Genomic DNA, 142,105 nt, shown 5'->3' with positions numbered 1-142,105 from the left:
GTTACTTTAAAAATACGTTTAAAATCTCCAGCTGTGATTGTTATTTTTTCCTTCCTCTCTTTAGTTCTATCAGTTTTTGCTTTATTAAATGCACATGTATTTATAATTTTTACATCTTTCTGCTTTATTGATTCTTTTATCATTATGAATTTCACTTTAGTAATACTTTTTGTAAAGGCTACTTTGTGTAATATTAATAGAGCCACTCCAGATTTCTTATGCTCACTCTTTGCATGGTACACCTTTGCCATCATTTTACTTTCAAACTGTCTATGTCTTTGCACTTAAAGCGCATCTATTGCTGACGGCATTTGGCTGGATTTTGCTTTTTAAATCTAGTCTAACAATCTTTCCCTTTTGATTTTAGTGTGTGACCCATTTATATTTAACCTAATTACTAATTTGGTAGGTTTTAGGGCTATGATTTTTTTTTTAAGAAGTAGATTTATTTATTTATTTATTTTTGGCTGCGTTGGGTCTTCGTTGCTGCGTGCAGGCTTTCTGTAGTTGCAGTGAGCGGGGGCTACTCTTCATTGCAGTGCATGGGCTTCTCATTGCAGTGGTTTCTCTTGCTGTGGAGCACGGGCTCTAGGAGCGCAGAATTCAGTAGCTGTGGCACGTGGGCTCAGTAGTTGTGGCTCACGGGCTCTAGAGTGCAGCATCAGTAGTTGTGGCGCACGGGCTTAGTGGCTCCTCGGCATGTGGGATCTTCCTGGAGCAGGGCTTGAATCCGTGTCCCCTGCATTGGCAGGTGGATTCTTAACCACTGTGCCATCAGAGAAGTCCAGGTCTATGGTATTGATATTTGTTTTCCATATGTCTTCTCTTTGTTATTGTTCTTCTATTTCTCTTTTTCTGTCTTCTATGTTAATCAAATTTTCTGATGTTTTATTTAAATTCATCTTTACAGCTATATATATTAGGATTGTTTTTTAAGGGCTGTCCTAGAGATTACATTAGGCATCTTTAATTTATCTGCTTAGAATTTGTATTGAAATATTTCAGGTAAAGTGGAGGAACATTGAAACAGCAGTAACATTTAATGCTATCATCATATATATTACATCTATATTCATTATAAACCCAATAATACAGTGTTGTTAGTTTTGCTTTAAACAATTATATGCCTTTTAAAGACAATAAGACAAGAAATAAATATATCCTAAAATTTATCCACATGGTGGCCATTTCTGGTGCACTTTATTCTTTATTCGTTCCTATAGATACAAATTACCATCTGGTGTCATTTCCCTTCAGCTGCCTTTAGCATTTCTTGTAATGTTGGACTATTTCATTTTTTGTCTCTATCTTGCTTTCATTTCTGGAGGACAGCTTTTTTGGTTGCTAGTTTTATTTTTCTTTGAGTACTGTGAATATGTAATTCCAATACATTCTAATCTTCACTGTTTTTGTTTTGTATTTAATTTTTTTTCCTTTTTCCTCTCTATGTAATGTACCATTTTTCTTGACTGCTTTCAAGAATTTCTCTCCATCTTGACTTCCAGCCTTTTGATTATGAGGTTCTCAGGTGTCATTTTCTTTGTATTTATCCTGCTTAGAGTTTGTTTGGCTTCTTTGTCTGTAACTTAACATTTTTCACCAAATATGGGAAATTTTAGAACATTATTTCTTCAAATATTTTTTTCAGAACTTTCTTTCTCTACTCACCTTTTGAACTCCGTTGATATGTATATTGGACTTCTTGATATTTTTCTATAGTTCTCTGATGTTCCCTTTCCTTCAATTTTTTCTTACTGCTTTGGATTGGACAACTTCTAGTCATTTATTTTCACATTCAGTGATATTTTTCCTTCTCTCATCTTCAATCTGCTGTTAAGCACATCTAATAAATTTTCCATTTTTCATTTCAGTTCTGTACTTTTCAGCAGTAGAATATTCATTTAACTTTTTTTTAATAGTTTTGTTGTCTCTGTTATAATTTCATATTTGTTTATTCATTACGATCACATTTTTATTTATCCTTTTAAAACTCCACATCTCTGTTAAATATTTATAATAGCTGCTTTGAAGTCTTCGTTTGCTAATGCAACTTCTCTGCCCATTTGGAGTCATTTTCTATTAACTTTTCCCTGGGTACATGTCATATTTTCTTGCTTATTTGCATGTCTGGTAATTTTTTGTTGAAAACTAGACATTGTAGACAATACATTATTCTACATTCTGTTATGTTCTTCTAAAGACTGTTGTTTTTTGGTTCTAGCTGGTGGATAATATGCCAGGTGTCAATCTTTAAACATCATCTCTTCTATCCTCAGTGTTTCAGCTTCTAGCTGCTGTATTTTTAGTTTGGACCCCTGGGGTCTCCCGTGTACCAGCATAATTTGGTAGTTAGCCAGAGATTTGGACAGTTTACACCCACAATTTGTCATTCACTCTTTCTCTGACTTCCTTGTTCCTATGGTTTCTCCCTTAACTTTCTAGCTGTTTTACCAGTCTTGAGCTCTGACCTCTATATGCAGAAACAATTCAGCTTTCTGCAACCTGCTCTGTATACTGGGGAATAGCCTTAGTAAAAAAATGCAGCAGACTTTCAAATTTCTTCCAATGCAGTTCTATCTTTCAAAGGTAGGCTCTTCTCTTATTTTTGCCTGATTTTTCACTGGGCTCCCTGTGCTCTCCAGTATGCATGTACAAGTTAGCTGTCATCCAGGGTTTTGGGTAGAGTTTACACTCAGATTTTTTAGGCTTTTTTCTTTCTGTTGCTCTCTTGTTTCCAGGAACCTCCCCACCCCCCTTAAATTTTTAGCTACTTTGCTATCTCTGAAATACCACTTCTACCTCATCAAGCCTGGAAATCTGAGGTTTCTGCCGTAGGTTTTGTGAGGATTGGAGATCACTCTCAGTCACATCAGGGAAAAAATCAACATATTTGCAAGTTTATCCCACTGCAATGGCCTCTTTTATAACAAAAGTCTCCTGTGATTTCTGCCTTCTTTTCATTACTTTACAATATCTTCAAATACTTTTTCTTTTGATAAATTTTGCTCATACTCTACGATTGTTATCTTTGGGAGTAGTTGCCAAACCAGTTCCCTCTGCCATTACCATAAGCCAGAAGTGTAAGTGGTATCATTTCAAAATTTCATATTGTGATTGTTTGCCATTGTTATATAGAAGTAAGAATGATATTTTCACATTCAGCTGGTATCTAACAATCTCACTACCTTCACTTATTAATTTTGATTAATTAATTTTGATTAACTAATTTTGATTAATTTTGATAGTTCATGCGTGGGTTATTTGGATTTTTTACATATGTTGTGTTGTTTGAGAAAATGACAGTTTTGTTTCATCTTTTCCAATTCTTATATCATTTATTTATTTTTCATTCTTTATCACACCATCTAGAATCTTCAGAACAATGTTGATATAAATGGTAGTAGTGGGATCCTTGTTTTCTATATTAAGAAGAAAGGATAAGATGATTATAACTGTCAGTTCTTTATATGTTATATAAGAGTATGAAAGCTCATTTCTTGTTTTTTACTTTTTAGCATAGTTTTTTAATTAAATTGTACCTTTATCACTACACATTATTGTTAAAAAATTATAAGCATTGCAAAAGGAATTTTAAAAGAATACAATCAAATTTAAATATAAGATACTAATTTCAATGTGTGAAATAATAATGTGACTGCATAGATGGCTGTAATTTCTGAAAGTTTATTTCTATTCTGTGTTTGCTAAGAAATTTTTAATTAGAAAAGAATGTTGAATTTTATCAAATGATAATATAATTTTTCTGCATTTTCTGAGAGTTTAGTGAATCAAATTAGTTGATTTTCAAGTATTAAACCATCCTTGCAATTCTGAAATAAATCATATGTGGTCATGATTTTATAAATCATTTGATTCAACTTGCTTAAATTTTGTTTAGGATTTTAGCATCTATCTTCATGAGAGGAACTGACTTGTAATTTTACATTCTTGTTATGCTTTAGCAGAATTTTGACATCAGGATAATTCTGGTCTTATAAAATTCATTGGGAAGTCATCTCCCTTTTTCTGTTCTCTGGAAAAGTTTGTGTAATGTTGACTTTACTTCTCCTTTAAATGTTTGAAAGAATTCATTAGGGAAACTGTATGTGCCTGGACATCTCTTTTTGGGAAGATTTTAAATTATAAAACAATTTTAAAGTAATTATATACTAGCCACATTTTCTATTTCTTCTTGTGTCCATTTTGAAAGGTTGAACATTTCTAGGGCTTTGGACATTTCATCTAAGAATTCAAATGTTCGAAAATGGTTATTCTATGTATATGGGATCTGTAGTGATGTCTTCTTTTCATTTCTTATATTGGTAATTCAATTTCTCTTTCTTTGATTCTTGACTGATTTTTCTGAATATTTATCGATTTTAATCATTTTTTCAAAGAACTAATTTTTTTTAGTATACACTTGTTTTCTTTTTAATTTATTTTTTCTTTATTCTTTCCTATTTTTGTCTTTGTGTTCAGTTTGCTTTTATTTTTCCTAACTCGAATACTTAGGTCATGAAGTTTCAGACTTTCTTTATTTATAATATGTGCTTTTAAGTTTCATTTAATCACAGTTTAAGTTCAATATGTTTTCATATGTTATATTTTTATTATCATTTCATTTAAAATATTTTCTAATTTCTATTTCGATGTATTTTTGACCAACTGACTATTAGAAGAGTTTTACTTCATTTCCAACATTTTGGGTTTTTCTTTTGTTATTGATTTCTGGCTTAATTCCACCATTGTTCAAGAATAAACTTTAAATGACTTCAGTCTTTTCAAATTTGTTGAGAATTGCTTTACATCCCAGCCTATAGCCATGATGCTTTCAAAAAGAATTTTTAAAACTTTATCTGGATTTTATACTTGTTCTTAACAGACACACTGGTCTGAAAGCGTCTCCATCTTAACCGAGAGCAGAATTCCACTGTATCATAATTTAATGAATCACTCTTTTTTTTTCTTTTAAATTTCCACTGTTACTTTTTTTTTTTTTAACATCTTTATTGGAGTATAATTGCTTTACAATGGTGTGTTAGTTTCTGCTTTATAACAAAGTGAATCAGTTATACATATACATATGTTCCCATATCTCTTCCCTCTTGCGTCTGAATCACTCTTTTATTGGTAAACATTTAGCTAGTTTCCAGTACTTGCGATATTGGAAAATCTTGCAGTGGACATCTTCGTAATTACTTTTTGCACACTTTTTTGATTCTATCAGAATCAGAAGAGCATAGCATAGCGGTTGAGGGCATGGGCTCTGAGGCAGATTCCTGGATTTGAATTCTGGTCCTTTATCTTGTTAAAAGTACACATTCCAGGACTCCACCTTAGACCTATTGAATCAGTATCCCAGGTGAGTCTCATGATCCCACAAATTTGAGAACTACTGCTCTAAAATAGGAGTGGAAATTACGATGAGAAACTGACTAGGATTGCTAAAGCACGACAGCTGATCATAAATTTTCTGGGATGGAGTAGGGGGAGAGAGAGAGAGAGAGAGAGAGAGAGAGAGAGAGAGAGAGAAGGGAGTGGGTATTTTTTTCTGCTCTCTTAACTTCCTTGGGACCTTTTGCCTCTTCCCAAGTTGTTCCCAAACTTGTGCTATAAAGCAGGCGTTTCTGGATCTTCCTTTGCCCTCCAGCCACGCCTACAAGGAAAAGCAGTGAGTACACTCAGAGAGAATATTTGGGGAGGTTTGACTCATAGTCCTGGGTTTGTGATTGGATCTTGGTGGGTTCTGGTGGCTTCTGGAGAATTTATTTCCATTTCACCTTGGGGACTAAGGACAAATATGTCTCAGACATTTTTCCTGGGGCCATGCCAAGAGCGCCTTCACTCCTGTTGGGGGTGGGAATGGACTCATCAAAACCAGGTTGGGGTAGCAGCACAGCAGAGCAAGTTCCAGTGACAGGCTGTGGAGGATGCTCTATTAGGTTCTTCCCATTAATGTTTGCATTCAAATATTAATCTTGAGGCCACAAGAACTCTGCTCTCCAGGCCCAGCTTAACATTCATTCCCCCCTGCCCCCCACTAGTTCATTCGACAAATATGTGTTAAACACTACTCTGGGCAAATGCTTTATTTAAATGTTTATTGTTAAAATGCTGTGGCAATCACTATTTTAGTTGCTGGGGACACAACAGTGGACAAAATAGATCTAACTTTCTGCCCTCATGAGCTTATATTCTGGTAAGTGAAGACAGACAACAAACAAAATTAGTAAAATATACTACATTGATGTATGTCGATATCTGCTACAGAAGGAAATAACGCACAGGGAGGAGATGGAAAGTGCCAAGAATGGTATTCAATTTACTACATTGACTAATTATTGAACAAACGTTAAGATGTACAGAAAAGTTGTAAGAATAGCACAAATAATCTCCAGGTCTTCTTCATCCAAACTCCTCGAATGGTAATGCTTTACTACATTCACCTTCTCTCTCCCTCTCCTGAATTATTCAAGAGTAAGATGTAGATATGACACCTCCTTATCTCTAAATATTTCAGGGTCTGTACTACCTAAAAACAAGGATTTCTCATATATATTTATTATACATATAACCACGGTCTAGTCATCAAAATCAGGAGATTGATATTGGTGCAAAACTATTATCTAAATCGTAGCCCTTGTTCAGATTTCACCAATTGTCGCAATAATGTCCTTTATACTAGAAGGAGATCCAAGGTCATCTGTTGGACACATTCGTCATGCCTCTTCAGTCAGTCTCCTATTTTATGACACTGATACTTTTAAAGAGCAAAGGCCAGTTATGTTTTAAAATGGTTTTTATCCTATGCATTTATTCTACTGTTAGAATGGGTTATTATTATCATTACCGCTACTACATACTACCAAATGGTGATTTTCTAATGATGTCATTCCTCCTACTTTTATTAGCTGACTTTCTACTGTAAGGAAGAAGCTTTCTTTTCATTTATTTATGAATCAGTAAGGACTCATAGAGTCTTACTTTATTCTATAGGTTATAACTATTTGTTGCCGTTATTTATTTTGATGCTTGAATTGTCCCAGATTGGTGCAGTGGAAGCCCCTTTGTTCTGGCTCCTGTACTTTTGACCTGCCTCCATCATTTTTTTTGGAACATTTCCTTACTTTTTGTAACAAGAAGATGTTCCAAGCTCATCTTGTGCTTTCCCTGACCCAGTGGAATCAGCCATTAGTTCCTTTGAGTGGAGAACAGTATTTATAAACCAAGATCTAGTCTTAATATATGCTCATTGCTACTCAGCTCTGTTATCAGACAGAGCTGGGAAATTCTGTACACACACACACACACACACACACACACATCCAGACACACTTATACTTATTTCTGTATCTTGCTATCTATATGTATATTAAAAACTACGGGTTCACGCTAATAATTCCAATTTCCAACAATGCCTCAGATTCATTTTCCATATTTGTAACTCCCTTCTCAAAAGTGGAAAGCCTGGCTCTTGTTATCAACAATATACTCACTTATTTGTCCCATCCTAGAATGTGCAGAGTAGTTTCAGAATTGCTAACCCATACCTCTGCAGAAAGGAAGTCTACTAATTAGAATTCAATATTTGTTAAAACTCTTTTTTTTCTGTTGTCTGAGGGCATATAATGCAAATACTGTGTCCAAAAGTTACTTAGTTCTCTCCCTTCAGTGTAGTCATGTTATTTGTTTGAAATACAACTCTTACTTTGTTTCTTCTAATTTAGGTCCCCTCCCTCATCCTCACTGATTTTCCTCTCTTTTTTGAGAATGTGAAACATTAACATGGTCAAGATTATATAAAACATTACAGTCAGAGAAATCTCCTATCCCCTCCATCCTTCCCACCCCATTCTCACCCAAGCCCTGTAGGTAAGTGTTACAGACTGAACTGCATACCTTACAAATCCATATGTTAAAGTCCTAACCTAACAGAATATGACTGTATTTGGAGATAGAGACTTTATTTGAACTTTTTGTGTGTGTGTGTACGCGGGCCCCTCACTGTTGTGGCCCCTCCCGCTGCGGAGCACAGGCTCCGGACGCGCAGGCTCAGCGGCCATGGCTCACGGGCCCAGCCGCTCTGCGGCATGTGGGATCTTCCTGGACCGGGGCACGAAACCGCGTCCCCCACATCCGCAGGCGGACTCTCAACCACTGCGCCACCAGGAAAGCCCGGAGATAGAGGTTTTAAAGATGTAAGTTAAGTTGAAATGACGTCATATGGATGGGCCCTAATCCAATAGGACTGGTGTCCTTCTCAAAGAGATTAAAACTCAGACATACCCTGAGGCAAGGTGGCCATCTACAAGCCAAGGAGAGAAGCCTCAGAAGAATCCAACCCTGCTGACATCTTGGTCTTGGACTTCACCCTTCAGAATGGTGAGGAAATAGATGTCAGCTGTTTGAGCCCCTCAGACTGTGGTACTGTGTTATGACAGCCCTAGAAAGCTAATACAGTAACCAGCCTTACTAGTCCCTGATTTATCTTTCCTGTTCCTTGTTGTTCAAATGAGCAGATGTATGTATATTTTCTTATGTCTCCCTTTCTTTTACACCAAATGTAATGTACTATAGGTACTCTTCTGCTTTTTCAACTTATACTATATCCTAGAGGTCATTCCACATCAGTACATCAATTGCTGAATAGTAAGTCAAACATACATTCCTAGAATAAATCCCGCTTGGTCATGATGTAAATTTTCCTTTTAATACATTGTGGTATTAAATTTTCTAATACTTTGTTTAGGATTTTCACCTCTATGTTCATGACTGTCATTTTCTTTTCTTGTAATATCCTTGTCAGGTGTTAAGTATCAGCATTATTTGCCCTTATAAAATGAGTTAGGAAGTGTTCCCTCTTTCTCTATTTCCTGGAAGAGTTTGAGAAAAATTGGTATCATTTCTTCCTTTAAATGTTTGGAAAAATTCACCAGTGAATTCTTCTGGGCCTAAAGGTCTGCTTTTGTTTTTGGTTGGGGTGCGGGGAGGCAAGGAAAAAGGTGGGAGGAGAGGAAAGTTTTAAGTTACAGATTCAATCTTTAATAGACATGACTGTTGAGATTTTCTGTTTCTTTTATGTCAGTTTTGATAAGTTGTGTTTTTCAAGAACTTAGTTAATTTCATCTAAGTTGTCTGTGTTTTAATGTAAAATAGGCTGGACCGGGAGGGCTTCACTGAGCAGAGACCTGAAGGAGGGAGGGGAGTACGTCACGTGGGTATCGGGGGAGGGGGCGGGTATAGCAGAGAGAGGAAACAGAAGGTGCAAAGGCCCTGAGGCCTGCGTGTGCCTGGTGAATTGAGGAACAAAATGCAGGCCAGTGGAGAGCAAGAGAGATGAAGAGCGATGGAGATGAGGTCAGAGAGGAGATGGAGATGAGGTCAGAGAGGTGATGGAGCCCAGACCACCTAAGACCACCCAGGCCATTGTAGGGTCTTTGGCTTTTACTCTGAGTGATTGAGGGTTTAGAGTAGAATATTGTGGTGGTCTGACTTACGTTTCAAATGGTCAGACTGGCTATTGGGAACAGACTCAAGGATGGAGAGGGAAAGCCCAGACAGAAGGTTCTTGGTCCAGGGAGGTGGCAGTGGAGGTGGTAAGAAATGGTCACGTCTGGAAAGACTTTTAAGGTAGAACTAGTAAGATGTACTGATGGATTGGATGTCAGGTGTGAAAGAAAGAGAAAGGTCAGGGTGGACTCTCTGGACTTTAGCTTGAGCTATGACCATCTTCCCAGTTAGGGAATATTGTGGGAGGGGTAAGTTGGGGGAGGAAGTTCAGGACTGTTTTGGAGGGCTTAAGGGTGAGGCGATTATCAGGCACCCCTTGAGGAGGTCAGCAGGGCATTGGGTAGATGGAGTGAGAGTTCAGGGGATGGCAATATAAATTTGGGAGTCATTGGCATGTAGATAGCTTTTAAAGGACTTGACAGGCTGGTGTCACCAAACAGGTGAGTGTAAATTGAGAAAAAGGCCAAGGCATGAGCCCTGGGGCTGTGCTATGTCCAGAGGTCGAGAGATGAAGAGGGGCCAGAAAAGAGACTGCTGACTAGTGAGATGGGGTTAAAGAAAACCAGGGCCATATGGCCTCCTGTGAGCCCATTGAAGAGGAGGGAGGGGTCAGCTGGACTATAGGCTGGTGATGGGTCTGGTATAGGCTGGTAGATGCGTCTGGTAGATGGGTCTGACCACTGGGTTTAGCAACATGGAGGACAGTGGTGACCTTGACAAGAGCAGCTGGCTGGAGCTGGCTGAGCCAAACCTGATGAAGTGGCTTCCAGAGGGAATGGGAGAGGGTAATTCAACTGAATAAGTGTACATAACTTCTTTCAAGAATCTTCTCTTCTTGGAGAAATGGGGTGGTACCTGGGGGAGATGGGGGAAAATCACAGCATGTTTCAATTACAGCCCGGAATATAGGAGCCATTTACTCTGTACTTAGGATGTGTCACACATGTGAGACCCTGGGGACTCGGGCGTGAAGGAGACACCACCTCTGCCCCGGGGCAGTTTAGCAGCAGCAATGGATCTATAGAAATTTACAGCCCAGGGAAGGATGCAGTGTGATGGATGAAGCCCAGGGCTGGTGGAAGCTCTGCAGGGGGACCTGACCCAGCTGAGCAGTCACAGAAGTCTTCCTGGAGGAAGTGATGCTCGGCTGAGCCTTGAAAGGGAGGCAAGAGGTCTCCACCTCTGGGAAGCCTTCCCTGATCTGCCTAGTCAAGTTACCTTGCCTTTGTTTTTGCACAACGTCCCGCATCTTCATCTCCTTAGAACTTGCTTCATTCTGCTTGGTATTGGTCATTTATCTGGATCCCATTTACTTGTATCGGGAACCTTCCATACCCAGATGCTCAGCTTGGTACTTTTGACTGCATTATCTCAGTGAGTTCTCAGGGGGTCTGAGGTCCTGCTATGACTCCCACTTTACAGATGAGCAAACTGAGGTGCTGAGGGATGAAGTATCTTGCCCAAGGTCACCTGCAAGGCAATATCAGAGCTCTGATTTGAATTCGGTTTGGTCCCTACCCAGCAAACCTTGTTCTTCACTTCAGGAGCCTTTATACATAGTAGGGGCTCAGGAAATGATTTTTTGAGATGATGTAAAAAAGAAGTGAGGTTTTTTTTTTTTTTTTTTTTTTCAGAAGCCAGAGGAGAATGCCTCCTGGCTGGCTGCACAGATAACAACTCAGAGCATGTCTTGCATCCATGCTAGCCCATCTCAGGACCTGCTGCGGGGGAGTTGAGTGGTTTATACCTGGTTGCCTGAGCTAAGCGGTGAGCCGTGGGGAGAACTGAGGCATGACCCTTGCTCCAGGCTAACTCCAGGGGGCCCTGTGTGGCACCAAATCCTCCAGTGCCCCACTTCTGCCTAGACCCCTCCAGGGGCTCCTGAGGATCAAGTTCAGTGAAATTAGCCTGGCGCATCTTCTAGTCTGTCTTTGCCTCCCTCTCTCGGCCCCTTCCCTCCCTCCTGTCCCTTCCTTCTCCTTCTCTCCCTTCTTCCCACCTTCCCATCCTTCATTCTTTCTCTCTCTCTTCTTTTTTTCTTTCTTTCCTTCTTCCTGCCTTTTTAATCCCACCCTCCCTTTCTTCTTTTTGTCTTGGTTCCTTGCCTTCTTTTCCTTTTATTAAAAATATCATAAACTATTTTCTTTTATACATTTCTTTTTCTTAGTTGAGATCATGCAGTGCGTTGGGTTTTGCATTCTGGTAAGGAAGCAGGTCCCAGCGAGGGCAGCACTTCCGTGGGTCACTCACTGGTCCAGCCTCAGCATCCTGCCCCTCCCCCCATCAGCGTCTTTGCACCCTCATCGTCTGCCTCACCTGCTACCTCTCCCCTCGCTGCTCCGTGCATTGACCCTGGGAGCCTCCTTTGTGGGGGTGGGGGGAAGCCGGTAACACACGGTTGAGTGAGCCCTGGTCTCTGCCCGCAGTTACTCACTGTCTGGGTGAGGGGATGAGGGAGAACCCTTGAAGCCTGGGAGGGGTTGCTGCTTCTGGAGCAGGGCTAATTGCTGCGGAAGCAGGAGGACAGAGCGAGCGCCTAAGCAAGGTGGGCTGAGGGGGACTGGCTTCCAGGATGGGGCCCTGAATGATGAGCTGCCGCCTGTCACCTGCTGCAGGAGCCAGGCCAGAGCCCCCCAGGCAGAGGGAACGGGTTCAGGCAGGGAGGCCGTGCTTGGTTTGCAGGGAGGAGGTGGCCCGACTGGAGATGAGGTTTCAGTGGGCCTCAGTTTCCCCATCCGTCACCAGCTGGGACTAAACCACTCATCCCTGGATTCCTTTAGCGCTCAGTGTTCCCTGGGGGAGCTTGTCCATTCTGACGCATCCGGACAATGAGTCCCTGGCAGTTTGGAGGGTTCTATTTCCCACTCGGAGGGGTGCTGGGCCTCACGACCCACGAGGACATGGCAGAGTGGTGAGACTCACCTCTGGGTGGCCTGTGTTCCAAGGCAAGACCCCTGGGAAGGCCCCTATCCCGACCGGGACCCTGCCAGGCCTCAGTGAGGTGCCACGTGGCCTGGGTGGTGCTCTTTGCTGCCCCCCGAAACCCTTGTCCCGCCTGAGTCAGTCTCTTTAGGTCCTGAGGGCCTGGTGGCCTTCCTGAAGGGAGACACCTTGTTTGAGGTGAGGTCTGGCCAGTCTGACCTCAAGCACGGCATGGGTGGCACCCAGTGCTGCGGGGAGACTGGGAGAAGATGGCCTGTAGGGAGGGAAGCCCCGTGTTGAGTCGCCCCTTTCCTTCCCTGACGATGGAAGGTTCCCATCACGCCCGCCATTTTCCTGTCACCAGCTGTCGTCCTAGGTGACTGGGATTTGTGAGCTCTTCCAAGCCTTTGTCAGGCCTAATGGTGACAAAGTCCTGTGGTTTCTTAACAGCTCATTTCACATTTGTTGACTGACAGATCAAAAGGGCATTTGGGGAATCTGGGGCTGCAGCCACGGCCCGGGAGCCGGGGCCAGGGGGGCCCACCCTCCAGGCTCGGGCTCTCCCTCTGGGCATGGGCCCCTTCCCGCAGCCTCAGACTCCCCCTGAGGTAGGTGGACAGCATCATCTCTTGACTCCTCCCAGCCTAAAAGTTCTCTGATCTAAATCCATCCATCAAACACTATTTTGAGGGTTTTGAAGTGAAGCCTGGGTGTTTTACATCATCCCACACACCTACTTCACACCTTCCAGAGTTTCAAAGTCTTTTTGACTGTCATGTCAAATGGACACATTTCTGGACCAGAGGGGCTCCATCCATTATCCTCTTCTTTCTGAGGAGCTGACTGGTCACCTCTACATCCTGTAGGTTTGTTTGCTCCCAATGGCAAGTTGCACAATGAGGAATAAAGTCTTCTAGATTAAGATCTCTGTGTTGCCTTGAAGGTCCTCACTTCTTCCATGTGATGGGGGCAAGCCTGGTGAGAGATGGATAAAGTAACAGTGCCATGAGTAAATATCAGAAGATGGAAAAAAAAAAAAAAGCTCAGAATAAGACTCCTAAGTGCAGTTATGTAACAATCAGGCATGTTATTACTGTCATGGAGCCATACTTCTGCTCCCCAAACTGACTGGTAGAGAAATTTCCAGTTAAGGCCCATTTGCCCGTTTATTCAAGTAAGTGCTGTTTCTGGATATGGTGGCAACAGGCACAGACTTCCAATATCCCAGGTGCTGGTCCACATTTCTCAGCCTGCCTTGCAGTTATGCTGGGTCACATGGCTAGCTCTGGCCAATGGGCTGTGAGTAGAAGTGATGTGTGTCACTTCTGGCTGTGGCAGTTAAGAGCCAGTGGCCTCTTTGATGTCCCTCTTCAGCCGCTATGGCCCTGGAGGCCACCTGGAGTGGCTAGAGGGGCAGGAGGGCCGCTAACATGCAAAGTATAGGACATCAGGAAAACTGTGTGCCTTTCTCATGTCAAACTCTTCCTGTTAGAGATTATTTTGTTTCTGCAGTACAGCCTGCCTAACCCTAATGTGAGGATATAGAAATGAACAGTACCCGCACCACCACACCTGGAATCCTAACCCTGCTGCTTCTGGCCGTGCAGCACGGGGCTGGCTATGTAACTTGGTTTTTCTCTCCTGTAAAATGCGATATACTGATATGTACCTGACAGGGTGCGTGTGTTGGAAGAGTAGGTGTTAACTGTTCAACTGTAGATGTCAGCTGTACCCCTACTATGTGTACTAGGCCTGGCACATAGTAGGGCTACAGACCATGTCCGTTCCAGACCATGTCTGGAAGCCCATCCCCATTTCTCCACTCCCTCACAGCCTAGTAGGAAGAGAGTCCCTGCATTAGCTAAGTAATATCCACTTGCCATTCGTCCCTGCATCTGGGTGTGAACCCAGCACGTCTCAGAAGTGTGAACTCTCCATCTGGCTCCCCAATGGCTGTACACACAGGCCAGAAAGTGGTAGAGCCATCCGGAGTCAGTTCTGCCCAGGCTGGAGCTTTCTTAAGAGGGTCCATGGGGGAGAAAGGTAAAAAGTTTTCTTTCCTCTCTGGCACATGTAGGAGCAGGGCTGTGTTTGTTTGACTGGATGATTCAGGGGGGTGGGGGAAGAGAAAGCAGTGGGTCTTCTACTTCACCCCAAGGGGTTTTCAGTAAAACTCCAGGGACCCAACTTTTATCCAGTTCCATTTCCTTAGCCCTGCATGGTCGTTGGCTACCACCACTACGAAGTGGGCTGTTCTTTGTTGTCTCTTGCTTTTTATTCTTTGTTTATTAAACCCCAAAATGAAAACGAAACCCAACCACACACCAAGCTAACACCTCAAGCGGCTGCAGAGTTTCAGAGGTGCCGGCTCATTTTAGAGTCAACCTTGTATCCATGCTGGGTGTGAGCTTACTTGGGGGCGTGTGATCTGAGGGCCGATGGGAAGCCCTCCCATCCCAGAATCTCCCCGCTGAAGTTCTGCTTTTCCCCAAGTTCTGCCATTATAACTGGAGTCTGAAGTTTGTGCAAGTACCAAGAGAGGATGAGAGGGCAGCGTGGGTGTATGAGTGGAGCTTCAGGGTGGAAGGAGGGATCCGCCATCGTCTTGGCATCGGGGTGTTTCTAGTCCAGTCACCACTGCTCTTTTTAGGGTGACAAGGAGGACTGACAGTTCTTGTCAACATTCTCTTTGCAAATGTGAAACTCTTGGGAAGCTTCTCACAGCGTTTCACGGCCTTCAAGAAAAGGCCTGCAGCCTCTGAGCCGCCTGAGAGCAGCGCCCTCATCTGCGTGGTCCAGCTCTGTTTCCCGTGCCTCGCTCACGCTTTGGCACATGGCAGGAGCGCGTATCCGCTTCCTAGAGCTGCCGCAACAAGAGCATCATGAACTGGGAGACTTAAAACAACAGACATTTATCGTCTCACAGTTCTGGAGGCCTGAAGTCTGAGATCGAGGTGTCGGCAGGGCCACACCCCCTCTGAAGGTCTAGGGGAGGATGCTTCCTTTTTTTTTTTTTTTTTTTGCGGTACGTGGGCCTCTCACTGTTGTGGCCTCTCCCGTCATGGAGCACAGGCTCCCGACGTGCAGGCTCAGCGACCATGGCTCACGGGCCCAGCCGCTCCGCGGCCTGTGGGATCTTCCCGGACCGGGGCACGAACCCGTGTACCCTGCATCGGCAGGTGGGCTCTCAACCACCGCGCCACCAGGGAAGCCCTAGGATGCTTCCTTGCCTCTCTAGTTTCAGGTGGCTGCTGGGCTAGTCTTTGTCTCCGTGGACATATGACTGCCCTCTCTGTGTTTCTCTCTGCGTGTCCCCTTCTTTTCTTATAAGGACTCAAGTCATATTGGATTAAGGGTTCACCCTAATCCAGTGTAAGGTCACCTTAACTAATGATATCTACAAAGACTCTTCCCAAATAAGGTTACATTCACAGGTACAGGGGTTAGGATTTCAACATATTTTTTTTGGGGGGGGGAGACACAATTCAACCCACAGCAGAGCACAATCCATATTTACCAAGTGAATGATTAGACACCTGGGGAGCAGAGAGGGCACTGGAAAATGAGGGAGAGCTGGCCACAGAGAGGAGGGCTCAGCATTTAAGATGAGCGGATACATGCGAACATCGAGTGCACTGGGATGCGTGAGAAAGGCTGCCGTTTACCCAGATCACCGCTCTGCTGAGGACCAGGGTCCTTCCCTTCTGAGGGTCATTGTGCACTTTTGCTGGCCATTCATTCGTTCATTAAGCAACTATAGAGAGGCCAGCCTCCCAAGCCGAGTTCTGATGAGATGGAGAAGTAAAAGACACAGTTTCGGCTCCCAAGGAGCCCCCAGCCAAGCATGGAAGATAGCTCTGATGATAATTTTGCTACCATAGGCTGGTAGATGTAGATCTAGAATTCTAAGTGGAATTCCGGGAAGATGTGGCAGAGCAAGATTTTTTAAAAACTGTGGTAGGACTTCCCTGGTGGCGCAGTGGTTAGGACTCTGTGCTCCCAGTGCAGGGGGCCCAGGTTCGATCCCGTCAGGGAACTAGATCCCACGTGCATGCCACAACTAAGGAGCCGGTGAGCCGCAACGAAAGAGCCCTCTAGCCGCAACTAAGACCCGGAGTGACCAAATAAATAAATATTAAAAAAAAAAAAACGAAAAAATTGTGGTTTAAAAAATAACTTTTATTTTATCCAAGTCAGGCCCCCTTGATCTGAAAAATACTTGACCTCACAACTGCTGGGGAAAATCTGGGCACTCTGACTAGGGTCAGGATTTTCTCTGCAAATACCAGGGCTTGGGTGTTGCTGACGGGAGCACACTTCCCCGCAATGGCTCGGGGCTGGAAGAAAAAGCGTCTCACACGCTGGCTGTGAAGTTTCCAGGGGAGAATGTCCTCTGCAGGAGGAACAAGAGCCACCCTGTAGCCTTCCCTCTTCCAGAAGGCTCCGTGGTGAATACATAATTAGGCCCTCTGTAATTACCAGTTTGAATCTGCCTAGGACACTAGGGCTCCCACCCCCTAATTTACCTTATAAATTTATTCTGCTAAAAGAGTCGAAAATGTCAGTCTTCTGTGAAAGCTGCATAAATGAATTATCTCCCGGGATGACAGAAGGTGGGAAAGAGGGGGAAGCTTCGAGAGGACATTCTTTATCGTGCGTGTCTAAAACTACCCCCACTTAGCGCGTACCCTGCACAGAGCCCGGCCAGGTGGCTCCCTGACGCTGATGGCAGAGGGGGAATGGAAGGATGCCAGCTCCTTGGTGTCCCCAGCAGGTGGGGAGAGAGGGCATTTAACACCTGCCCCTTTGGACTTCTGAGAGTCTTACCTGATGTGCAGTTTCCGGTGATGGAGGCCTCCAAACAGAAGGGAATGAAGGGAAAAAACGAGGGAGCTTCTTAAAAAGGATCCCATCCAACCTCGTCTCGCAGTGGCCCCTGACCCCAGGACGGTCCCTGTGTCAGGACAGTGTCTGCCGACCACTGCGTCTTAAGGCCAGATGAGCCCACAGAGCTCTTCAGAGCCCAGGGACTGCTCTTGTGATGCTTTTGCAAAACTTTATCAAAAATGTATGGCAAATCTTCTACGACATTTTAGAAGATTTGGAAAATTAAGTTTTTTTAAAAAGACACTCTAATCCCATAATCCTAACACAATAGTGGTCATTATTTCTGTATCTCCCTCCAGTCTTTTTTTCATAGGTGGTTAGTTTATCTCCCTCCTCTCTGCTAACACAAAGTACTGTGGCCACAACCTTTTTAAATTTCTTGTGGCTGATTATAAAAGCCATAAATGTTGACTATGGGGAATTTGGAGATTAGGAGAAGGAAATGGTGAGGCTCTGGTCCCCATCTCTGAGATGGCTCTCCGCGTACACACCAAAGGGTGTCTTCCCGGTCTTATTTCTGCAGGCTTGGCTTTTTCAGGGCCCCCGTGCCGATCTATTAAGTCTTGTATGGAGGTCTTGCTGTCTTGTTCATTGAAAACCTATTATATGCCCGTCATGGGTGGAGGAGAAAAGGCAGACTCTGCCATCTGCTTTGAGGAGCTCAGAGTCCAGTGATGTGCTATAGCCTGCTTGCCGTTAAAGACAAGGCTAACCTCTGGGTCTGCCCAGAGGTTAGCCTGGTCCCTGACACATAGTAGGCACTTCACCAACATTAGTTAAATATGCTCATGAATGAAATACAGGGAGAATTATTCTTTTCACTCCTGAAATGAAAGGCTTGAGTGTATACCATAGATTGGGTTGGATGTGAATTTCCCCTTGATCTCAGCGTAAGGCTCCATGAAAAGAATAATATCTATAATTTATTAAATTCCTACTATGTGTCAGGCCCCGGGATCTGGGCTTTCACATAGATTATATGATGCAATCCCCGCTGAGAGCCTAGGACATAACACAAGAGGACCTGGGGTGCTGGGGGGAAGCGGCTCTCCTGAGGCTTCCCAGCAAACAGTGGGTATAGCAGGGACTCAACCCCTGTGCCTCTCGGAGGTGTGGATCAAGATGCTTGTGCCCCGCCCCGCACGTCTCACAAGGTTGCTGGAAGGAGAAACTCAAGTCTGGGTGGCGACCGGGCTCTGCACTCTGTAACAGTCTGTACCAATATTAGTATTTGTCTATTCTGAAATTTAACCAGAAGACCCCTCTGTCTACCCCCACTCCCTCTGGCTGGACTTCAAGCCCCTTTCTTCTGTTGAGCCGTCTCTGAGACTCAGCACATCCAGACCTTCTTTATTTTTGCTCCTTCATCCCATTTCTAGATTATGTGGCTTCAGAGCCATGGTCGTGCTTTCCTGGATCTTGCTGTCCCCAGTGGAAGAAAACATCTTCTCCTAACCCCATCCTGACTTCTCTTTAAATTTCCTCTTTCTTCTTGGGTTCCGGTCCTGCACTCACTTTGCTTTGCTGACTTAGTTCCACACCCAGTGGTGCCTCCAGCCACCTGCTGCTGCCTTGCAGGATGGCTGGGAGTCCAATCTGGGCAGAGGCTGGTGACACGGCTGTACCTGAGACAAACCTGGTGGTGATTCTGGCCCGGCCTCTTCACGAGTGGCCTTGGGCTTCCTGGGGATGAAGGTCCTTCTCTTCCCAGGATTAGATAAGATAAACCGCCCGAGTCTCGCTCTGACCTAGCAGGCCTTGACGGTCTGGGAAAAATTCTGTACTCTGTTCAGGACCCCTGCCTCCTACTCCTTTGCTCCTATGGCACTTAGAATGCATGGCCACGAGACCCTTTGGTGGGCTAGGTTACAACTACTGCAGTCCTGTAACTGTGTCTGCTTTACCATGTGGTCCTCGGAGCGGGGGTGGTGTGGCAAATTCAGGCCTGTCTGAACGAGGAACCACACAGCAGTCTTTGGACCTCAGCGTGCTTGGCACACGGCAGGCACCCATCAGTGTGCATTGTTGAAAGGATGAGTCACAGCGATGCTTACGGGGTGACTGCTACGTGCCAGGGACTGGGCCAGCACTTACCTCTGCTCAGCCAGTAGCCCACAGGTGCTCTGGAGCCCCATCTGACAAGGGAGGTCGCTGAGCTGAGAATGAAGGCCCTCTCCCCTCTCCCCAGACCACCCAGCCAGTGGGCACCTGGTACACAGTCCGAGACCCCAGGTCTGCGCCCCTGGCTGCACGCAGTGGCAGGATCATGCAGGGCAGGGGGAGAAACTCTAGTAGGAGGCAGTCGGCAGCCCTCTCGGGAGCTGACGAGTGGTCTGGCCTTCCCTCCTGGCAGGCAGGGTTTAGGGGGTAGATGACTCAACCAGATCCAGCCTCCATTTTTCATTCTGGAGGAAACCCTTGATGGGCCCTGGAGGCTAATTGCACGGCACTGGGAGTAATTCAGCTGCTGTAATCCTTGTCCCCTCCAACAACGCAGCGGGAGCTTCCGCTGGATCACACGGGGCGTTTGGGGGCTGTGTACATCCGTGGCGAGTGTCACTGTCAGAGGTCGGGCAGGGCACTGGGGCAGGCAGGGAAGCAGCGCCACCTCACATGTCTTTAATTAAAGGAGGCCCTCCGTGACCACTGCCCAGCCTAATAAGTCATTTCCAGTCGCAGAGAAAGTTGCTGTTAAAGACCTTGATGAGAAGCGGCAACTCAGAACAACCCGGCTGATCTCAGGAGGAGACCGCCTTTCCTTACAGTTTCTGGGGAAGAAATCGCTATCTGGCCTGGATATTCCAGATTTGGGGGTCTCCCTGCGGCCCCCCCTTGGGAATCTGGGGGCAGGCCTGCCTTCCCTTACTTGGGAAGTGTAACCCTTAGAGATCAGAAGGAACCTGAGAATAAGACAATTCAATAAAGTCACAATAAAACATCCAAAGCCTTTCATACTTTTTCACTTTCTTTAACTCAATTTATTTTTCATTTTGTGGACAGAGACTTAGTCTGGGTATCAGTTTATGATTTTTTTGCTGAAGGAATTACTCAGCACACACACATATAAAGAGGAAATATTATTTTTTTCATTTATTTTGTGCCATGTATACCATAGGAGAAAAAAAACACAACTGAGCGAAATCACTTCAGTACCGCTGTGTTTTTCATTACAAAGTTATTACATATAGAAATTACTCCAAATTATCTGAAATGAATGGAAATTATGAGGTTTAAATTCCCCAGGTTACTGCAGGCACAGCTCTGGAAATTTATTTTGTCATCTTGCTGAACATAATTGCTACAACAAAATTTCTTCCATTTTACAACCGCGGCATAACTTACTTATACCTGTGTAGCTATAATTTTACATCAATAAGTTGCATGGGAAGGAATACACAGGTGGTAATTGAAAACAATAATTTGTGCTGAGGTCCATGTGGAATGGTTAGCTGAAGGAAAAGACTTCAGTTACCATCGGCAACGGCTTCGTGTCACCGTGGCCTCTTCCCATCCCGTTATCTGACACCCGTCAAACCATCCAAACATCCTCCATCTTGTATTCCATGGCCGCCGCGGTGAGAGTCGGGGCTGTTGCAACTTCGCACCATGGCCCGTACATCCTGGTCCTGAAACTGAGGCCACAGGACCCTGGGGGGAACTCAGGGAGTCGCCGGCCACCCTTGTGCAGCTCCTGCCCTTGTGTTCTCCTGGCTTTCCAACTTGCCTCTGGGTTGGGTGCCTTTAGGTACCCAGAGTTAATTAAGGTGTTTGATAGATTTCTGTTGGAGTATGAGTCCTTGCCAGAAACATCAACAATTCGATTCCCCAAACACGATGCCGAGCGTTAAATCCACTAATGCTTTCTCCATTACTGTGTTCCTTCCCAGCTGGAATGTGTGGTCTGGGTACAATACCGAAACGGTCCCCAAACAGGCGTCCTCACTCTTCAGTTCTCTAATTGTTCCTGTTAATCAGATACAAATAATGAAACTGCAGATGCCTGTGCTAAATCTCAACAGTTGATGAATCTATGGGTTGGAATCTGGAAGTCCAAATTCAGATGTGAAAAAATCGACCATAGATCTGCCCTGTGTAGATGGTGGACCATTGGACACAGGTCAAAGGTGGGTGTCTTTGCTCCTGTGCAGTGTTCCATTTCAGGACACATATGGGAGAGAAAGAGAGACAGAGAGAAAGAGAGAGAGAGAGAGAGAGAGAGAAAGAGAGAGAGAGAGAGAGAGAGAGAGAAAGAGAGAGAAGCAGAGGGGCTTTGTTGCAAGTTCAAATCGGAAACATTATTGGCCACATCCATATTTTAGAAGCCATTGTTGTTTCAACGATTCCAAAGGCTTAAAATCACACTGAAATCATGTTTTTAAAGGACCCAGCTTAAACTAATACCAGAATGCACAGCAATCCAGCGTCTCAATCTTCCCTCTACAGCATTAATTATCTTTTGTTGTAGCAAATTGTCTGCCTTGTAAGTTGAGCCTCGTAAATTGTGTCTTCAAGCAGATGCAGTGTTTTAGAATGCGCACAATGGAAGAACTTTGATAACTTCCACGTACTGTAGATATATTATTCCACCTCCAATAATGCACCTGCAGTTCAAACTTTGTGTTGTAGAGGCTTGTTTATTTGTCAGTTTGCAACCTTAACTCTCCGCTATTGAATAGAGGGAATGGCCCTTAAGTGTTTTCTAGGATACAAACTACCTTTGTTGAATTCACTTGAAAGCATACTGTGGGTCTTTCTAAAACTATGAAACAGCCGATGAGCTCTCCCAGATTCCCTTGTCTTTTCCAGCTCTGGAAGGCATATCTGAAAACAAGGTGTTGGCCGGTTTTCAGTTTTATTTTTTTGGTAAGTGACCCCTTGCAGCATCCTCATTAATGGTGCCTTTGCCTTTCAGAGGGATGCTTGCCTGACTCATGCCTCTCTCTCCTCTGCTCCTCCCTAATTGAGTGCTTCCCCCTTGCTTCCCTTTTTCACCACTTCCTTTGTAGAGCATCACAGCACAGACAGGAGCATTCAGAGCCTACACTGTTGGGTGGGGGGAGGGGGGAGGGGCGCAGAGCTCACAACTGAGTCAGAGATGTCTACAACTCCAGCTTAGCATTTACAGAAACTTCCTCTTTCTCAAACTGCTTAAGGATACAAACTAATTAATCCTCACAGCTTCATAAAACCCTTGTTAAGAAGGTGATCATTATTGCCTCCCTCCTCGGCGCCTCTCCGTTTCCTATCACCAAGACACCTCACTGTAGCGCCAGGTCTGACGACAGCCGCTGACAGCCAGAGTTGGAACAGAAAATTCCCTTCTGAATCCCAGTTCTTTCCCCAAATGAACCATTTTAACTCTCTTTCTCTTCCCTGTCTGTGCTCTAAATAGGGTAGATTGACGGTCACTAGCCCACTGAATTCAAACTGGTGTCTGTGTGTGCGTTTTGCATTTTCAGATATACAATTTGGAGACTTGGTGACAGGACGGAAAGCAGCAGAGAGACCCTTTTTGTACAACACACACACACACACACACACACACACACACACACACACACCCACCACACTCCCCACAGCCACTCTGATCTCTGGGTATGTGGGGGGGGGTGGGATTTGGTGCGTTTGATCATCTTCGTGAACAATGTTTCTACCAAGTCTACCAACTGGGTGATGCCAATCCCTACCAAATTTGAATTGATGACTCAACTAAAGAATTAAAATTAGCAAGGCAAGAAAATTCCAAATGAGGTGAGAAAGCTGTAGAAATAGTTCCAGATCCCCTAGTACTGAGCCATTCAATATCATTTCTGATGACAGGGACAGAGCTAGGAACATTCAATGTGGGCGTAAGTCTTTTTCATATACGGAGAGCTGGGTAAGTATTTTTTAAGGAAAATAATACATGAATCAGGAACAGTGACTTTGGTTTAACCCCTTGCAGGCTGCAGCTATAAAGCCTGCAGGCAGGGATGCCTCAATTTCCTAGAGCTTCCATGCTTCCGGTAGTCCGAAATCTACCACTGTATCAAGCCCAGGTATTACTGCAGAAAGAAATAAGGTGCAAATTAAGCCACGTTTTAACAAAAGCAATGTTGCTAAATTCAGTGCATGGAAAGAATCAACCTCACACTTGTTGGAAGGCAAGTTTTGTGGGCCTGTCTCTGCTGTAAGGTGACAATGCAAAAAACTTCTCCAAATCTAGCAAAGCCTTAATTGAGAGCTATGGCTCCTAGAAATTTGCTGTAATTTTCAGAAATGACATAAAATAATTCTAGAAGATATGCCAGGAAGCTTAAAATGCCTCTTTTGTCTTTTTAGGCTTCGGGATTTGATAGCTCCTAGAGATTCTGGAACAGTAAAGAAGGAGATAAAGGCCATCTTGGGAACCTTATTAATATGTACATAAATATGACTTGCATAGGACTTCCACTGCAGTTTCTTCGAAAGTTAAAACAAGTCAATCCACTGATCAGATCGATGTGTTTTATTTATCCTCATCTTCGCAGTCAATAGCGTTTATAGACTCCAAGGAATAGAAATCAGCAGACACAGTTTGCCTCTGAGTTTGCCCTACACCTGTGAATACGAAAAGATTTGCCTTCTCTTTGCCTGGATTTTTTTCTTTTTTAAAGCATCAGAAATGAAGCCCAAGGTAATTTGATAAGATGTGTTTTTGAGTTTTTATATTGCTCCAAAGTTATCTGACTACATTTTAGAGGGTGGATCCGTGTTTAAAAACCAAACAAACAAATGAAACGACGATTTTCTTTCTGCAGAAATATTGAGTTCCCATTTTTACTGACACTACACATCTCGATTCGTTCCAATTTTCTGTAAAGACATAATATAAAATGTAACAGCTCAGAAGGCAAAGATAACATTGCAGAATCTCGAATAGAGCCCCACCTTAGCTAAGCGTTAAGCACTGAGAATTGTTCAAAGAATTTTAAACAAGAAGCTCGGCTAGGGGGTCACATGACTGTTTAATCTGCCCCCATTGCATGGCGTGGTCCACGCAGCACACACTGGGAATCAGAGCCCCACACAAGGTTAATAAAAAGACGCTCTGATTTGATAAATGATTTATGATTTCCGAACTAGTCCTCAATAAAGAAATTTAAAGAAACTGAAAAATGTTAAGGATTATCTGCTGGTACGCACTGTGAAGCTAGAAATATTTGTGAGTTCAAAAAGCTTTCTGACCTCTCCTTTTTTTTGAAAGATGGTGCAGAAAATGTGGCATTTCTTTCTGTCTGATTGCAGTCTGCACAAAGCCCCAGCTCTGGGCGGAGCACACAGTAGGTCTACAGCAGGTTCTGAAGAAAAGAGTCGGAAGTTGTGGTATTACTTTAGGACCACATTTGTGCTTGCACTTTTCCCATTTATATTTTCATATGTTAAGCACCTGCCTCCCCCCCACACCCCCCCATTTTGGGGATGGGAGTGACTTTTACTCTAAACAAAGGCTTGATAGGTCAGGGAGTGGTTGTGTGTGTGTGTGTGTGTGTGTGTGTGTGTGCAGTAACCTTCTCAGAAGGGTCTTGGATCCCCTGCCTGCCAGGGGTCCTGAGGACGGGGTAGGGACGGGGCTGTGACCCGAGCTCCGCCACCCCACTTTCGCTCCGCCCGCCTGTTGTCTGGGCATCGAGAGAGTGGGGAAACCGGGGGCCAGCTGCCATAGCCGGGCGGGGTCGAGGGAGAGGTCAAGGTCGGCGGAGAGACAGCTATTGATCCTACTTGGAACGCGAGACAGGGAGCAGAGCAAGACCAAAGGGGGAGCTGTGAGACCAGACATAACAGCTTTCAGCGCTAATGATGCCCGTGCCAGACGGGCAGAGGGAAAAAAAGGAGACTGGAGCTGCAGCTGGGATCGCTCGCTGCATGCGCCCGGCCGCCTCTCCCGAGAGGAGGAGAAGTAGGAGGAGGGGGAGGAGGGCGAAGGGGCCAGCACAGGGCTGGGCAGGGGCAGGGCAGCCTCTCCCTGGCCGCCGCGAGGTGGAGCGCGCCGGCGGGCTGCGGCGTGTCCAGCCCTGCGCCGGCCCGCCCGCGCGTCCCTCTTCCCGCCGTCGGGGCAGCGTGGGGCCAATGAGGAAGTGCTCCCCGGGTCAGTCGCGGCCCGCGCCGCCCCCTGCCCGCTACTTCCTGCTGGGGGTGGGGCGGGGGTGCCCCATCCCTGGACCCAGCCGCCCGAGCGCGCGCGATTAGGCAGCTGCAGCCGGGGCCCCCGGGCACCCTGCACAGTCCGCGGAGGGGCCCCCTTCCTAGGAGGGGGCTGCCCCATTCCCCCAGGCCACAGACCGGGTCCCCCATCCTTGTAATCGGCCCCGGGAGGGTGAGGGTCGCGTGCTGGGATTTCGGGCGCCGGAGCGCCGGCGGCGCGGAGACGCGGGCCAGCCGCGGCGATTTGAGTCCAGACCTGCCCCCGTGCGCTGTGTGACCTTGGGCAAAGCGCTGTCCCTCTCTGGACTTCACACCACCAGTGCTCAGAGAGCTCTCCCAAATTTAAGAATGTGGGCAAGTTGGGATGGCCGGTTTATGGTTTTCTTAAGTTTATTTAAGGTGCGTGTGGGCATTTTTTTCTTACTTAGGCCACTTTCCTGGAAAGATTTTCGTGGTAGGGCTGCATGGGAGGAGGTGCTTCCAGACTTTGGACCACGTGGAGGTGGGGTGTAGGTGGTGGGTGATGGGCTGCAGCGTGCAGCCCCGCGTGGGTAGCTAGTGCGGACTGGCTCGCCACCCGCGCCCCTTCGCCCCCCACGCCGCCCCCTCCGCCCAGTCCCCACCCGCTCGTCCGCCGCCCCTGCCGCCCGGTCCGTAGAGCTGCACGCTAGGGCACATTTTATTGTTATTAGTTTTTAGGTGGGGGTGGCTTGGGCTGAGAGGTCTTTCTGCCCTCGCTAATGGGCGCTGCGCTCTGTTAAGTTGTTGGTGCCGTCGCCCGACCCACGACCTTGGGGGCGAACGCCCCCAGCCCCGTATCCTCCCCAGAGGAAAAGGCCCTGAGGGAGGCGGCGCGCCCGGAGGCGTCACGGCCCAGCCTTTCGCTCCGGTGAGGCCGCCAGGGCCCGGCCTGGGGGCGGGGTGGGGTGGGTGCAGCTGGGCTCGCCCGCGAAGCCCAGTCCGGAGCCAGGCCCGGACCCGCCCTCGCCGCCTCCCGGCCCAGACCCGAGATGCCCTGGGAACGGTGAGGGGGCCGGCCGCGTGGCACGCCCAGCCGGGAGGGCAAGTCGCGAAGTAGATGAAGTTGGCTGCGGCCTGGGGAGGGACGAGGAGGTTGGAGTGGGGGTGGAGGTCCACGCGGACTGCGGCCTGGCCTTGTCCCCGGGCCACGGACAGGCGCCCACAACTCCTCTTGTCCTCGCCGGCTGCAGATCAAACGGCTGACAAGGCAGCTGTGTCCTTCCCAGTCTGACGGGCGATTTCCAGTCCTGCCCTGGGCGGAGGAGCCCTGGGGGAGGGGGGCGTTACTTCCAGGCTGCAGTAATTGTCAGGGGGTGGGAGGGAACTGGGGGACCTGAGGGGGTCACCCACACGAGTGGGTCCAGAGATCCGGCCACACCTACTTCTGGGTCAGCAGGTACGAGGACCTCTCCCACGTGGAGCAGCCCTGCCCTTCACCCCCACGCTTCCCACAGATCTCGACGTTGGGGCCGGGGTGTCCGTGTACACCCTAAGGAGTTAATGGGATGAGGTGGAGGGAGCGCACAGATTGGGGTGAACATTCCTTCCGGAATGCGACTCAGACAAGGTCTCACGTTTCCCCTCCCCCAAATGTGCTCTTAATTCTCTCCTCTTAGCATCTTTTATTTCGTCCGCTTCGCTCTCGCTGAGTTTGGAATATCAGGATTTATATGGAGACACTTTTTGGAAGTTTAACCCCGACCCCTCGATAAAACAAAAGTGAAAACAACCAAGCTACTTTTCTAGGGACATGAAGCAATTGACCATCTGCCTCCAGTCCCCGTGTCGACCCCAACCCTCTTTCACAGCCATCCCCACGCCCCCCCCCCCCAAGAGCTTTCGGATGAGTGGGTGGGGACTTGGGTTGATTCAACTTACTTCCACGCACAGCGCACTCCGCCCCTCTTCTCTCGGGGTCCAGCTCCCTGGAGGGGAGGAGGGATGGAGGATTTTCTTTTATTTAAAAATATCCTGCCCAGCGTCCTCCCTCCCCCCCCCCCCCAGGCGTTTTGCGCTGGCAGTGCAAGGGGAGGAGAGGAGCGCTCTAAAACGCTGCACGTGTGGCCGGCCTGGACTGCGGGTGTGCGCACGGGCGAATGTGTGTGTGTGTGTGAGTGTGTGAGTGTGTGTGTGTGTGTGCGCTTTCTTGTTCTCTTACAGGGTACAATGTTAAAAAGCCACCGCTAGTCGCCCCCAGTGCTCCGACTCTCTGGGTCTTTTTGTCTCTAGTGCAGATTAAACGTCACGTCCGCACTTGAACTTGAATTTTATCCCATTGTACAGAGGCAGCCCCAGCCATAGAGAGACCGAGAGCTCCCAGAGAACCCGGACTCCGCCATCTTCACGTTGCAATCTATAGCTCCCAGTCCGCGCCCGCACCGACCCAGGCGCACTGGGCGAGCCGCCCCTCGGCCCAGCTCCCCTCGGGCCCGCGGCGCCAGGGGAGCGCTGGGGAGCGCTCGCGGGGACCCGGCAGCCTCTCCGGCCGGCGCCAGCCTGCCAGGTGAACTGGGAAGGAGCCGCTCCTGGAGTCCCCCCAGAGCCTCGGAAGGGTCAGTCTCCGAGAAAAAAACAGGCAGCCCGCAGAAAACCCAGAAACAACCGAACCGGGGCAGTTTTACATTGCTTTGGGTTTCTGGAGGGGGCGGGGTGAAGGGGTACGAGACAAGTCCCCAAGTTTTCTTTGCTTTTTTTTCTTTTCTTTTTCTTCTATTTTTTATTTGTTTGCATTTTTTTTTCCTTTTCCCCCCTCCTGGTAGAAGTGCGCTTTCCACCTACCAGACCCTGAAAGAAAGTGTCAGGAGCCGGTGCAAAATCCGGTTTAAGTTCAAGAAGACATTTGCAAGTCCAGGAGGCCAAGCAGTTTGAAGAAGTGTAAGCAATTTTTTTTTCCTTGAAAAGAATATATTTTTGAAGAAATCAGCCAGTCCGCGGCAAGCAAGAGCAGATTTTTTTTTTTTTTGCCTTTCTCCTATTTTAGATCGAGAGGTTTTTCTTTTTCCTTCTCTTTTTCTTTTTTTTGCAAACAAAACAAAAAACAGCATAGAAGAAAGCGCAAAATAAAGAAGAAGAAGAGGAGGAAGAGAGGGCAAGAGGGGAAGGAAAAAAAAAAAAACCAAAACACCAACCCGGGCAGAGGAGGAGGCGCGGCGGCGGCGGCGGCAGCGGCGGCAGCGGCGCGGCGCGGCGGCAGCGGCGGCGGCTCGGACCCCTCCCCCGGCTCCCCCCATCGGTGCAGCTCTCCGGGCGATGCCAGAATAGATGCCGGGGCAATGTCCCGCCGCAAACAGGGCAACCCGCAGCACTTGTCCCAGAGGGAGCTCATCACCCGTAAGTGTCTGCGGCGTGCGCGCGAGGGGCCGGAGGATGGGGCTCCGGGCGCCCGGGGCTGGGGACACCGAGCCAGGCGCAGCCGGGCCGGGCGCCGGGGAGGCCCGCGGGCTCGCAGAGGCAGCAGCGTCGGCCCAGAGCATGGTAGGGGGCGGGGGGCCTTGGGAAAGTTTCTTTGCAGCCCGGAGAGTCCGGGCTCTGCGCACTCAGACGCGCCTCGGGCTCGGGGGCCTGCGGAGCGGGCTCCGGGCCGGGGAGGGGGCGCGCGGGCTGGAGGAGGTGTGTGTGTGCGCGCGGATCCCGGCTGGACGCTCGCCCCTCCGAGCGGCGTGTGTGGCGGCGGCGGCGCTGGTGGCGGGGTTTGGAGAGGAGGGGGAGGGGGCTGGGGGAGCGGAGGGGGAGGGGAGCCGGGAAGTGGGGAAAAGTTGGCTAGCGCGTGGGTCCGTGCTGACGGCGCGGGCGGAGGAGAGCGGGGTGCGCTCGGGCCTGGGGGAGATGCGGGGCGAGGGGCGGCCGCCGGCTCCGAGTCCCCCAGGCGCTGCACCCGGCCGGGCAGGGCGCCGGCCACGCCGGTCCTAGGATTCCGCAGCCGCCTTTCTCTCCCCTCCTCTTGCTATTTGCAAAAGAATCCAGCTGCGTGGCTGTTTGCCGGGCTCCTGCACCCCAACCCCCATTTCCCCACCTCCGTCTGTCTCCTGGGATGATCTTGTCTTCTTTCCCCCACTCCAAAAGAAGGTGGGGGCATCGGGGGCTGGTGAAAAATCCCCGCCACGGGGGGGAAAAAAGCGTTGTTAGCTAGGAGTGGGATGTGCTTGTACAATAGTGGAGGGGGGGGAAGAAAAAAAGAAAAAAGGAAAGAGATCTATCAATCTCTCACCCATCTTCCTATCTCGGATCTTTCATCTCCCCTATCTAAATAAACAAGGCAGGTCGCAGTGGAAATCCACGGGCTGAAATCGTGTGGATTTCAAGCAAGTGGCGGGGCGGGCAAAGTCAGGTAGCGGGGCAGAGACGCAGCAGCTTCCAGCGCCCCAGTCGGGTTTATTTAGCAAAGGGAAGAAGCGTGCGGGAGCGGGCCAGGTACGGGGTTTGCAGGGGAGCTCGCCCGGCTGCCTGCACGCTTGCACCCCCGGAAGGTCGGCTCACAGCGCTCCCCGCCCGCCGCAGCCCGCGGGGCCGCTGCTCCGCGGCGCGCAAACCTTTCCCCGCGGTCCTTTCTCTCACGGTGCCTGGGTCGCCTTTGCTATTTTTTTTTTTTAAATTGTTTTGAAACTGCAGTAGAAATAAAACGTCCTCTGGGTGCCATCGAAACAGCGGGCAGGTTGTGTTCCTGCAATCCTTGGAGCACCTCGTCAGGCTGGGGCCGGGCTGCCGGCGCGGAGCTGGAGAGGGCTGCGCGCCCAGCCGCCGCCGAGGACCGGCTGCGGGGCGGCCGAGAGCCGAATATTTGTTATATTTTTTAAAATTTAAATAAATAAATAAATATATAAAGGGGTTCTCCCCTCCCCTGAAAACCCAGCATAGGCGCCATCTGCTCGGAGCATTTGCTGCTGCCATCTCTCCTTTGTTACAGCAGATACATTAGTAAGAATTTGTGGATTTATTATTATTTTGGGGGGAAGGGAATAGATATTAAAGTGGGCTTGCTTTGGGAGAGGGATACCTTTCTGGAGGGAGGGAAGAGGACTTCTATTTTTCATCATTGTAACATCAAAGGAGACTCGCTGGTTGCATTTAAAACAAAATGTTTTGCAACCATATTTGAACCTGGTTTGATCAAGGTCCTCATCGCCAGTTGACATTTCGTCCTTTACCAATCCTTTAGCAATCGCTTATTCTACCCCCCTCCCCCGTTTAGATGGTGGAGTGGCTGTTAGAATGTCTGTACTTGCAGACGCCTAATTTCTCCAGGAGGCAATTTGCCCCACAGAGCCTCTGTATAATTGCAAGGGTTGTTTTTGAGGAGGGGGAAGTTGGGGGGGGGAGTCCGGGAAGGGGGAGTTGTCTGGGGTGCATTGCCAAGCTGGCAGCAGCGAAGGAGCCAGGAGTGTTTGCAGTTGTGTGTAAAGGGGGAAAGAAGCAGGTAGGTTCGCTTTGCTTTTGCTCTCTCCTCTCTGGTGTTCCTGGGACCTCAGGAGCAAGCCCTGGCCAGGAGGACTGGCGGCAGCTGGGCATGGGGGGCGAGGGGTGCCTAGTGCAACATCCTTCCATCCTTCATTTGTTTCACGGCTGTTTCAGTCTTGCTCAGAGCAGTGCTGGGGAAAGCCGGCTGACACTGGAGCAGTGGCAGGGAAGGAGAGGTGGGGAGGAGACCAGGGGGCAAAGGATATCCCACCTGCCTTCCTGGAGCGCACGGAGCCCAGTGCATATGCCGGGGTTTAAGCAGGGAGAGTGGTCCAACCAGTTTTCAGACAAGGCTATTTATTATCCAAAAGCAGCTGGCTTTTCTGTCTGTCCTATGTCACCCGGAAGGTGGGAGTGCAGGCAGGGGAAAGGCAAGAATTGGATGCAGTTTAGGCTGTAGGGCCTGTGCAAGTGTGCCTTTCCACAATGATGCAGGAGTTGTGGGTCTCGGGTGCTCTGGAGCCCTGGCCAGCAAAATGGGTGCTGCCACAGCCCCGATCCGGTGTCCACATTTTAGATTTCAAATGTGAAAGAAACAGCCTAAAACGTGGTGCATCTTCAGTTGGGTGGCAGCCCGCCGGCCTCAGGTTATTTAGAGATGATGCAACTCAGTATAACTGATGGTTTGAGAAACAGAAGAGCACACAAACAGCATCGATCATCTTGCAGGGGGGTTGGCAAGTGGGAGAAGGGCTCCATAATGAGCTAGTTAAATTTACAGACAGGGCCAGTGAGAAGAGGAGTGAGGTAGAAAAGAGAGAGTGGGAGACAGCTGGGGATGAAGACTGAGGCTTCTGGTTTGTTTCAAAATGTTTGACCCAGATGGATATGGCTTTTAAAACCGGAGGACAGACACAGCTTTCAAGAAAAACAAACACAAAACAACACAGTGACAGTGGTGGACAGGGTAGGATGAGGACCAGTGACTGGCCAGGCAGAGGGAAGGGCCGTGAGCCCACTGCGCCAGGCCGGGTGAGTGGCGAGGCAGATGAACCCCAGGCCGTGCAGGAGCTCTGAGGCTTCCCGAAGGAAATAAGAAGGCCAGGGTAGATTACACAGCCCCAGCGAAGGTGATTTTTTTCAACAACCCACCAACAGGTTTCCTTGGAAGGTTAGTAATTTTCCGTATGAATCCACGATTTTGCAGAACAACTAGAGACCCAAGATTTGACACGGAAGTTAGGGTGTGTTCATTCCATGGTTGCCTTTTAAATTAGGCTTTGCTGTGGCTGTGTGTTCTGAAGGCCGCTGTGCTTACAATTATCTTAACTCCCCAGGGTAGAGTATATCTCCAGGTGTCCACATATCTTTCAAAATTGGGCCTCTGATAAATTTCATAAGACCTGGGTCCCTCTTCTTTTTTGGTAGTTGGTGGGGGGAGTGAAGCTTGTCTCCCTTCTGCACAGAAGGGAACCCCATATCGTTAGAAGTGTGATATAAGTCAGCTGCTCTGATTCTAAGGGAGAATAGAAATGTGTTCATCCAAGGTGTTATGCCAGGCGGACTTTATTCATTTGTAATTCACACCTGAGAGAAAAAATAGCCATGAGCATATTTTAACAACCCATAATATTTTTAAAGGGTAGTCTTTCCGTCCCCGAAAATTATGCACGGGGGCATATTTCCTTTTTTTATGAGGGTGGGAGGTGGCTCTCTGTGCTTTGGCCTTGGCGATTTTTGTCTGGCCTTCAAAATATTTCGTAACAGAAAACGAGTCATTTCTCAAGTGCTGGAGTGAATGCAGTTGCTTTGGTGAAGGCGGCCTTAGGAACATGGAGGGAGGCTGAGTCAGATGCTGGGGTGTGATGCTTTGCTGACCACTGTGCAGGGCCAGATGGGTCTTATTGACCAAAGGGGAGGCCAATTTTGGGTGCACCGGACAGTAATTAGCATCTGTCTCAGGTGAGATGGAAGCGCGCAAAGCAATCGATCCGTTTCCCACTGTAGAGGACACCGGTTTCTAGCGCCTTATCAGAATCGAGCCCTTGGCACTGTCTTTGGGCTTAGAACACGGCTTGCACCCGCCTTCTCTTTTTCCTTTTCATCTCCTTTCTCCGATCGCTTTGCATTCTCTGTTGCTTGTTGTGATAAAATACTTTCCAAAATAAACTTTCAGTTGAATTGGCTTTTAGTTGATGGCAAGGCTGCAACGCCCAGCAGCGTCTGGCGCCTCTTGGCAGCTAGGGGGAGCTCGGTGCCCGTGTCATGCGTGGAGCCGTCGCTGCGAGGGGCCGGGACCCGGCTTCCATCAGCTGCGAAAGCAGTTTACGTTGCTGCAAAATGTCCTAAGTGTGAAGTTGTAATATTGATTTTCCTGCAGAGAGTCGAGCAGGACAAAATGAGAATATAAGTTTGAGAAATCTATTTTCAAGCCATCGGCATTGATTTACAAGCCCTCACTAGGCAGATGGGGGCAATTTTCTTTTTTTAAATTTTTTTTTTTTAAACAGTTACAATTGTTAGCTTTGAATGGGCGTGTTTCCTCCGGTTACTCTGTGGTCTTGACTTTCTGAATTGCATTAGGTCGTTGAGGCATGCCTGATGGGGTGAGGGGGTCTGGGAAGAGTGAACCTCGTTTTGTCCATTCCTGTGTTGCATGTCACAGACCTGGGGATCTGCCACTGCTCTGGGGAGTCATGCGTCTAAAACAGCTTGATGAGTGGAGATCTTTTCAGCTCAGATTTTATAACACTTGGATCCTCAATTCCATTTATTAGGTAATGTTCCCACTGTACTAAGTGAAATAGCGCCATCCTCCAAAGAGATAAAATGCCAAGTCCAATAATGTGTAAAACTTTGTCTGGAAGGAGTATGTGCTTGCTAGACCCAGCGTTGCTAATACCTTTCACCCCAAACGGTGCCCTTAATGGATGGCTTTTCATGACACGATTTCTCCCCTAACCGTGTAATTTCGTGCTGGGGAATATGTGTGCTTTTGATCACGGAATTTGTGGATCTATAATGTCTACTTCTCCAAGTTCAAGAAATCTGCAGAGGGCTTCCCTGGTGGCGCAGTGGTTGAGGGTCCGCCTGCCGATGCAGGGGACACAGGTTCGTGCCCCGGTCCGGGAAGATTCCACGTGCCGCGGAGCGGTTGGGCCCGTGAGCCATGGCCGCTGAGCCTGCGCGTCTGGAGCCTGTGCTCCGCAACGGGAGAGGCCACAGCACTGAGAGGCCCGCGTACCGCAAAAAAAAAAAAAAAAAAAAAGAAATCTGCAGACAGCACAGTTAACCCAGAGTCTTCTGCTTGAGTTCAATATATGGGCAGAAGAGGTTACGTGGCGACAGGAAAGGAGTGCTTTATTCTAACCTGAAAGAGAAATAAATTAGGTCAGACAAAAGCCTAGCGCTGTCATCAGGCAGAGCAAGAGCCTTCACTCTCCAGTACAGAGGGCCAGCAATTTATCTGATGATTTCTCTACTTCATTTAATGTTTGAATCGAGCCTGCTGTAAGCATATTGTGGCAGCGAGCTCATTTGACAACTCAGAGATGAGGCGTCACTGTCACCTCGAAGCCTTGGGCTGGGACAGTTGCCTCTGGCCTGCAGAAAACCGTTAAAAAAATTCATTTCAGAAATCCCCAGTCCTTTGCCTTGGAACTTGGGGGAGTTTCACAAGCTGTAACTAAACACAGACTACAGATACCACAATGTGTGAAGAAAAATATTATATGGGGGAGGGTAAAGATGGGGTCCTTGACCTTTGGGGACTATCTCCTCCATCTCCTATGGCTTAAGGAAGGACCTTCTGGCTGTCCAGTTAGGTCTTACCGTTAGCTGAAACTCTCCAGGGACTTTGGACTAAGTTTAATGCTGTTGTCACATCTGGGAGGACAAGGGACAGTAAATGCTCCTTGGGGACCATGCCCACGGTCAAGTTGTTGATGCCGGCCAAGCGTCTGCAGGTGGTGTTAGCTGTGGGCCCACTGGGGTATTTTTTTCATGGGGAGAGGGCACATCAGAAGACCAGGGATGAATGTCTGTGTCACCCGGCTGCTCTGAGCATGGCTTTGTCGCTTTCCAGCTCTATTTACTCACACGATTGGGCCTGGGGGCCTGTGTGTCCTTTTCCCCACCCCCGGCTCCCAATCCCACACATCTTCCTTCCTTCCCAGAGAGCCAAACCTCAGTGAGATCTACCCGAGCTGTCGTCCCCTCCCCAAGAAAAGCCATTTGTTGACCGCCTCCCTGGAGCAGTAGTTTTCCCCAGGCGTGTATAAAAAGTGCCGAGAGCAGGCTATTTGGAGACACATGAAAAGCAGAGGGACACACTTCGTGTGTCTTCTGCACGAGCCTGCGAGCGGGGTGAGGGGAACAGCATCGTTTTTACTGGCAAAAGTGACACCAGATTGTGCTTTGATTAACGGTGCCACATTCACGGGGGCTCTCGTCCGGCATTTTGACGTATGCGAGTCTTTTGTGTAGTTGCTGAAATTCAAGAAATTCATTCTTTATTTCTTTTTCCAAGGCAGCTGATCATCTGCCTGGGTGTTGGATCAGACAGACTGAGCTCTGGCACTATAACGAAATCCCAGACCACACAAAATTAGGTAACTTCAAAGAAAAAAAAAAAAAAAGCCTCTGTTTTACACAACTTTTTTATGACCCCCTTCAACTGAACTGCTGAGATGCAAATACACTTGAGAATGTTCTAACAACTTCTGTGCTAAAACAACACACAAAAATGACTCAAGGAAGTTGAATGCCAATGTTACTGTGATGAACGTGTACCTCAGAAATGGATGCCCTGCTAAGAATTAAAAAAGTGGTGGAGGATCATGTTTAAATTTCTACCTTGGAAACGAGATGCTGAAAGCAGCTTCCACTCTTGCTAGTTTGCTGTCAGCCTCAGAGAATCTCCTCCAGTTAAGGGCTTGTAGCTCAGCGTCCTGTATGGATGGTCCTTTTCTTCTGCTTAGCACCTTTGAAAAAGCACAGCGTTAAATAAAACAAATCTCTTCGTTGGGCCCCGAAGAATGATTTTATATCGCATCGTTATGAGCTCTGTTGTGTCTCTGAAGATTTAAGGCGTTTGCAATTTTATGGAATCTTCTGAATGTGTTTAGAAGTATTTCTGTACCTTTCCTTTTTTTTTTTTTTTTTTCTTTAAAGAACTATTTTATTTCTCAAATCATAGGTCACTCCATTCTTTGGTCTCATGGACTTGACTTTTTTCTTAGTAACCTTTTAGTAGTGGACGGGCTGTGTGAATACACCTGAACGCTGCTTTCCTTAATGGGCTCTTTTTCCTGCTTTTGAATGTGTGAGACCCGGCCTCCGGAGCTCAGTTTTGCGGGATCTGGAGAGGTGGATGCATTGGGGGAGGGGGGAGAGGTTGGACTGAGTCCATGGAGCAAGTTAGGGTGTGTTGCAGCAAGCTGATTTTAACACGCTAAAGTATTCTGAAACCAGGCAGGGGGCATGGAGGACAATGTGTGTATGTATATGGGGGTGCCCCTCACACCCTCAGAACTCCCCACCTGGAGTCTACCGGCTGGGTTCTTCCTGCACCCCAAACCTCTCCTCAGATCAGGAATCCCCGCCTTCCTGAAATGCAGGCCAAGCCTTCCCCATGATGGGCCCAGTCAGCCAGACCCTGGGTCATTTTCACGGGAAGGGAAATCCACGTTACAGATAAGGTTGTGCCCTGGCATCCTTCTCTCTGCCCAGATGTCAGAAATCTTGAACATTTCATTTTGAGGCGTGTGCTGTGTCTGGCATGGAGCAGATGGGGCCTTGTGGGGTGGTGGCCGGCCCTGGTGTGTGCCCGTCCATGCAGCGGATTTGAGGGCGCTGGGGAGGTGGCCTTTGAGGGTCTCAAGGAGGCTCGGGGTCTGGGTGACACCTGGAACAGGCTGGAGTCCTCAGCCCTTCTCCCTGGAGGGCAGGTGGTCCGGGAAGAGAGAGCTCATCTCTCTGTGGAACCTGTCTCTCACCAGTCTGGCTGCACCCCCCCTGGGTCGGGTCCTTGCTTGGAGGCGGGAGTTTGGTGGGCAGACGGGGGGCAGGGACCCGGTTGCGTCCTGACCCTCCGTGGCCCCTCGAGGAACGTCCTCGGAACACGTGCCTGGCTCGGCTGAGGCTCCCCGCTTATCTGCGACTCCTCTGCTGGGCACTGCGCGATTCCCTCTGTGCGGAGAACTTCATAAATGTCTTGTCGAGCCTTTAAGCGTCATCTAGTCATAGATTATTTTCTCCACCAAGAATTGATTCCTTCTCGCTCCCACCACCCCTCCCCCCGCCACACACGGTTGTTATTTTCTCTTGGAGCCAATAAATTAAACATTGATGGAAGCTCAGAAAGTGTCGTGCTCCGTCGAGTTGGCGTTTTAGTGGCATTTAGGTGTCGCCTGGGGTCTCGGCCCCTCCCTGAATGTTCGCGGGGAGGAGAGTGAAAAGATCCTTTTGCAGATTACTGGTGAGCACGGGCTGGCTGGCAAAGGCTCCGTCTTCGTAGGAAGCAGGTGTAACGTCTCCAGTCAGAGGCAGGGCTCCGGCAGGCGGATGGATGCTCAACATTTCTTGTAAACACTCGCGCAAATAGGATGGCGGCTGTGACGTTGGTGGCCCAAGATTTTGAGAGCCTGGCACCCCTCCTCCCCACATCCTTCCCCTATCCACCCACGCCCCCATCACTGAATCGATAATTCTATGTAGGTGTCTCCTGGTCTGTGGCTTAGCCATTAAGGACAGCGATTTGGATTTGAATCAGTGCAGGGGTAAGGGGACACGGGCCTGTGCGCTGTGTGTGCAGCAGGGCACACACGCTGTGCTCTGGGGACAGCAGGAGGCCCGCCCCTTGGCTGGAATTCCCCGAAGGGCAGGTGCAGGGGCAGTTGTTAGGGGAGACCCAGGGTGGGCGGGGCCCTTGGAGCCCAGCGTGTGTGTAGGGCAGTCACTGACCAGGTAAGGCTCGCTAGGCCTTTGCAGCTGCCGGGGGCCTGTGGGCTGCTTGGCTGGGCCGGTGTTAATGATGTCTTTCCATCTGTCTTCTGCCCACATTCCTTCCCAGCCAAGCATGGGCGAGCGAGTCTTAGGACCAAGTGCTTCCTCGTCCACTTAACAACAACGTCCATTATTATCTGCGAACCCCGATTTCATTGCTTCTGAATGCATTTATCAGCTGGGAGGAGGCCTCGCCTTGTGAATTAAATGTGGTTTTGTTGTAAAGGAAAATTACAACAAATGTGTAAGTGTGTGTGTGTAAATACACGTTTGTCCATGTGCTTTCGGACGTCACATTTCAGGACCCACCCCAATCTGATACCTGACGTTTAAACAGGTCGTGTGCTGCATTCATTCATTTTTCCTCCTAATGAGTCAAACATTTTAGCGATCCCTCTACTTTATTCAGCTCGTACTAGTGAGGGCAGCAGTATTTTCCAGCGCTGCCTGACACTCGGGGAGCTTTGCGTGAAAGCAAAAATCCTCTCAGGGGAAAAGACCTCATCTTCGCCTTCTTTTTTTGAAGAAGTTTGCCGGACGGGGCAGCCTGAGGGACTGGTCTGTAGGGTTTGGGAATTTGAAAGGCTGTTTCGTTTGTATGTGGCTTTTCACTTTCCTGGTGCTTTCTCGTCGCTGGGTGCCTGTCCCAGCAGGGGCCGGGTTCTCTGAGGCTATGTGGGCTCCATCGAGGTGCCCACAGGTCAGAGGAAGGAAGGTTCTGGGGTGGGGGCCAGGCCCGTCTCACTTTGCCCTCCTCTGAGCTTGGGCAAGTGGTTCTTTCTCCTTTTATTTCTTCTGTGAGGGACAGGGTTCTAAGAAGGGACACACACACAGACACACACACGCACACACATGCACCCCACACGCCCAGCTTGGTATCCGCCTGCCAGCGGAAGTGAAACCACAGCCCTTTGGGGGTGTCTCCGAAGGCCTTGAACATGAGATTCAGCAAGCTGTCTTGGTCCACCTGCTCTGGCCTAGAAATTTGACAGTTTGGGGGTTCGGGGTGACGTCGCTGCCTTCCTGGGAAGTGCCTCCTGCAGAGTCAAAGCCCAGAGGTCCACGTGCCAGGGGCTGGGCAGAGGGAACTCCATTCTTGGAGTTGGGTGAAAACCCCTGTCATCCTAAGGAGTTTTACTTTCAGCACTGCAAGTGGGGAGGGGGGGAAGGGGATTTTTTTGTGTTTCTTTTTCTCCTGCACGCCCTTGGAGGAGGCAGTGAGCTGGACCCGGGGTCTGGAGACCCGAGTTCAGAGCCGTCTGCAGGATGGGACGCCAGCAGCGCCTGGCTGCTCAGGCTGGTTGGCTGGAGGGAGAAATTAGACCTGCAGCCCAGTGAACGGCTTTGGCTATTTTCAAACTCAATTACTGGGACTCACAAGGGCTTGCTGCGTGAGGAAAGTGAAAAGGCAGAGGCCGCCAAATAAAGGAAAGAATACCAGATGTTACCCAAAACAGCAAAACAAAAAAAAAAGGAGAAAAAGGAAAAAGTACTGGTACAGAGTCCTTAGCAAAAGATGGAGGGGCGAGGGAGGGATACTTATGAACAGGTGACCTTTGCTCATTTTTAAATTCGTCTGTGTTTCTTTTAAAAGAGAAAAGAAATTTGAAATTATGTAGCTTAAAACCTCCCAACAGAGAGGAGATATTCATGCTTCTTCCCCAAACTCCCACCAGGAGTACGGATGGACGGACTTGGCTGAAAAAGTTAATGAAAAGCAAAACCAAGCAAAACCAAAACAAGGAAACCAAAGATGAAATTAGACGGCAGAAAACACCTCCCCATCCTCAGAAAGGATGATCAAGTTGGGATTTGGATGGATGAGCTGTTGTCTTTGTTTATTTTTATCAAATGCCCTTATGGAGGCAGCCGGCTGCCAGGCCCGCTCAGGAGGGCCCGGGTACCTCCACAGAACTCACCCCTGTTTCATTTGAATTCTCAATTTCATTTTGTCCTTTTTCTTTTGCATTTTAGCGCATTTCCTTTGTGCCTCTCTCTCTCTCTCTCTTTTTAACAAAACAATATTTTGACATTCTCCCCCCATTTATTAGAGTTCCTTTTCTAGAAATGGCCTACAATACATCCTTATATTTCTAAAGAACTGTTTTCACAGCCCTCTCCTTTGGCTCTGAAATTATGTATATGTAATTGGTAATTAAAGGTGCGAGCTTTTCAATATAAACAGTATTGCTCAATGTTAGATCATTAAAGGGGAAAGAGGCACTGAATAATTACCTTTTACATTCTGGCAAACCGTTCACAGGAACCTGGAACCCAGTCCCCCCTAGAACCACTGTTCGGCGTGAGGGTTGTGATTACATTTTAACCATAGCAAAGCGTCTTTTCATAAAATAAATTGGTAAATGAATCATGTAGCATTGTCTTCCAACTCTTTTTAAGATAAACCCCGATTTCTTTTTAAAGTGTAATTAGTGGTTTCTGGGGCTGCCTTTGTGCACACTGTTTCTCATACCTTATAGGTTCTTTTTGTTAGAGGTATGCAGACGAGAGATTTCGGATTTCCTCATCTGAGGGGTGTTTCTGTGCGGTCACATTTCCAGTGCGTTTCTACGTGTAATTCATCGAGGGTTCTGTCTGCTTTTCTATAAGCACAGGCGGGATCTCAAATTGTCACTTCCCTTCTCAGCAATACCTGTGCACTGACCCGTGCATGCCTAGTTCATACATGTTACATGTGCCGTCTATGCGGTCTTACACATGGACTCTCACAGGCCCTGGAGAAGCTTGTATTCAGAAAATACAGAGCAGTGATTTATATGTAGGATGGAAGATGCCACAGAATTTTTTCCTTAAATTGTCTGTTCTTTGGCTCTGACCCGTCAATAACTTCACTGCCACGGAATGTGTTTTCCCCCATTCCATTTCTTCCCTCTGTTCTGTGGTTTTCATTATCCTTTCCTAAATACCGTACAACAGAAAATGTACCTGCCTCCTCGGGTTTCAGACCTCTGGCTGCCCTCTTGCTTCTCTGAAGACCCTGCCGCTTGTGCTATCTACATGACGACTGACATTTGCTCTCGAAAAATTCCACCCCGAATTTGCTCAGACCCCGAGGAAGGATGCAACCTCACCGTCCGCTTCCCTTATTTATGACAGTTTCGGCTGCCAGTGTCTCCCAGTTTTCCCTGAGGGGGTTGCTGCTTTTTGAGGCATTTATTAGCTTCAAAATATTTGGGTCCCGTGCCCCCTACAAAAAAGAATGAAAGGAGATATATCGGCTGCTAAAGAAATATGAAAATGTACAGCCCGTTGAAAGTGTGGTTTGTCATCTGCCAAGAAATGCTTTTGTAGTCCGAAGAATTATTTTTTTTTTCTTTTCTTTTTTCTGGGAGTGACAATAAAACCAACAAACAAAAAAGGACAGTGGGGAGTTGGTGAGTGTCGGGAAATCTACAAAGCAATGGAAGGCTGACCGGGAGCAGAGTGTTTGGCAGGAAAGCCGGCTCCCGCTTTCAGCCAGCCAACTCCCAGCGTCTCTTCCCTGCTTTTTTTTTTTTTTCTTTCAATATTTCTTTTTGAACCAACGCTCACTTGTTGCTTTCTGAGCCCGTGGGTTCCTTTCTCTCGTAAGGACTGGCCCTGGGACGCCCGTCTGGGTTTCTGTTTTCTTGTCTGGTGTGCAGCCAGGTCTCAGGTAGAGGAATGCAAGCAGGACTCTTATGAATGGGGAGGACATGAATGAAAGGTGGGAGGGAAGGGAGGGGGCAGCTTGAGCCTAAGCGGGGAGAGACAGCTCTGGCTCCCGGTTCTCAGCCTTGGCCGCCCATCGGAATCACCTGGGAATCTTACAAAAAAAAAAAAAAAAAAAAGGAAAAGACAGCTTGATGTTTGGCTCTCAGTGTAGTTGGTCTGGGGTGCAGCCTGGGTGTCGGGGGTTTTCAAAGCTCCCAGGTGATTCTTAGATGTTGCAGAGTTTGAGAGACACCTCTCTAGACGGCCCAGTCTCTGGTGAAACCAAGATGTGTGTGGATGTGCGGGTGGTCATGTGTGTGTGTCCCTATGCTGAGTTGGTGGTGGGGGGAGAGGCGGAATTGGCAGGAAATAAACTAGAAAGCAGTAAGATCAGTACCACTTAAGCAACAACCTCTGGGAGCTGCAGCGCTGCTCCGGGAGCCTCAGTTTGCCCATCTGTTGCACGCAGGATGGTGAACCCCCTGCCTCCAGGAGTTGTGGGGAGGACGTGGTGACGTCTAGCATCCTGCAGCGGAGGGGCCTGCCTCTTGGTGGGGAAGGGTTGGAATGAGCGATGGGTGCCTGTGATTGCCTAAGCCCATCTTGTCTTCTCTGCCCCCCCCTCCCTTCTCCTTTCTCTCTCCAGCAGAGCCTGAGCATGTGGAGGCCACCATCCTTGAGGAAGATGAGGGTCTGGAGATAGAGGAGCCCAGCAGCCTGGGGCTGATGGTGGGGGGCCCCGACCCTGACCTGCTCACCTGTGGACAGTGTCAGATGAACTTCCCCCTGGGGGACATCCTGGTTTTTATAGAGCACAAGAAGAAGCAGTGTGGCGGCAGCCTGGGTGGCTGCTATGACAAAGGCCTGGACAAGGGCAGCCCGCCGCCCTCCTCACGCTCTGAGCTCAGGAAAGTGTCCGAGCCGGTGGAGATCGGGATCCAGGTCACCCCCGACGAAGATGACCACCTGCTCTCACCCACGAAAGGCATCTGCCCCAAGCAGGAGAACATTGCAGGTATGGAACGTTGCACTCGTCTGGCCGCTGCCAAAGCCACCTCTCAGGTCCCAGGCCTGCCCTCGCCCCTCGCACTGCGGTGGGGGCTCGCCCTCTGTCTGAGGGTGCTGGTGCTGGGAGGGCCCGGGGGCTACCAGGATGGGGCCACAGGTGGGCTCGCCCTTGCCGAGGGCCCACCATCCAGTGACCCTCAGGAGGAGACGGGCCTGGAGCTCAGAGAGGCCCGGTGGTCTGATGATGGTCGCTGTGCTTTTGGCAACAGGCTCCATTGTGGGGCCTGATCCGTAGGCGGCCAGGAGGACAGGATGGACATTCGGAAGGCTAGCTGGCCCTCCCTTTGCAGGCGTTCTTGGCTTAGTCTCTGGCTTTGGAACCAGATAGTCTTGGGTGGAATTCGTTCTTCACAACTTGGACAAGTCAGTTTCCACATCTGTGCAGTGGAGCGAATGAGACCCATCTCGTCGGGGTGGTCGTGAGGCTTTATGAGATGTTGCACGTGGGTGGGGCCTTCATTTCTCCTCTGCTCTCTGGCCTCAGTTTCCCATCTGTCAAAAGAGGCTCCTTCTGATGTTGCCTGATCCTAGGCGTAGGTCTGGGGAGGGGCCTGTGAGAACTTGCTGGAGCATGTGCCCCTTGGGGGAGGTTGGCCGTACCTTCTGCTATGCCCACTTGGCCGGTCATCTGGACAGCTGGCTTTTAGCACCTGAAGAACAGGTGTAGAGGCTTGCGTCCCCTGGCAGGCCGGCTTATGCATCAAGTCCTCTCCGGGTCAAGGTCACGGCGCACCAGAGCCTCTTCCAGGGAGCCTGTGCTCCGTGCAGCCCAGAGTGTTTGCTTCCGGTTCATACTTCTGAGCTCAGGGCCCTGGCTGGCCTGTGTTTCCTAGAAACAGCAGTCTGTCCTGCAGCAAGACGCTATCAGAGTTCGTGCAGGTGAGGGTTTAGACCCTGCCGATAGACTTTGGACTACCTTTAGGGTCAGCCTCAGTTTCTCCACGTGTCACCAGGAGGGACAATCCTGGCAGGCCTGGTGTGTGGGTTAAAGGAGCAGAGGCTCCACAAATGCTTTGCTAGTGGAACTTTTCTCCTGGGGGTCCCTTCTGGTGTGGCAGCACACAAGCAGGTGCTTGGCTGGGAAGTTTGTGTATCCATCTCCACCGTGTCTTGGTCCAAAACAGACTGGATGGACTGAGGCTTTGGGTGGTCCTTGTGGGGTGAGCCTGATGGAAGTGGGGCACTCTGCTCCCACGGGTGAGATGGATGGGCATGGCCAGGAACCCCCCATCACCCAGCAGGCAGTTCGGGTGATGCGGCAAGCCCAGCTGCTCTGTGGCAACCACCTGGCAGCTCTGTGACCTTGGGCCTCCCTTTGCCCATCTGTACAGTGGGATTAATGGACTCTCTCTCCTGTCAAGAGACTGCGGTGGTGTGCAGATTCCTGCAGGCACCGGCTGGGCCCTGGGGAGACCCCGTCTAACCAGACTGGCCTGTGCGGCTGGCCTTCTTGTGGGTGTCCTAGCACGAAGTCTCCCACACTCTTAAGTTGCCAAGGGCCTTGAGAAAAGTGTCTGACATGTTCAGGTCAAAGTCCTGTAAACCCTGGTTTCTCAGAGCACCGTGTAGATCTGAGTGATCCTTCCTTAGGGCTGGAGCCGTGATCCACAAAGGTGTTGGGCCCCTTTTGTCTGTGTTTCTTTTCTTTGTCTGACGCTAGAGGGATAGTTCTCACCAGTGGTATAAACACCTGGCATCAGTGCACACAGAGCTTTCAGGGTGGCTTCTGCCGATGAGACGGTCCCCTATTCATGTTTCAGTGGAAGGGCTTTCTTCCTGCTTTCTCCAGAACCCATCCGAATCCTCATTTCGCATTGAAAGTATTTTCCAATGAGAGGCTGCCAATCATCGTGGGTAGGTTTGTTTATGATTTCATAAAAGGCAAAGTTAATCTTCAAGGCAGCTTTGTCCTCACCCCCCTGTCCCCCCGTCCCCGCCATCCCCCCCTTTTTTGGGTTGTAATACTGCAGTGGCCTTACAGCATTTTTATTCTATGTGTGACGAAAGATATTCTTGGCCCTTTCTGTTCGCAACAGGATGAATGGATTTCTTCATTCTTGAAGAAATATGTAAAATAATCCCTTAGAAGTCTAAAGAGATATGTTTGTTCAAAGCATTTAAAATGTTATTTTAATCGAAAGCACAAGACAGTCTCCATGCTGTGTCAGCTGAAGACGACCATTCCATTTTAACAGCCCATCATGCTCTTTCCTTCCCAGTTTCCCTTTTTGCTTTTTCCCCTCCCTACTTTGGCACCAACTTTTCTTTTCTTTTTTTTTTAATAAAAAGGAAAGATTAAAGAACAAAACTTCAGTGGCTCAAATGTATAGTCATTTAATATGGTGGGAGCATTAATTATTTTAGCTTAATTGAATTCTGAGGACTGCAGTAGTTGCATTTTTGTAGACAAGCCCTGTTTATTATTTCTCTGTGTAGATTAACAGTAAAGGAAACACAGATAACTTTCAGCTATTTATTGTAAAATAAATGTGTCAATTCATGTGTAAAGCAAGCTGCTCAGAGATAATTGAGTCTTTATATTTTAAGAGGGGGACTAAGAATTACAGGCGCTTCTCCACCCGGGCTTCCGGAAATCCACACAGCTGCTGCCCCAGCCACTGGCACCGCTGGCCTCGCCCAGGCCTCTCCTGTCCCTGCTTCCCGGCCATGGCAGGGGCATGCTCCGGCCAGTCCATGCTCCGCTGTTGTCCCCAGAGCTGGCCCCGGTCGGTAGCTGGTCAGGGCGGGGAGGGCTGATCCTTGGGACTCCGCCTCTGGCTTGGCTGTCTGAGGCGAGGTGCCCAGGTGGTTGTGAGGGTCCCGCTTTTCCTGGAGCCCACAGTCTGAGTGTGGTCCAGACAGGCAGGTCCCAACTCTCCTCCTGCCAGGTGCTTCTAGAGGCAGGGCTCCAGAGATGGATGGGCAGGGCTGGCCTGTAAATATGTGGGATCCCTTCCACCGTTAAGGGCATCCCCAGGGTGAGAACTGTGTTGGAATTCCGTAGATCATTACACCAGGGTTAGACCCTTTCTTTGAGATGGTATTCTGGAGACGGGTATAAAAGAAATAGTTAATTCTTCCTTTTTTATTTTTTTTTAATGATAGAGAAGTAGGAGAGTAGAAGGAGGACGTTTCTGAAGCCTTGTCTCCTGGAGGATATTCATTCATTCATTCATTCATTCATTCAACCAACAACTGAGCACCTACTGCCGTTCCCCCGCCCCGGACATCCCCACCTGAAAGAACATCCAGGGGGTGGGAGCATGTGGGAGGATGGCCATCTGGGCCGCTGCTCTGTCCTGCTTGGGGGACACGGCCGGAGTGTGAGCGGCCCTGCCCTTGATGTGTGCGGTCGAGGCCCGGGGTGCTGCTCCTTGACCATGAGCTGCGGGTGGAGGAGGTCCCTGGAGCTTGTGTCCAAGGTGCATCTGCAGACAGAGGGCTGGCATTGGTCAGAGGTGAGGGCTTTGGCTGGAGATCTGACTCAGGGGCAAGCATCGGATACATGTCTGCCTGTATAGGAGTTCTTTACGTTTCTCAAGATCCCTTCATGCTGCGTTCTCCCTGCCTCTGTGGAGGGTTCTGATGGAGCTGGGGGACCCATCCATCAAGGGGAGCAGGAATAGTAAAGCCTGGGAGGGGAGATGAGTGGCCCCCAGGCTTTGCCAAGAGCATGAGTCTCTGAGCTGTTATCTGGGATGGGCATCCTGGGAAGGGGCGAGGAGAAGGGGGTATAGGGGTGTCCAGGTTTGCGGCCTCTACTGGAGAGCCCAAGTCTGCGCCCCACCCTGCTGCTTGCCGGCCCCTCGCATTGTGAGTTGACCTTCTGAGCTGCAGCTTCCTCATCTGGGAACCTACCTAACAACACTCATGGCGTTTAAATGACATGTGCCTGGTGCACGGTGCACGTACTGCAAATATGAACACCTCCCCCTTCCCTTACGGATGCTCTGCTCTCTCCCTGGCTCCGTCATCTCCTGGTGTTACTACTGTAGGTCTCCCTGGGATCGGGGAGAAATTTCCGTGGGGTTCTGAGGATGCCATCATCAGAATCAACCTCAGGACGACTGTCCCGTCTGGTGTGTCACCCCTCCTTCCCCTGTCTTCAGTCACATTACTGTCATATGGTGACAGCTCTGAGGGCGGGTCGCCCTGGGGGTAGGGTCCGGGGCTGGCCGGGGGGGGGGGTGTTGAAGGAGCACAGGCTCTGCTACCAGTCGGCCAGGGTGGGATTTACGCGCCCACCCAGGCAAGTCACTTTACTTTTCTGGGCCTCAGTTTCCTTGTCTGCACTTACTTTTTTGGCTTCATGCTCAGAATTCAATGAGGTGAGGGTGTTAAGCGCCCACCTAGCACAGGGTCTGGCCTTGGATAGACCACTGAGAAGTGGAAGCATCTAGAAATCTTTTAAAAGAGCGTGGACCCTGCCTGGTGGCATGAGGTGCTTGCTTTTCTAAGTCAGAATCTTGAAAACTTACTTTGGATATCTCTCTCAGCCATTCTCTCCAGATTCCTCCTTAGAATTCCTATTTTATAGCCCCCGATCACAGGTATTTTATTTTTGCATGTTATCACCCCTTGCGTAACCAAAAGAAGCTATCACGGAAGGAGCGAGCTATCAGCTGTCAGAAACACGTTTGCCTTTTGCCGTTTTTTTTTTTTTTTTTTGCTCCTCCTCCAAAACCCCAAATGTCAGATTTCTGGAGAAATGCAGGAGACAGGCAGTGGGTGACAGGACGTGGCAGGTCCCCCTGGGCTGGAGGTGGCGGGCAGGTCCCCCTGGGCTGGAGGTGGCGGGCAGGTCCTTGGTGTGACGGCTCCACCCGCTCTGTCTTTATTGGGAACCCGGGAAGGGCCGGGGGTGTGTCTGCGGGTAGGGGGTGGGGTTCACGTAGCAGGCAGGGCACAGACCAGAGCTTTGGTTTGGGGTCCCAGTGACAAAATGCGTTGCAGAAAAGGGCTTCTGCTCAGCTGGAGGATTTACATGCTGCTCTGAGAACGTTTGTTTCAGACTGTAAAAAATAAATAAGTGTGAAAAAAAGAATATTAGCTTGGCCAGTGGGAGAAACTAAATAACTTGCTTGTGCTGGAAACTGGAGATAAACCCCACTTGCAGGTTGTCTTAAAAAACTTACATTTGATATATTTAGAGTTGTTATTTTCCCTTCAAATTAAGATTAGTTAAATCCATGTGTGCTGTGGCATGGATTATCTTTTTTATTATTAAATCGTGACAGCTAATTACTAGTTCTGTCTGCACCAAGGAGTCATGGAGTGTTCTAGACATGGCCCTGGGCTCCGTCTGGGGTGCTGGGCATTGCAGGGCTGACCTCAGAGCTTGGGCAGGGCCTGTGGGTTGTGGGGAAGAGGGGGCCAACTTGGTCACCCACACCGTGCCAAGTGCTTTTCTTGGGTTATCTCACCTTGAAATAGACGTCAGTCTTGAAACAGATACCATTAACCCCACTCTGAAATATAGATATTTCTAATCCCACTTTGAGCTGGGGCTCAGAGAGGTTAAGGGACTTTCCCGAGGTCACACAGCAAAGTGGAATCAGATTCAGGTCTGCCTGGCTTCCTCGGATAGCACAGGGTGTGGAGGCCTTGAGGGAGAAGAGGTATTCTAATTCTGCCTGGCTGGTGGAGCCATTGGTGGCAGGCACTATCTCTAGACCCAATTCAAGGAGGTCTTTGAAGACTGTCCCGGGTATGACACTTGGAGATACTGCCAGGAGGCCTCAGGCCCCCAGAAACCTTGATGCACAGTCCCAGGCATCTTCATACAGTTGCCCATACTTCCTGGTGAAGGTGGCAGAAAAGCAAGCAATAAAATGTGAATTCAGATGGACCAGGGCTGGAATTTGGGTTTTGCCAGTGACTTGTATGACCTACAGCCAAATGTTCACTTCTCCAAATCTGTTTGCTGTACAATGGAGATAATCTTTCTTACCATTCAGGCTTGTTATAAGGTTTGGTTTAGACAATGTATGCATGTAATAGGTCCCTGTAGATTCTTAACTGTTAATAACAGACCTGCCAGTGGGGTGCATGGGGGTTCTGGCCTCCTGGCCTGAGCTGAAAGGATCTCTTTGCTGATTCCCCATTCTTGCCTATTACGAGACTTGTCTGAGCTTGTGTAACTGGTTGCTGGCGGGGCTGAGTCCAGACCCCGTTTATCTTGAATAGGGACAGGTGACCTTTGGCCACACCAGGCTGCCCAGCCCTGCGGCTTGAGGCAAGCCATTTCCCCTCACGGAGTCCTGGTTTCCTCACCTGTAAACGGGGGGTGAGTGGTCCCTGTCCTGCTGGCCTCCCAGGGAGGCAGGAGATGGCAGGTACCTTGGTAAACTGTCCAAACCATGGCAAAGAGTGTCAGCAGCTATGCAACATGACTGTAGCACTGAGTCGTAGTTGGAAGTTGTATTGAATTAAGAAGACATGAAATACCGGTCAGCTAGAGGGTCATTGTTTTCTCCCCTTTTTAGGTCTTGGACCTTATTATCTGTGATTTATATAGGTGGATCCCTGCTTCCAGCAGTAGGGCAGGAAGGGAGAAGGAAAGTAAAGCAAGAGGGTGAGAGAAAAAGGCACTGGGCTCCCAAGCGGAGAACCTAACCAGCATTCAGCCTCAATTATTATTATTATTATTATTATTATTATTATTATTATTATTAGGATTTTTATTTGACAGTAAATAGTTAGTAGTTGACTTAAGTTTTTTATTAGGCATTTGACAGCTTTTTCCCCCCCTAATTTTCGTGCCTGACTAATGCATAACCAGCAGCTGTAGAATCTCTTTGGAGTGGGCTCTACGTCAGTAAGTTATATAAATAAGGCAGCCTGGCTGTCACCCACTGTGCCCTTGGATTTCTCTTTTCACCGAGGAGACAAAAAGACTGAGTTTTTCATATTTGGATTTTTAATTTAACACATCCTTATTAGAACTTACAACATGCCAGTCACTGAAGGGTTTTGAACATATTAACTGATTTAATCCTCCTAGCAACCTCACTTTACAGAAGAGGAAGCTGAAGCACAGAGATGTTAAGTCATTTGCCCAAGGTCACACAGCCAGTGAACAGGGGCCCATGGTGTAAACTCCGGCAGTCATGCTCTTTCCTGTGGTGAGGCATGGGCTGCCGGTGGTCATATTTCATCCCACGTTCCCATCCACTGTCTCTGCCTCACCAAGGCGGTAAATCAGATATTACTTTCATTTTGTAGACGAGGAAACTGAGTCCTAGAGACGTTAGGCGCCTTGCACAGCCACCTGTGAGTCAGTGGCACGGTTGTGTCTAGAAACTAGGCTACTGACTTCCAGCCAGTGACCTTCGCAGGGTGGCATGGGGTCCTCACCGGGTCATCTTCAGGGAGCCCAGGCCGCCCGGGGTTCATGTGGATGTTTGTGGCTCGCACGGGCCCCTTCTGCTCCTGATTTCCACCCTAAGGGTGAAGCTCCGCGATGGCACCTGGGGTCTAGTGTGGGGTGCAGGAATCAGGACAGTGGACCCCCCAGCCCTGTCTTAGGCATGTCTGTGGATTGTGTGCCTACAGCCGTCTGTGCAAAGAAACTGTCTTGTTAGGAGCTGACCCCCACCCAGGGTAGGGTTAGTAACAGGCAGGTGAGCTTATTGGATGCAGGCCCCAAACCTGTGGCCCGCATGCTTTGTGACCTTGAGCAGACCCTACTCCTCTCTGGTCCTGAACTTCCTTAGCCAAAATATGAGAAGGAGCCCCCAGTGGTTTCTGACAGCTGCCGGAGCCTGGCAGCAGGGTAGGGGGTGGACTCCAACTTTCCACCTAAATTCCCTTCCTTTTTTTTTTTTTTTTTTAAAGAAGCCAAAAAGTTTAATTTTATTGAATAAAACAAGTTTATTCAGGCACTTTCCTCATTTGTTACATATTGGGCTTGGAAGTAGGTTTTCTTTGAAGAAATTGGTGGCTGAAAATGAAAACTGTTACACTAAAGAATAAACAGGGTCTCCTTCTGCTCCTCGCTGTGAAGATTCTTCTGGGAGGATCTGGTGCACGCACTGTGAGACTGATGGAATTTAGGCTCGGGGTACCTTGAGTGCCCAGGCCCCTTCTGGGCACTGTCCCCAGTGTTGTAGATATGGCTTGGTATTTGTTTTCTTGTTAAGAGGACCTCCCCGCATTGTATAAACCTCAGGTCCCACAGAATCTGGACCCATCCTGGCCCAGGCACTGCTAGGTGGCAGCCAGTGACCTAAGGGGCAGGAGTGTCAGCTTTGCTGGAATTGAGCCCAGGGAGGAGCTCCAGATGGCAGGGTGGGGTGGTTCAGGACTTGGAGGCCCTAAGCTGGACTCAGGGGTAGGGAGGCCTTTTTGGAGAAGGCAAGGCTTCGTTTTTTTTTTTGCGGTATGCAGGCCTCTCACTGCTGTGGCCTCTCCCGCTGTGGAGCACAGGCTCCGGACGCACAGGCTCATTGGCCATGGCTAACGGGCCCAGGTGCTCCGTGGCATGTGGGATCTTCCCTGGCCGGGGCACGAAGTCGCGTCCCCTGCATCGGCAGGCGGACTCTCAACCACTGCGCCACCAGGGAAGCCCAAGGCTTCATTTTATTTTGTTTTTAAGTGGGTGTCCTTAGGGCTGTCTTCCTGGTCTGCTGGTTTTGCTCTGCAGGCTCCCCTGCGTGGGGGGCGCTCAGGAAGGAGGAGTCTGTGCTGAGGCTAGGTGGGTGTGGGAGGGGAGGCCTGGGAGGGAGAGGTGGGACCACTTGAATGAGAGACAGGTCTGGGAGAAGGGCTGCCTGCCGCTGTTCAGACAGCATGGAAACTGGGACCCCAGGCTCCTTTGGGTGGCAAAACAGCTACAAAAGGGCCTTTCGTTGGACGTGAGAAGTCAGAATCCCCCCCTCCTGGTGTGGAGAGGAGAAGGCAGTTACTTGGCTGTACCACCAAGGGCAGGGTGCATCCCCCAGCCCGAGACAGCAAGCTGGTTCTCTAAGCCGAGGCAGTATTTGATCAGGGCTGCTGACCCTGGCTGAATACCCTGGGCAGCTTCCACCGCCTTCATGTTCCAAGTGTGGACACAGCCTTAGGTGTAGGCAGATGAATCCAGGCTCAAAGGTGCCAACAGGTGCGTGGGTCCTCGCCCACCCAAGAAGAACCCTCAGTGCCTGGGCTGTGATGGAGCACGAGGGAGGATGCCTGTCTAACCCAGCAGTGTCCAGAAAACAGGCTTCTTCTCCTGACATCAGGTACCAAGGGGATCCTTGAAAGTAGTGGAGGAAACGCTGGCTTTATTTCAAAGGCTTTTCTGGGCCAGAGCATGGCATCTGGAGAGCATAGCCCCCAGCTGGGTTCTAGGGGTCCTCCCCTGGGGCTGGGGGCCAGGGACTGCCTGTCCTGGGCTCAGTGTGACCACAGTCGTCTAGGGTTCTTCCTCTCCCTTAAGGAGAAACAGGACAGAGCTTTGATGACCCCCTCCCACCCCAGCAACTGGCTAAAACGTTTGAGGTTGGTAGACCCCACAAAACTAAGTTCTCCAAGGGAGCCAGAGTGGATTCTTTCCCCCTCCCACCCCGAGTTCAAAGCCAGCCAATTAAGAAATCTAAACAGTGTGGTCTTCTCCCTGCATCACTGACATCATTGGCTTGTAAAACTTTCCCTGCAAAGGAGGCGAGGCGACTTTATTCGCTGGGAAAAAGAAGTATGTAATTTTCCTGACCTGTCCTGTGCTTCGGAGGGAAGGGGAGAGGAAACAAATGGGGCCTAAGACAGCAAACAAGGTCCACGTTCTGGCGTCGGGGTCGTGCTGCCCGCCCGGAGCACAGCGCTTCCAGACACCGAAAGCAGCACCGATTGCCCGACTCCGAGGGGTTACGAGGCTGCCCTGCGCTTTGGGGCCTGGGTCGTTGGCGCGTTACGGGGGAGGGTGGGAAGATGGACACCTAAATCCTCCCAACTCTGAGACTGAATCCCTTTCTCCCGCTCCCATGAAACCAGCCGGCACCTGCCTCACCACGAACGCAATTTCCCATGTGTCCTGACGGTTACAAAGTGTAAGGCTCCTCTGGCCGCCTCTCCGGGGCTCCAGCGACTCCCCCACCCCCAACCTAGTCCCCTCCCCTCCCCCCGACGGTGCCCACCACCTGCAAACCATCCCCTCCCCCGTGGGAGGGGGCGGGGACGGAGCGCCTCCTGCCACACCGGCGGGGGACTTTAGGCCCCGCCCCCCGGGGCGGCCTCCAAGGTTGGGGTCCATTAGTCTCCCTTCCCTGCCAAGACCGGGCACACAATGGCTTTCCCCACGGCGGGTGGTGCAGAGCTCAGGCAGGGGCGAGGGGGCGGCCGGAACCCTCCCCTCCCCCCCTCCCCCCCGACCTCGTACGGGAAATGGGCGGACACTCTGGCAACTTCGTGACCGCTCCGGGGGCCTCCCCTGCGGTCGGTGCCCCTCTCCCGGCCGGTCCTGGTCCCGCCGGGGGTGCAGAGGCTCTGCTCGAGGGCCTATGGGCGCGTCTGGCCCCCGCGGGGCAGCCGGGCTCGCCGACTCTCCAGCGGCCTCTCCTGTCTGCGCCCCGGGCGCGCGGCTGTGCGACCATCAGCCACTCCTTCCTGCCCTCCCGGCCCCCGGCCGCCGCCCACGTAGATTGCGTCTTCCAGGGGCGGGAGTGCCGAGGGGGCTTCAGGCCCATGCATAATTCGGGGGCTTAATGGGCCAGCTGCCCGAGCTGGGCGGCGAGGGGCGGGCGGAGGCGCAGCTGACCCAGCCCGCGTCTGGCCTGGCCGGGAAGGCGCGCTCCTTTCTTCCTTCCGTGACAGCTCCCCTCCCCCTCTCGGCCCGGGTCCGTGGAAGGCGGGGGGCGGGCGAGTCGTAGGGTTAGCCAAGGGGAGGGGGCTTCCTTCGCTCCTCCGTGCAACTTTTCCTCGGGGGCGGAGGCGTGCAGTGAATCGGAGACGCCCCAAGACCCGGCTCGGCTCCCGAAGGAGCCGGGGGAGTTGGAATGCAGGTTTCTTCGGAGCACTTTGCTGCCCTTGAGTCTTTCTTTCCGATATCCTCCCCCCTGGTCCCCGGCTCCGAAGCCGTCCGGCGAGCTCGCCCCTGGCCCCGGGCCAGCCCTCTTCCCTGGCAGCGCCCGGAGATGGATGGAGGCGGAGACCCAAGGTCAAGGGCGGGGAGGCCGCGGGCCCGGGGCCCCTTTGTGCGCGCAGGGCCGCCTTTCCTCCACCCGCCGCCGCCGCCGCCGCCCCCTCCCCAGACCCCCGGCGTGCGCCCGCGCTGGCGACCTTTCCGTGCGTGGGGAATTGCATTTCAGGACTCCTGAAAACTCCTGCCAGTGTACCCCTCTTTCCCAGCCGCCGCGCGCAAGGGGCGGGCCTCCTAGGCTGGGGTGGCATTCTTTCCCTGGCGTTGGTCCCGGGTCTTGGGGGCGCCTGGGGATCCCCTCTCCTCCTGCCGCCAGTGCTCTAGAGGGTCGTGCCGCCCTCATCAACCCGCCTTGGCCCGGCCCGACAGAGTCCCACAGTTCCCTAGATCCAGGTGAGGCCCGGTTGGAAGGTGCCTCAAAGAGTTCCCTTGTGCCTTTTATGTCCATCCCGGGCCAAAAGCCCTGTCCCAGAGTGGTTTTCTTTGGAGTTTTGTTTTGTTTTTGCGGGAGAGGAGAGGGAGTCTGCTTTTCTAGAGGGAATTCCTGGGGCTGGGATTTTAAAGCACTCAGGAACAAAAGTGTTTTCCCAATTGTGTGGGAATGGAACCCTCCACTAGAATGGGGCACAAAGCCTCCTGGAATTACAGGGAATTAATGTCAGTCCTTCTTCCAGCCTGACCTCTTACAATAACCCCCCCAAAGAGAATTTGAATGCAAATGGTCACCGTCTTAGGAGTCGCTCTTTATTTTTGCTTCCTAAAAATTGGCCTCCAATTGTTTAAAGCACTCCAACAGGCCCTTAAAGACCCAGAAAAGCATTGGTTGGACACCCAATGTATTTACCACAAAGCTCTTAAGAGAATGTTCAAACATTTCCCCAAAGCTGTTGCTCTGGAAATAAAAATGTATGCTGTTTGCCTATAGAAGATTAAAAGTTTACCTTCACCATGACAGCTTTTCTAGCTAGAATTGGAACCATGTCTCTATTTTCCATTATTCAGAAGTAGGTCTGAACCAAGCAGAATATGTTTGCTGTAACAAGAGTCAAGGTAATTAAAAAAAAATGTATATACATATATATTTATGATGTGGGCTGACGCAGATCATAACAGAATATTAATATGGCACTTTCTGTGCTCTCAAAGGCTAAAGTGTTTTGTAAACAATGCTTTCATGGCATTTTGAGCAACAGTTGATCTCAAAAAATCTCAGATTTAGCTCACCCAAACTTCCAGCAGCTTTTCTGCTGAAGGCATTTGTCTATTTTTTTTTTTTTTTTTTGAAAGGCCTATGGAAAAGGTAACAAATTCAACACTTGGGAACTCAAAAAGCTGCTGCCAGTCCTGGACAGGAAGGTTTTCATATCTGCCTGAACTTGCTCGTTGATTTCTCAGACGTCCATTTATAACAGTTCTAACAAGATAGAATCTGCCTTTGAATATCTGTAAATACGGGTAGAAGATCACAGTCCGACACTCATAATGGTCCAAGACTGAAGAGGCAGATCCTCATGTTTGATTAATATTTATGTTACCGGATTCCTTTACAGAAAGAAACATGAAACACTAATTATGGGTGTGTATTCGAGGGGCCTCCTCTTGGGTCTCTGCAGTTCCTTTAGAGGGATGTCCATTTCAGGATTTTTGGAGACCAGGTGTGTGTGTGTGTGCGGGTGTGATTGTTCATGTTTGGCCTGCAAGACAGGTAAACGTGTGATTGGCTGATTTAATGGCTATTGCGGGGAGGAGGAGGCCACCTTCTTTCTGTTTTCTTTATTTTGACGGCTCAACAATGATAAAAATTACGAGTGATTTCTCCTGCTAGTTTTTTGGTTAAGGCTTGGGGCAGAGTGGTGGAAGGTTCTCGTTCAGGATCCTCGAAGAGAGCTCGCAGCCCCTCTGGGTCCTCTCCCTCCTCTGGAGGACACACACCTTTCAGTGTTGGAGTGGCAGGTGGGCTGCTTTTGCGGCATGTGGTTTTGAGCCGTGGGACAGGTCTGCAGGGCACAGGTGACTAGCCTTGCTTTGATCAGGAGCCATGTTCTGGAGATTCGCTTGCGAACGGGGGATTTTGTCGGCGGGATCGTGTGGAAATACCCATGGAATTGGTAGCCAGAGGGATCCCGGGGAGGCCTCCTCCAGAGGTGCAGTTAAGCATCTTCAATGTTACTGCTGTGAGCAATCTAGATTTTCTTAGAGGATTTTCTATGAGCATGGCCTCCCAGGCAGCACCTGAGTCTGGGTTAGACTTGTGATCAGTATTAGCTGTTGCTGTCGTGCTGGGGGCCGTGTTGAAGCATCCTAGATGTAGGCAAGGACCTGCAAGTCTGAAATGGGTTTGTTCCTAAAAAGCACAGGGCAAACCAGTTCATCTCTTCCTTTCTTCATCTGTAAAATGGGGCTATCCAATTGTTTATGCACCTGCCGCCATCCAGATATGAAAACAAATCATTCTGGAGGAGTGAAGTAATTGCTGATTGCAAAGACATCATAAAAGTGTAAACTGTTCTTGTTTATTAGTCCATGGGGGCAGGGTGACTAATTTGCAAAGGAAAGGAATCAAATAGCTACTTGTGTAGCTTGTCATTTTCAATGGGAGGGGGAAGAATTGGGAGATTTAGGAGGGGTGTGAGGGGCAGGACTTGAATTTCCAATTTAGGAACCTAATACCAATAGGAAACACCTCTCCCCGTCCCCATTCATTTTAGGGAGCTGCCCCCTCTCCCTCAGCTCCTTGTTATTGTTGGGGACTGTCATGTGATTCAGAATCCTAATACAGAGTTTGTTGTCTTTGGCCTGAATACACCAGAAAAGGTATCTTTCCTGACATTTGGTGTCTGGCCCCAAGAGAAGAGTGGAGCAAAGGGAGTGTAGATTTGTGTTGGGGAAGAGTGCATACAGCAGGCAGCCTTTAAGTGCACAGTCTTGCTGAATGCAGGTGAGGAAGGAACTCAGTGCAGACTGGTGAGGAAATCCTCGGTTTGCTATACCACCACGTCACAAAGCTAACAAAAATTGGCATTTATGCCCACTGAGCACACAGCTGGCTGCACTGAAATGGTACCTTCACAGGGGAAATGGGAGGCCCCAAGTGTCCTGTTGGGGCTTCGTCTTACATTTTTGTTGCCGTCTTTCTTTTGAAGAGGCTTGGATTCTTTTTCCAGCAAATGCTGAATGACTTGAATTCGACTTTTAATAGGAATCACTTTTGGCAAAGGCCCCAAACCTCTGGCTTAGTTTTGCTAGTTGGAAAATACGGATGCTTTCTTTACGTATGTGGTCGGTTCACCCCAGGAGGGCTGAGACCCCAGGCTTGAGGGTTGGGGTCGGGGTGGGGGAGTGTGGCACTCCGCCTTCTCCACGGGGGATGCGATGGAGCCCTAGTTCCCTGGCATGGGCGTGGGAGCTGGAGGGGGCTGGAGGAGGCACGGCAGATCCCGTAGCCTGTGTTGGTGCAGGCTTGGAGCCAGAAGCTGTCTGGTGCTCCTTAATTGAATACAGAGCTCGGTCAATTCCACGTGGGCATGCAAGGGTGGGCAGGGAAGGCAGTGAGATTTCTCCCTGGACTTGGAAGCTCGGAACCCCCCAACCCGGAGGGCCTCCTTGCCGTTCCCTGCACCCAGCCCACGTGGTTTGCAAAAGAGGAAGGCAACTGGGGGGGGGCTGGGGACGGGATCTCGCAGCTCCCATGTAAATATTGTTTGTATGAACTGGGTTTTCCATCTTTTGTTAGTGGCAGCTCGTTAATTAACCAGCAGATTACTGCTGCCTTCTTTTGACACATGCATGTATTTTGGGGCTAAAGATTCTTGTTCTCCTAAAACTCTGAACGGAGCCGTTCAGGAAGTCCTCGTCCAGGGCCGCCCCCCACTCCACGGTCCCCTGCTGTCCCCCCAGCTACCCGCACCCCCCGATTCTGTCCCATCCTCCCCACCCTTCCTTCAACCCAAGCGGTCTCGTAGCTGTGTGGAGGACAGACGTTAAACACAGCTAAATAAATCATGTTTACGCTTGGCGCTCTTGGTAGTGAAAAATCTGTTGGCTGTTTTTACTTCCTTATTTCTCAGCATTTGCTTCCTACCTGTTTTTGAGCACATGCCCAGAAATAGTAGTTTTGTCAAATGAGGGGATAATGCCAGCCAGCCTCTCTTGCTGCCAAGGAAGCTGCTGGATTTTGCAAAACAGAGTGACGTTTTTTAAGTGACACTAATTTTTTTTTTTCTCCCCAAAGAAATTAGGATGTATTGTAGAATAAGGGTATTAAAATGCACTTAGGGAAGGGGAAAAAAAACCCCACTCAGTCACCTGCGCAGCACAGGGACCTGCGGCGAGCAGGCTTAGAAATCGTCTCACTTTTGTTTGCTCGGCCCGGAGAGCTGAGTCGGGTTCATTTCTGCCCCAGGACTTAATTTTCTCTGCCATTTTGGACGATGTGGTACAAAGATTTTTTTTTTTTTTCTGTTTTCGGGTTGGTGTTGTGTCTGTTTAGTTTCGGAGGCCTCCTGAGCAAGTGCTTTGCTGTGATCATCCTCTGAGGTGATAGCTCAATTCTTGTCCAGGTTCGGGGTTTGGAGCTTGTTGGAATTCTAGCTACACTATCGTTGTTTATATATAAGAACAGCTAGGGAGGCCTCCCTTCCTTTGGGTTTTTATCCATAATGTTGTTTGGGGGGTATCTGAAAAGTCATTTTCACGATGTGATGCTGTTTGCTGGGCAGAGAATTACAGCCGAATATAGACTAGAGATTAAAAACAATTTTTTTTAATAGTTTCAAATTCAAAACAATGGCACATAAATGTTGGGTGCTGCTTCCAGGAGTCTAGGCGGGTCTTATCAGGGAATCTTTGCAGTGCATTCAGTCTGAGGTCCAGGACATCAGCTCTGTTTCAGAGAGAGCCAGGGGAAAAGAAAATTACAACAAAATCAAAGTCAGCGTGCTCTGATTTCCCCCAATTTCTAATGGGAATACTCCGCAATAGAAATGATATTTCCATTGAGGACTGTACTATCGGCTTCTTTAATTACATTAAATGGCGGTGTAAACTCGGCTGAACGTAAACCCCTGTTACAGCGACCCCGGGAACGCGGCTAGATTGAATCGCAAGGAGCAATGTTATTGGTGTTAATGCGCTAAGTATCTTTATTAAATTAATCTGGCGAAGTGTTAATTTTTACAAATTTTGTTGTGCACACACTGTACATCACTGTTGGTGTGTTAGGAAAGGAAAATGATTTCACGTCGAAAAAGAAGAAGGTGGCTGTCAGACGGCTCCCTGAGAAGAAACATTTGTGATTTTCGCCATCAAATGCTACCTGCGCTGAAAGGAAGGCTCACAATATGTATATGAAATGCCATCTACATACAGAAAACTCAGCTAAAGGAAGTATTTTGTTGAAAGTAATTATAGGCCTGTTCAGTGTGTTTTAGTCAGTGACATTTCAGACTTGGCTTAGAAACATAAAGAGGCCATAGGAAGATTTTGTTCTTACGTGATGCAAAGCATTGAACCTCAGTGTTTTATATGTCCATTAGCAAAAGGGGAAAAGAAATGAAGGGAGAAAGAGAAGATTCAATCAACAACAAAATGCAGGGGAGAGCTGGGTTTTTTTATTACAATAGTAGAGATCAATTGCATGTAACTCTAATAAATGCAACTAAAACCAAAAAATGCATTTACACTGTAGCAGGGTTTTTTTTTTTAATACAATTGGATTTTTTTCTTCTTTTTCTTTCTCTTCCTCCCTCCCTCTCTCCTTTTATTATTTTTTAAAACATCCTTGTAATCGGGTTAAATTTCTAGTCCATCTAAAGCAAGGACCTCCACTGGCCCTTGTGGTTGCATGTTCCCTTATTGCCCAGGTAGAATTTTATGGTCTAAAAAAAAAAAAAGGCAGAGCTGAAAAAAAAGGTTGGTGATACCTACATTCCTCAAATCCACAACTCCATCAACACCTGGAATCGTAATCCCTTTTCCTGCCTGCTCCTCTCAGACTGAGTCATCAGGGTAACCTCCTTGCTGGGCACCTTGCTGGGCATTCCAGTGGCGTGATGTTCTTTTCATTGGCTGTGCTGCCTTATTTTCGTTCTTAATTCTCTGGGATTCTCATAGTTCCGACTTTGTCCTGTGGTTCCATTGTGCACTCTGCACATGGCAAAGCCAGTGTTGGAGTTGGTGGGACCTGCAAACCACGACAACTTATGAACTCACCAGTTTGTAAACAAATGTGAGGATTCAGTGTTCCCGGGCATCCCTCCGATACCAGGCCCAGTGGATGCGGATGCGAAACAAAAATATGCCCTTAGTTTAAAACTCACTGTAGGCGCCAAATCTGAAGAATCACCTCCTGGCTTATTTCCCTTCATGTGACACGTGACTTCTGTCTTGACTGTGGATTTCCCCCTCCCCCCTCCCCCCAGGCTGAAATGAATGGGGACATGTCTAAGGCCTGCCTGGCCAAGGTGGTCATTGGAGCTTGGCCATCTGGGAAAGGGCTGCAGGGTCCTGACCCCAAGTCCCAAAGTCTTCCTGCTTGAAATCCAAACGATTTAACCAGCTTCTGACTTCCACGTATAGACTGAGCTTCTTGCCCAGGGGTGTTTCATGAAGATACGTGCTTATACTGTTTGTGGCTCCTGATACAGCCCAAGAGAAGATTCCTTGAGGATCTTGCAGACATTGTGTTTTAGGGCAGAAACTACTGAAGATTGAAGCCGCTACCCAGCTTCTGATCAGAAGGCCCAAATCAGGGGGAAAGGGGAAATTCCTCTGCTAGGTATTGGTCGGCTGTTTTTGCTGGTGAGATTCACAGAATCTGTCAACTCTGGTTTGTCCTTGGCCTCTATAGATTGCGTGGAATGCATGCAGACATTTTAACATGCCCACATTGCTGATGTATGCGTGCCTGTGTGTGTGTGTGTGTGTGTATGCATATATGTACAATCTCTCTATAATAGATGTGCATGCATACAGTTTTCTAGCTAGTGAGACACATGGTTTCACCTTCTGTTGTCCCCAGGCCTGCCCATTCCGGGATCGTGGGCTCCAATTTGGCCGACCCTTCTTGCTGAGGTTATCCCAGAGGACTCATACCTGTTTATCTGTGTGTGTCTCGAAGCCACGGTGCCTAGGCCTTACCTCCCGGCTGGAGAACAAGTGACTGTGTTTACTGGCATCCCAGCAGTTCAGAGAGCTCCAGGGATTTCCCCGAAAGACAGCAGAAGGAGAGTTGAAGCTGTGCACTTTCTCCTGCAGGTGCCTACTAGGGGTTGGCATGGTCAGCCCGAGTACTTGCCCAGCTGCCTCCATCTTACCCCGAAATGGTTCCCAGAATATGGTTCAGCCACACCCTGCCTCCCCAGCAGTGCCTGAGATTTCCTCTGATCCCTTACTGGACCTTTTGGAAGGGCCAGGGAAGGTTTTGGAATTTGTGATGTAGCCTCACTGATCCTTGGCTCAGGGCGCAGGAAAGGGGATCTGCTGCCCTGGCGTATTTCAGCTGCTGTCATCCTGAGGAAATTGTGGTTGGTAGTCATTGGAACAGGTGCTTTTGGACCTGGCCAGGGGGTGTGCGTGTGTGCCTGCTTCTAACTGCAAGATGCAGCTGCTGGGGAGGGTGTTCCCTTTTCGAGCTCCGGTGGAAGGAGGAAAGCGGGTGTGGCGGTGTTTATGGGGGGCAAGGTTGTTCCTGTGCCTCGCCTCTCCCTTTTCTGGGATGCATTAAATGTGCCGCGTACTGCAGAGCAAAAATAGTTGAAGTGGTGATTCACCGTGACAGATCTCAGGAGCACAGGAGGTGGGAGGCGCACCAGGGGGAGGTGGCCAGGCTTGGGGTGTCGGGAGGGCTGTGCTTCTGGCCTCCTCTCGGTGGCCAAGCCTTCTGGAGAATGTGGGTGCAGGAAGATGCCCTGGTGTTAACCCAGGTCTCTGGGCGGTCTCTGGATGTTCACTGGGGGAGTGGCAGTGGACCTGGCCTTAGGCCCAGAGATGTTCTTGCAGGCTCCTCCCTCCTGCTGCCCGGCACTGGGTACCCACGGTGTTCCTAAGCCCGGCCAGGCCCAGGCTGCAGGGAGGGAAGCCAAGCAGCCCCTTCCACCTGCATCGGAACCTCCACTCTCCCAGGCAGGCGAGAGGGCTGCTGTTGGCAGCATGCAGCCTCAGTAAAGGCCGGACGTGGATTGGAGCTATGTGTTTTGCCTCTCCTGTAATGACCGTAAAGGAAGGCTTGAAACACAGCTGTGCAAACCCCGTGAGACCTCATTTCTCCTTTTCCTTGCTTCCCTTCTAAAGGACCTTACACATGCACCCCCACGCCCAAACCTATGAGCTGTCTTGTACCTGCCAGCACCCACCCTGGTGGGTGCTCAGACTTGCCTGACTAAATGTGAATCTGGTAGTGGGAAGTGGGACTTGGGGAGCCGCAGCTCCCCATAGAGGATTTTTAGGTCCCCCAAACGCTCTGGTGCAGTGACCAGCCATGCCCCACACCCACTCACCCTCGGGGCCTGCCCTGGGGACCTGACCTTGGGCTTGTGGGTTCTCACGGTGACTTACTGCGTTCACTTAAAGCCTTGGATTCCCTTTCTGCTTTGTCTTATTTTATATATCTATATCTATATCTATATCTATATATAGAATGAAATGAAAAACAACTTCTAGTCTTCGCTGGTTCCCAGAGCTTGGTTATGAAAAACTAAGAAAAAGACATGAAATAATACCTGTGGAGTGAAGGAATTTATTTTTTGAGTACCCCTCCCCCAGGACCCTTGTAGCTCAGAAATTGAGCAACAAAGAAGCCTCCTTAGAATCTTTCTTCTCTATTCCCACTGTCTACCACTCCCTACTCTCTACCCACCCCTCCCCAGTCCCCGCAAAAGAGGGAGAGAGAGAAAGAGACAGATGATGGAAAGGCCTGGGTTTATTGGGTAAGTATCCACTGCCTGTCTCTAAGGTAGCGCTCTGCTTCTTTCAAATAGGAAATCGCCAAAATGGATGTCATCGGCTGCTAATTAGATGTATTTTAACCGCAGGGTCGTTTTACTAGCTAATACTGTTATTATGTGCTTCACCGTGAACCCGTGGTGGAGCTGTTAAAATAGGAGCCCTAGCAGACAGCTCATGGAGGCTGCTGGATTGATGGAGCCCTTTCCCTCAATGGCCCTGCAGAGGCCCAGGCCGGACCCCGTGCTAGAGTCTGAGTCTGCTCACCTTCTCAAGATGTACCTGTTATTCCCTATGACTACTTTCCTTAGGTGTTTTGACCAGGGTCTGAGTCCAGAGGAGGCCCTGAGCTCTCCAGGTTGGAGACCCCAGGAATCACACCCCCTCCACCTCTAGATGTCATGGTCTCCTGCCTTTGAGCCTCTGGACCAGCCTCGAAGCAACAAATGACCACTTGCCACGGACGTGCCAACCCCAGGCCATATCCCCACTACGCAGTGCCCCCGACAGGCAGGCCAGAACCTCCATCACTGGGTTTTCAAGTCTAAGGTGGCTTCCCTCCATCTTCTCTCTCTAGCAAACCAGAAAGAGTCCCAGTTTCCCATCGGGGTGCGGGGAGGTGGGCTAGGATGAGAATTCTTCAGTGTGAGCAGAGCATTTGACTTCACGTGATTTCTCTCTCTTTCTCCCTCCCTGCTACCCCCTCCTGCTTAATACGTAATATTTTTATCATCCTTAAGACAAAGTAGCTGGCAAAATATTTAAGCGATCGAAAGAAATGTTTTTATTTGCCCGCGTGCGAACTGGGTTATCTGCCTATCTTGTTTATGAAATTTGGGGCTGCCTTTCCTGCAGTCTGTTCGCCTCTCAAATCTTTCCCGGCTCCCATTTCCATATTTCTGCGTGCATGTTCTTTGTTAATCACTTGGCAAGTGCTTATTTGAATATTAAAAATTTCTTTAATCATCAAAGGCAGGAGCACAGTCTCATGAATATTCATATTTCCCCCCTCCTCAGACTGGAGTCTAGTTCATTACCCTGCAGTAAAAGCCAAACAGCCATCAATCGCCCTCATTACAGGCTCTGGCGTTTTGATTGGCTGCCTGCTGCCCAGAGCTTTTTTTTAATTTTTTTACTTTTTCCTCTTCTCCTATGAGCTGTCTTGTACCTGCCAGCAGCACTCCCCCGCAAAAAAAAAAAAAAAAAAAAAATCAACAATGCAAGAATAAATTTCTCTGGTTGAAAAACAACTCTGCAGACTTGTCAAACAGACCTCGTGGTTTGCTGCCACCGAAGTGGCCACCAGCCCTACCTGCCCCCCACCTGCAAAAAAAAAAAAAAAAAAATCGAAAAACCAAACCAAACCACCAGGGAAAAAAAAGGTGGGGGGGTGGGGAGAGAAATTAAATAAATAAATAAAAAGGAAGAAACTTGAGCCTCAGAGATGAATATTTGTCAAGAGAGTTGACGTAAGTCTCATTTGCATAATGACTTTGTACTTCTGCATTAATAAAATTTGCATATGAAGCCATGTTAATTACTCCTGATCATGCTTTTTGCATTCATGCATAGTAATTTTCTCCGACTTGTGAGAATTAATGTCTTGGCATGGGGGGAGGGGGCGCAGGGACTGTCAGGTTTCCTTGCCAGTGGCCCTCACTCACATGCACTCGCTCCCTGTCTGTCTCCCTCCTTGATCTATGACTCATTTTTGCACCATCAGTAGGAGTTCTTGGCTTATAAAATGTATCCATTGAAAGGCATCAGTAGGGAGAAAAATATACATCTCCTACACAGTGTATTCTAGAACTCCTCTTGCTAGCTAGGAATCTGTAACCCTCCCAGGTGGGAGGGGACACCGAGGATGCAGCGTTGGGAAAGGCTCGCCTTCCCCTCGAAACCAGGCTGGGGCTTTTCCAGGGAGTTTTTTGTGTCTGCATCCGTCGGTGTGGGCGTGTTTGCCGGGTAGTGCGCATGTGTGCAGAGTGAGGCAGGACCATCTGCAGGGCCCCTCTAGAAGGGAGATGGGTGGTTACAGGCTCCCGCAGAATGGAGGCATTCAAAATCACCCGGATTTGGAGCTTAGGAAATATTTTAGGGGTCTTAATTTTGGTCATTTTGTACCTTTCTGTATGGATTGCATAGAGCTAGAGTCTCAGCCCTCTGAGCCTTGTGGTGTTGGACACCCAGCCTCAGTTTCCTTGTCTGTGAGAGGAGGGTCCTAATAGCTATTTGATAGGAAGGCTGCTGGGCTTAAATGAGATGACATATGTAGCCATTGTTTATTTCTTTTTCCTTTAACCAAAGTGAACTTCCATGATAAGGAATCGAGCCAGCCGGGATTTTATCTTTAAGCCACCTGGATCCCACGTAAGGCTGAGGTGGCGTCTTGGCGTCCCTCTGCCACATACCTCGGTACACGTGTGTCTGTTCCAGTTCCAGAGGGGAGCCGGACTAGATCTCAAAAGAAAGTGCCTTTTTAAAGGAGTGCCTTTCGGGGCTTTGTGGGGACGGGTGGTGGTGGCCTTTGCTGCCATGCTGTGGGGAGGACCCATAGGGAGTTAGAGAAAGTTCCGGAATGGAAAATAAATGAAGGATAGTGACGGTTATTGGGTGTTTACTAGAAGCCTGGCTCTGGCCAGGCGCGTCCTGACCTTCCTTTAAAGGCGAGGCTCTGAGACAGTGACTCAAACCGGGTCATGCGGCCAGGAGATGGCAGAGGAGGAGACGGACGTGGGCCTCTCTCCGAGGCAGTGCAGCCTCTGTGCTCTGGGCTTCCCCCGCCTGTACTTAGGTGCACAGTCTCATCCCAGATTCCCTGGCTGCGCTTTTCAAGGCAGCCACCCCCAGGGCTGGGAGGTGGCCTGGGACAGGTGCTGCAGCCAGAGACAGTCTTCACGTTGGGCTTTAAAAAAAATTGAGATAAGAGTCACATCATGTAAAATTCACCAGTTTAAGGTGCGCAGTCAGTGGTTTTGAGTATGTTCACTGTGTTGTGTAGCTGTCACACTGACATCAGAGCATTTCCATCATCCCCGCAAAGAAACCCTCTACCCTTTAGCCCTTACTCCCCCGGCCCCCCTCCCCGGCCCCTGGCGGCCACTTCTCTGCTTTCCGTCTCAGTCTCCGTGGATGTGCTCTTCCGGACACTTCCTGTCCTCGTACAATAGGCGGCTCCTGGCATCACCTTGGGCTTTTGCAGCTTCAGGAGAGTGTTTTTGGAGTTCCACCTTTGGGCAGGATTCCGGTTTAAGCTGCTCCGGCTGGCATGAGGGGACCTCCCCCAGGGCAGAGGTTCCCTCTGAGAGCACCCTGAGGGTCCTCCGTGGGCAGCTTACGATTGGAAGCCCCTGACCCTTGCTTCCCTCTCCCCTGCGTCCACTGAGCCAGTCCCTGGAGCAGGTGGGCTTCATGGAGGCCAGAAGTCTAATGAGGCCACTCAGAAGCCCCTCCAGGGGGCGGCCCAGCCCCCCAGCCCTACCTGAGTTGGAGGATGACGTTTTGCCTTTACAGACTCTGGCCCTAACTCAGCCCGACCTTTCCAGAAGGAGAGGGGTGCGGCCAGACACGCCCTTTGGTCCTTCCTCCCAAGCATGGACACACAGGTTCTGCACCCTTCCGGCCTGGGACAGCAGTTACCTGGCCATCCTGCTGGTTTTCTCAGCCATGGTAAATGGTGGTGGCTGTGCTGTGGCCTCACCCAGAACCTGGGGGCCCGGAGTTGTTTTTTGTAACCTCCAGCGGCCCGACTCAGCCCAAGGACCCTCAGGCTCCCTCCCACCCTTCCTCTCAAGATTCTGGGGTTCCCTGGTTACTCCACCCCAGCTGCAGCCCCAGGCGGAGGCAGGGCACATCCAGGCTTTGGAGACACACTGGGTTCGAGTCCAGACCTCCCCGAGCCTCAGTTTCCCCCCTGTGGAATGGGGGGTGGTCTTCCCTGCCGAGTGAGGTGTTTGAGGTGAAGTGAGCCCAGCTCCTTGTGGTAGGGACCCAGCACAAAGCCGCTGTCACAGTTACGATGACCCGGAGCTTTCCATGGTGTGAAGTGGGGCTGACGTGGTTGACAAGGACGGACGTGCTGTGTCCACTGCTGGGGAGTTTCAGGCAAGGACCAGCCAGGGCAGGCTTCCGGGAGGAGGTGGCCGACATTGGTCTCAGGTGCTGACCTTTCTTGAGGGCCTGCACCAAATCTGGGACTCGGCCTTGCGCTCAGTGTCTGTGGCTGGAACAGCTCATGAGGTCTTGGCCACACCTTCCAGGGCTGTGTCATGGGCTCAGAAATGGCCTGGGCCCTGAGCCTAGCCTAGCACAAGGTCTTCATTGGCCCAGAGGGGCCAGGTGCTGGTGGTGGTGTTAGTGTTGGCCTCTTGGCAGGACATGTGCAAGTGGTCCTCAAATGCTCTAATGCCCCCGGTCCTGGATAATACCTGTTTTGGAGAGACAGGGGGCACAGAGAAAGAGCCCTGCTTCTGGAGCCAGGCAGCCAGCCGGGGCTTTGGTGGGGCTGTCTGCTGCTGTCTGCAGTTTTCTGCAGTCATGTCGTCAGTTTCCTGGTCTGTGCAGTGGGTCTGCTGAGCCCTGCCCCCAAGGGCATGCTGGGAAGCTCACTCACGACCAAGATTGACAGGCCGCTGGCTCACGGTGGGCTTGCAGGGCCCTGTGGCTCTTCCGGACGGGGTACTCCCTCATGGGGGCCGTAGAGTGGGCAGATCCCCGTCCCTGTAGACCTGTGCGGGGCACTGACAGCCTGGGGGTGCGGGGTGGCATCCCTGGCAGGGCCGGCCCGGGGCCCAGCTGCCCGTCATCTTCTTGATGTTTCCCTTTTGTCTGATGCTTCTCCGCTCAATTATTTACCCAGGGAATTTGGGCTTCTTCACTTGTGGTTTTGGCAAGGGCTTCACACAAATGTTTTGCCCTGGTGGTCTCTTAGCCATTTAAGATAAACGGCCAAATCAAACGCAGGCCTTGCCGGGGAGCCCGGGCGAGCTGTAGGGCTGGTGGAGACAGGCAGGCCCCTGGCCCTGCGCTGTGGCTGTCAGACCCGGGGAGGTGTGAAGAGGGGTGCTGGGCGGTGCCAGGGCTTTCTCGGGGAGGAGGTTCAGAGCCGTCCCACAGGCCTTGGGGCTTGGGTGCTGCGTGTAGGTGTTGGTTGCTGAGGACTGTGGGCCGGAGGGGGCACCGGCTGGTGGTCCTCTGGGCTGGAGGCTCATCCAGTGCCCAGGCGCTGGGAGGTGGCCTGGAGGTGTCCGAGGCCTGCACCAGCAGCCCATCCTGATGGAGCGAACAGTGGTGGCCTGGAACTTACTGGGTCTTCCAGAGGGGGGTGGCCCAGATTTGGGGAAACAGATCCCCAAATGGAGTCTGCTCCAGAACACTCCAGAAGTCCCTACCTGGGGAGACCTTCCTGGGATCAGGGGCCCCCAACAGCTCCTATCTGTCCCAGCCCCGGCATTAGGCCTCCCTGGGATGGAAGTCTGGTCCCAAGACAGCCCAACCTGGCAGCTGAGGACGTAGGAGCCCCTCAGGCCCCACCCGCTTCCCTGCCCCCTGCCCCCACCCGAGTCCCAGCTGCATCCCCCTTCTCCACCCCTGCCAAGCCCCCCACAGGGGCTGGCACCCTGAGCCTCCCACCCTGGAAGGGCAGCCTGCAGCCCTCTGCCCCGGGCCCCGTTCCACACCCTGAAGCCCTTGCCCAGTCCAGGGTCCGACTGACCAGCCTTTTCTATTGTTTTCTCTCCAGGGCCGTGCAGGCCTGCCCAGCTGCCAGCGATGGCCCCCATAGCTGCTTCCTCCTCCCACCCTCACACATCTGTGATTACTTCACCTCTTCGTGCCCTGGGCGCTCTACCGCCCTGCTTCCCCCTGCCGTGCTGCAGCGCGCGCCCTGTCTCGGGTGACGGGACTCAGGGTGAGGGTCAGACGGAGGCTCCCTTTGGATGCCAGTGTCAGTTGTCAGGTAACCGACGGCCGCGGTGGGGGTGGGCTCCCGGGGATGGGGGGTGTGCCCTGGGCAGGGCTGGCGGCTGCCTCTCCCAGGTGGGCTGGGGCAAGGTGGGGACCCAGGGGAGACGTGCAACTTGCACCCCAGAAGGCACTTTTGGGGAGGTGCCGGGGAAATGGCGAAGGATGTCAGCAGAGCTGTACCCGGGTGCCCTGGTCCCCATTGGTCAGGAGATACCCCCGTGCCTCCACCCATTCTTAGGTCTCACTCCCAGAACGCCTTCCCCCAGCCTCCAAATTTCATCTCTTTGGGCTGTTTAGCTAAAGTTTAATTGGATAACGCTTAACATCTGAGGTTTTCTTCTGCCCTCGCCACTGCCGCCCCCCCTCCCCAACCCCAACCAGTACCCTCACCCCCAGCTTATGGCTAGGAGAAGATTCTTTGGTTGTCTGTGTACATCCCTGGAGCCGTCCAAAATGCTGAGTTTCTCTTTGCGAGAATGTGTTGCCCATTAACTTTTAGAAAAAAGTTTTCTCTGAAGGAGCCTGTTAGCTTCGGCTCTGGGAGGGAGTGAAACATTGTGGGGTGTGTTGGGGGTGGGGGTAGGGGTAGGGGGCGGGGCTGAGCGCCCAGCTCCGGGTCGGCGTGGCTGCCCATTATACAGATGGGCAGACAACGCAGTGTGGCGACCCGACCTGCTCTCTGTTACATCCCTTCTCCCTCCCCAAGCAAAACCCAAACTCCTGCTCTGGCCTGGGGTCCCTGGAATCTGCAGGCAGTAACCTCTCATTCCAGCCTCTCCTGACCAGTATCTTTGCGGAGCCTGATGCAAAAAGCACTGAGGCCACGGGAGCCGGGATGCTGACACAGACACCGGTGGTGGCGAATGTCCTGCAGGGGCCGGGAAAGGAGAGGGTGGGTGCCGAGCCGGGGTAGATTCTTTGTGTCCCTGCTTTCTCACCGGGTATGTTGCAGGCTTTCTCTTGACTCGAGTGGTAAAAGGAAAACTGTTTATTGGGCAGGTTTTGCTTTTAATTGAAGCTGTCCCAAGGGATGGTCCCTGTTAGAGCCACAGCTCTGCAGAGGGCCACAGGTGGCCCAGCTCCAGGGTCAAGAGCTCCCCGGGCCTTCCTGCTGGTGGGGTGGCCTGCAGCCTTCAGCACCCCTTGCTGTGACAGATCGTGACATCATAGGTACTGGGCTTGTGTCTTGAACGCACAAAGCAAAGACTGAATCACCTGGGAAGGAGTCCGCACAGCTTACAAAGAAGCCGGCTCCCTGCCCCGGGCTGCCTGGGTGCCCACGGTGATTGGGGCTCCGGTCCCAGCTCCGCAGGTCTGTGCTGTGATCCCTGCTTGCTGAGTGTGGGATGCCTACCCCGTCTGGGTGGCTGCCCTGCTCTAATGGCTTCCTGTGCTGCAGCCCTGCAGCCACTCGGGGGGCCGTACTGTCAAAGATCAGCCTGAGCGTTCATGACTGGACTTGGTTAAGTTCTGTGGTGCGGGCACACGCTCTCCCTGGCAGTGGAGTGCCTGGGGCTTTGCTTAACTTTCCACTTTGCTTAACTTCTGGCTCTGCTTAGAAGCTGTGGTGCCGAGCAGGAGCTGTTACACCCCTGTTTTACAGATGGGGAAACAGAGGCTTGGGGAGGGTGAGGGGCTGGGCCCAGGTTGCAGAACTGGGATTTGTGGTCAGGGTGCCTCCCGACAAGGCCACCCCCCTTCCCGCTGAGCCCCATGCCTCTGCCTACATCCTGGGGATGTTCTCACCCAGTCACTCTCTCAGCCACAGTGCCACCCGCTTCCTTGGAGGGACCGTGAATTGAGGGCCTACTGTGTGCTGCTTTGTGCTAGGCATTTTGTGTGCGTTCTTGAATTTAATGCTCACAGCCACCTTAGGAGGTGGGTTTACTGTCCCCACTTTACAGACGAGAAAATGAGGCTCACCTTCATTTGTTCACTCATTCATTCATTCATTTTTTTTTTTTTTTTTGGCCACACTGCGCGTCTTGTGGGATCTTAGTTTCCCAACCAGGGATCGAACCTTGGCCCCCAGCACTGGAAGTGTGGAGTCCTAACCACTGGACCGCCAGGGAACCCCCCATTCATCCATTCTTGTGCAGACCACAGTGCGGTCCATCATGGCAGGTCCCAGCCCTCCTGCAGCTTGCAGTCTGGTGGGCTGGGTGGTGGAGTGGGAATGGGGACCTGTAGGGAGGGGATGGAAGGGCAGAGGTGGGGTTTGATCCTGGGTCACTCATCCTGCACCTGCTTCACCTTTGGCATTGGCTCACCTGGCTTAGAGCCTTCTTCGATTTTAGAATTTGATGCCGTGAGGGCTCAGAGCCCGTGAACAGCCCCTGTGCTTGCTGGCAGTGCTGGGGAGGGGAGTGAGGTGGGGCTGTGTCTGTTCCTGGGGTCCCTGGGACCTCTCCTCCTGACCTGCTAAGGGGCCGACCCTCAGCTTCCGACGCTCTACCCTGATCGCCGGCACTGATCTTTCATCGATGGGTCTGCGGTAATTAGCCTGCTCCAGGCTGTGCCATCGTATATTCAGATCAGTTTCAGTACCTGAAAATATACTATTCCAGTGGTTTTGGTCCCTTTGTGGCCTCTGTCCCTGGCACTGGGCTGTTTGCTAAAGTGTTTTTAGTGCCTGTTTAATTAGTAGTTTGAATGGAGCCATTAAATTCCCAGTAACCCGTTAGGAAGAAGCGGTCCTCTGTAAAGATGGAAAGGGGCTGCCGTCCTTACTTTGTTCTGTCCCTTTTCAGATCAGGATACACTGAACCTATCTCTTCAAATTAATATGGAAAACCCTGATGTAACTGTGTTTCACACAGGTTAATTGCATGCCTGTGAATGCATTTGAGGTTATTTATAAAAGGATGTGATATTATGGGGGAGAAAACCACACAGGTATGTGTGTTTGTGTACCTTTCGGATGGTCACAGTGGGAAGGAGGGGTCCCCTTTGCTTTTTTTTTTTTTTTTTTTTTTTTTGCGGTACGTGGGCCTCTCACTGCTGTGGCCTCTCCCGTTGCGGAGCACAGGCTCTGGACGCGCAGGCTCAGCGGCCATGGCTCACGGGCCCAGCCGCTCCGCGGCATGTGGGATCTTCCCGGACCGGGGCAAAAACCCGCGTCCCCTGCATCGGCAGGCGGACTCTCAACCACTGCGCCACCAGGGGAGCCCCTTTTGCTTTTTGACTCTGTTGAGTTGCGGTGTTCCTGGAAACTGAAATTTCTACCCTGAGAAATTCCACGTAGGAACTTCTCCAAGGTGCCCGGGGAATCAAAAGTCTAAGGTTGTGGTCTTGGCCTTTACTCCACCTGGCCAGTGACCTTGAATAAGTCATTTCCCCTCTCTGGGCCTCAGTTTCCCCTTGTGTAAATATATATATGTATACACACACACACATACACACGTGTGTGTGGTACATATGTAGCATTTAAAAATGAGGCTCCTTGGGCTTCCCTGGTGGCACAGTGGTTGGGAGTCCGCCTGCCGATGCAGGGGACACGGGTTCGTGCCCTGGTCCGGGAGGATCCCACATGCCGTGGAGCAGCTGGGCCCGTGAGCCATGGTCGCTGAGCCTGCACGTCCGGAGCCTGTGCTCTGCAATGGGGGAGGCCACAGCAGTGAGAGGCCCACGTACCGCAACAAAACAAAACAAACAAAAAAACGAGGCTCCTCATATTGAGAACATATTGATCAGTGTCGATTACTGAGATGCTAGGGATGCCTGGGTATGGGACTTGGCGGGGGTTCCCAAGGCAGGGGTGGGGTGTTCAGAGAACCACTGGGCTTTGGACCCCTGAACCCTTCCCTATTCTGAGGTTTCTACCATTGGGAGGCAGTCATCAGAGTATCAGACTGCAGGGTGAAGGCTGCTCAGTCCTGTATGGCTCTGTGACCTTGGACAAGTCATTTCCACCCTCTGCCTCAGTTTCCCCACCTGTAAAATGGGGGTCATTGAAGACTTGTTCTGAGGACTGGCTGAGGTCATACATGCCAGGTGCTGAGAACAATGCCTCTTGCTGAGTGAGCCCTCCAGACATTCTGACTCATGCATGAGCAGGATGGATTTCACATCATTATATCATTACCTGCTCGGCTCTGTTTGGAATCAAGCTGGATCCCTAGTTTCCATTCTTAAAGGCATTTAGCCTCTTGGCTGGCTCAGATCATGTACCAGCATTGGGAAGTGGAAAAGGAACTGAGAAACTTCATTGCATATTTAAAAGCCACAAATGGTCATCAGCCATAATGATTAATACATGCGCTTGGTGAAGTTCAAGGTCTTCAGCAAGAACGCACAGGATCCCGGCTCGGGGAAGTGAAGTGTTTGGATTTAATAGAAGGAGTCAGTTGCAGTCACTAGTATATGCTGAAATCACAGGGCAATCTTGTAAAGTTAAATTCAATTTACTTTTCTACTGAAATTGTGCTTGCTGTGTTATTTAACTAGTCTGGGGTGTCTTGGCGTGGGTTAAAGGGCCAATAAAGATAAAAGAATACCTGTAAGTAAATAGTAGGGTTTCACAGTAGAATCTGTCGTTTTCTCCTCTTTCAGTTATATCCCAGTGTTCATTTTGCGTTGTTTTTTATAACCGAATCCTTCCAATGGGATGCCGTAGCTTAGACCACCCTAGCTGTGGAAGCTTGATGCAATTAATACAGTCTGTCTGGAAAGTGGTCTTATTTCTGGAAGTTTTATGTTAATGATATGGTCTGTGCTTTGCACATTTCATACCAGAACAAGAAGCAAGCCGTAGTTTCATTTCGGTCTGGGTTTGATTGACACGGGAGGATCAGTGGGCAGCCGCAGGGCGATGTGGCCCAAGATGGCAACGCTCTCCAGGCCCCTGCTGGTGCATATGCCTCCAGTCTGGGGCAGGGGGTGCAGAGGCGCTCCGGTGGGGCGTGGGGGCCTCCATGGAGACCTTGGAGGGAGGGGTGAGTATGGGGTGAAGAAGAGAAGTGAGTGTGGGTGAGTGTGGGTGGACAGAAGCACTCTTTCGGGGAAGGTTCCAGACACTCCCTTGCCTTTCTCCTGATTCTGCAAAGTCCCATTCCTTGTGGGGTCTTTCTGGGCTCACCAGGTCCCAGGGGCCATGGTGGTTGGATCGCTGTGGAGGAAGGGCTTTCAGGGGAGTTATTAAAAATTTAAAGAGTCGTCTGTACGCCCTGCGCCGGTGTCTGCATCGTGCAAGGGGCTGTTGGTCCAGCTTATCAGTGCTTCCTGGAGTCTGCTCTGGTGTCTGCTGGCTTCTTGGGATCACACTGCTGCAGAGGCTGCCCTTGACCACCTGCCTTTAGAACCCAGGCACCTCCTTCAGTAATTGGAGGAAGTGCCGGGAGAGGCCATGGAGAGCTGCAAGGCTCCCGGGACGGAGGGTGGCAGGGCTTGGGTGGACTCCAGAAAAGTCCCCTGTCCGCCAGAGCTGCAGACTCACATCTCCTCCAGCACCACCGGGCGCCAGACGGGGATTGGGGGCCAGAAGGAGTGCGATGCTGCCTAGTGGGGGGCAGGGGCACCTACCCGCATGACTGTCCTTAGATAAAAGGGGGGTCCCAGCAACATCCCGGAGTGGAGACTGGTGCAGCCTCACCAGATTTCGTTTCCCTCTCCAAGCCGGCCCTTCAGACGTTCTGAAGGCAGAGCTAAATCAAAGAGTTCTGTTCAAATCCGCACAAGATGTTGCTGTTTTTCTGCTCTGACAGGAGAGGCCTTTGGAAGTGCAGTTTCTTTCTTTCTTTCTTTTTTTTACAGCCGTCTTAAAAAGGAGTTTGGCTGTTTAGCACAGCTGGTGCTCATTACATTATGCACTGGCAATAAAATAGCATGTGTAATTAATTTTTAATGCAGCGCTGGGTGCAGCGCTTTAAAGCAGTTAGTGGATGTGAAGAAGCAGCACTGGCCACCGACATCAGAGATCTCAGAGCAAGGCGGCCACGTTCTGCAGCTTGAAAGGGAATCCGAAAGGGGCAGAGGAGGCTGTGCGCCCTCTGCTTGGATGGAATGGTCCAGAAATGGGTCCGCCTCTGGTGACCTGAAGGCTTGAGTTAATTTTAAACGATCTAGGATCAGGGGTCCCGAGAGATCATCTCACCCAACCCCTTCATTGTCTAGATGGGGACACCGAGGCAGAGAGTGGGGAAGAGACCCCAAGATGTGTGGGGCAGAGCCGGCTTGGACCGAGTCCCCCGGGCTCTGCCCACTAGGCTATACTGCCTCTCTTGAGTTCATATTGAAAACTGGAGAAGGAAATTCATCGTCTAGCTGAAGCCATGTGGAACGTGCAGTTAGATTTGGCAACGGAGAGAAATTTTGCTTTGGGGAGCCCTGTACCTAGCCTCTCGGGCCCCCAGTTTTGCCATCTGCAGCGGGGACCTGCCTCTGTGCGTCCCAGGTTTGAGACATTCTGTGGTTGTGCTTTGATCGCTGGCAGCTCCATCTCTTCTTGGGCATCTCTTCTGTGGCATGGATTTATGCTTGAACTTAAATGCCATAGTGGACACATATTGGCGGAAGAGCTGCAGGCATTGTGGGAAGCTCCAGAGATGGGACCGTGCTTAGTCCTTGTTCTCAAGGTGCATGGGTGTCAATATGTGACCCTGGGCCAGCTGCTTTCTTTCTCCAAGCCTCAGTTTCCCCATCTGGGAAATGGGGACACTAGAAGTATCCACTCTTGATCCCTGCCTTGGAGGGTCCCCTGATGGGCTTCCACTCTGGGGTGGCCACTGCTGATCACCAGCACGTGGGGAAGCAGAGGCAAAGGGAAGTGTGGGGGGCAGGAAGGAGAAGGCTGGGCTGTCGAAAAGCCTTGGGTACCCCGTACCTCGATGATGACTTGGTTGCCATCTGTTTGAAAGTCCTGCCTGGGAGGTTTTCTTAGCATGAATGAAAGAGGAGGACGGCCCACCGCCATCACTGCTCCTAAGACTTGCCGCTGTGTCTAAAGGGCCTGCTAGTTCCCAGCACTGTCCTGGGCACTTTGCATACCTCACTCAGTCACCCGTCGTCATAACACCTGTAAGGAAAGGCAGCTCCATCCTTTTGCTCATGAGGATACTGGAGCTCAGAGAGGCCAAGCAATGCCCCGGGGGTCACACAGCACACAAACAGCAGAACTGAGATCGGAACTCAGGTCTGGCCAGCTGTGAAGTCGTGTTCTCGGCTCTCCCTTCCGGCTTCACTTTGGGCTGCTTGGTGGCTCACACGTGGGCAACAGAAAAGCAGCTCACCCGTGAGAGACAAGACCACATTCGGACACGATCCTGGGAGAGTCCCCTGCGTCTTCCTTCCTTCACCGATCATGCTGGTGCCTGATCTGGGCTGGGCTCCAGGGATCCAGGAATGAGCTCCCTGGGGTCTCTGCCCTAGAGGAGCTCACGGCAGTGGGGGAGTACAGAGTGCGAGGTACACGCTCCGTGATGCCTTTCTCTGCTTAAAGGAAGTTAAACAACTGGGCTTGTGGGAGCTGGGAGGGCCCCCGAGGACCACTGGGATTTTCCTGATGGAGAAGGTGAGGCTGGCGGAGGGGACAGGCTTCTTCCAAGGCGTGGGTCAGTGACAGATGTGGGTGTGGGTACCTGCCAGGAGGGGTCCTGCTGACCCAGTGAGCCTTCTGTAGCCCCGGCTGGCCCCTTAGGGGTCTGAGTTGTTAGTGACTTGCGGGGACACAGAGTGTTTCTGGACCCTCAGACCACCAGAGGGAAGTTGTGACATTGATGAAGAGGCCTGGAGCATGGGAAAAGCTTTTCTCATCAAATCAACCTCAGATTCCTTCACACACCAGGTTGACTTATATCCCTATTTTGGTCTTCCCAGTGCTTGGGCTGGCCGAGCCCTCTAGGTGCTGGTGGATGACAAAGACCCAGAAAAGGTGTGTTCATGTTTGTGAGAGCAAGCCGAAGAAATACAGGGCATGCTGTTCCCATCTCATTTTCATACACAGTTCCCTAGAAGCAATTTCTCCTCCTTCAGGAGAAACCAACTTTTCATCGTCCTTACAGCTGGAGGTGTTCCTTGTTGCTTTTTTGGTGGGAGGAACAAGATGTACTTGACTTTTCAAACCCCAGGGCCGGTCAGGGCAGAGGGGCTGCGTACTGTGCATATTTCACAATCAAACCCAAATAGTCTAAACCATGAAATACAGTTTATCCAAACATAATCAAGGCTGGCCAATTTAATCCAAAAAGCGATGGGAAGACGCCCTTGGCGGGCAGGGGTCCCGCTGTGTGGGGTTTAGCTGCTCGGAGCTGCCCGGCGTTATACCTGCGGGGAATTATAGCCTGCCCCTCACTCCCACCCCCTCCTTGGGTGTTAGTTAATAATAACCGAGAGCCCGGGGTGGGGGTGGGGTGTGGGTGTGACGACGGTGTGTGGTCAGGGTGGGTGATGCATCCACCGTGATTTCCTCTCCCATCAGCGTCCTTACACTTAGCAGGGGGCCACCGGGTCATGGCCCGGTCATCATTTTTGTGTCCCCACTGGGCATCAGGCTCTCTGCAGGGGCCTTCCCACAAGTGTAAGCTTCTCCCTTAGGAAGGCAACCTATTCTGTAGTTCACAGGTGACGAGACTGTGACCAGAGAGGTGATGCGACTTGCCCGAAGTTGCACAGCTGGTAGACGGCAGAGGTGGGATTTGAACCCGGGTCTCCTTGGGTCTGGGAACCACAGCCTGCTCCTTTTCTTGCTTTCTGGCTCCCAGACCGCCCACCTGCTGGCCTTGTACCTGGCAGGTGTGAGGGAGAGGAGCAGGTTATGAATCACAGAGCAGCTCGGGGTGATAAGAATGCCTGTGTTTTATGATTTCAGCGGAAGGGATCAGAGGTCTCGGGACTTCTCCAGGGAGGTTAATGCAAAAACGGAGTCACCACCTGCAGAGACAGGGGCAGTTGGAGTCTTTCCATAAGTCCAGACATTTTTAATGATTGCCTTTGTTCGTAAGAGGTGAGGAGTGGCTGGCGGGACCAGGCCCCCGGGTGCCTGAGTCGCCCTTGGAGCTGTATGTGAGCAGCGCTGACGCAGGCGCCCTCGTCTTGAATTTCCTTGTGCTTTATTAACCAGCGCCTTGTTTTATTCTTGCTTTACTAGTAAAGGGAACCACTGCTTGAGGGCCCACTGTGTGCACGGGCTGCATACGATCATCTGCACCGATTCTTTCTCGTTTTTTTTTTTTTTTTTTTTTTTGCGGTACGCGGGCCTCTCACTGCCGCGGCCCCTCCCGTTGCGGAGCACAGGCTCCGGACGCGCAGGCTCAGCGGCCATGGCTCACGGGCGCAGCCGCTCCGCGGCACGTGGGATCTTCCCGGACCGGGGCACGAACTCTCGCCCCCTGCATCGGCAGGCGGACTCTCAACCACTGCGCCACCAGGGAAGCCCTCTCGCAACGGTTTGAGCCTATGTGTGCTGGAATTTTTTTTTTTTTTAATCTTGGTAAACTCTGCAAAACATGAAATGTACCATTTTAACCCTTTTTAGTCAAGTCGCATTAAGTACAGTCACATTGTCCTGCTACCATCACCACCATCCATCACCAGCACTTTTTTGTCATCACAAATGGAAGCTCTGTCCCCATTAAACACTCATTCCCCCCCCCCCCCAACTCCAGCCCACAACCATCATTCCACTTCCTGTCTCTATGAGTCTGACCACTCTGGGGCTCTCCTATGAGTGGAATCACGGTCTTTTTGGTGTCTGGCTGGTGTCACTCAGTATTAGGTCCTCAAGGTTACAGCGTGTGTCAGAATCACCTTGCTTTTTCTTTCTTTCTTTCTTTAAATATAATTGTTATTTCTTGTTGGAGTAGAGTTGATTTACAATGTTGTGTTAGTTTCAGGTATACAGCTAAGTGATGCAGTTATACATATACATATAGTCATTCTTTTTCAGGTTCTCTTCCCATAGAGGTTACGCCTTCCTCTATGGGAAAGGTGGGAAAGGTTGAGTAGTATCCGTTGTGTGGCTGGACCAGAGTTGATGCATTCATCCTGTCATGGACACTGGTTATTTCCACCTTCCGGCTACTGTGTATAGTGCTGCCGGGAGTGTGGGTGTACGCGTAATGGTGGGAGACCCTGCCTTCAGTTCTTTGGGTGAATACCCAGGGTGGAATTGCTGGACCATATGGTAATCTGAGTCTCAGGGATGTGGACACCAGCTGGCCCAGGTTATGTGGTTAATAGGCCTGAGCGTCCGGCATGGAACCAGCCCCCACTGACTCAGGCTTGGTGCTTGTGGCCCTGGTCATGGGCCAGTGTCTTCAGTTCCTTTCAGGGTCTCTAACATCAGTCTCTCTTGTAAATGCTTCCCCACCGTGGCCTCGTCTCCCAGATGCTGGTTTTTGGCTGTCAGCTAAACATTTCACTAGCTTGAGAGTTGAGGGGAAGAAAATTTTGCAAATGGACAGTTTTCACTTTCCTTCCTGCTGTGTCCTCAGGGCGTTGATTTGGGTTCAGTTCAGCAGAAAGTGTATTTAGAGTGGGGACACCTGGGGGCAAGGTTAAGGGTGGCTGGTGTCCCGGGGCCTGTGCTGCCCCTCCCTGAGCCTCTCCTATCTGCCTCTGCTTGGGGGTCATCATGCCAACCTTGCTGAGATGTCAGCAGGGCTGTGCTCCCTCTGAAGGGGAGAATCTGCCCCTGGCCTCTTCCAGCTTCTGGTGGCTCCGGGCATTCCTTGGCTTGTGGCCGCATCCTTCCCGTCTCTGCCTCCATAGTCACGTGGCCTCCTCCTTGGGGGTCTGTTTTCTCTCCTGGATAATTAAAAGGACAACTGTCATTGGATTTAGAGCCCACCCGGGTAATCTAGGGCGACATCTCAGATTCTGAACTTAATTATGTCTGCAATGACCCTTTTTCCAAATAAGGTCATATTCACAGATTCTAAGGATTTGGTTATGGGTGTTTCATTTCGGGGGGCCGCCATTCAACCCACGACATACCCCTTCCTGGATTGTGAGCCCCTCCAGGCCAGGAACCCCAGTTCGGTGCCCTCTGTGAACTCCTGAGGTCTGGGACAGATTCAGGTGCATGCGGGGAGTCCCCCAAATGCGTGGTGGGTTGAACTTGGAGCTGGTCTCCGAAGGAATGGCCACATGTTCCTTTCCCCAGGAATTCGGTGATTCTCAGACGCTGTCACCTCTGGGCAGCACTCAGACCTGCATGGTTTACGGAAGGTTGTGTGCCCTCCCTCCCAATCCCCCGTGCCAAGTCAGAACACAGTTATTAACAGAGAGGCGGGTGGCTTTAAAAAAAAAAAGTCTGCAATGATTATTATGAGAAAAAATTAGTAGAGTTGAATAGAAGCTAAAAATAGCCGGACACATACTCGCCTATAATCTACTTTTTTTTAAGAAAATATAATTATTTTTGTAAACCGGCTCTGAGAAGCCAGGGGTATTTTTAGTCTGCATTTTCTAAGACGTCGAGCATCTTTTCAGGAAGATGCACATGTATGATGTCACCAAGTCAGGGTGCAGTAGCCTGTGGAGCAGGGTGGGGACGGGGGTGGGTCAGAGGGTCAGGAACCCCCATTTGGCCGCGCATATCTTTGCTGGGAGGGTAGTCCTTGAGCGGCCTGACTGTGGCCACACCTGGTCCACTGGGAGGATTGAAGCTGGTTTAACTCCGGGACCAGGAGGGTCAGGGCTTCCCTCTGGGCGAGGCTGTGATGAGCCGGGTCTGAGTGGACCTGCAAGAAATAACCAAGACTTGAGGGAAAACATTCCATGCCTTTTTCATTTGGAGCAAAACATCGCCTCATGTAATAGTCTCCCTGGTTTTTCCCATTGCCTCTGCCAGGTCCTTGGGCCTGGCACAGACCCCGTAATAGGAGGCCCTGTGTGTTTGTGTGTTAATATCTGAGTGTATATTTGTGTGTATGAATGTGTGTATTTGTGCATGCATGTGTATGTATACGCACGTGCGTGTATTTTGTATGTATATGTGAGTGTATTTATATGTGAGTGCATGTGTTTATGTCTGTACATGCATACGTGTGTATGTATATGTGAGTGTGTGTATGTATGCATGTGTGTGTGTGCGCGTTGTATGTGTGTGTGTGGTGGTGTGGAAGCACTGTCAACACAGAACAGGGCCCTCCCCCACCTGCACCTCCGCCCAGTGCCGGGTGTTTATGGTGGAGACACTTCTGATTATTTTTCTTCCCTGAACTTTGCAGTTCTTCCTGGATTGCGGTGTGTGCGATCATGTTTCAGCGCTAAGGTCCGCTGAAGCCTTTGAGGGCAAGTCTCTCTCTGGGGATGAACTGGCCTTCTCAGTACCTTCTGGGGGAGACTGCGGCCCCTGCCCCACCCCAATCTCAGAGGGAGCCCGCAGTTCCCAGTCCGGAAAATCTGGCCAGTCCCGTGGGTGCCCTGCCCAGGAGAGTGTGGCAGGGGGCTGCCAGCTTTGCCTTAGGACGGCTGAGTTCAAGTCCCGACTCTGACAGGGGTGCTTTGCTAAATGCTTACCATGGGCTGCATCCTCAGCATCCCTCACCCCAGTTCTGTGAGGAAGGCACTGTTACCCCATTTTACACATTTGGAAACTGAGGCAAGTCTGACTTCCGAGCCCTTAACCGCTTGGTTAGACTTTAGAACTGTCCCTGTTATACTATACCACCTTCAGCCACAGCTGGTATATGAAAGGTGGTGCACAGTAGCAGGTATTACTATACTATTTTTATTGTTGCTATAATTATTATCAAAATCCTTACCATTGCTGTTTCCCTGGGTGGGGGTATTCCAGCATCCACATGGCTTTCCCCCTGTGGCCGAGTCCCACCCCCTGATGTTTCTGGTTTCTGGTTTCTGGGGGGGGGGGACCGTTTTCATCTTCCCAGTGCGATGGGCATTCCTACCTTGCATCCCTCGGGCCCTCCCTCACCTTCCCCTCCCTTTTGGGTTTGTGTGTATTTGAGGTCTGACAGTCTTTCTCCTCTAATTGAGATAATGAACACAGTATTTCCAGAACGGCTGCACTAAAAGTCAAGTGCAAAATGATGGTTTTCATTTCTCCTTCTCTCTTTCTCTCTCTCCTAATATGCATCTCTTTAAGGAGGGATTGGCTGAAAGCAAACAGCTAATAACCTATGGATTTATGGAGCCAGTGTGAGCCGGCTTAATAAGCTTTTATACCTGGAACCAGCGTTCTGTCCCTTTAAGTTGAAACTCCAACTTGCTTGGTATTTTACAGTGCCTGGTTTCATTTATGCTGGAGCCAGACTTACTATGTGAGAGCCGTCCGCATGCTGGAATTAGTCTTAAGCTTGCTTCTGTGGCGTTGCCAAATTCCATGTTTGTGTTTTATTTAGAATTCTTTTCACGGCCAGCCGATTCTGTTCCGGCACACACAGGCGCTGTCGCGCCCCACAGAGAAAATAAGCAAGCTTGCGTTTTCTTTGGCAGAGGCCATGGCCACAATAGACTGCGGTCTCCGAAACATTTTTTAAAAGCTATTTTAACCCATAACAGATGCATAAAGTCGGCACAGGCATGCCAGTTTTCTTAGTTTTAATTAAAAAATAATTACCGTCTAATGGGATGTAACTGACACATTTGGATGAATGGTGGGCGACATTATCTGCAACTTATAAATGAGCGCCTCTCCCTTGGCCGGAGCAGAGGTGGGGAAGAGGTGGGGAGGGGATCTGGATATCTGTTCTCCATCGCAGGGTTGGGGTAGGGGTGGCAGGCGCCATCCCGGTCACTGTCGGGTCCTGCGGAAGCCTTGGTGAATGGTGCGCAGCACAGAGAAGGGACTCCTGCTGCGGCCAGTCAGGTAACAGAGCTGCCAGGATGCGGTGATGAGCACCTGAGGATTGGTGGTATCTTGGAGCATCCTCTGTCCAGGCGTGCTTGATGGGAAATTCTCACCTGTGGGGCTCTTCCGTGGTGTGACGGTGGTACTCGGGTGCTGCGGCCTCAAGCCGGCCCCCATGATCCCTACTCCCCTTCAGGAACCGTCCATCAGCTAGGTGCTGTGGGCGCTAGGGACCTGCTGGGGGCAATGTAAATAAGAAAATACAGCTGGGAAGGTAGAGAGGCAGAAAAGCAGAGGTTTGCCAGGTACTGCTGGTTGCAAGAAATCTGCACCCCAGATGCTCATCGTGGGTTCAGTTTTTAGGTAAAACTCAACACTTGTTGGAATCCGGAGTGGGGTGGGGTGTCTGGAGGGTCCCTGGGAGGCAGGGTCTCTGTGGGGCTCAGGGCAGGGACACGGACGTGGGCACACGGGTGGTGCGAGGAGGGCGGGGTCTGGGAAGGGATGGGTGTTTCTGAAGCTTCTGTGATGTCTCATCACGGAGGTAGGGAATCTTGCCTCCACTAATTAGGCAGCTGGTGGGTGGTGACAGGTTGTCCTGACCTCTGAGCCCTGGTTCCATCGGCCCCTGCTGGGCGTGAGGGCCAGGCTCAGGCAGGGGCAGGAGTCAGTGTCCTGGGGCGCAATCTCCTGGGAGCCACTGCTGCTGGGCGGAGGATGCCAGAGGGTCGGGATATGGAGACCGTCCCTCTTCAGGAGGCTCATATCCCGCCCACACAGTGTACCATGCCAGGGGCTGCTGTGCAGTGTTGCCAGGTGCCTCTGGGTAGGCCCGGCCTGAGCAGTGCCTTCGAGACGGGAAGGGCCACCACGCCAAGTTAGGACCTGCCTGGTTGACCTCAGACCCCACCCTCTCCCCTGAGACCTCGTGCTCTGTCCCAGCGTGTGGAGGCTCCACCCGGTGGATGACAGTGGATTCTGGGAGACGGGACAGGCTGGGGGACCTTTATTTTTACTTTCGGGGTGGCGGTACTTCTCGTCGGTGGAGCAAAATGAGTGTTTCTTAGACGATGTTTCCCGGAGCCCAAATTCCTCAGAAGTGAAAATTAAGTTCCTCTATTAAAACATGAGTCATACCAGACCAGATGAGAGTCGTTTTGGCGTTCCTCGAATTTTTGGAAGGGAAACATCGCCTTCATGTTAATCCTTTCAATTATACCTACTGCAGAATAATCCACCGAGCGTTTTGCAGCGCAGCCCTCTGCCATCTGATCACAGTTGGGGCTTTGCACACGGCAGGTGAGAGAGAGCAACCCGGGGCCTTTATCTCCCTTTGTGTCGGCACACTTAGGTTGGCACAGCCACGCTGCTTAGCGCTTCGGGGCTTCCTTCCTTCCTGGGCTCGTCGCACTCCCTCTGCGAGGTCTCGGGGATCTAATTGCTGTGAATGATTAATGTCCAGTTGAAAGGGTTCCATATCTGTCTGCTCATGTGAATTGGAAGCAGATGGGCGTGGGGTACGGTGAGCTCTCCGCTCCGTGCCCAGCCCTGGCACAGAATCCCAGGGTCCCCTCTGCTGGTGGGTTTCCTGCTCAGGTGAGGGTGCAGAAGACAGACTAGGCTTTGTTCCCTCAAAGAAACTGGTCTTGAGAATTCCCTGGTGGTCCAGTGGTTAGGACTCGGGGCTTTCACTGCCCGGCCCCAAGTCCAATCCCTGGTTATGCAACTAAGATCCTGCAAGCTGTGCAACACGGAAAAAAAGAAAGGAAAGGGAGGGAGGGAGGGAGGGAGGGAGGGAGGGAGGAAGGAAGAAGAAGAAAAACTGGTCTCTAGATTTGGGATATCTTTCCCAGGAGCCTCCGATGCCCAAGTCCTAAACCAAGGCAGGGAGGTGTCACTGGAGGGGAGGGGCCAGACCCAGAGACTTCTTTTCTGAAGGCCGTGCATCCTGCTTTGGGGGAAAGCAACCAAGGCAGGCGTGGAGGTTGAAGAGTGCAGTGAGGCTGGGGTCAGCCCCTGGGCTGTTGTCTCCTGTGCCTCCCACCCTCTCATCCTCTCACCACGGGCCTGGGCAACAGGTAAGCTGACCTTCGGCCCCAGATGCAGCTTGCAGGGGGGCAGGGAGGGAGGGAGTGTCGTCTGGGAAGTCTCTGCTGGGCCAGGGGAAACAGCAGCTTTGCATATTGAAGAAATACGAGACTTGAGTTCTGTAAGATGTAGCCGTCAGGCCAACCTGGAGTTGCGTCTCTCTGGCTTTGGGTGCGTCACTTGATGTTTGGAAATTTAGCCTTTTTTGGGGGGTCCATTTTGCTTTCGCTTCTCTTTATTCCACAAGATGCTCCAGCCCGCCCACCGCTCAGGTGAATCCTCAGGTAGGAGGACAGTGCTTAGGGACACATCTGAGAAAGACAGAGACGGAAGGCGTGTGGGGAGGATGGACCCGTGAAGTCAGCAGTCAGGATAGGGGAAGGCTCTTGGTTTGGAATGGGATACAGAGTTTGGTTTCTTGAGTTTGGCACCACCACATCTTTTGGGGAGTGCGTGTGGGGCAGTAGGAGTGGGTAGGGGTTCAAGTTCATTTACCTTTATTAAGTTGAAGTTTTCTCTTTTTATGAGTAAGAAGAAAAAGCCCGTGTAGATCATGAGAAGCGCAGCCTGGAAAAGCAGTTTGTTTACCCATTAAATTTCCCATAAAATAAACAAAGGTTTAGATCGGAGGAACCCATGATGGAGGACTCTGAAGGGTGGGTAAACATTTCAAGTGAACCTCTGGGTGAGAGGTGGGCCAGCATGTCAGAGCCTTGGACCCTACAGCAGCAGGTTCATTTATGTTAAGGAGGTCACCCTGGGGAGTAAGGGCAATGGACTCGAGTATCCAGAAGGAGGCATGTGTGTGTGCATACACACATGTACATGTATATGTATGTGTGTCCACATGTGTGCATGCCTACGTGTGTATGCGTGCATGTGCTTGCGTGCATGGGCGCATGTGCATGTGTGTGCATGAACGGTGCTTCCGCCCTCCATCCTGAAGACCAGGCTCCACGGTCAGCTGCTCTGTTGCTTTGTGAAGGGCCAGGGAGCAGTGAAACATGCACAGGACCAAGAGGGAGTGAGACCCAAATGATGCCCTAGTGTGTGAATGAATGCAGGCTTTCCTGGGGACCCCGGCTCTTACTCTCCGGGTGCATATTGGCCACCGTGCTGGTGCTTTCAGGGGCAGAGATGGGCGGGCAGAGAACCCTGCCGGGGAGTTGCCAGGCCTGGGCTTGCCCTGGCTCTGCCCCTTCCTAACTGGGTGACTGTGGCCTTTCGCCTCCATCTTGGAGCCTGGGTTTCCTCACTTACTAGGAGGAGATGATGGCGTTACCTCGTTTCCAGTGTGTGCATGACGCTAAGCACGGGGCCTGGCACGTGGAAGGCCCCGGCAAGGGCGCCTTTGCTGACTATCCCATGATGATCATTGTGATTGTCGGTAGAGAGGAAGGTGTCTTCTCCATGATGACCCATGCTGGGGACAGCTGAGCAGAGGGGGCGATGATGAGGGCTGGGCCTCTGCCTCAGGGTCCTCTCGTGTCCTATGTGTGGAGGCCCCAGGCTTTGGAGTACCCAGGTGTCCCCTGCTAGACCAGTGTGAGCTGCTCTTTGGGGCTCGCCTGGCCCTCCTTGTCCCCTGTGGGAAGCCGTGCCCTGTCCTGGCTTTCCGATTTTGCTGCCTGTGTCTCCTCTTTGAATGGCCCTCCGCACCTCGCCACGAACCCAAACCTCAGGATGGCGGTTTCCTGGTCCTTGGGCACAAGCTGCTTGGGTGCCTTTGGGAGCCTGTTCCAGACCCAGAGCAGAGGGGCCAGAACCAGGGAGGTGGCTAGCTGAGCGGAGAGATCTATTCTCAGTTATCTCTCCCTGGAGAAAACCTTCTCAGTAAACACCTCTGTAGAAAACCCATGGCCTTGTGTTTATTGTTGCTGGTAAAATTCAGAGGTTTATGGAAATTCTAGGCAACTCTTCTTCCTCCTTTCCCTGGTCTTGGCCATCCTTTTGGCCCAGCTGTCCCAGCTTTCTGATTTTCTACAATCCGTGTTCTGCCTGTGTTCGTTTGTTTCTTCCTGAAGAAGTGGCATGCTGTTGTCCAGAGATGTGTTGGGGTCAGGTGTGTGTAGCACGTGTGCCTCCGTTGCCCCTCCTGTACCTATGGCAGCCATTACTAGTCCATCACGGTACCTCTGTCCTTTGGGCCTGGGCGCCTTAAGTGGCTAAGCGAGGCTGCCACTACTAACTGGTCACACCAGCCCAGAAGTTGAAATTTCATTTCCATCCTGGCATGGCTTTGCTGTGAGGGAATTGATAGGAGAGGAGACACCACCTTGCACTGTGTCCTCAGCCCTTGAGGGGATTGTCTGCGTCTTTCCAAGTCATTGGACAATTGGGAGGAGGTAGTTGGGAGGCCTCGGCTTAAGTGTAGCCGTTGTAAAAATGATGCTGTCTCGCTGAGGGCTGGTGTGTGCCGGAGCCAGTCTGACCCTCTGGAGCAGACCGCATTGCCCAGTGTTGCAGTGAGGATGCAGAGAAGGAAAGGCCTGACGTGAGGTCACAGACTTAGAGGCAGAGAGGATGGTTGACCCGGCCAGTTCAACCCCAGGCCTCTCACCTCTCACCTGAGCTACGGGTGCCTCACCCTCCCAGATCTTGCTCTGGCCTGGCTGCCTGGAGTGGTGGGCGCTGGCCCACCCGAGGCTGAGGTTTCCCCGCCCGGCCCCCGGGCACCCGTGTTCTCTGGTACCTGGTTGAGATCACTGTGAGCCCTAGAGGGCGGGTGCGGAACTGTGGCCGCCCGGTTCTCTTCTCTGCTTGTCCCAGCTGCCACGGGCTGGGGAGGCCCTTGCGCTGACCTGCTCCTGGCTCGGGACTCGGCTTGTTCCGTCACATGGTCTCCGTGGTCTCTAGGGGTTTGCACCCCAGAGACGAGCCTGCTCTTCAGTCACCTGAGAATTCCCGGCTGATGTCAGCTGAGGCTGTATGTTTTGATCAACAAAAAGAGTTTTGGGGTCCAGTAGGAATGTGAGCTGAGAGAGACTGGGGACCCATGGGCCCCGTCTTTCCAATCCTTTACCTCCTGAATCCTCATCACAGTGGCCACTCCCATCTTACAGATGCAGAAACTGAGGCTTGTACAGGTCAAGCTCTTCTATAGAACCGCACGGCTATGAAGCAGCAGAGGGAAGCTCATCCCAGGTCTCCGAGGCCACAGCCTTTCTTTTCCTCCCTCTAGATGTGGTTTGAATTTGCCTCCCTCCTGTGCAGCCGTCTCTGTGCTCTGCTCCCCCGGGACGTGCTCCCTGCCGGGAGCCTTCCCTCCCTCCTCTTGGGTGCCCTGGCCTGGCTGCAGTATAGGTGTCTGCCTGCATGTCCCCCTCTCTAGACTGAGGCAGGGACCTTGTCTAGTGACTTCTGTATCTCTGGTGTGAGCATCCTGCCTGGCTCACTGAAGGGGCCTGCTGATGTCTGGGGGATGGGTGGGTGGACAGCCAGAGTGGTCCTTCCAGCAAATACAGCTTCACGCTACCCCATTGCGCCCTGGGTCAGGAATGCTTCAAGCAAGTCTGGCTGAATTCTGGGCAGAGGCTCTGTCCCCAGCCTCCCTGGACAGGATGGAGGCGGCTGGGCGTGTCACCACCCAAGGGAGGGTTGTTAGCCGGAATCCTGAAGTCGAGCCAGAGGGAGCCCGAAAGCCCCTTTCCTCTCGTTAAACGCAGACCCACGCTTGGTTTTGCTTGGGTTAGCCTCCCGCCAGCGGCGCGAAGGAACTTCCGCACTTGGGGAGACGTCGAGAAAGCCAGGTGTAAATATGAGAGCCTGCCTGCCAGCAGCCAGCGGCAGTCTAATAAACTCCAGGTAAACAGTGTGGTGATTAGCGGCGCGGTGGCCCTGGAGACGCTGGCCTCTGCGGGGGCAGGTCCCTGTCCACACCTGGGAGCCAGGGCTCAGTGAAGTCCCAGGGCCTGTGGCTGGCACCCCGGTGACACCTGGGCTTTTCCGTAGGGGGGAAGGGGTGGCAGGCCTAGCTGAGCTCAAGTTCAAACTGTGCTGCTGGGGAGGACGAGGGATTGGATCCTGAGCTCTTGCTTTTAAATGTCAGGACCCTTGGGGATGCCCAGGGGAAAGTAAGCTCCTCGTTGCAGCCTTCACGGCCTCCGGGACCTCTGGCCTCACCCTCCAGTGCTGTCCCTGGGCTCCACCACCCAGCCAGGCCGTGCATCACCGCTTCAATTGATAAACTACTCGCGTCTTCCTAAGGCTGCTGCTGCAACGTTGGTGTGAGTACAGGAAACATCTGTAGCTGGCTCAGGGTCACCCAGCCCACACACCTGGTTTCCGGGTGGAGCCATGGGACACTGCTTGGCCCGAACCCCGTTGGTGGTGGTTGGCAGGTGGCTGAGCTCGGCCTCCAGGGCTCCTTGCTGGGCCCTGGGCACCTCTGCCCTTTGGCCTGGCTGCGCTCTGCCCAGCAAGCCCCTCAGGCACTCTGGGTAGCCTGTTGACTCCCAAAGAGCCAGCTCTCGTCCGCGTCTCCGGGACTAGCTCCCCTGGGTGGCACTTAGTATACACCTCTGGACTGAGTCCATCACCTTCCTGTGTGGAATGGGGGGCTCCCAGGGCACGGACTGTGCTTTGAGCTTTGTGTTTCTGTCTCTGAGTCTTAGCATGTAAGTGGGCCTTACTGTCCAGGAGGGTCTGAGTGAATGAGTGTCTTGCCCATCAGAAGCAGGTAGGGCACTGGAAGTGACCAGAGCGAGTGCCTGAAGTTCACCTAGCTTCACGCAGGAATTCCTGGTCCAGAGGACTCAGCTGGAGGGAGTTGAGATTGGAAGGGAAGGAATGGGGGGGTCCCTTGCCTGGGTGAATTCGAGAGCGAGGTCTGCAAAGACTTATCATGATGCAGAGGGACCCCTGAGCTGGAGTGTCATCCTGTCCTCATGCTCTTTTTCTCTTTATGATTTATACCATAGCCGCATCGATAATAAAGGGATATAAAGTCTCTTACTTTAAGTAAACCAGTAACAGAAGCATTAAAGCAATGATGAAACAATGGGAGTCATACATTCAAGCGACTGGAAAGGTTATCCCAGTAAACCACACAGCAGAGGAGCACAGAATTTAGCTCTGAGCTTCCTGGCAGCCTTGGCAAAAAGGGAAACATGGTGAGTTCTGATTTGCTTATGGAACAAAGCATAATGGTTCAAGACAGAGAGATTTTTGCATCAACTTCAAGTCTGGGAGACTTCATCTCAGGGTTTTTTAGATAAGACAGGGCTTTATCTAAGATAAAGGTCCAGGTAGTAACTATGTTATGCTCTGTGGGCCCCAACCATCTCTGTTGCAACTACTCCAGTCTGCCATTACAGGGCAAGAGCATCCACGGACAGTGTGTACTGAATGGGTGTGGCTGTTTCAATAAAACTTTATTTACAAAAACAGGTAGCCAGGCCAAGGCTTGTAGTTTGAGGATCCCTGAAATAAGGAATAGTGACTGTCACACTGCAGATCACCATGGCACTTAGCACACAGAAACGGAGACAGGTTCTCATACTGACCCTGGTAGAAGTTGAGACAGAACATAAAGTGGAGGGTCTGGTCCTTTTATTCCTCATCCCCAGACCTCATTCGGCAGCTTTGTCCCTAGAGAGAGAGAATTGGGTCGAGGAGGCCACCGGCTCCAGCCCCGGGCAGATGCACCTCGCTGGCTTAGATGTTCCCTTCCCGAAGCCCTGGCCTCAGGTGTTCAGGCAGCCCTGGCCTTGCGGGTTCCCTTCCTGTGAGACCTCACTGTAAAGGGCGGCCCCTTACGGGGTGACCTTGACCTTCCTTCAGCAACTTGTTCTACAGAGGAAAGGTGTTTGAAGGAAGGCCTTGGGGCTGGCTTTATGGCTTCACAGTGGTTAAGAGGTAGCTGGGCTGGTATTTTCTTTTGATTGTTGGAGGCGCTGTATGGGAATAGAAGACTGTGCGTTCCATGACCCCGTTACTCTCAGTTTGTTTACTTATTCCTGACCTCATTCCCCAAAGGCTGGGAGGGGGGCGAGGACTGCTAAGATATACTTATGTTTGAGCTGCTTTTCCTCCTCTGGAAAGTGGAGGTTTGTAAAGCTCCCAGGGTGGGACCTGGCACACAGGAGGTGCGGGGAATTGACTTTCCCCTTTCCTTAGATGCCAGTGTAGCCGACACCTTGCAGTGTGGCTGCTTTTAACTAACTATTGTCAGAAGTGGGCAGTGCAGCCTTTGGGAAAATCCTTGAATTTCCCCAAACTGTATAAAACCTGCATGGGACACCCAGAGTAGATGGGAGTTCTCCATGGGCCCAACTGGCCCTAGATTCTGAGTTAGGGATGTCCCCGGACGCTCATTTTTAGGGTCTGAAGAACCACTGGCCACACCACCCTGCAGTAATGGCCAAGGATAAAGCAGCATCAGAGTTACCAGCCCCAGAATTCTCTCTCGTCTTCCCAGGACAGCCTTACCCTTCCTTCAAGGAACTGTTTTAATTCCCCCTTCCCACTGCTGTGAAAAATCATGTTTCATTAAGTAACGGTCATTTCAGCCTCCCTTTAAAAGTAATTTAATGGAGGTGCATCTTCCGAACACCTGCCCACAGGTCTGGGACCTGGCCCACCTGTCCCGTCCCAGGTACCTTTGATAAGAGGTGTTGTCACACCAGGTGGGCTTAAATTAGGAACCAAGCCAAGCAACTGTGTTCACATTGCCCGCGTGACCTTATTGTGAACGAGTTCATGAGTTTCTTTCGGTTTTTAGGGTTTTTAACATTTTTGAACAAGGAATGCCCTTCGTGACCACCTTCAGGGACCCAAGGGTGGACCTTAAGATGTTGGTGCTCGGTTTAGTCTGAAACATTCCTTCCCCAACTTTGGCTGAAGCTCCCCCTCTGCCTGGGTGCAGGGAAAGAGGGAAGTCACCTTTCAGGGAGAAGGTTCTGGACTTTTGTCGGACGCATGTCAATGCCCAGCTCCTGGCTGCCCAGCGGTGGCCCCATCACTGAGGATGTGCTGAGTGAGTAGCTGAGGGGTCACGGTGGGTAACTGGCAGGACATCTGTGGAGCAAGTCCTGGGGGGAGGGGTCGCCATGCACCCCCTACCTGTGCGCTGTTGGGGTGAAATGCCAGGGCGGGGGGAGCAAAGTTCTGGGTCCCCCACCTGCCTCCCTGCCCCTGGGCCTCCATCCCCCCTGCACTGTAGGGCGAGATGCCCTCAGTCACGGCAGACAAGAGGAGCTCAGGGCGCTCGGTACAGGCTAGCTGGGGCTTCATAGGAGCCTCAGCCTCTGCCTTCACCCCAGACCCCCGGGAAATAGCCGGTCTCCAAAGTTCACCAGGCGCCACCACGCAGCTGGGGCATTGGTCTTAACTGCAGCAACTGGCCTGGATGGGGACTGCACACCCCATCATCATGCCCAATGCGGCCTTTTCCGTTTCCAAGGTCAGCTCTGACTGTGCCCACACTCTGGGGGCCAGGAAGAGCTTGGAAGTCTGGGGCAGGGGCAGTGGCCCAAACCATGAGGAAGAAGCCTTTCCATCTGCAGCGGCCTGGGAGGACAGGACCACATGGTACCCCGGATGCGATGCCTTTCTGCGATGCCTGTTGGCTCGAAGGTAGGGGTGAGAGGGGCTGGGGTAGGGGTGCTGCAAAAGGATTTATCCGGCCCCAAGAGGTAGAGGTAGTTGCTTGCTGCTGTGCTGTAGTGATGCATTCAGGTGTGTGTGTTGGGGGGGGGTCCCTTTATAACTGCCTGCCCCTCTACCCCAGCTCAGAGCCTGGGGATGCCTGCACCGTTTCCGCCTGTGACGGTGGAATTTGCAGGTGCAGACCTGAGACGAGCGTGGACCCTCTGGTGGGTCCGTGCTCATGTGGCCATCGAGGCCTGTTCTGCCTGCTGGGGCAGCCGGGATGAGAACGGGGCTGGTGGGCGGTGCAGCAGCCACTGCCTTCCTGCTCGGTGGCTGGGAACCTCCTTCCCATGTCTGAGCCTCAGTTTCTTCCTCCGGGAAATGGGGAGTTCATTGAGATGACACGTGGAAGGGCCCAGCCTGGTGCCTGGGCGTGCTGGAGGCTTGGAAAAGGCAGCTGCCGTTTGTCCTGTCCAAGTGGGCTGTGGTATTGGACGGCCGAGGGCAGGGACCAGGGAGCCCCACACGATTCTCCGTGGACATAGCTTTTCAGTGGCCACCCCTGCCCCAGAGCTCTCGGGCTCTGCGGCCCTGGGTTCTTGGTGGAGGGTGGGGAGTTGTCTGGCCTGACTCCCTCCCCAGCCAGAGACCCAGGTCCAGAGTGGGGAAGGGTCTTGCTCAGGCCACTCACTGTTCTAGGTACTGGGATCCAGGGACAAGGGAGGCAGCCCCTGGAGGACACCAGGTAAATGGCCAGGGAACAGTGCGATGCATCCAGGGACCATCATGGGAGGCCAAGACTTTCCCCAGGCTGCACGGAGGATGGGAGGCCACTGTAGGCAAAGGGAGTGACAGCACACAGGGTGTGAGGGAACAGACACTTCTGGGCCCTACGAGTAGCCAGCTTGACGTTGGGGGCCTGGGACAAAGTGCACAGGGGGTGGAGCAGGCTGCAGGCAGCAGATCAAGAGGTACCCAGGTGCCAGGTTTGGGGGTCTGCTGTTTCTCCAGGGGGCAGCCCTCTAATGGGAGACCGAGGGCTCCCGGCTGTGTGACCTTGGATAAGTCACTTCGCCTCTCTGAATCTTAGCTTGTCATCTGTAAACTGGAGGAAGCACCCCAGTGGAATAATGATGATGACGATGGTGATGTCTCATCAGATTGTTGCAAGGCTCAACTAGGGATCCAGATGTGCACATGCCTAGTACTTGGGAGGGCTGGTGTCACCATTTGTGTCCTCCCCCCCTCCAAAAAAAACCCCCAGTATTTGATGTGTTAATTGTGTGTGACAGCTTTTCAACTACTGATCCATTTTAAGCAGTGGATGGTCAATTTGTTTTTCAGGCATTCTTTAAAATGAGTCTTGGTTTGGCTTCCAGGGGTAGAAATCCCTGGCTAGAGTTGCATTTTCCTCTGTAGAAATATTTGCATGGGCCACTGGCCACTTCTCCTGGGAAACTGGATGCTCTGTGGTGTTAATCCGGTCCTTAGGAGAATGCTGGGGGCCTGGAAAGTTGGGGCCATGTCTGTCCACTCTCTGAGCTGCCTCAACGCCCAGGCGTCTCCTCACCACACTGGGCCTGGCTGTCCCCACGTCAGCAAAGCGTGGTGTAGGAGGAGAAAGGCCCGAGCGCCTCCCCGAGGCCCCTGTCTGTGGACAGGGAGGCCTGGCTCCCTCTGGCCAGCCCGTGGACAGCTGGGAGGCTGTTGCCTACTCAGTCTGGATCAGCAGGTATTGACGGAGGGCCGGCTGCTCTGTGCCAGGCCCGGGAGAGGGCCCGACAGGTGACCCGCATGCAGGCCCTGCACTCGGGGAGCCCCCTGTCGGGACCCCTGCTTCTGATGCCATTCTGGGTTGACTTGGAAGTGGCCGTGCCAGCCTCTTGCCCTGTGCCGGGGGCACGTGTCCCTAGTGGCTGTGGCCCAGGCCTGGAACAGGCGTTTGCCCTGGCCATGGTCCTGGCTGGAGTGGTGGGCCTCACGGTGTGAACACAGATGCCCCACACCCCAGCGTCACGGGCAAGGTGGCTTCCCTGGGCCCTGGGCAGAGAATCCTCCACCTTTGCGGGGGCAAAGTGCCCAGGCCTCCAGAGGAGGTCTGTCGTGGTTGGAGGGCTTCCAGATGTGGGTTCCCGAGCCACGGGTGGGGAGTAGACCCCTGGCCCTGATAGTCGATGTGCCCAGGGTCTCAGCCGCCGCCCACATACACGGGCTCTGGCCGTGCGACCAGCCTTTCAGTGCTTGGCACGCTCTCAGCTGTGGGCTTTCGGAACAGGGATGACAAAGCTCCAAATGGGATTTCAGCCGGGCTCCTACCTCCCCGCCCACCGGGGTGGAATCGGCCCTCCCTTCAAGTCTGACCAGGCCTGGGCTCGGGGGCCAGGGAAGTGGGTGGGCTCTCTTCTCCATGATGTGGACCCCTGCAGCATCCCAGATTTCTAAACACTCGTGGGTGGGCCTAGAGGGGTTTTATCGCTCACCCGTGCTGTGTGTCAATAAGATTGTTAAAAAAAAAAACAAAACAAACCACAGCCAGACAAGAGTCCCTGTCCGTGGTGGAATTTGGTGCCTTTAGAAGCAGAGGGATGGAGAAGTAAGGGGGAGCTCTTTCACAAGAAATAGACTCTCATATCTTGGGATTTGGGAAAACAGAACTGGTGAGGGTTTTTTTTTTTTCCTTCCCAGGCATTCCGTATTATTAAGACACTCTGTCTTATAAGGGATGTTGGATAATTAATCCTGTGGTGAGACAATAGCAACAAACGTTCAAATATATTTAAATGATGAGCAAGCTCTTTAATGTGGACCTGTAAAATCATTGTGGGCCAGTGGCATGAAGGAGGGGGGATTTGGATTTATTGAAATGTACTTTTCCCCTTCAGAAGATGGGGCTTTCTTTTGTGTACGCACACACACATACACACACATACACAACGCACACACGCATGCACAGTGCATTTAGCCAGAACCCTGCTAAGTCTTTTCCCTTTTTAGTCGAAAAGAATCAATTATGCCTTGTGGTCTCTTTCCAAAAACCACTTTTGATGGTGTGATTTTGTTTCAGTCGAGAGCGCTCCAATCAGCCCCTCAGAAACAAGCAGGGGGAAAAAAAAGCCCTCTCACCAAATTTCTGGGCGTCTGCGCAGATTCTCAGCAATTGAGAATATTGACAGCAGTCAGAATTCCGTGGCTGTTGAAACTTTGCCTCTAATTGAACTGGGAAAGGTAAACCCAGATTCAGGGCTGTGCACGCTGTAATTGCAATAATTTAATTTAGCTATTTAACCTGTAATTCAGTGGTATTTATTAAGGAGCATGGGAGAAAATGAGGCCATTAGGAGCCAGAGATGAATACATTGAAATGAAAATGAACACTTCTAACTGCCAGTTGACCTTCGGTTTGTAGCAGTTTTTATTAGGCTGGTCACGGTAATTACCAGGACGTGAATCGGGGAGGAAAGTGAATAATTCCGTAATGAACATTTTTATTCATTATCTCACATTTTCAGGAAGCGGACAAGTTATCTTGCTAAAGTATTGGCCTACACACCCTTTCTGTTTGTTTTTTAAAAAATGATTGTTTGTGGACAATAGCATCATTCCATGTGGAGGGAGGTGGTGTCCAGGGCGTCCAGAGAGGCACGCTGGTGGGTCATCGGTGCTGGGTGTACTTCTAGGGTGCACGGGGGAGACAGCTGTACCGTACAGTAGGTATTGTCAGCCTGGCAGGGACCAGGAGAGTGAATGCCTGCCAGCCCCTCTGGGGAATGTTTTTCCAAAATTATCGATCGGGTGGAAAGCTTTCTTGACTTGAGAATACGTAGGTATTCTTGTGTCCTTTTAGGGTGAGTTGTAAAGCAGTTCAGTATTTAGAGGGCTGGAGACATAGCTGGGAACATGTAGAGAGACCCCTCATGCCCTTGGGTCCAGGAATTCTACTTCTGGGTCACCATCCTGAAGATTAACTAGGTATATGCCTGAAAACATGGGCACGCACCTGCAGTGTCTTTGTCACAGTGGAAAGTTTTGGAAGCAAGTCGATTCCAGTAGGAGGAGAATGGCTACATGAACGGTGTCCCAGCCGTATGATGGGAAACATCACATAGCAATGAAAAATAAGGATTTTACAGCGTTTCTCCCAACGTGGGAAAATGCTCCCAATGTAATATCAAGAGAGAAAAGCACAAACCAAAACTGTATACAGTAATAGCTCAATCAGTAGATGTCTGTTTGTACAAGTCCACTGAAAAGGGACTGGAAGGGAGCACATGTCTGTTTGTACAAGTCCACTGAAAAGGGACTGGAAGGGAGCACCGAAATGTTAATGGAAGTTACTTTGGTGGTCTCTATTTTCCTTCTGTATCCTGGTCTGTATCTGTAAAATTTTCTACAAGAAGAAAGTGTTCCTTTAAAAATCAGAAGACGCAATAACATTGATTTAAAGTTGTGGTGACTTTAGCTGATTGGAAAGAGAAGTTTTTAGCCGGACACCCTGCCTCGGGCTCTGCCAAACTTGTGGTTTCATTAGCTCCTCCCACTTCCCAGAAAAGCATTCAGCCCTTAGATGTAACAGGGGGATACGAGCTGAAAACACTTGTGTCAGCCCAGTGGTGATGGATAGCTTCCCATCACGGAAGGCTTGGATCCCTGTGCGTTTGGGAGGCCTCTTCTTTTTATTGGCTTTATTTCCATTCCCTTCTTGTGGCCCCAAATTGGGAGTCAGAGGCCCTCCTCCTCTGGGTCTGGGGCTGCACGGTCCAGAAGTGGGGGCATATGGTGAGGACATCTGTTGAGTTGATGGGCCCCAGTCTCTGCATCTTCTTCGCTCCAGCGTCTGCCCAGTCTCTGGCAGTGGTCATTTCCATTCTGATAGAGATGTTAGAAAGAATCATATCTGTTCATGCAGCTAGGAAGAGGGAGTGTGCGGTTTGTGTGTGTATCTTAGCGTTGTCAGAAGAACCTTATTAGATACTTGGATGATATCCACCCCCCCAAACGGGGTCTTTATTTCCTCCCTGAGTGCCCCTTACCCTCTGATACCCACAGGAACCTCCTGGAGGCTTGCCTTCTGGAAAAGAAATTATTCTCTTTCCAATTTTCAATTTTCCAACTTCACTCCTTTTCTTTATTAAGTGCACTATGTTTACTGGAGAGAAAGAAAGAAAATGACAGCTCTGCCCTGAATTCAGAGTGCCTGGACCCTGCTTTGCATACCGACTTCAGCCGGCTGGCAGGAAGGGGCCAAGGGGGTTCTTTAGACCTGGGGCGGCGCCTGGCAGGCTCTGGGCCCTCTGCAGATGTGCCCGTCTGCCCGTGGTCCTCTTCTCACTTATCTGCTCGATGCCACCAACCGTAATCCTACACAGTGCCCCAAGATGAGATGACTGCTGGCAAAGGCTCTGTCATGAACCCTGGGAAGGGCACAGGTGAGGGAGGCAGGAAGCCACACAGTTGCCCCCCTGGTTGTGCATCTTGGGTCTCCTACCAGGCTGAGAATAAAGTCCACGAGATTATGTATACAAGTCCTCCCGATCAAGTTCCTAGCAAGTTCCTAGCTCGTGGTACGTGTTCCTGCAACCCCCGTCTAGCCCTGAGCCTCGACGTTACCATGATCAGCATGATAATCATGATGCCCACCTGACTGGCGTGGACCCAGTATCACCTTGGATGTGAGGACACCTGGCTTATGGCCAACGCCCAGCGAAAGGGCTCTCGAGGTGTCTAATACAGCTTGAAAGCATTTTGACTTGTCAGAGCGGACGGGTACCTGTGCTCCCTGCACACAGAGCTTCCATTTTGTTGGTTGAGAACCCCAACACCCTTTTTCCGTTGCCCCCCCCCCACCATGGATACAGGGCATTCTCTTTGTAGGCACATATTTGCCCAAAGTGCAGCTGACCCGGTTGAACCTCTGAGGCTCCCTGGAATCTTGGGAGCATTTGTTAAGACAGCTACAGGTGGCAGATAGGCAAGGAGGATGGCCGCCGCAGAGCGAGAGCTTTTCTGGAAAGACTGTGGCCCTGGGACCTTCCGTTACAGGTCCGTCCATAGCCATGGTTGTCATTGGGGGAGACGTGGAGACGTGGAAACTTGTCTCCCTGAAAAGCTGGCCGCTGGCCTAGCTTGGGAGGGGGAGGGAGGATGCCAGAGCACTTGTTTTCATGGTGGGGGGATAGCTCGTGCACCTGCCCCCTCCCCCAATTTTTTTAAGGTCCGGAAGAGGGTGTCACGGCGCTGCATCCCGGGAGCCACCCTCAGCAGAACGCAGCCGTCCGCGCTCCAGTGGAGGAACTCTGGAACCTTTCCTCCGCCTGGTTGCCTGGTTACAAGATCATCTGTCACCAGCTCCCTGAGGAGGGGGCTTGGCTGGGGAGACACGAGAGGGGGAGCTGGGAGATAGTGTCTGCTGTTGGGGGTGCAATGAGTACACCCGATCATATCTAATTCCCATTTATATCACGCCGGACAGCCCCACTGCCCAGCTGCCCTCTTGAAGCCTCGGACCGCTGGGGTTTTTTGATGCATGAATGAAGACTGGGAAGTGGGCCAGGACTTGGCTCATGGGCTTCTCCATCATTTATTAGCTTCTAGTTTTAATTGTTTCCCGACTTCTTTCCAGATATTTATCTAGGAAGAATTGTCAGTTCTTGCTGCGCCGTGCAGATGCGCGGGGCAGGCGCCGGCTGCAGAATTTTAATGGCTTTTCTGGACGCGGGCAGGATTCAGTTCAGCAGGTGTTGGTAGAGCACCTACTATGTGTCAAGACGGTGCCAAGTGATGAAGGGATTCCGGGATGGATGGAGAGAGGCTCCCACTCTGGAGGGATCTGCTGTCCCTTGGGAGCGGAGTCGGGGCGCTTTACTGGGAAATGTATTTACATTTAGTTTGAGCGCCGCTGTGGCTGCTGGCCGCTGGATGGGTTTGAGCTGTGTGACCTCAGGCAGATTGCTTTATGTCTCTGAGCCTTGGATTCTCCATCTGAACCCGAGGCAATGACCCTAGTAGGAGTTATCAAACAAATGCTGAGATATGCAGGCTGTTGTATTTGGGGTCCCAGGGAAAGGTCCCGGGTCTCAGGGGTTGTGGGGTGGGCTGATGACAGGGTGCTGGGTGGCGAAGTGTAGCCCGTGGGCCTGCTGTCCGCCTTCTGCATTCTGGTCTCATCTGTGAAATGGGGGTGCTGGGGGAGACCCCACGAAGGAGGCGTGGGGAATATCAGGGGAGCCATTGGTGGCTTCTCTTTCTTTTCTTCAGAAGAAGCCCTGGGTCAGGGCAGACCAGCCTGTTGGTGCCTGGGGTGGGTTTGTCGAGGGGACTCAGAAGCATAGGTTAGGAACCAGAGCTTGGCTCACCGAACACACGTGTGACTTGGGAAGTCTTTTTTCCACTGGGCAGCCTCAGTTTCCCCATCTGGTACGTGGGGAGGGCTGGATGACCTTGCTGTTGCCTGCCTTAATTTTACACTTTGGGTGGCCTTAGACAGACATGAGTAAATCCTCAGCCACAGGCTTCTCGTCCATGGACTGCAGTGAAAGCATGTAACTTGTGGGATGAAACGAGGTCTTGCTGACCTGGTGCCCGTGGGTGCCCAGTACCCCGCAGGGTCTGTCGGCTCCCGGGGGCTGCTGTCCCCGAGGGCAGTCGGCCCCCTGGTTGAGAAGACTGGCCCGTGGTCTCTGCTCCCTCACTTCCTACAGGAGCTCGGGCCAGTCACCTAAACCCTTTGAATCTCACTTTTCTTCCTGTAAGACACAGAAATTTGCTTCCTCTTGGGGCCATTTCACCGATGAGGAATGTCACACTGGAGACGGATCCAGAGGAGTGGAGAAGCTTGCCCAGGGTCACCCAGCTAACACCCACCGAGTCAGGAATAGAGCCGTGCCTCATGCATGGTTCAAGGAGCAGGGGCGGCGATGGATGGCGTCCTGAGTGGCCCAGAGGGATGCCTCCACGGTGGGATGTTTGTCCAGAAGCCCCAGCTTCTTGGCCGGCCAGGTGGAAGTGTGGGCCGTTCACTGACTGCTCTCTCGGCGGCTGGGAACAGTCTGGGGCTGGGAGCGTTTGCTCTGTGCTCGGGTTCAAAGGATGGATGACAGGTGACTGGTGTGGTGGCCCTGCCACCAGCCCTGAGCTTTCCGATGTTGCTTCTTCTCCATCATTTTGGGAGATGGTTCGTGTGCGGGGACACACACGTTTCTCACAGGGTTCCCAAGGAAATGGGAACTCCTTGAATTTCGAGTTTGCTGTGGCACCATATTGGTGGGCAGAAACCATCAACGTCGGGCCCATAGAATGACTGGATTTCGTCGGGGTGGCTGCAGGAAAAGCTGGGAGAAAAATTCCTTCGATTTCTCAGATTGCTTCTTGAACATGAAGTTAAAAGTCCATTTTCGATTTGGGGGTTTTTAAGAGAGATCCCTTTTGAAATTTGGCCAGAATGATCTGAAACAAAATGATCCCGGACTTGGTTAAAAAGTGGTGACGTCAGACTCTTTTCATGGTCTGGACTAGAGCTTCTGTTAATGGTGGAGTTTGTAAATATGTGTGTTTGGCTTTTGCTTTTTCACTCTGTTTCACTTATTATGTTAGAGTTGGGTTTAATCATTTATTTTATTTTTTAGAAGAGAAGCGTTTTTACAGAAAAGGGTGGTGAGAGGACTGGGGGGAGGTCAGCCCTCTGCAGCCGGAATCTGAGTTCTCCAGCGTGTTGTACCAAGTTGATGGTTATTATTCCCCCCGAAAATAATGTCCTTTTTTATTTGTTTTTAACATTCTGCCCTTGGCATCTGTTCCAGGCATTGTGGAGGAACGTAGACTGTGTTCTGACAATGGGTTAAAGCAAGCACTTACTGAAAAGCATTCTCTACTTAATTACATTTCCTTCTTCTGGAAGCTATTTTAATTTTTTTTTATAATCACATGTTAATTGTGTATTAGCGGGGCCTTTCTGATGAGTTGAAAACAGAGTGAAACCTTTGTAAACAACACAGAGAGAAAGAAAAGGGAATGTGTGAAGCAAGACAGTGGTGATGAGCCAGTTCCAAGAGGCCGAAATAACTACATTTCTTGACGCCAGGGAGGGGAGGAAGTGGTACCTGGAAGTCCTTTTTCTGAGTGACAGCTGCCCTGATGGGGAGGGCGGGACGGCGGCTGCTCATCAGTGATGGTGAAGGGCGGGCTCATGGGTGCCACCTACTCATTCATTCACCCACTCATTCGTTCACTCACTCATTTATTCATTCTCTCATTTAATCATTCACTCATTCATTCACTAACTCACTCATTCATTCACTCATTCATATTCTTACCCATGAATAGCTTCCTCTGTTGGGTGCCAGCCAGATGTAAGATTCTTTACATGCATGCCCGAGATCCTCAAGACAGGTATTAACCTCATTCGTGCAGAAGGAAACTGTAGCTCAGAGTTGAGTTCACGCATTCACGTTCAGCCAAAGCTACCAAGCAGGAGATTTAGATCTGTCAGGCCCAAGGGACTCAACCTCGGTGAGGTTCTGAAGTGGCCGTGTCCCTTCCCATCCAGACTTCAGATGGTCCAGAGATAATCTGGTACCTGTGTGGGCAGTGGGAGGGAAGGAGGAGCCATCAGGGCTGGGTGTGTGTGAGTGTGAGTGTGCGTGTGTGTGTGTGTGTGTGTGTGTGGTGGGGGTGAGGTGAAAGGTCGCCAGAACTCGCTGGCATTGTTTTCTTTTCCGCCTTTTAACAGCTTTATTGAAAGCACCAGCCCCAGTTTACAATCCCTCTTGTGGCGAGAGGGGCCCCCCGAAAGCCCGCCTCTGTTCCGCATGTAAAGGGCTGGGCTTGCGGGGCTTTGCAGTTCCCAGGCTGTTATTAGGGAAGCGTGGCCCGGGCGGTTCAGATGAAAGTGCTACTGTGTGCGCGCCAGGTTCACCGTGCGCGATCCAAGGAAACGCTGCCAAGACAGCGTTGTGAACAGGCGCCAAGCAAAACACACGCATTCCGTCCCGTGGAGCCAGCTCACTTCTGCAAATAGAGGAAAAATTGACTTTCTGATTGGGAGTGTTTCTACAACTCAGAAGAATCACTCCAGTGATTGTTCTAAAAATATTCCGGAGGCAGCACGTTCTCCAAGGCCTCGGGATTCTGAGCGGTCCTTAATTGTACTTTTTATGTAATCTCTCCGGATCGTGTTTTTTTTTTTTTTAATGGACTCAAGCTTGCGTGGTCATCCTCTCTGCTCCTCCTCCCCCACCCCCATCGCGTCAGGATCGCTGCCTTGTTAAAGAGGGGCTTACGCAGCAGAGACTGTATTTCTATCTGTTTGACTCCAGGAAGTGTATTTGGGTTTTCATCTCCTGCAGCCGCTGTTGCAAGGCTCACGTCTGAGCAGCTGAATCTAGGGCAGCCCCTGACGTCCTGGCGTTGGTGGCCGAGCCCAGTTCTGGAGGGAGGCGTCCGTCAGGCGGACGGTTTTTCGGTGTCAGGCTGGGGGGAGGGGGTGCTGCTCCCTCTGCCTGTTGAGGCTGGCATTCCCCTTTACGAGGCACAGAGCTCCCTAGGAGCCCCGGGTATTTGCAGCTCCAGGCCGTTCTGGAATTCATATGATTTCTATAATGACGAAATTGACTGGGATTCCACAAGTCCGCTTACTGCCAAAAGTCAGTGATGTGAGCCCCTCCTTCTCTTCTCTGGTCTCAGAGTTTCTCTCCACCCTCTTTCTCCCCTCTTTCTCCTCCCCTTCCCACTCTCTGCCTTACCCTCGATTCCCACTTTCCCCTTGCAGTCAGCTTTGCCAGGTGCAGCTTCAGTGCTGCTGGGGAAGCCGGGGCACGTCTAGCTTTGGATTGGCAGCCCCAGAGCTGCTGACCTTTGTAGGATGTTCGGCAGCATCCCTGCCTCTACCAACTAGATGCCAGTAACACCGCTACCCTCCTAATCGTGGCCATCAAAAATATCTCCAGACATTGCCAAAATCCCCGAGGGGGGCGAAATAGTCCTCAGTTGAGAACCACTGTTCTAGCTCTTTTTTCCGAACTGGCACTCGCTACAGCCAGGAAAAGGACTGGGGAATATTAGTATCTATTTTCAGGTTCACGAATCACCAAAAATAATAGGGTGGAATCAAAGGCCTTAGAAATGGAGAAAGAATTCCCACTGTTGAATTCCCCCCCCCCCCGAAGTGTATTTTAAGAAGTCCTGATCCTGGTTTGAGGGGCGACGACGGTGGGTGGTGGATGCTGGGTGGTGAGCCGTTTGTCACGGTGATACCTGCAGGATTTGGAACAGCCAGAGTCTGTACCTTCAAATAATCAAGCAGTTTTCCTCTAAAAAAAAATCTCCCAGACTGAGCTTATGAGACAAATCTGCTAGAATTAGGTAACTGAAAGTCTTATTGGTAAGTGGACAATTCTGAGGAATTGGTAGTGTTTCTGGCAACGTACGCTAGGACTTCCTCAGTTTTGTTGCCTCTCTTTCCTTCCTCTCTCCCCGCCTGCCTCCTTGCTTCCCTTAGAGGTTGTTTCCCCCATGTTAGGAGTGGGACCGGGCCCGCTCACGGGCAGCAGCGGCCTCATTTGGATGGCATATGCTGTACCCATGTACAGGAATCCTGTTCTGTGGCCTTAAATGTTGACTGGTTAGTGGGGCATCCAATAGGGTCAGGTGCCAGGTGCCAGGTTTCATTTCACCCATCGGCAGCCTATCTGTGAGAAATCTAGAATTGGGTGGTCAGCGGGTTTCGTGCTGGGCTTCTCTGGAACGCCATGTGGCCAAGTACGCACGTGACAGCGTTAGAGTGATTTCCTGGGCTCAGCCAAAACCCATGCTTCCGCCGGCTTCTTCCCGCCAGCTGGCCGCCTGAGCCAGCCTTGAGGTGCTCCGGCCATTTGGAATTCGCGGGACTCCACCTCCCCTGGGGCCTGAGCTCCTCAGCTTCACATTCTCCAGTGCGAACCCGACAGGACATCCTGGGGGCCTCCTGACTCCAGATGTACAGTCGGTTTGGGCTGCAGCTCCTCTGCCCCTCCCACCCCGCCTCCTCTGTCGCCAGCCAGCCTCCGCTTGCCCCTGCACATTTCCTCCCGCCCTTGGCGTTGCTGCTGCCTTCCTCTGCCCTTGTGGGGTGGGGGCGTGGGGCAGTGCTGTGACAACCGCGTGCAGGAGGCGCGTCTGGTCCAACCCAGTGCCTTGGTTGGGTCTAACCAGTGGGCCACCCAGCCACATTGCTGGGGTTATTGGTGTTTGGAGAGAGGCTGAGTGGTGAGCCCTCACCCGTGTGTGTGTGTGTGTGTGTGTGTGTGTGTGTGTGTGTGTGTGTATACACACCCCTGCATGTGTGTGTGAACCTGTGTGCAGCCGGTGTGGGGGCTGCTAGGTTTCTCTTTCCCATAACCTCCCGTGGCATTTGGTGCATCTCCGAACGCCCTGATTTTCTGATCATGCTGGGCAGCTCCGCTGTGCAGAGGGGCATCTGGGAACTTTGACACTGTGAGCCGTGGCTGGCGAGGATGACCATCTCCCCACCGCCCGCGGGCTGCAGGAAGCTGGCACCATGGCAGAGGCAAAGCACCGCAGAAGTGCCGCAGGTTTTTCATATGGAAATGTGAAATAATGGGGTGATTAAATAGAGCTGTATATTAAAGTACATCTGACATTAGAATTACCATAATGTGCTGTAGCCTTAGGCTGAGTACTTTATTTGCCATCTGCGTCGGCCCAAAATCCCCCGGGGAAGCGCTAAAATATTCTGAATAAACTCAGCTCGAGTTCTTATTGAGAGTAAAATACCATTTGTGGCCCGTCGTATTGATTCGTCTTAATTGTGGTGCAGAAAAGAACATTCACTCGCTGGTGACTTTTGTGCTCGGTGACAGGCTGTCTGGAGTTACTGTAACATTGCAGTTGGTTAACCTGGATGGGGCCAGGCGGGCACCTCGGCTCCAGCCGGGATGCCAAGGTGCCAGCCCGGGCGTGCGGCACAGCTGGTGCTTCCTGCCAGCCCCCCTGCTCGCCTCCAGGGAGGGTGCTGGGGAGCAGGGCGCCCACACGGGGGCCGAGGCCCCTCCCTACGCCTGGCCTCGGCTCTCTGGGTCCGGAAAGGTGGCCTACTGGAGGAGGCTGTCCTGGAGGGGCATGACTGCAGTCTCAGCTCTTGGTTGCAGGGAGGTACTAGACATATTTAAGAAAACAAAACTAAAAAAAGAAAAGACAAAAGAAAAGAATCCACCCACCCAGGCAAAGTCAAGCTTGGGTGGTTACCGGTTCGTGGCGGTGGGGTCTGGTAACAGTCCCTGCAGCCCTTTTGTGGGGGTGGGGGGGGCATGTGGCGTGGAAGTGCTCGTGCGTTAAAGATAAATGACTCAGCGGTGGGAAGCACTTGGTGATCCAGACAGTGCCCCCCCCGCCCCGTTCATAAGGTCCAGTTTTTATCCTATAATCGCCTATCATTATACACAACTTAAATACTCAGATATTCTCCACAAACCTTGGGCTAGCATGTTTTTATCACTAATTCTGAACAAGGGAATAACCTTTCACTTCAGAGACAAATGAGACAAATTTACAGGTGCGCATCTGCTGTTTCCTTGTGTTTTATCAATCCCAGTGGACCCGCACACTTTTGCTCTAACGCACGCTGCTCAGAACAATCTATGTAACATATTACTGCTTGTTTGTGGTGTGTGGCTATGGGTCCCCTCTGCGTTAGCTAACCCGTATAACTCGGCATCGAGGCTCTCCATAATGTCAGTTACCTCCTCCGAGCTAAACGTACACTCCATTAAAACGAGGTTTACTGCCCCTGCAATACTCCTTGGGGTGGAACGTGGAGGCTTCTGTGGATTTAAGGAAAGGAAGGATGGAGGCCTGCCTCGTGAAGGAAGTAATGAATTACAGAGAAGGGAGACTTCCTGTGTCAGCCAGAATGTGTTGTGAGATGTGCTTGGCGTGTGTACACATGTGCACAACTGTGTACACACCGGCGCTCAAGCACCCAAGCAGCTCACTGCGTGATGGGTTTTGCCTGTTTATTTCTTAATTCACTCTTTATTTTATTAAGTGATAAGGATGGTTTGCTCTATGCCTCCTCTTCACGTTCTCTGCTAAATTCCCATCCCCAGAATTCTAGAATCCTTTCAGAAAACCCTATATTGGTGGGGAGAGGGTTAGGGAAGTACATTCATCTCTCAGTCCACCAACACCCACTGGAAAAGTGTAGGTCCTTTTCAGAGAAGTCTACAGAAAGCAGATTTCAAGGGAGTCTGACGATGCATTCATCTATCTCGGGGAAGACATTATCTCCAACGCATGTGAGAGCCTGGTGTAAAGCGGGGGGGACTGTATAAAGATGATCTTGAGGAGTGCGCTGTAGTTTCTCAAGAATGCTGTAAGTGAGTTGCCACGTATAAAATCACTCTGTGTGTCTTGCCTCCGGCTCTTCCATCTGACTAGCAAACACCACGGCTCTCACCCTGCCCCGAGATGCCCCCTCCACAGTTAGAGGTGTTGCTTTGTTTCAGGGCTGGGTGGCTGTTTCCTGAGCCTGAACTGCACACCTGGTGTGACCACAGAATCGAGCAGTTGAAGTCAAGACTGTTTGGGGGAAATCTTGGGTGTATGGGGCCTGCAGCCGTAGTTCAGTTTTCATACTTCCCTGTTTCCCCAAGAGTCTGGACCACCCCATTCCTGAAGGCGGGCTTCTCAGCCGTGGGTGTTCAGATAAGAGGCTTTTGCTGGAATAATAGGACTTCTGCTGGAGACGGTGATTTAGAAGCCGCCTCGCTTCCTAAGCTCGTGGTCCTCGTAGATTGGACTTGAAGTTCCCTCTTTGTGTTTTCCACCCCCCAGTGTCATTTCTTTATACATTATGGTTTCTTAGTTTGGGAAGGGCAGGTCTGGCCTGCAACCAAACTCTCCGAGGGGTTTACCTCCATCCTTTCGTTGTACTGAGATTTTGTTCTACTGAACAGTTCGTGATTCAAATAGACCTTGAGTGTGGGCTTGAAAATCTTCACTTAAAAAAAAAAAAATCAAAGTTTTCATTGTGATGGAATTTGCAGCAATGGACTTTGGTCTCTCTCCAGCTCCGTTTCTTTGTGTGTTTTCAGAGCCTCCTCAGGTGGATCCCCCATCGCCTCTTCAGTTCCACATCCAGGTCCTCGCCTCCACGAATCTTAAGATCCCACCTCCATGCTTTTGTGCCTGTAGTTTCCTCCGCTGGGCACACACCTTCTGCCCTTTCTCTGCACAATGGACTCATTGAGCTCCAGGGTCTCCTCCTGCGAGAAGCCTCCCCCGATCCTCCCAGGCCATCAGTCTCTCCTCCTCTGGGCCCTGCACCGTGTGGCACACCTTTCTTAGTGAACTAGTGGCCTGAGCCCTTACTGCATGTTTGTGGAGTCAAGAGCCTCTTGTCCTGGACCGCAGGCTCTGCGCGGGCATCCCTCCTGAGCTCAGTGCGGGCCTGGCAGACGACACACGCTGCCTGCATGTGTAGAGTAAAGGGAGGAAGGAGCAAACGAACAGACGTGTGGACAAGAGCCTCTCAGCTTTTGCTCCAGTGGTTCGGTTTCCGGGTGCAGATGTAGTGCTGTGTAGGCGTTGGGTGTTGTCCTGAGGGGCTTCCTGGCTTTTTAGGAGGAGAATGCGAACACCGAGAGTGGAGCATCTTTTTCACGTTTACGACTTAGCCCTGGGTTTGGAGGGTGAGTGTGGGTGAGCGAGGACAGCCCTGCACGGGAAACCCTGCAGAACGAGCAGGGGATGCATCGTATGGAAACACTTGCACAGTTCTCCGCAGGTCCTTGCCTTTCTCATCGCCTCTCCCATCTCCCCGCCCCTGCCTGCTTCTGCAGCCAACAGAGCTGCTTTCTCTTTGGTGCACCCCGAGGGTGCTCACACAGGGCTCTCCACCGCAAGTGCCTTCCCTGCTGGATCTGGGCCGGTGCCACTTTCCCTGTGTCTGGCTTGAACTCACCTCCACGCGGTGTTTCCTGCCTGCCTCTTCCCTGGATGCTCTGAGGTCACTCGGCAGATCCTGCTCTGCCTCAGAATCCTTTGTGTCCACAGCTTAACCCACCCCTGCTCCCCCCGACCCCCACCTGTGGCTGATCCCTCCAAGTAAGTAGGTCCTGTTGTGGGTCCTAGCGCCTAGCACATGGTGACCGGATGGACGAGTGAATGAATGAATGGGAAAGGGATGTCCCTAGAACATTTTGGACAAGATTAGGTTTCCTTGGGCTTAGTAACTTCCCAGGATGCTGCTTTTGCTCTGCTGGGGTTCTTGTGCCCCTGGCTGTCTAGGGGGGTGCTGGGGCCTCAGTTTGAGGCTGTGGTGAAGCCTGAAGGCCCAGTCCTCCAGCCCGAGGTAACTCGGGCATCGGAAGCACAAAGCTGACCTCTGCCGCATGGATGCTCTCAGGGTGAGTGGACCGCAGCAGGGTGAGGTTTCTTACTCGTGGGGCCTCTCGATTCTCAGCCAAGCTCCACGTGGCATTTCCTGCACAGAGCCCCCAGCTCGCGGCACCGGCCAGCTCGCTGGTGTGCGCGGGGGCAGGGGGAATGGTGTACTGTGGCTGGTCCAGGGCCGGTTACGGCGGAGTTTGCAAGCCCGGTGGAGGGGCAGCCAGGTGTGTGTCAGACACGACCCAGGCCCTGGGCTCAGACCCAGCTGTGAATCTGGGCTCTGCGACCCACAGGCTGTCTGACCCGGGGCCCCTCACTTAGCTGTGATGAGACTGAGTTTCTCTTTTATATAAGATCTGGATTAGAGCCCACTTTCCAGAGTGGCTGTGAGCGCCCACAAGTCCACCTCTGGCACATGCAGTGGTATGTGAGTCAAGCCCACCAGAGTCCAGGGCAGGTGATGCCACTGTGGTGATCAGTGTTGAGCAGCATTCCCCCAAGGCTATGGGGATTCAGAGGGGGCTACGCTTGGGCTGTGTCTAAGAAGATGTTTTGCAGGGAGAGGAGGAAAGGCAGGTATTCCAGGCAGCTGAAACGGCAGGTGCAAGGAGGTGTGAGATGCACGGGCAAGGAGAGGACCAGGAGGGTGGGGGTCCAGCGCGTGAGTAGGCAGTGAGTCCGGCCGGATCCTGAAGGCTGAGAGCCTGGTGCTTCCTCCGGGCAGCAGCGGCTGTCAGGGCTGTGGTTTGGCAGGATCGCTGGCCCGCTCGCCCACTCTGCCAGGGCGGCTTAGAGGTGGATGGGGGCGGTGGCGAAGCGTCTGGGTTCTTTGGAGTCACCTGGATCCCAGCATCCTCTGGTGGTTGGAACACAGCCAGCGGAGAGGCGTGGGCATGCTGGGTGGGGTCCTGCCCAGCGAGCCCGGGAAGCGGGGTCGTGTTGAGTGCTGAGCTGGACCCTGCTCCAGAGGCGGCCTCGCCTGGAGGGCAGACTGTGCAGCCCGGGAAGGTTCACCCAGACCTGGGCAGACGCCCTTGTTCTGCCTGTGATGACTTCAGCCACGCTGACCACGGGGGGAGCAAACAGACGGAACACAGCTAACACAGGTGCCGGCAATCCTGAAGCACGTGTGCGTTCGTCACCCTGCTGGTGGCCGGAGTTGCGGCAGTAGCAAGATCAGCTCAGCCCCGGTCCTCAGGGAGCTTGGAATCCAGACCAGATGATGAATTTTAAATAAATGACCCAAGGCCAGTCATGTGGCCTCCGGCAACTTACTTGCGGTCTCTGAGCCTCCTTTATTGCTCCTGTGTGGTCACGGGCAGAGTTATCATGAGACTACATGGGGTGGTGCAGGTTCTAAACCCCAAAGGCAGCCAAGCCCTTGCGTGCTTTTCTCTCCCTGCACCTTGAGCTTGGTCCTAGCAGCACTCTTACTTTTCATGAAATAACTGAGAGGGTTATTAGGTGCTCTCGTCTCCCCCTGGAATTCGAGAGCTGCATCCCTCGATACCAGCAGAATACCTAGTGGATAAAGGGTGCCCAGCTCCTACGTGTTTCAATGAATGAATGAAAGGCAAGTGTAGGCATTGCTCCCGGCAGGACACACCCTGCTACCTAGTCTACTCAGCTCTATCATCTTGGTCCCCCCACTTAGTGGGCTTATGTGAGCTGGGATCCAGGGACGGCAAAGAGGCAGACGCACACTCTGTGGTGGTAATGGCTGTCTGGAGCTCTGGGTTAAAGAGGATTCGGAGGCCTGGTGGGGGAGTGTGGGGATGGATTGGCAATGTCCGCCACGGGCATTGGCGGAGGGGCATTGGCCGTGTTAGACTGAGGCTGGCTCAGCACTTCATCACCAGGGAGACCATTTAGTAGTAGTAGCAGTGCTACTACTGTCACCACCAGAACCAACACCCAACAAAGGACATCTGTTACTTTTCCGTGAGATAATTGGCCTGATTTCACCAAGTTGCTGCAATTCTAGCCGAGAACAACACGTCTCCACATTTCAGTAGCACGTGGCTGGAACCAAAGGTAAGATCCCGAGGCACACGCAACTGCCCTGTCTCCTACCCTGGGGTCCCTTGTCTTGGGAGGGGCCCAGGTCCGCACCCTGCCCTCTTTTGACTAAGCCTTTATCTAGAGCACAGCTGGCTGTGTGGCTCTGGGCTGATCACCTTGTCTCTTCCAGTCTTCAGTTTCCTCATCTGTGAAATGGTGCTGACGACAGTTCTTGACCTTGGGAATTGTGAGGACAATTCTCCTTGGCTGCAGGCAGCTCATGTAAGGGTTTAATAATGGTTTCTTGTTACTGCTGTTATTATTCCCTTAGCTCCACCTTCTCTCTTGGAGAGGCTGAGGTTTTGTTTGATAGCATGCTTTCAGAACAAGCAGGGGTGCTTATAGATTTCATAGGTGACTGTGCTCAGAAATGATATGAACACGAAACTTACAGAGTTCCCCAAGGAAACCAAATGACATTTTCTTTCTGGGATCATGAAAGGGAAGACAGTCTTTAAAGTAATAAGGGGTCTACTACACATCTAGAGATAATAGTGACAATAATTATTAACATTTTGGCACTGAGGAGATGGCATTGCTAGTGGGCATAGATTCTGGAGGAGGATTGGGTGGTCGGCCAATGAATCCAGCCCTCTCCTTGGGCACCGGGTACCCTAAAATCCAGAGAGGGGAAGGGGCCTGCCCCAGGGAGACCCTGGATCTAACAGCCTGCCCCAGAACCTGGCTGCCGGTGTCTCATGACCCCTTCACCAGGTCCTGAGTGGCACGTTGCCCTGTAGGCTCACCTGCTCTCTTAAACATCTCCACTCCAGGGACAAGGCCCGTGGTGGACCCGACTGGGCTTCATCAAAGGCTAATCGATGCCCTTCCCTGGGAGGACACACACAGTGTGACGGGAGGACCTTTTCATTGCGAAACAGGCCCTGACAAGTGTCAAGAGAACGACCTCAGGTGGTGCTGGGGGGTACAGCTGGGATGGAGCCAGGGCTCTGGAAGCCTGAGCAGGGACATGGCCCTCCCCTTGCTGGCTGGGGGACTCTGCCTCTCTGAGCTGTAGCACCATCACGTGCCAGCAGGGAGGTGGTCCTTGCCTGGCCTCCCTCAGCGGTCGTGTGATTGACGATGAAATGCGCTAATGGCTGTGAAAATGCCAAACCAACTGTCAAGTGCTTTGCAAACTGTAGAGGGCCACGTGAACCCAAGACCCAGTTCTTTCTTCAGTGTCCAAGTGTCAGGACTCTCATTTTTGCCTCCAGCTTTGGGAGGAGAAAGGCCCTGGCTGGTGATCACCCCAGGCCCTGCTTGAGCTGGGAGGTGATGTCTGCTTGTGGCTTTTGAGCAGCCGTGAACCACTAAATCCCCTGCGGGCAGGAATACCCTTCTACTGGGCATCACTTGGCTTTAGGAGAGCCCTCTTAAATTATTGCTCTCAATTATGGCCTTTTTATTGGATAATACCTCAATTAAAGGTGTGCTTTTTATTGAACATCCCTGATACCTTTATTGGTATTATTAGAGTAACCAGCATACTAAGGAAGAACAATTATTTAAATGCTCATTAAAAAAATAAAAAAACTACTCCTACTAGCAGAGGTGGGGAGGCGGTAGCACTTCATTGCAGGAGCCCAGTTGCGTGTTGGTTCCCAAGAGTCACAATAAAAAATGACGTTTCCTCAACGTTTGCAAGTTTCTACTTCCCTGGAACCTCTAATGCATTAGGCAGGCTGCATTAAAATTCCTCCAGGGGAGAGGGTGTGGAGAAAAGGGAACCCTCTTGCACTGCTGGTGGGAATGTAAATTGATACAGCCACTATGGAGAACAGTATGGCGGTTCCTTAAAAAACTAAAAACAGAACTACCATACGGCCCAGCAATCCCACTCCTGGGCATATACCCTGAGAAAACCATAATTCAAAAAGAGTCATGTACCACAATGTTCATGGCAGCTCTGTTTACAATAGCCAGGACATGGAAGCAACCTAAGTGTCCATCGACAGATGAATGGATAAAGAAGATGTGGCACATATACACAATGGAGTATTACTCAGCCATAAAAAGAAACGAAATTGAGTTATTTGCAGTGAGGTGGATGGACCTAGAGACTGTCACACAGAGTGAAGTAAGTCAGAAAGAGAAAAACAAATACTGTATGCTAACACATATATATGGAATCTAAAAAAAAAAAAAAGTTTCTGAAGAACCTAGGGGCAGGACAGGAATAAAGATGCAGATGTAGAGAACGGACTTGAGGACACGGGGAGGGGGAAGGGTAAGCTGTGAGAAAGTGAGAGAGTGGCATGGACATATATACACTACCAAACGTAAAACAGACAGCTAGTGGGAAGCAGCCTCATAGGACAGGGAGATCAGCTTGGTGCTTTGTGACCACCTAGAGGGGTGGGATAGGGAGGGTGGGAGGGAGGGAGACGCAAGAGGGAGGAGATATGGGGATATATGTATATGTATAGCTGATTCACTTTGTTATACAGCAGAAACTAACACAGCATTGTAAAGCAATTATACACCAATAAAGATGTTAAAAAATAAAAAAGAAAAGAAAATTCCTCCAGGGTTTTATCACTGCCAGAGTTAGACTGAAAGGCATCCCTGAAGCATCCACTACCAGGTACAAGATGGATAATAAAAAACAAAACACGCAAAGCCCAACCATAACATGTGCGTAGTGATGTGTGAATTTTGTAGGGTGTGTCCACATGCGCGATCTCATTTGCTCCCCCGGCCCTCTTTGGAAGCAGATATGTTATTCCCACTCTACTGATGAGGAAACAGAGGCTCAGAGAGGTTAAGTAACTTGATCAACATCACTCTGCTGGGAATGTCAAGGCGGAGGTATGAACTCACGCTGCTGTCCAGGGTTCTCTTCAACAGAGATCACAGGGAGGGTTTTGAATTTGAGAAAAATACAGGGCCTCCCTTGAAAGCCAGGAGAGCAAAAGAAGACCCAGTGTGGGTTTCTGCCAGTGGATACCAAAAATGTCTGAGGAAGGAAGAAGGAAGGAAGCAAGCAAACAAGACACGGGCCCTGGGTTCTGAGTCGCCAAGCCTGATGCAGTGATCCAAACGCAGCTGACGTTTCTAGGCCTGTAGGCCAGGTTTGGCGTCGCTGGGTAAGTCGCTTCAAAATAACCTAGGCATCGGGCTTCCCTGGTGGCGCAGTGGTTGGGAGTCCGCCTGCTGATGCAGGGGACACGGGTTCGTGCCCCGGTCCGGGAAGATCCCACGCGCCGCGGAGTGGCTGGGCCCAGGAGCCATGGCCGCTGAGCCTGCGCGTCCGGAGCCTGTGCTCTGCAACGGGAGAGGCCACAGCAGTGAGAGGCCCGCGTACCGCAAAAAAATAAAATAAAATAAAAATAACCTAGGCGTCGACCTCTCAGTTGGAATGTCAGCAGCCACAGTGGCAGCGTGTCGGGACATGGACCCTGTCTTGGCCACCAGCAAAGTTGGCACGTGGTAGAGCTTCCAGCTCACCTCTGGGCAGGTGGCCCTGAGCTCCAGGAGGGGGGACAGCCCTGAGTCCGAAGCAGCCCTCTCACCGAGGGTCTTCCACTGCATTTAAAAATGAGCCATTGGTGACTGTGTGTGTTGGGGCTTTAAAATATTTAGTGAGGTTTTGAACAGAAAAATGTTCCGAGCGGCTCTTCAAAGGCTTCCTGACATTGTTCAGTTCTCAAAAGTGAGCAGCCCCAGTGCTCAAGGCTACTTCTAGGTAAGAGATAACCATGAAGTGGTAATATGGAAATGAACATTTTATTTAAAAAAGAAAGTTACGAAGGAGAGTGGAAAGTGCATTGTCTAGGGAGGGCCTTTGAGGGCTGGGAGATTTTAAAAACATCGGAAGCTGTCAGATCCTGGGAAGACCGGCACCTGCAGTGAATCTTGCCGTGGTGTGGAGAGAAGTGTGGGAACCAGATGGGTTCAGGGGTGCGGGAAAAGGGCTTACCCTGGCTTGACGAGGGACCCTGGAATCCTATTCAAGGGATACACACAGAGCTTTTCTCCCCCTGATGGTGAATTCCGGACAGTTAACTTCCTCCCGGTTGCTCCAAGTTAGAGTTCTAGCGGTGTCTTTTGCTCTTTTTTTTTTTTTTTTTAATACAAAAAGTGGAAACATTTGAACTCTGAGAACATGTAGCTACATGCTTCTCAGCAGCTGCCGTTTGAGTTAAAAAATATTCATCTTTGAATTGGCCATTTCATTCCTGGCCTACCTAAGAGTTTTTCATCGTCTTCCGATACCCACACTCCTCACGGGCAGTAGAACTTTCTAGAAAATGTGTGGCCATCAGAAGAAGAAACAGGAAGTGCTCTGGAGAGACCCAAGGAAATGAAGATGATGAAAAAAGAGATTGGGGGAAGGGTGGCGGCCCGTCGTCTTAAAAGCATGAGGAACCAGAGCAGCTGTGTGCAGTAGCTTGGTTAAAGAGAGTGGCTGGAGCGGAGGTGAAGGGTACAGACTGCGCTTTAATTGGAAGATCTATGACCTTGCGGGAGGTGGTGCTTCATTCGTGTTATTAGCTCCTGTGTCAGAAAGGGACTTTTCCTTTATCTTCTTATTTACTACTTGTTTATTCTGCCTAGCTCCAGAAAAGGATTTGCGGAGGACTCTAAATATCATGGCTTCTGGCCAGCTTTCCCGTGAGGCTGTCTGAGGTGAAGAGTTCTGTTCCCCACACGCGTTAACTAATAAGCCAGGACAGGAGATGGTGCCTCCAAGAAGCTGGTGCTCTCTGTCATAGCGGGGTGGCATGCAGGACGGGAAGGCTGGGGTGTCCGTGTGGCCTTACCGCTCCCGCAGCAAGGACCACGGCCGCCCAGGGCCTTGGGAAGGAAAGGCCCTGTTTCCAGGTGGGGAAATTCTCCCCAGGGGCTCCAGCATGGGGAACTGAATTACACAGACATACTGGGAGGAGGAAGTTACCCAGACACCCTGGAGAAAGAAAATTGCCTCAGAAGTTCTCCTGGAGCTGTGTTTTAAAAGTGAGGTGAAGCTGACCTTCGGAATTCTTTTTTCCTTTTTGTCCTCCCTGCCCCCCACACCCCTCTTGGTCTCCTCACTACCAAACACACAGACACATGTCCTGTTGCACACGAGCGTGCAGTGATGCCCATAGACCACCAGACCTGGAAGGCAGGTCTTGGTTTCCAGTGGTGGGTGATCTGGCCCAGTTGCTTCCGTGTCTGGGAGAATCTCCACCCTGCCCCCCTGCCCCCGGACAGCCCGCACACGCTGCATGGCTCAGGGAGGTCCAGGCCCCTTGGACCTTGGACCTTGGGAGAGGTCAAGTTTAACCTGTATGGAACTCGGGACGTTTGGTCCCAGAGCCACTTGGATTTTACTGCTAAGGGTGAAGCCCCCAAGAAACATAATTTGTGGCTGGAAAACCAAAAAAATACATCTCTATACGGGACTTCAGAAGTCCTTAATCTTCCAGGGAGTGGCTGAGATGGGGATTGTCTGCTCCAGCCCGCCCCGTGTACTCCCCTCTCCCCTTCCTGATACGGGGGTATGGAAATTAACATGCACGTTTGGCTCCACCAGGGAGCTTGCGGCTACCGTGCTTTATCAGCGTTAAAATCTTCCAGGTACAAGAAAGTTTGAAAAAACAAAAGGGTATTTCAAGATCTCAGCTGTGATGTCGTGTTCCCTTTTCCTTTCCCGGCCAGTGAGCAAATCTGATGTTGGAAAGCAGGACCCGCCCACACCTGTCCTGTTCACGTGAAGCATGAGGAGAAGAGGTTCAGGCTGGAGAAGCAGCCAGTTTCACCCGCAGGTTCAGGACGTTGGCCACAAAAGAGGTTCTGGTTGGAAGGTCCAGGCTCCATTTTGTGATGACCCTAATGATGGACAAAGACAGGGACGTTTTGGCTCCATGCCACCAGCGTCCACTAAGACTGGGTCCCGATGTCACCAGAGCCAGTTTGTAACAAATCCACACTTGCCACCATTAATCCTGACCGTCCTGTCAGATGTGACATTCTTTCACTCAGTGTCTCTGGCAAAGGACCTCACCCCCCCCCCTCCCCAGGGGTCTCTGGAGGCCAGATTCCACACTGTGGTTAGGTGTGTGTGTGTGTGTGTGTGTGTGTGTGTGTGTGTGTGGCCAGGAGAGCAATGGTGGGGGACAGCTGTCACCCAGTAGTGATGTTCATGACATGCTGAATCCTTCTGTTCCTACACATCCGTGTTTAAATCTGACAGCGCTTTCTGCATGGACCCTGGTGTGTGAAACCCTGGGATTTCCTGTAGTTAAAATCCCGAGTGATGCAGAGGTATCAGCCGTTTCTCTTAAAAAGTTCGGGCGGGCTTCCCTGGTGGCCCAATGGTTGAGAGTCCGCCTGCCGATGCAGGGGACGTGGGTTCGTGCCCCGGTCCGGGAGGATCCCACAGGCTGCGGAGCGGCTGGGCCCGTGAGCCATGGCCGCTGAGCCTGTGCGTCCGGAGCCTGTTCGCAAGGCGATTTGGTTTGATTTGTGCTTCTTAGAACTTTCTTGGATCAAAGATTGTCTAGTCAGTGACTGGGGGGGGAGGGGGCAGTTTTGCCCCCCAGGGAGGTTTGGCAATGCCTCGAGAGATTTTGGATCCTCATGATTGGGAGGGGAGGGAGTGCTACTGGCTTCTAGTGGGTAGAGGCCAGGGATGCTGCTGAACACCCTACAAAGCACAGGGCGGCGGCCCCCGGCCCCCAGGCGAATTATCAGGGTCTACATGTCAGTAGTGCCTTCCTTCATGATCCCTGGTCTAGACCGTGGCCAGTGTGAAGGTAGCCCTGAACGGCTGAAATCTGCCCTGCTATCTTTTATGCAGTCCAGCCTTCCCATACTTCCTATTACTGGAATCAGGCATTCTCACAAACACATCTCCTTTGGCTTCTGAGGTGATGGGCTTAAGGACACCGTATTTTAGGGCCACAGAGGGATGTCTACCGAATTGCAGTAACTTGCTGAGGACGCATGCCTGGTCCGGGCTTTGTCAGGGCCGGCAGCCCACAGAGCAGGCTTCTTCAGCCCCTCTGCCGGGGACCTGCCAGGGGGTCGCAGGCCTGGGCCTGCTCAGAAGCCGTCCCGCTGCTGCCGCCCTCAAGGGCCGCGGGTCCCGGGACACACTCGGCTCCGGCTCGCCTCCAGGTCAGTGGCCCCGTGGTGCGCGAGCCCCCGTCCTCCGCTTCTCACGCTTTCTCTGCCTTTCCGTCCGTGTGTCTCCCCAGGTAAAGATGAGCCTTCCAGCTACATTTGCACAACATGCAAGCAGCCCTTCAACAGCGCGTGGTTCCTGCTGCAGCACGCGCAGAACACGCACGGCTTCCGCATCTACCTGGAGCCCGGGCCGGCCAGCAGCTCGCTCACACCGCGGCTCACCATCCCGCCGCCGCTCGGGCCCGAGGCCGTGGCCCAGTCCCCGCTCATGAATTTCCTGGGCGACAGCAACCCCTTCAACCTGCTGCGCATGACGGGCCCCATCCTGCGGGACCACCCGGGCTTCGGCGAGGGCCGTCTGCCCGGCACGCCGCCGCTCTTCAGCCCGCCGCCGCGCCACCACCTGGACCCGCACCGCCTCAGCGCCGAGGAGATGGGGCTCGTCGCCCAGCACCCCAGTGCCTTCGACCGAGTCATGCGCCTGAACCCCATGGCCATCGACTCGCCTGCCATGGACTTCTCGCGGCGGCTCCGCGAGCTGGCGGGCAACAGCTCCACGCCGCCGCCCGTGTCCCCGGGCCGCGGCAACCCTATGCACCGGCTCCTGAACCCCTTCCAGCCCAGCCCCAAGTCCCCGTTCCTGAGCACTCCGCCGCTGCCGCCCATGCCCCCCGGCGGCACGCCGCCGCCCCAGCCGCCGGCCAAGAGCAAGTCGTGCGAGTTCTGCGGCAAGACCTTCAAGTTCCAGAGCAATCTCATCGTGCACCGGCGCAGCCACACGGGCGAGAAGCCCTACAAGTGCCAGCTGTGCGACCACGCGTGCTCGCAGGCGAGCAAGCTCAAGCGCCACATGAAGACGCACATGCACAAGGCCGGCTCGCTGGCCGGCCGCTCCGACGACGGGCTCTCGGCCGCCAGCTCCCCGGAGCCCGGCACCAGCGAGCTGGCCGGCGAGGGCCTCAAGGCGGCCGACGGCGACTTCCGCCACCACGAGAGCGACCCGTCGCTGGGCCACGAGCCTGAGGAGGAAGACGAGGAGGAGGAGGACGAGGAGGAGGAGCTGCTGCTGGAGAACGAGAGCCGGCCCGAGTCGAGCTTCAGCATGGACTCGGAGCTGAGCCGCAACCGGGAGAACGGCGGCGGCGGCGGCGGCGGCGGCGGCGTGGCCGGGGTGCCGGGCGCGGGCGGCGGCGTGGGCGGCGCGGCCAAGGCGCTGGCCGACGAGAAGGCGCTGGTGCTGGGCAAGGTCATGGAGAACGTGGGCCTGGGCGCGCTGCCTCCCTACGGCGAGCTGCTGGCTGACAAGCAGAAGCGCGGCGCCTTCCTGAAGCGCTCGGCGGGCGGCGGGGACCCGGGTGACGACGACGACGCGGGCGGCTGCGGCGACGCGGGCCCGGGCGGCGCGGTCAACGGGCGCGGCGGCGGCTTTGCACCGGGCGCCGAGCCCTTCCCGGGCCTCTTCCCGCGCAAGCCGGCGCCTCTGCCCAGCCCCGGGCTCAACAGCGCGGCCAAGCGCATCAAGGTGGAGAAGGACCTGGAGCTGCCGCCCGCCGCGCTCATCCCGTCCGAGAACGTGTACTCGCAGTGGCTCGTGGGATACGCGGCGTCGCGGCACTTCATGAAGGACCCCTTCCTGGGCTTCACGGACGCGCGCCAGTCGCCCTTCGCCACGTCGTCCGAGCACTCGTCCGAGAACGGCAGCCTGCGCTTCTCCACGCCGCCCGGGGACCTGCTGGACGGCGGGCTGTCGGGTCGCAGCGGCACGGCCAGCGGGGGCAGCACGCCGCACCTGGGCGGCCCGGGCCCCGGGAGGCCGAGCTCCAAGGAGGGCCGGCGCAGCGACACGTGCGAGTACTGCGGCAAGGTGTTCAAGAACTGCAGCAACCTGACGGTGCACCGGCGGAGCCACACCGGCGAGCGGCCTTACAAGTGCGAGCTGTGCAACTACGCATGCGCGCAGAGCAGCAAGCTCACGCGCCACATGAAGACGCACGGGCAGATCGGCAAGGAGGTGTACCGCTGCGACATCTGCCAGATGCCCTTCAGCGTCTACAGCACCCTGGAGAAACACATGAAAAAGTGGCACGGCGAGCACTTGCTGACTAACGACGTCAAAATCGAGCAGGCCGAGAGGAGCTAAGCGCGCGCGGCCCCCGCGCACCTGTACAGTAGCCCCGTCGCCAAGCGAGAGAATGCTGACCTGACACTTGCCTCCGTGTCGCCGCCGCCGCTCGGCACCCCCCGCGAGCCCCCGGGGCCCCAGGGGAGGCGGCCCTCCAACCTAACCTGTGTCTGCGAAGTCCTATGGAAACCCGAGGGTTGATTAAGGCAGTAAAAATTGTGGAGCCTTTTAACTGTGCAATAATTTCTGTATTTATTGGGTTTTGTAATTTTTTTGGCATGTGCAGGTACTTTTTATTATTATTCTTTCTGTTGAAATTCCTTTAAGAGATTTTGTTGGGTATCCATCCCTTCTTCAGTTTTTTGTTTTTTTCTTTTTTTTTTGTTTGTTTTTAAAAAACTCAGTAGTAGCCTGAGCGATGACTCCCGAGCTATGTAGAGGGGAAGCATATATTTTAAATTATAATTTGGGGGGGGGAGGGCGCTGCTTTTTTGAAATCTAAGCTAAGCATGTGTAATTTCTTGTGAAGAAGCCAACACTTAAATGACTTTTAAAGTTGTTTACTTTTTTATTCCTTTTTTTTTTTTGTCCTGAAATAAAAAGTGGCATGCGTTTTTGTTTTTGTTTTGGGGGAGGGGTGGATGAACAGCGGATAACAATCTTTAAAGTTGTAGCACTTTGTTTCAGAATCGGAAAGGAGATGTAGCACTGATGATGTCCCGAGTAGCAGAGGCCTTTTCTGTGTTGATTTCAGCTTTGCAATACATAAGGAAACCTTTGCGTGGTGGTGGTGGGGAGAGGCCCTCAGAAAACTCAGCACTGCCAGAGAAACAGGAGTTTTTGAGGGCTGCCCCAGGGAAGTGGCCCAAGAGCATTCTAAAATTGTGCATTCCCAGCAGATCCCGTACTTTTCTTGGAATGTCGGTGGGCCCTGGGATGCCATCTCTGCTATTTGCCGTAGATTAGACTAAATAAAATGGGCTGAGGGTACTTTTGGGGGTAGATGGTGGTGGCCTGCAGTGACACAGAAAGGAGAGAAACCAGTGGTGTTCTTTCAGGCTTCTTCTGGCTTGACAGCTTCTCTCTCTCTCTCTATCACCCCCACCACAGAAATCCTAAGTCATACATTGCTGCCAGTGACAACTGATCGTTTCCCAAGCAGACAAGTGTACTGATGGTGAATTGAGGGAAGTTACTATTCTCTCACGTAATGCACACTGATGACATTGTACGGACGGGGGGCGGGGGGGGGGCAGTGGGGGGAGGATCTTGCAAATTTCAGTTCCCTTTTACTGGAGAACGGGAAGAGTTCCATCCGAAGATGCCCAGCGCTACTTCCCAGGTTTCTTTTTTGTTTTTTTTTTCTATCCCATTAGGTTGGAAGGTACTAAACATTGGACTGTTAAGATTAGACATTTGAATTCTGTTGACCCGCACTTTAAAGCTTTTGTTTGCATTTAAATTAAATGGCTTCTAAACAAGAAATTGCAGCGTCATCTTCGTTTTGGCCCAGAGGTGGGTTAAACTGTAAGGGATGGCTGAGATTGAGTGTCAGTATTGCTAAGCGTGGCATTCACAATACTGGCACTATAAAGAACAAAATAAAATAATTTATTGGACAGTTTTTCTACTGCCATTCAATTTGATGTGAGTGCCTTGAAAACTGATCTTCCTATTTGAGTCTCTTGAGACAAATGCAAAACTTTCTTTTTTTTTTTGAAATGAAAAGACTTTTTTTAAAAAAAAGTAAAACGAGAAAAGTACATTTCTTTAGAAACAAAGCCACATTTACTTTAAATAAATTTTCAAAAATCCTGGTTGAAGACATGAAAATGCCATAAGACCCAATCAAATGAAGAAATAAACCCAGCACAACCTTGGATATCCATTAGCTGGATTATCCCCGGCCCCTTTTGTCTGTGGGACAACGCTGCTTAGATGTGGAGTGGAGGTGATTTACTGCTGAATTAAAACTCAAGTGACACAAGGTACAAGTTGATATCGTTGAATGAAAAACAGAACAAAAACAATTCAGGAACAACGGCTAATTTTTTTCTAACGTTAAATTTAGTGCACTCTGTCTTAAAAATACGTTTACAGTATTGGATACATACAAGGGTAAAAAAAAAAAATTGTGTGTATGTGTGTTGGAGCGATCGTTTTTTTCAGAGTTTGCTTAATAGGTTATAAAAAGATGCCGCAGTGGCTGCGTGTATATTGTTTTCTTTTGGTGACGGGGTTTTAGTATATATTATATATATGAAAATTTCTTGATTACTGTAAAAGTGGACCAGTATTTGTAATAATCGAGAATGCCTGGGCATTTGACAAAACAAGAAAAAAAAAAAAAACCCTTTTCTTTTCCTTGAAAATGTTGCAGTAAAATTTAAATGGTGGGGTCTATAATAATTTGTTCTTGTCACAGTAACTGTAAAGTCGGAGTTTTAGTACATTTTTTTCTGCCTTGGGTGTTGAATTTTTATTTCAAAAAAAAATGTATAGAAACTTGTATTTGGGGATTAAAAGGGGATTGCTACACCATGTAGAAAAAGTATGTAGAAAAAAAAGTGCTTAATTGTTAATGCTTTGCAGAAAAAAAAAATCCACATTTCTGATCTGTACTTATTTTTCTCCTCCCACCTCTCTCTGGAATGGATATATTGGTTGGTTCATATGATGTAGGCACTTGCTGTATTTTTACTGGAGCTTGTAATTTTTTAACTGTAAGCTTGTCCTTTTAAAAGGATTTAATGTACCTTTTTGTTAGTGAATTTGGAAATAAAAAGAAAAAAAAAAAACAAAAACAAGCAGGCTGCCATAATATATTTTTTTAATTTGGCAGGATAAAATATTGCAAAAAAAAATTTGTATGTTAAGTCCTATTGTACAGGAGAAAAAAGGGTTGTTTGACAACCTTTGAGGAAAAGAAACAAAAGGAAGTAGCTAAATGCTTTGGTTCACAAATCATTTTAGTTGTATATATTTTTGTCGGAATTGGCCTCTACAAAGGACTGTTCGAATAGGGCTTCACTCTGAATGCCCTGAACCTTGCATCAAGGCTCCCTGGTGTGGCCACAGCAAACCAGATGGGAAATTCTTTATTCGTGTTGAGTGGAAAAATCAGTGTTTGTCAAGGTATAGGTACCATTTCACAGAGCCCTCCCTTTCTTTAAGAGGCATCTGTAAAAGATGTCAGATGTAGAGGAGAGCCCAGAGCATCTTCCTCCTCTGCCGTCACCCTGCCCTTCAGAGCAGAGAGAAACGCAAGCTGAGCTTTCTTTAGTCCTTGAGAAAGCATTAAACAAACAAGCAAACAAAAATTGTAATAAAGGGACCTGCTGTATCAGCTAGGCGCAGGTGACGTGATCTGTGGCTGGGGCCAGCGCAAATCGGATTTCAGGAAGGAGTCCCCATCACAACCAGGACCTTTTATCCCTTGGAGAGTGTTGGCCTGTTGTCTTTCTTACCTGCGTTGCTGCTTTTCTCTCCGAAACCTACATTCCGTCAAGTTTCCGAATGCCTAGGGCCTGGGACGAATTCGGTGCCTTTCCATAGCTTTCTCTTTCCTTCCTCTGTGTTTCCTCTCCATCCTTACGCCTCTGTCAGTCCTTTATTTGTTCTTTTCATTTTTATTCGATTTATTTCTCCCTCTCTGTCCACCCACTCCTTTTTTTTTTTTTTTTTTGTAAAGCCAAGTAGCTTTAAGATAATAAAATGGTGTTTTTTTGGATGAGGGAATAATATGTTTTTTAAAAAATACCTATATCAGGAAGCCATTTTTTATTTCAGGAACTCTAAGAAACCATTTCAGGTTACGAAAGTATAACCAAGCATCCTGTCGGGCAATTCTTTACCAAATGCAGAAATCTTTCTTCTGGGCGCTTTTCTGTTTAGTATGCTCTTTGCTCCTTGCCATTTACCTTTGCAAAGTAGAAAGAAAGGGAGAGGAAGTGGAAGATAAAGCTGAGATGTCCGTTTCCTACCTGCTTGATCCGAAGACCCAGGGGCCCGTCCTTTCCTCCGGATGCCCTGGGAAGGTCCTTTAGAGCCTCCAAGGCGATCCTCTTATAGTTAACAAAAGCTAGCCAGCTCTCACCAGCTTCCGCAATGTCACCACGATTCCAGGACTAAGCCATCCTAAAGCACAAAGATTTTGTCTCTGTCGACTGCAGAGAAATGAGCATTTTGCTTCTCTTTCATGTTTAAAAAGCCAACACTGAAGCAGATGACCCAGTGAGAGAGGCCCCGAGCCTGGGGGACCCAGCTGACCCTGCCGGTTTCCACACTGCCACAACTTGGTTCAAAGTTGCCACAACTTGGTTCAAAGTTGCCCCAAATTGGAACCTGCCACTTGCCATTTGAGGGTCTTTCACGGGGGGAGGAGGAAGCTGAATTCCTCTAAGCAAAAATGTGAAGAAGAGTAGGGAAATCAGCCTTTCGTCCCTGTCCTAAGTGACAGTCAAAGATTTTGTGGAACACAGGCAAACCCATGATTTTGGTGCTCTTTGTATCAGCTCTGTGAAGCAAAGTTACATTGAGTTAAGTTGTTTGCATTTGTACTGGCAAGGCGAAATATTTTTATTACCTTTTCTATTACTTATTGTATGAGATTTTGTTGTTTACTTGGAGGTTCTGTCTTTTACTACAAGTTTGGAACTATTTATTATTGCTTGGTATTTGTGCTCTGTTTAAGAAACAGGCACTTTTTTTTTTTATTATGGATAAAATGTTGAGATGACAGGAGGTCATTTCAATATGGCTTAGTAAAATATTTATTGTTCCTTTTATTCTCCGTACAAGATTTTGGGCCTCTTTTTTCCCTTAATGTCACAATGTTCAGTTCAGCATGTGTCTGCCATTTCATTTGTACGCTTGTTCAAAACCAAGTTTGTTCTGGTTTCAAGTTATAAAAATAAATTGGACATTTAACTTGATCTCCAAACCTTGTCCTTTTCTGTGTCTTTCAAGGGTAGGGGATGGACAGCTTATTTCCAAGAGTGACTTAAAGGTCTTTCTCCATTTTTCTCCTGACTCAGCCCCTCACTGCTGTATTTGGGCGGACAGGAAATAATGCCATGAGAGACCAACGGTGCTCCTTGTTTACCCCTGTGGAGCACTGTGATGTGGAATAGTGGTTCTCCATCCTGCCTGCACGTTGGAATCACATGGGAATTTTTCAAAATCCCACTGCCAAGGCCTCACCCCAGACCAATTTCTATCAGAATCTGGAGGTGAGATCCAGGCATCAGTATTTTTGAAAATGATCCAGGTGACTCTTATACAGCCAAGTTTGAGAACAAGTCGTTTAGAACTAAAAGCCCTTGTCTGGGAATGACAAGGCTCAGGTCTAGTATAATTCAGCTAACATTTCCTGAATTCCCAGGGAGAGCCACTGGGTGAGGCACCGAGGGGTCAGAAATGAGTGGGACAGAGACCCTGCTGCTCTGGGTCCTTGGTCTGGTCTGCTCCCCTGGGGTTCCCATCATGAAGGGAGGCTGTTGGACTAGAGAGCATCTCCACCCATCCATGAGTTTTAATAGAATCACACAGGAGGACCACCTTCCCTCCCCCTGTGCGAGAGGTTGATAGATTTGAGGATGCCTTCTTTAGGGATAATCTCAGATCTGGAGGAGGAGGCAATGTCTTTCAGAAGGAAGTAGCCTTTAGCTTGGCTTTTCCCCCTGCTGGGCCCAGAGCAACTGACAAGATGGAAGAGGAAGACGGCAGCTTTCCTTTGGGTTTCACCCACTTAGGAAACTGTTGCTTTCCTCCAATGAGTGAGGGTCAGAGCCCACCCCTGTGTGAAAAGGGATCAAAGACCCACTGGGTTCTCGACCACTTTTCCTTTTTTCTGCCGCACTCTGCGGCATGTGGGATCCTAGTTCCGCAACGAGGGCTCGAACCCACGCCCCCTGCAGCCGAAATGCAGAGTCTTAACCACCTACCAGGGACGTCCCCCCTCGACCACTCTTCTTATGTTTCCTGTTCTTCAAGACACAAAGAACATTCCAGTCAAGTCACTTTTCTGCAAACTCACTGGGCACCATCCACAAACCGGGTACCAAGGTAGGCAACCTGGGAATCTTCACAAGGAGACTTTGCAAAAAATGAAAACACTGTGCCATGCTTGCAAAGATGCTGTGTGGGTTCTGGCCAGATGATAGGAAGAATGAGGGAGATGTGTTCCTCTGTGTGCTGTCTTCAAAAAGTCACCATGCTCCCAAGGCCATATCTAACCACCGGATGAATAGAGGTAGGATTTAAAGTCCAGCACTAAAAACGGAGTGGGTAGCCATTCAGGGCAGGTGGCCTGCCCTGCTTTCTAGGGGTGTAGAGAATAAGAATTCCCCGATAAGAATTCTCTTCTTTTCTGTAGGTCCTGCCTATCCCCCACTGACTTGTGATTTTTCCCGCCCAGAAAACGGTGCAAATAGCAGAACTGAAATGGTCAGTTGCTTTCTGATAGGGATACACGGAGATGTGGTCATTTGGGGAAGAACCTCCATCTTAGGGTTGAGGAACAGACATCTAAACTGAGTAAAAAAAAAATATGCTTGGGATGATGTGTGAATGCCTGACATTCACACTCATGGCCTGTTCCTTCCCTCAGCCCAATTTGGAGATCACCAGCAGGGCAAAGGAAAAGCTCCATTCAATTCTCATTGTCCCATCCGTAGCTCTGTGACCTCAGACCAGTCCTTTCCCTTTTCTGGGCCTCAGTTTTCCCACCTGTAAAATGGAGAGTTAAGGTGATCTGGAAGGAACCATTCTGCCTTCAGTTGCCGTGTGTGCACAGAGTAACAAAATTTGATGGGAAAGTTAAGGTCAGAAATGTGCCCTATTCAGATGACAAAACACAGGGTGAGAATGGGTTCTCAAGAACAGAAAATCCCATGTTTTTGCTGGTTTTACCTCGGGGTCTTCCGCCACCTTGCAAGTCACAGGGTCTCCCCATTTTCTAAGCAGTCCCGAGCATGTTGGGGACCTCAGAGTAGGCTGCTAAACAGCTCACTCTTCAACTGTAAGTTCAGCAATTAAAGCTAGAAAACATCTTCTTCTGCTTTGGAGTTAAAACTAGATGAATAGAACCTTTAAAAAAATGTTAATGTGATGAAATATATAATGAAATGCATGTAACTTTCAAGCCAGGGAGGATGAAATTCTGACTTTCTTGTGTGCAGGTGAAATCTTAGTCACTAATTGTCTGCTCTGTCTAGCCTTCCAAACAATTTTATAGCATTCTGGTTAAAGATCATCTAGGATGCGCTGAAGAAGTCAAAGCAGGTTGAGCTCAAAAGTCTACTTAATTCCCAAAGCAAAGACGGAGCTGGAGGTCAGACCTGAGCACACAGGGAGGTCTAGGGCCTGGTCTTTGCTCTCGAGGGACTCCTTGTTTAATGAAAGAAATGCATTATGAAACAAGGCTGCAGGATGGGGCAATGTGGGCAGTGAGAGCAGCCCAGAAGAGGGAGCAACTAATCCGCTGGGGGGAGGGCAGACTAGGGAAATCGTGCTGCTCCTTGAAGGATGAGTAAGGATTCACTGGGAAGTTGAGGACAGGTGAGGGAGAAATGGCATGTCTTGCAGAGGGTATGGCACAGGAAAATGCATGGATGTTGGGAAAGCACAGTGAAGCCCATGGAGAAGCAAAATCTAATCGTTGGCTGGGACCCTTAGAAGTCATCTATTACAAGCCCGTCTAATATAGGAATCCTCTCCCAAACCCTAAAGTATAGCACATCCATCCATCCGTCCATCCATCCACCCATCTGTCCATCCATCCATCCATCCATCCACACTTCCATCCTTCTATCTATATATCCATTTATTTATCCATCCATTCATCCATTCCACCCATCAACCATTCATCCATCCACCTACCCATTTATCCATTCATCCTTCCATTCCATTCCATCCATCCATCCATCCATCCTTCCATTTATCCATCCAGCCAACCACCCACAAGTTATTCACTTAATAAACATTTATCAAAGACATATGCTGTGTCATATACTCTGCTGGGGAGTTACAGATCAATAAGACTCACCCCTGCCTTCCAGGGGTTTACCTTTCAGTTGGCAGGATGGGACATCCATCCATCTATTCAGTTATTTATTTCCTTAATGACCCTGTAGTTCCTACTGAGTGCCCCATGCTCCTAGACCCTGGAGATGTAGTCCACAGCATGGATGAGTCCCAGTTAGCTGGGGAGGCCGTGAGTGAACAGACAAGAAGGGTTCTGTCTTTTGGATGGGAGCTCAGGGTCCAACATGAGGCTGGGGGAGACATTCATGTCTTCATTACAGATTAGAAACACAGTCCTTGCCCCATTGTGTCCTGCTGCAGTCCAAACTGTCTCCCTTTACTGTGATCTCTTACAGGCCACGATGAAAATATACTTGTGTTTCTGTGACATTTTATAATCAAAGATGTAAAAAATAAGAAATGTCTAGTTTGGGACACATCCAGGATGAGAACGCAGGGGTCCTGTCTAGAGGAAGTGGGTGGTCTCCCTTCCAGTCTAAATCCCATGATGTGATAACAATGCTGGCATGTCGCTCACGGGACAGGCCATATGAAACTTTTTTTGGCACAAAATGCATTGCAGGCTGAAGTTTCCAAAGGGTAGGCAGGTCTTCCAGCAAAGCCAGGAACTACTGAGGATCAGGGATGGTGTCTCCTTCCTCCTTCTTTCTTCATAGCCCTTCTTCCTCCTTCCATTGACAAGATTGTACAAAGCATCTACTCCATGGCCCACGGTACAGTGTGGAAACAGATCCAAGGAATTGGTAAGTGAAAGGAAGAAATTAAGAGGTAGACTGCAGGTGACACTCCCAGCCGTTCAACCACTTTTGGCACTCAGCCCTTTGGCCTGTGTTTGGTGGTGTAACTGAGGATTCAGTTCTGTTACCTCTGTCGTGTTTCAGCCACGTTCCCCTTTCTCCTCCTGAAAGCTCTGGGTGTACATATCAAGGGTTGAGTGGTGCTGTGATTATTTGATTTGGTCATGTTATTCTCCGCAACTGTGCTAAGTACACTCGTCCGCGATTCCTAGAGAGAGGAAGAGTTGTATGCTTACAGATGGTCGCTCTGACATTTCATTAAATTTTTTTTCAACGATTCCACAAAGCTCTGAGGAGGCCAATAGGAAGCATAGTAAAATGTAAGTAAGCAGCAAAACATCAAGACCAGAGAGAAGAAAAGATAGAGCAAGGCGTCTGCACCTGTGTACAAGTATACCATAGAGAAGTAGGCTATACGGTGCTGCACTGAAACCATAAATCTGAGTCTAAGCTCCTCACTAGCCAAAGGGAAAGAAGAAACATAGACACACTGCTTATTATCCATGAAGAGAACTTCCAGCCAATGACATGCATGACAGCCAAACGTTGGAAGCAGCCTCTGTGTTCAATAAAAAAGAAGTGAATGATTGAAAAAGACTTTGTTCAAATGGAATATTTATATCCATTTAAAATGAGGGGGTTGACTTTGGTAATAGTAGAAAAACTGTATGTGAGATAATGCTAACTTTAAAAAAATTTCGATTGGAGTATAGTTGATTTACAATGTTGTGTTAGTGTCAGGCGTACAGCAAACTGAATCAGTTATACATATACATATATCTACCCTTTATTAAGATTCTTTTCCCATATAGGCCATTACAGAGTACTGAGTAGAGTTCCCTGCGCTATACGGTAGGTTCTTATTAGTTATCTATTTTATATATAGTAGTTTGCGTATGTCAATCCCAATCTCCCAATTTATCCCTTCCCTTCCCCCCAGTAACCATAAGTTTCTTTTCTACATCTGTAACTCTATTTCTGTTTTGTATAAATTCATTTGTACGCTTTTTTTTAGATTCCACATATAAGCAATATCATAAGATATTTGTCTTTCTCTGTCTGACTTACTTCACTCAGTATGACAATCTCTAGGTCCATCCATGTTGCTGCAAATGACATTATTTCATTCTTTTTTATGGCTGAGTAATATTCCATTGTATTTATGTACCACATCTTCTTTATCCATTCCTCTGTCGATGGACACTTAGGTTGCTTTCATGTCCTGGCTATTGTAAATAGTGCTGCAATGAACATTGGGGTGCATGTATCTTTTCGAATTATGGTTTTCTCTGGATATATGCCCAGGAGTGGGATTGCTGGATCATATGGTAGTTCTATGTTTAGTTTTTTAACGAGCGTCCATACTGTTTTCCATAGTGGCTGTACCAATTTACGTTCCCACCAACAGTGTAGGAGGGTTCCCTTTTCTCCACACTCTCTCCAGCATTTATTGTTCATAGATTTTTTTGATAATGGCCATTCTGACCAGTGTGAGGTGGTATCTCACTGTAGTTTTGAGTTGCATTTCTCTAATAATTAGTGATGATGAGCACCTTTTCATGTGTTTTTGGCCATCTGTACGTCTTCTTTGGAGAAATGTCTGTTCAGATCTTCTGCCCTACCTAATGTTAACTCTTACAAGAATAGAAAATATTCATATGCTATGATTCCAAATTATCTAGCTAAACGTGTGTGTGGCTATGGAAGTATATCAGATGTGGATGCTTCAGGGAGAGCCTCATTTCTCCTACCTTTTCCAGAGTTTCAGGAGGTTAGTGCTATTGCCTTTGCAACTGAAAATATTCAAGTGAATAACGTGTGTCAGAGAGGCTCTAATAAATGTCTCTCCAGTATTTGCTCTCTTGGAGCCATTTGCTCTAGCAGTTGATTTTCTAAGACATGTAAAGGCTCCATACAGAATTACCATTGGGCAATTTGGAAATGCCTACACATCCCTAAACCTAGCATGGATCACAACACAAGCAAACTTGCCTTTTTTTTTTTTTTATTAATCTCTGACATAATGTCTCTTCTAGAAAATCATCCTCAAGAAACTATAATTCTGTCACAGATTTAACTAAAAAGATGTTCACTGTGCTGGAAATCTAGAAAACGCCCCCAAACACGGGATGAGATAAGTAAGTGATAGAACATCCATGCAATGGAATATTTTTCAGGTGTCAAAAATAATGCTATTGGATCGACTTAAATGGCACTGCAAAGGTGTTCGTGATGGAATGTTAGGTTTTAAAATAAACACATTACAGGATCTGTTATATACCTGTGATTTTATGAAGACACATATGAGTCAAAACAAGTGCCAGGAGGAAATGCGTGGGAAGGATACTGGTGGCTGATTCTGGATTACGTGTTAGTGGGACTCTTCCGGCTGCATGTGGAGGGCGGACTGTCATGGACGGAGGTAAAGCAGGTGATGGAGGACAGAAGGTAGTAGTATTTTGTTGTGGCAGCGAGAGCTGATCCAGTCACAGAGCTATGATGAGGATTCCATTAATAACTCTTTGTAAACGTGCCTCCATATCCAGTGAGCCAACCACTTGGAAACCTCTGAGCACCTGTAACTGGGCTTATGACTGTCCCCTTTCTTAAAGAGAACCAGAGCTTAGACTCTCACCAGAGTCTGACCACTTGTATCCTTCAGGATGTCCAGTTCTCTCTGAATTTCACGATCTACCTCGTTTCCAGGTACAACATCACAAAACTGCACTAGCAATTGACTTTTCTCTATGGCTACACCTAAAATGGGGTTCATTATAATGTGATACTTTCATCTGCCATGGATGGTCATTTCTAGGGCTGGCTACAAAGACAATTATTGTCACTTAACAATTCTCTCAACCATGGCCAATGAAAACAAACAAAAAGTTTGTTAAAGACACATTCTGTTATGTTGTTTGACATCCTTCGAACACAGTAGTTTGATCTCTTGCTCAGCTCTTTGCATCATTCTGAGTTCTCTCTGGTTTGTTTCCTCCAAGGACTCTCATGGATCTGGATTCCATGGTGGTTTGTGATTTCGGATTGTGAATTCATCTTTGTGGGTTCCCCCTCTGGGTGAGTCTGATGACTTCTGCTATAAAAACATCCTTCAGAACACATTACTGGCTGCTTCTGTGGGACCCCAGCAACTTCAGCTGGTCTAGAAAGGGAGTGTAAACCTGGATCCCACACATGCTTGGCCCCAGCACTTCTTTCCACCTAAGGCCCAGAGAGGCCACACACTTCTTGACTACATTCCAGTGGGTATAGTGTTTCTTGTCCTGTTTTTGCCAACAGAGCAGCTCTTCAGAATCCAGGCTTTATATAGAAGGATCCAGTCTACGTGCCCAGCATCATAGGGACTGATGCCAGAACTCCAGTCCCTAGTTCCAGGTTCTGTTTGTGGGTCTGCAACCCATGAGCTGTGGAGTCAGTTCTCACCACTCTGGCTTTGATTCCTTTTTCTTTCCAGGATTCCCTTTTTTTTTTTTTTTTTTTATTAGGTACATGCAACTTAATTTTTTTTTAAACTTATAGTTGACTTCCAATGTTGTGCTAGTTTCTGGTGTACAGCATAGTGATTCAGTTATACATATATATATATTCTTTTTCATATTCTTTTCCATTATGGTTTATTACAGGAAGGATTCCCTTTCTTTTGGGTTTAGACACACACACACACACACACACACACACACAGGCACATGCTATATATAACTATGTACCATATAACTATATACTATTTAGCTCTATTGCTACAGTTGTATATATAACTATATAGTTATATACTGTATTTACAATCATATATATATATAACTATAAGAGTATACAGAGTTACATATACAAGTTTTATATACAACTATACTTGTATAGTTATATAGTTGTATAACTGTGTAATTACACAACTATATTGTTATATACACACATGTTTTTATATATGTAGTTATATGTGTGTGTGTGTGTCTGAGTGTATAAGAAGTATTTGTGATATTTTATCCACCTGGAACTCTTATCCCTGATTTCTAGGACTTAGCATTGAGAAATAAACATCTCTTTTGATAAGTCCATATAGCTCATCTTGTATTTGAATCATGTAACTTGTTGCATTTCCCTTTTGGCCACAACTGCCAGGAAGCTCCGTGTAAATTTAGTGTTCAACCACAGCATCCACATAGTTCGAGATTTTAAAAAAATATTCCTCCTTCGATTGCTGTAGTGATGTCGATAAAAATATTCCTTCTTCTATGTTATTTTTGAGTTTCTATTTTGACAGCTTTATTGTATATGTGATCTTATTGTAACCTCCTCAATACTTTTTAGAAGATGGTGAGATAGAGAATTATAAATAAGTAGATAACTCCCTTCACCCCATGGAGCCTTCCCAAGACATTATGCTGAAGCTACTCTTCTTTCCCCCAGACTCCCAAACATGCCTGTCTATGATTGGTCATGATTGCCTTGTGATGGCTCTGGTATTGCCAACTTGCACTGTTTTCAAAATCTCCTGTACTGTTCTTTGTCTTCTTATGAACTTAGAAACTTTTGTGCAGTGGAAAGAATATGGAATTTAGAATTGGATGCACTTGAGACTGATCAGGAATCTCGGCTCTGCTTCTTACCAGCTAAATACCTGGGGTCTGTAGTCTCTTAGCCTCAGTTTCCTTATCTGTAATATGGGGACAAGATCTCTTCACTGCAGAGTTGTGAGGCTCAAATAGCAAAAGGTAGCCAAGGCCCCTGGTACAAGCAAGGTGCCCAACAAAATTCCATTGCTTTCCCTTACCTTTTCTGGTTGTGGTCCCATGTTCCCAGCAAGCCCTGGACCTCACCCCTCACCACTCCAGCCTCTTTGCCCCCTGCCTCCCACCCGTGACCCCCTGCAGTCTGCAGATGACCTGCAGCCTCCTGATCGCCATTGGGATTGGACTCAGGAAGGCTGGCTCCATCACGCACCCCCCACCATGTGTGTGTCTGGGGGAGCCTTGCCGGGCACTGTCATGGAAACACCCACTTGCCCCAGCCCTGAGTGCCAGGCAGCTGGGCAGGGGGTGGCTGGCATGTGGGGTGGGCTCTGCTCCGGAGGTGGGGCGCTGATCCGGCCTGGCCAGCCCCTGCTCGCAGGAGGGGCCAGAGACCTGGCAGATGGGAGCCATCACGTTGCACCATCTCCTCTGTCTTCTAGTCTGTCTTATGCTCCCACCCCTCCCTCTCCCTCCACTTTCTCGTTCTGTCTGTCTGTCTGTCATCACTGAGTCTCACTCGCCTCCGTCTCTCCTTCTGTTCTTTCATCTCCGATCCTTTCCTCCCTCCCCTGCGCTGCACACCCAGTGCACCCACCCTGGCGAGCATCTTCTGGGCAAAGATGCTGTGTGGCACCTACCCAGGTCATCCTGAGAGCTCTAGGGACCAGTGACCCTGTCCAGAGGCTGCTGCCTCTTGGGGAAAGTCCCACAGGCTCCCTGAAGATGTGGAGCCCCCAAAACCTGATTAGTCTGCTGGTTCTCACACTTTAACTAGTAGAAGCATCATCCATGGAGGTTGTATTTAAAATACAGATTTCCAGCTCATGCTGCTTGGAGACTCTGAGTCTGCAGGTCTGGGTCCTGGAATATGCATTTTTTAATTGGAGTAGAGTTGATTTACAATGTTGTGTTGGTTTCAGGTGTACAGCAAAGTGATTCAGTTATACATACACATATATTCATTCTTTCTCAGATTCTTTTCCCATATAGGTTATTATAGAGTACTGAGTAGCGTTCCCTGTATGCAGTAGGTCCTTTTTGGTTATCTATCTTATATAGTAGTGCGTGTATGTTAATTCCAAGCTCGTGTTTTATCTCTTCCCACCACGTTTCCCCTTTGGTAACCATAAGTTTCTTTTCTAAGTCTGTAAGTCTGTTTCTGTTTTGTAAATAAGTTCATTTGTATCATATTTTAAAAATTAGATTCCACATATAAGTGATATCATATGGTATTTGTCTTTCTCTGTCTGACTTCCTTCACTTAGTATGATAATCTCTAGGTCCATCCATGTTGCTGCAAATGGCGTTATTTCATTCTTTTTTTGTGGCTGAGTAATATGGAGTATGCATTTTAAACATAAATCCTGAGAGATTCTGATGCTGGGTTTTTGGGGAGGTTCACATGCGAGAAGCCCCGTGTGGGTTAAATGAGTGCTAGTCTCCAGAGCTGGTGCGGTCCATTTCAGGCCGATGAGAAGCGAGGCAGAGCTGGCCTTGCCCCCGTCAGCTGGCGCCTCCTGGTTCCACGTTTTTCTCTGAGCCCTCACCCTGGATGGGTCCCGTCACTTCTCAGCCTGCTTCCTTCTGTGCAAACAGGGGTGGATGTACGATCCTCACAGCACGGTTGGAAGACTGATGAGGTGATGCATGAGGAAGGCTCTGAAGGACTTATGCTCCTAGACATATATCAGAAAATGATGGATGTATTAAATAAACAACCAAATGAACGATGGCAACCCCAAGTCCACCTCACCTGCCACAGCACATCCCTCAGAGGAAGCCTCCTGCCCCTGTGAACACTGCAAGCTCTTCCCAGACATCTGGCCTTTCTCCACGCTGTCCCCGCCTTCAGGAACACGTGTCCCCTCCCATCCATGTCCTATGGGATGTATGATTCGAGATCCTCTCCTGCCCCATCTCCTGGACCTCCTGCACTCCAGACCATGTGCTGTTTTCTCACCTATGGGCACATAGGCCCTGGCACGGTCCCCTGTAGCTTTTAGCATCCCGGGTCCTGGAGGGCTATGAGTTGAGGAAGGAGGAAGTGTCCCGTTGTGCTTAGTGGGGGGAACACCTACCTGTGTGTGGGGGGGTACAGAACCCTGGGGAATCAGCTACCCTCCTCTCAGAGGCACTGTCAAAGCAGCATGGCAAGGAGGATTTCAGAGCCAGGAACAGGACCACCAGGTACCTGGTGCCTCTTTTGCCAAGGGGACTTCTTGTCTGAGCTCCCTTAGATTATAGAACTCTTTGGGGTTCATCTCCAGTGTAGCCACTGCCTTCCATCTGGGTCCCGACAAGAACATCCCTCATGGATCCCTTGGTTTTAACCTTGGAGGGGCTCTGAAGCCGGATGTCTTGGGTTGTAATCCCATTCAGCCTCTTTGCATATGTATGACCACCTGACACCTCAGTTTCCTCACCTGTAACATGTGGGTAATAATGCTACACACCTCCTTCAGCTGTTGGGATGATTGAATGCGATACGGCATGCAAAGTGCTCAGCACGGTGCGCCGAGTCAACACCCAATAGGCACCAGTGAGTCAGCCAGGATCATTCACACTTCTGCTGGCACAGCCTCAAAATCCCAATGACGCAATGTAATGAAGGTTGATTTCTTGTTAATGTCACAGTCCCATAAAGTGAATGATGGGCAGCTTCCTATGGAGAGATTCAGGGATTCCAGCCCCTTCTGTCTTGTTTTGCTGCCATCTTCTAGAACTGTGCTGTCCAATATGGTAGCTACCAGAAACTATTTAAATTCAAGTGAATTTTAACAATCAATAAAATTAAAAATTCAGGTCCTCAGTTGCACCGGCTACCTTTCAAGGGCTCAGTAGCCACATGTGGTTAGTGGTCATCATATTGGGCAGTACAGACATAGGACATTTCCACCGTCACAGAAAGTTCTGTTGGATGGGGCTGATCAGGGTCTCCTCGGGGGTCTCTGCTGAATCCTCTGTGCTGAGCCATCAGTACTGGGAAATATGGAGAGTCACACGCAGGTGTCCTACTGGGTCAGGACAGGGAGCGGTGAGTATCACTTCTGTCCCCATCCCCTTGGCCAGAAAGCAATGACATGGCCCCAACCTAACTTTAGGGGGGGCTGCGGAGGCTTCAGCATGGCGTTATAATCCTTCACAGCTGGGTTCAGTGTACCTTCCCCGTTTCATCTCCTTCTATTCCATTTCCTATCGCCACCTCACGTGGTCCCGAGGAGTGAGGGTACAGGTTTCTAGGGGCTCTCTCAGAAGAGGGAGGAACCCCCTTTCCTAGAATTCCCCAGCCAACTCTCCCTCACTTCTCACTGGCCTGAAATGGACCGCACGGCTATTTCTGAACCAATTCCTTGGCCAGAAGAAAGCCATGTGCCAACTGGCTTAATCCTGGTTTCTAAACCAATCAGGGTGGCCAGGGGCCTAGAATTGGGATGCTGGGGGTGCATTTCTACCCTACCCTAGATCTGTAGCTGCTGCCCAGTGCAAGAAGGGTGGAAGGGATGCTGGGGAGAGACCATAAAGCCCTCCAGTTTGCCCTGCTCAGTGCTGGGTGCTCTGCTGGGCACTGGAGGGGCCCATGTGACTTGGGCATGGTCTCTGCCGCCAGGGAGTTCAGAGATGTGTTGGAGAACCCGGCACAGGTGAGGGTCAGAGCTGGGGCCCTCGGGAAGCTTAGAATTGCACAGAATCTCTAAGCACATCTTCTGGGGCCTCAGGAACCTTGCTGGTTAATGTTTAGATGCTCTGATTTTTGTGATTTTTAGACAATTGGCCATCTCAGATCCCCCCAAGGAGTGATCGTGAGTCAGCCTGGCTGACGCTCATTCCTCTTTGCTTTTGGGTTCTGAGCTCCCCGAGTCCTTCCTCCTCTGCTTCGCCCAGACCAGCAGCCTCATCCTCTACCCTCCCTCAGCTATAGGTATTAGCATCCCAGGTAGTTTTTCATATTTCTTCCCCCTAATGAATGCAGAGTGCTTTATTTATTTATTTATTTTGTCAGAAGGCGCCCAAGCATTTAGCAGTTACCAATGATCAACAGTACATTTTGCAAACAAGTCATAAATTTTAACAGCAATTTGTCTACGAATTGTGACCTTTTGATGATGTATTTGATCTTTCCCGAGTTGAACTTCTTTGTCATCCAAGTGTGATTCATATTTTAATTTTTTTAAAAGCAAATGGTCTGCATAACACATTGCCACATTGCGCTGATTGCAAATGCTATTTGGGTTGCAGTCAATATTTTTAATTTATGCCATGCAAGATACACCAGGAGCCCCTGGCCCACTTCACCAACAGCTGCAAATCCACACATCTCTGTCCCTGACATTTTATACTCTGTAGTTTTCTTAACGTTATATGGAGTTTTTTAAAAAAGGAAGGATAATTTATGCCAGTGCCTTTTAATGAGGCACCTTTAAGCAGAGATAAAACACTTCCTCACTTCTCCAGAGTCCACCCTTTTGGCCTGGGTGTTGCCGATCATTTTCCTATGGAAAATGTTGTTGGCTCTTTGAATTCCCCAACTGGTGCATTACTTTGTGTTAATTACCTCAGGACGAGAGTGGCTCAGAAGCAATCATCTTTGTTTGTTAACACACCCTCGATGTGCCACCACTCCCCATAAATAAAACATAACTGAGATTACAATGTCATGTTCGCCGGGACTCCAGACCCCGGTAACTGCTCTAGCAGAATGCACAAGGCATCCCCCGGCTTCCAGTGCGATGCCATGTGACCAGGATTGCTTTTCATTTCTCAGTCATCTCATGCCCACCAGGCCCTGGCCATGTCTGCAATTCTGGGATGTTCTTATGCTGGGATGGCTGGCAGGGAGCTGACTTTGTTTCTCCTGTATCTTAAAAGAGTTAAGTACGCAAGGGTATTTTTAGCAGCTTGGAAGGGGCCGGAGGGGACTAGCAGAATGCAAAGCTGGGGTCGGAATTTTGCATTCAAGGATGGTGGGAATATCTGAAGCGACCCACAGAGAGTCATGCATTTGTTTATTCATGTCAGTGCTTTGATCAACACACACACAAATAAGAAAAAAGATAAAGAGATGGCTGATAAGAGCAATGTTTAATAATCAGAACAGTATGAATAATACGATTAGGGCAAAGTCTGCTTTAAATAAAGGAAGTGAGAATGAAAACACGCAAGACAATTTGAAAGTTTGGCTCCGAGCTTCCTGGCTGTCAAAGAGAAAAGGGATACAATGAGTATAGTTATCGGTGTGAACCCATTGCACTGCTTCAGGGGAAGCAGAGTGTTTCCTGGTACTTTAATCTGAAAGCAGTTTCTCTAATGAATCCTTGCATGGAGTTGTGGTTCTCAGTGTGTGGTCCACCGCACACTGGTGGGAAGAAGGGACTCCTGGAAAGTCACAAACTAATTAGAAATGTACATTCTGAGTCCAGTTCATAGTTGTGAATGATGCACAAGCCCATTTATCTTTGTTGTTATGCATGGCTGATGTTTACTTAGCAATAACTCATTGAGTTATTCAAAGTTAACAAATATAGTTCTCATAAATTAAATTTAATGCATTACCGGAATTTACTAAGAACTTTATTTTAGCATTCCATCAAGGAACCTGACTTCCTGACATTGATGCAAAATTACAGTAGATCAAATACATAGGTAAAGAGTTGAAATTTCCCTAGTTTTGGGTAGGGACATTTTGTTATTAGTGAATTATCAGTGTGGTCTTGAATTCAAGTGGTTTTCAATGGTTTCTAGTCTCACATTGGTAAATATACTGGTGGAATAGCTTCTAGGTTTTCATTTTGTTAATCTTTTTTTTTCTTGGTAATTACTTTGGAAAATGGGAATGGGCAGGGTAATGAACTTCAGGATCATTTGCTCCAACTAAGTGGGCCTCAGAAAAAAAAGTTGAGCATCACTTATAAAAGGGACCATGATAACCCTCAAGAGGGTATAATAATCCTAAATGCATATGTATATAATAATAGAATTTTATGTTCAGAAAACCTGAAAAAATTAAATAGAGAAATAGACAAATCTACAATTACAATGGGAGATTTCATACTCCTTTCTTGATACTTGATAGAACAAATAGATAGAAAATGAAAAAGGATGTAGAAGACATTACTACCAACCAACACTATCACCTCAACCTAATTGACATTTATAGAACACTTCGACAACAAAAGCAAAGTACACATTTTTTTAAAGAACGTAAGGAACGTTCACTAAGACAGATAATATCCTGGGCTATAAAAACAAGTCTTAATAAATTTTAGTGGTAAGAAATCATACTAATGTTCTCTGATCACAGTAGGATTAAACTGGAAGTCAATAACAAAAAGAGGTCTGGAAAATTCCCAAAATATTTGGAAAGTAAATATCACGCTTAATGATTCATGCATCAAAGAAGAAATCACAAGAAAATTTAAAAAATATTTTGAACTGAATAAAAATGTAAACAAAACATTAAAATTTGTGAGACACAGCTAAAGTAGTGCTTAAAGAGAAATTTACAGCGCTAAATATTTATATAAGAAAATAAGTTATCAAATCAGTGACAATCTTCCACTTTAAGAAACTAGAAAAGATAGAGCAAACTGACCCTTAAATAATCAGAAAAAAGGAATAAAGATAAGAGCAGAAAGCACTGAAATAGAAAAAATAAAAACAATAGAGAAAATCAATAAAAACAAAATCTAGTTCTTTGTGAGATCAATAAAATGGATAAGTCTCTAGCTAGACTGATCAGGAAAAAGAGAGACAACACAAATTATCCATATCAAGAACGAGAGAGTAGGCATCACTACATGTCCTACACATATTAAAATAATAATAAGAGAATACTATGAACACCTTAATGCCAATATATTCCACAACTTATATGAAATGGACAAGTTCTCTAAAATACACTAGCTACAAAAGCTCAGTCAAGAATAAATAGACAACCTGAATAGCTCTATATCTAGCAAATAAATTGAATTTGTAGTTTAAATCTTTCCCACGAAAATAAACCAACAAAAATCCCTCCAGGCTCAGCTGGCTTCACTGGTGAATTCTATCTACCATTTAAGAAGGAAATAATGTTAATTGCATACCAATTCTTGCTGTAAATAGAAGAAGAGGGGATAATGCAATTTATTTTATGAGGCTAGCATTACCCTGATACCCAAACCATATAAAGATATTACAAGAAAGAAGACTACAGACTAATATCCTTCTTGGATATAAATATTTAAAATTTTAGCCAATTGAATCCAGTAATATATAAAATGACAATACATCATGACCAAGTGGGTTTTATGCCAGGAATTAAAATATCAATTAATGTAATTCACCACGTTAGCAGACTAGAAAGTAAATCATAATGATCATCTCAATGTATGCAGAAAATGTATTTGACAAAATTCAGTACCTAGTAATGATTAAAAACTCTTAGCAAAGTAGTTACAGAAAGAAACTTTCTAAGTTAGCTTATAGCTAACATCCTATTTAATGGTGAAAAACTGAATGCTTTTCCCTAAGATCATGAACAAGGCAATGATGTCTGCATTTACCACTTCTGTTCATCATTATATGTGAGATTCTAGACAATGCCATAAGGTAAGAAAAAGAAATAAAAGCCTTATGAACTAGAAAGGAAGGAGTAAAGCTGTTTCTTCCCAGATGACATTATCTTCCACATAGAAAATCCCAAAGAATCTACAAAAAAGCTACTAGAACAGATAAGTGAATTTGATAAGGTTGCAGAATACAAGGTCAATATGCAAAAGTCAATGGTATTTCTACAAATACCAATGAATAATTGTCATATAAATTTTAAAAAGCAATACAAGCATAACTTGTTTTATTGTGCTTCATTTTATTGCACTTCACAGATATTGCATTTTTCACAAATTGAAAGTTTGTGGCAATCCTGTAATGAGCAAGTCAATAGACACCATTTTTCCAATGGCATTTGCTCACTTCCAGTCTCTGTGTCACATTCTGGTACTTCTCACAATATTTCAAACTTTTTCATTATTATTAAATTTGTTATGGTAATTTGTGATCAGTGATCTTTAATCTTACTACTAAGACTTATTGATGGTTCAGATGAGGGTTAGCAGTTTTTTTAGCAATAAACTATTTTTTAAAGTATGTACTTTTTTTAGAGATAATGCTATTACACACTTACTACAGTATAGTGTAAACACAACTTTTATATACATTGGGAAACCAAAAAATTCACGTGACTCACCTTATTGCAATGTTTACTTTATTGTGGCAGTCTGAGGCCAAACCTGCAATATCTCTGAGGTATTCCTGTGCAATTTACAATCATATAAAAAAAGATATTTCAAGGAATAAATTTAACAAAAAATGCATGTGTGTGCACTGAACACTACAAAACCCAGCTTAGAGAAATTAAAGAAGTGAAGAGATATACTATGTTCATAGATGGCAAGACTCAATATTAATTCTCCCTATATTTATCTATGTATTCAGAACAATACTAATTGAAATTCCATCAGGATTTCTAAAGTAGAAATTGATAAACTGATTCTAAAATTTATGTATAAATATTAAGGATTCAGAATAGCCTAAATAATTTAGAAAATTGGAGCACCCACATCACTTGATTTCAAAACTTACTGTAAAGTTATAATAATCAAGACTGTTGGTATTACCATAAAGGTGGATTTATAGATCAAAGGGATAGAATACAGAGTCCAGAAATAGAACCATACATACATATTGGTTTTTGAC

At 50.0% G+C, this 142,105-nt stretch overlaps 1 protein-coding gene and 1 pseudogene across 10 annotated transcripts; both read left to right on the top strand.

The window, feature by feature from the left end:
• The first annotated feature begins 10,204 nt into the window (after positions 1-10,204).
• LOC149750359 (uncharacterized) lies at positions 10,205-20,655 on the top strand (annotated as a pseudogene).
• Positions 20,656-27,521: 6,866 nt separating this feature from the next.
• On the top strand, positions 27,522-124,721 carry BCL11B (BCL11 transcription factor B). Of its 10 annotated transcripts, none has more exons than XM_089908189.1 (6): positions 27,526-28,006; positions 28,263-28,833; positions 35,426-35,507; positions 42,242-42,610; positions 68,457-68,672; positions 117,737-124,721. In XM_089908189.1, the coding sequence occupies exons 2-6, from the start codon at positions 28,765-28,767 to the stop codon at positions 119,803-119,805; spliced, it is 2,805 nt and encodes a 934-aa protein (XP_089764315.1). In that variant the 5' UTR covers positions 27,526-28,006; positions 28,263-28,764; the 3' UTR covers positions 119,806-124,721. The 10 variants fall into 10 exon arrangements, with proteins under 10 accessions (XP_022431840.1, XP_089764315.1, XP_089764314.1 ...); XM_089908188.1 differs by having other exon boundaries at positions 27,526-28,055; XM_089908187.1 differs by having other exon boundaries at positions 27,526-28,833.
• The last annotated feature ends 17,384 nt before the right edge of the window (positions 124,722-142,105 follow it).

This window comes from Delphinapterus leucas, chromosome 2, assembly GCF_059928025.1.
Source record: "Delphinapterus leucas isolate spDelLeu-1000000601 "Yukka" chromosome 2, BTC_Dleu_Yukka2, whole genome shotgun sequence".
Lineage (NCBI taxonomy): Eukaryota > Metazoa > Chordata > Mammalia > Artiodactyla > Monodontidae > Delphinapterus > Delphinapterus leucas.
Note: the sequence above shows the minus strand (reverse complement) of the source record. Positions and strands in the feature narration are given on the sequence as shown.

Coding starts and splice junctions, on each gene's coding strand:
- BCL11B (XM_089908189.1), top strand. CDS start 28,765: ATGCCGGGGCAATGTCCCGCCGCAAACAGGGCAACCCGCAGCACTTGT. Junction 35,508..42,241: donor CCCAGACCACACAAAATTAG/GTAACTTCAAAG, acceptor TTCTCTCTCCAG/CAGAGCCTGAGCATGTGGAG. Junction 68,673..117,736: donor ATGCCAGTGTCAGTTGTCAG/GTAACCGACGGC, acceptor GTGTCTCCCCAG/GTAAAGATGAGCCTTCCAGC.